Here is a 144,179-nt window from a genome sequence, read left to right as displayed (position 1 = left end):
CCTTCGCTCCCCGCTCCTTGGTGCTGCGCTCCCCACCCGGTCCTAACTTACGATCGGGATGGGAGGTGGCGAAGGGAGCGGAGGATTGGGGTGGGAGGCTGCGGGGAAGCAGTATGGGGCTGTGTGATTGTTTAACAGCCGGCGGCTTTTTACCGCCCGCCGGCTTTTAAACAATCAGGAGAATTCCCCCACGCTGGGATGGCATTCTGATGACAGGCTGAATCTCAGCTGAGCGCTGCCATCCAGCATGTCATCCTTCAGAGACACTGCAGAGCACAGGCATTATGGGAACTTCCGATTCCGGTATTCGATATTGTAAAAGTATTGGAATTAAGTATCGGAATTCCGATACCGCGAATATCGGCCGATACCCGATATTTCAGTATCGGAATGCTCAACACTAATGGTTAGCAATTTGAAAGCTTAAAATGGTTGGTGAGGTGATTTTAACCAATCATCAAGCTTTTACTCTCCCCAGGATGACACAGGGGTAGAAAAGTCGTTTCAGATCCATGATTTGTTCATCTTTATGAACGTGAGTCTGTCTACATTATCAGTGGAGAGCCGCGTGCGCTTATCTGTCAGCACACCACCAGCAGCGCTGAACACACGTTCAGACAGAACGCTGGCTGCGGGGCATGACAAGATCTCCAAGGCGTAAGTGGCTAGCTCCGGCCATTTATCCAGATTGGAAGCCCAAAAAGAGCAAGGGTCCAGTGACACAGTCGTGGCTTCAATGTTTACTTGGAGATACTCCTGTACCATCGTCTCTAGGCGTTGACTATGTGTCAGACTTCTTGTCTCCTGTGGCCTTGCAAAGGATGGGCTAAAAAAGTGGTGAAATGATTCCGCAAAATTGATGTTACCAGCAGATACTGTGTTTCTGTTACGGTTTGAGTGCTGAACACTCGACGGTCCCACGGTTGGCAAGTTGAAACTGTGAGGTTCAGTACGTGCACCACTGGTGTTTTGTGGAAAAGCACATGTAAGATTCTGCAACAGTCTCTGCTGATACTCCTGCATGCATGCATCCCTTTCTATGTCAGGAATAATTTCTGCAAATTTACTTTTGTGCCGGGGATCTAACAGTGTGGCAACCCAGTAGTCAGGATTATTTCTAATTCTCACAATTCGAGGGTCATGTTGCAGGTAGTGCAGCAAGAAGGCACTCATGTGTGTTGCGCATCCAGGAGCACCAAGTCCCTGTTGTGTTGGTGGCGGGGTAACAATCATGCTTCCATCCTCTGTCCTCTACCCCCAACCTCGCACAACAGAAATGTGATCAAGGTCTCCCTCATCTGATGAGTCTTCCATCAGTTCGTCCTCCACTTCTTCCTGGGCTCCTGCACCTTCCTCACTAGTTTGGCTGCTACCATGCGCCCTGGTAAAACCATCTCCCCCACCCTCACATGCCTGCCGCCTTGGTGCTGCCGACCGTCTGGACCTTGCAGATGTTAGCCCTTCCGCATACAACTCCTCCTCCTCTACTTCCTCCACCTCCTCTTGTGCGACCACCTGACTCCGAATTCTGTTTACCATGTGCTCCAGCATGTAAATCACCGGAATAGTCATGCTGATAATGGCATCGTCAGCACTAAACATCTTCGTCGCCATTTCAAAACTGTGCAGAAGGGTGCAGAGGTCCCTGATCTGAGACCACTCCTCCAGCGTGATTTGCCCCACCTCTGGATCTCGTTGGCCCAGGCTATACGTCAGAACGTATTGCACCAAGGCTTGTCGGTGCTGCCACAGTCGCTGCAACATGTGCAGAGTTGAATTCCACCGGGTAGGCACATCGCATTTTAGCCGGTGAAGTGGCAGGCCCAACGACTTCTGTAGAGATGTAAGTCGCTGAGCTGCGGGATGCGAACGGCGGAAGTGAGCACACAGCGACCGTGCCCTCTGCAGAAGGCCATCTAGTCTGGGATAGTGGGCTAAAAATTGCTGGACAACCAGGTTCAACACGTGAGCCATACAAGGCACGTGTGTGACATTGCCCCGGCGAAGGGCCGCACCCAGGTTTGCAGCATTGTCGCACACGGCCTTCCCTGGTTTCAGGTCCAGTCTAGACAACCATTCATGAAATTGGTTCTCCAGAGCTGACCACAACTCCTCAGCTGTGTGACTCACATTTCCCAGACATTTCAAAGTAAAAACCGCCTGATGACATTGAGCCCTACTGCCAGCATAGTAAGGAGGTATGCAGGATCCCTTCTGCGCAGTTAGAAAGCTTGTGGCATGACCAGACAGGCTTTGGGTGCAGGTGGAGGACCGAGAGGAGGTTGAGGAGTCAGAAGCAGTGGAGGAACTTTGAGATAAAGAGGATTGACGCACAACTCGTGGGGATGGCAAGACTTGGACAGCAGCCCCTTGTCCTGCTGTCACCATAGTTACCCAGTGCCCAGTCAACGACATGTAACGCCCCTGTCCATGCCTACTCGTCCAAGTGTCTGTGGTGAAATGCACCCTGTCACACACAGAGTTTCTCAAAGAAGCGGTGATGTTGTGTGCGACATGCTGGTGGAGCGCAGGCACACCTTTCTTTGAGAAGTAGTGCCGACTGGGCATCTGGTACTGGGGCACTGCGACGGACATAAGGTCTCGAAAATCCTCTGTGTCCACCAGGCGGAAAGGCAGCATTTCTGTAGCCAAGAGCTTGCAGATGGTGAAATTCAACCTCTTAGCTTTCTCATGGCTAGGAGGAAATGGTCTTTTACTTGTCCACATCTGAGGGACCAAGGGCTGGCTATTGTGCTTAGACGGGGTTGATAAGGGTGTCCCCGGCAAACTGCCGGCCTGTGAGGAAGATGCAGGCGGACATGTTAGGTTGCCTTGATCCAAAGGTGGTGCTATCGATGTCGGACAGCGCTCAACACCAGCTGGTGTTACCACCTCCAAAGAAAATGATGACCTGCCAATCACGCTGGCTGTTGCGGGTAAAGAGGTGGCAGGTCTGCGCCCCAAAACAGGTGTGACTGCTGTCCCCCCAGTCACAGAGGATGAAGAGGCCGCGGATGCACAAGATATGGCAGACGGTGGTTGGCCCGGCCGGCTAGGCCACATTGTAGCACAGTGAGCTTCCCACTGCAACTTATGCTTCATGTCCATGTGCCGGTTCATGCATGAAGTACTCAAACTATGTATTTTTTGGCCTCTACTTAGCTTTTGCTGACAAATGTTACAGATAACACGAGTTGGGTCATCTTTATCGATCTGAAAAAATGCCCAGGCTATGCAAGGCTTAGCACCCATGCGACCTGAAGAGCCACCACGACTTGTGGTGAGAGGCAGAGTTGTGTTTGAGGATGCAGTTGTTGACGTGTTTCCAGTACTACGTCTCTGTCCAATAAGGCGCAACCTGACCTCGTCGTCACTAGCATTCTCCTCCACCTCCTCTGCTGACCTCATCTCTTGGCTGACTGTGGGTTGACAGTAAGTGGGATCTCCAACCTCATCATCATCAACCTGAGAGTTATCACACCCGTCGTCCTCAGAGCCAACCTGTTCCTGCCCTGACAAAGAACTAAAGTTGTCGCTCCAATCAGGTATTTGAGTCTCATCATCGTCTTCCTCATTGTCTCCACCAACAGGAGTTACAGTTTGGGAATGAGGGTCTACATTATGGTTCTGAACCTTCAGCGTCTGGTCCTGGATCCGACTCATAAAGATTCTGGGCATCAGTGCAGATCATTTCCTCGTCTGGATTCACAGAAGCGCTGGAGCAGACCTCTGATTCCCAGGCTATAGTATGAGTAAACAGCTCTGCAGACTCAACCATCTGTTCTACCTCATACTCAGACGGGCAGCTGGAGATTTGGGAGCTGTGAGGAAGCAAGTGCGATTGGGGTGACACCTTTGAGGACTGGAGTATTTGTGATGTTGAAGTTGATGTGGAGGAGAGCCCACTTAAAGGAACACTTGATATCCGTTGAAGCACCTGTTGTATTTGTGCCTCATCTGTAATTTGTAGCGATTGGCGTGGCCGTATGAAAGGAATCTTATCACATTGTCCGCTAAAAGAAGTAGACATTTTAGTTTGGCTGGAAGATGGTCTTTCTTCTGCAGATGTTACTGTTGCTTTAACACCTACCCCACGGACACAACCTTTTTTCCCCTTCCCAACACGCCTATTCCCCTTTCCACCAGCAGCAGGCCTTTTTCCACTCATTTTGGTGGTTAACTAATTCACAACTCTGGAGTTGTTTGCACAAAAAAACAATGGATGGTAACCGAGCAGAGCTGAGTGGCCAAACTGTGGTATTAGGCCAAAAATATTGGCTGGGTTAGACACTGCTAGAAGCACAAATATTTTTTCAGAGGTAGATGCAGAAAAAAATTATATTCAGTTTGCAACCTGATGGAGGTCAGTATAGATGGACTAATAGAACAAGTCCCACACACTGCTAGAAGGACAAATATTTTTTCAGAGGTAGATGCAGAAAAAAATTATATTCAGTTTGCAACCTGATGGAGGTCAGTATAGATGGACTAATAGAACAAGTCCCACACACAGCTAGAAGGACAAATATTTTTTCAGAGCTAGATGCAGAAAAAAATTATATTCAGTTTGCAACCTGATGGAGGTCAGTATAGATGGACTAATAGAACAAGTCCCACACACTGCTAGAAGGACAAATATTTTTTCAGAGCTAGATGCAGAAAAATATTATATTCAATTTGCAACCTGATGGAGGTCAGTATAGATGGACTAATAGACCAAGTCCCACACACTGCTAGAAGCCCAAATATTTTTTCAGAGCTAGATGCAGAAAAAATTATATTCAATTTGCAACCTGATGGAGGTCAGTATAGATGGACTAATAGAACAAGTCCCACACACTGCTAGAAGGCCAAATATTTTTTCAGAGCTAGATGCAGATAAAAATTATTTTTAATTTGCAACCTGATGGAGGTCAGTATAGATGGACTAATAAAAAAAAGTCCCACACACTGCTAGAAGCACAAATATTTTTTCAGAGGTAGATGCAGAAAAAAATTATATTCAGTTTGCAACCTGATAGAGGTCAGTATAGATGGACTAGTAGAACAAGTCCCACACACTGCTAGAAGAACAAATATTTTTTCAGAGGTAGATGCAGAAAAAAATTATATTCAGTTTGCAACTTGATGGAGGTCAGTATAGATGGACTAATAGAGAAAGTCCCACACACAGCTAGAAGGCCAAATATTTTTTCAGAGCTAGATGCAGATAAAAATTATTTTTAATTTGCAACCTGATGGAGGTCAGTATAGATGGACTAATAAAAAAAGTCCCACACACGGCTAGAAGCACAAATATTTTTTCAGAGGTAGATGCAGAAAAAAATTATATTCAGTTTGCAACCTGATAGAGGTCAGTATAGATGGACTAATAGAACAAGTCCCACACACTGCTAGAAGGCCAAATATTTTTTCAGAGCGAGATGCAGAAAAATATTATATTCAATTTGCAACCTGATGGAGGTCAGTATAGATGGACTAATAGACCAAGTCCCACACACTGCTAGAAGCCCAAATATTTTTTCAGAGCTAGATGCAGAAAAAAATTATATTCAATTTGCAACCTGATGGAGGTCAGTATAGATGGACTAATAGAACAAGTCCCACACACTTCTAGAAGGCCAAATATTTTTTCAGAGCTAGATGCAGATAAAAATTATTTTTAATTTGCATCCTGATGGAGGTCAGTATAGATGGACTAATAAAACAAGTCCCACACACTGCTAGAAGCACAAATATTTTTTTAGAGGTAGATGCAGAAAAAAATTATATTCAGTTTGCAACCTGATGGAGGTCAGTATAGATGGACTAGTAGAACAAGTCCCACACACTGCTAGAAGGACAAATATTTTTTCAGAGCTAGATGCAGACAAAAAATTATTTTTAATTTGCAAGCTGATGGAGGTCAGTATAGATGGACTAATAGAACAAGTCCCACACACTGCTAGAAGGCCAAATATTTTTTCAGAGCTAGATGCAGATAAAAATTATTTTTAATTTGCAACCTGATGGAGGTCAGTATAGATGGACTAATAAAACAAGTCCCACACACTGCTAGAAGCACAAATATTTTTTCAGAGGTAGATGCAGAAAAAAATTATATTCAGTTTGCAACCTGATGGAGGTCAGTATAGATGGACTAATAGAACAAGTCCCACACACTGCTAGAAGGCCAAATATTTTTTCAGAGCTAGATGCAGAAAAATATTATATTCAATTTGCAACCTGATGGAGGTCAGTATAGATGGACTAATAGACCAAGTCCCACACACTGCTAGAAGCCCAAATATTTTTTCAGAGCTAGATGCAGAAAAAAATTATATTCAATTTGCAACCTGATGGAGGTCAGTATAGATGGACTAATAGAACAAGTCCCACACACTGCTAGAAGGCCAAATATTTTTTCAGAGCTAGATGCAGATAAAAATTATTTTTAATTTGCATCCTGATGGAGGTCAGTATAGATGGACTAATAAAACAAGTCCCACACACTGCTAGAAGCACAAATATTTTTTCAGAGGTAGATGCAGAAAAAAATTATATTCAGTTTGCAACCTGATGGAGGTCAGTATAGATGGACTAGTAGAACAAGTTCCACACACTGCTAGAAGGACAAATATTTTTTCAGAGCTAGATGCAGACAAAAAATTATTTTTAATTTGCAACCTGATGGAGGTCAGTATAGATGGACTAGTAGAACAAGTCCCACACACTGCTAGAAGGCCAAATATTTTTTCAGAGCTAGATGCATAAAAATATTATATTCAATTTGCAACCTGATGGAGGTTAGTATAGATGGACTAATAGAATGATGCTATGCCCAAAAGGTTTTACTTCACTAGGTGCAGTAAAAAAATTGCTATTCTATACACAGGTGGTGTATCTTGCAACACAGATAGGCTACTACACTGACTAACACACTCTGCAATAGGCCAAAAAGGATTAGCTTTGCTAGATTCAGCCAAATGCTGTGAAAAAAATTTGCACAGCACTGGCACAGACCTGCCTGGCAAAAACTGATAGGAACTGATGTAACTTAGTCCTGAAAAGGACTGCAATTACAATTAGTCTTTACTCCCACAACCTATCTATTTAAGAGCACAGACCAGCCTGATAAAAGTCGTAGGAAATGCTGTAACCTAGTCCTTAAAAGGACTGCAATCACAACTATTCCCTACTCCCAAGCGATCTGTAGATTTGTTCCAAAATTGGCTTGAAATTAACAAGGTATAGCGCACACAGCAACAGCGGTGCCGTCTAACACGCAGCTGCAGCAGTGAGAAAATGGTGGAGACGGGGAAAATGGCTGGGTCTTATAGGGCAAGGACATGTGAGATACACTGCCAATGACACATGCCCTTGCTTGTGTGAAAAAAAGCACTTCGCTCCGTGTGTGCACTGCTGATAGGCTGACAGATTGCACCTCCCCACTGTAAATGCGGGAAAGAGAAAAAAAAATGGAGATCTTCATTATTCCATCCCCTGCCCCTCCCCCCACCCCGCTGTACACTCAAACTGCGTATTAACATTAATTTTCATCATTACTGAGAAAAAATCCAGTTATGATTTTGGTGCACGAACAGTTATCGAACATAACCTCGAACAGCCGAATTTTTCTCAAATCGTTCGTGTTCGCCGAACGGCTCGAACACCGCCCAAAACAGCTCGAATTTGAGATTGGCGAACAGTTCGAGTCGAACAACGCTCATCTCTACTTCTGAGCGCCAACTGACGGTGTTGGAGCTCAGGGATAATACTGAAAACAGAGGAGCCAGAGGTGTAATTGGAGCAAGTTTTAAATCTGTAGTACAGTGGATGTGGACAGAGCAGGAGAATTTGCCGGACACACAGCTGGGGATCAGCTGACGTTACTGAACCCCAATAACACTGGAGCAAGCGTTGACTGTGCAGACGGCACTTCTGAGCAGCAACTAGCGGTGTTGGAGCCCAGGGTTAATACTAAAAGCAGAGGAGGCAGAGGTCTAATTGGAGCAAGTTTAAAATCAGTAGTAGTGTGAATGTGGACAGAGCAGGAGAAATTGCCATACGCACAGCAGAGGAAAAGCTGACGTTACTGAACCCCAATAACACGGCAGCAAGTGTTGACTGCGCAGACGGCACTTCTGAGCGCCAACTGGCGGTGTTGGAGCTCAGGGATAATACTGAAAACAGAGGAGCCAGAGGTGTAATTGGAGCAAGTTTTAAATCTGTAGTACAGTGGATGTGGACAGAGCTGGAGAATTTGCCGGACACACAGCTGGGGATCAGCTGACGTTACTGAACCCCAATAACACTGGAGCAAGCGTTGATTGTGCAGACGGCACTTCTGAGCAGCAACTAGCGGTGTTGGAGCCCAGGGAAAATACTAAAAACAGAGGAGCCAGAGGTGTAATTGGAGCAAGTTTTAAATTAGTAGTACAGTGGATGTGGACAGAGCAGGAGAATTTGCTGGACACAGAGCTGGGGAACAGCTGACGTTACTGAACCCCAATAACAAGGCAGCAAGCATTGACTGTGCAGACGGCACTTCTGAGCAGCAACTGGCGGTGTTGGAGCTCAGGGATTACAGTTCAGGTGGTAGAAACATGAACACAACAGGAGACCTGGATACTGTTGCCAACCAATTATTTATTCTGGAAGAGGACTGGCAAATTCATGCGAGATCCAGGCCTTGTTCATTTTCAGAAAAGTAAGCCGGTCAACATTATCGGAGGATAGGCGCATGCGACGGTCTGTTAGTACACCACCTGCGGCACTAAAGACGCGTTCCGATAATACACTAGCAGCAGGGCAAGCTAGCACCTCCAATGCATACTGGCTAAGCTCTGGCCGTGTATCCAGCTTAGAGACCCAAAACTTGAAGGGGGAAGAGAAGTCTGGGAGTACACTGAGAGGGCAAGACATGTAGTCTGTCACCATCTGACGGAAACGTTGCCTCCTGCTGACTGGAGCCGTCTGTGATGGTGTAGACATTTGTGGCGGCGGGGACACAAAACTTTGCCACATTTGGGCCATACTGGTCTTGCCTTGTGCTGAGGCGCAGCTTCTGCTCCCTCTTTGTGCAGAGCTTCCTCCACTGCCTCGATGCACTGAGCTGCTTTGTAAAGCACTAGCAGCACTGCTCTCGGTTGGAATGGAGAGCATGATGGAATGCACCAGTGCGTCTTGGTACTCTCGCATTTTGCGCTCCCGGTTCAACGGTGTTATGAGGCTTTGTAAGTCATCCCGGTAGCGAGGATCTAGGAGGGTGGACACCCAATAATCAGCTGTGTTGAGAATGTGGGCGTTGCGGCGGTCGTTTCTCAGGCACTGCAGCATGAAATCAACCATGTGCTGCAGACTGCCAACTGGCCAAGAAACGCTGTCCCCTGCTTGTAGCGTGATCTCTGCCTGCTCTGCATCACCCCACCCTCGCTCTCGATACTGACTACTAGAGCATTGCGTACCTCCCTCCTCTGGACAGATGTCTTCCTCCTCCATTGACTCCTCCTCATCCTCCTCACAAAGTGTCCCCTGCCTAGGCCTTTGTGAGGAACCACGTTGCGCAGACTGTAGAGAAGCAGATGGCATTTGTGACTCCTCATCCTCCACCTCTTCCAAAAGCTGGTCCCTTAGTGCTTGCAGTGTTTTTCAAGCAGGCAGATAAGGGGGATAGTCATGCTGACGAGTGCATCATCTGCACTCGCCATCCGCGTGGAATAATCAAAGGCACGCAAAACGTGGCAAATGTCCTTCATAGAGGCCCACTCAGTGGTGCTGAAGTGGGAATGGCGCGCACTGCGACTTGTTTGCGCCTGCTGCAGCTGGTACTCCATTACTGCTGCCTGCTGCTCACACAACCTCTCCAACCTATGTAACGTTGAATTCCACCTGGTGGGTAGGTCACATATGATGCGATGTTCCGAAGACGTAATCGGCGCTGCAGAGCTGCAATGCACGATCTTACGTTGCTGGAACGCCGCAAGTGAGCGCACTCTATGTGGACCTTGTGAAGCAGTGCATCAAGATCTGGATAGTCCCTCAAAAAACTCTGCACGACCAAGTTGAGCACATGTGCCAGACATGGGATGTGAGTGAGGTTGCCTAGGCCCAGAGCTGCCACCAGATTTCGGCCATTGTCACACACTACCATGCCTGACTGGAGATTCGCTGGCACAAACCATACGTCGCTCTGCTGCTTGATGGCATTCCAGAGCTCCTGCGCTGTGTGGCTTCGATTCCCCAAAGAAATTAATTTTAATACAGCCTGTTGACGTTTGGCCACGGCTGTGCTCATATCGGTCATCATAACAGGTAGCCGTTCACGGGTCGATGTGGAGGTAGACCGTGACAGCTCCTGCAGCTCTGATTCAGAGGAACTGGAGTATGAGGAGGAGTCAATGTGTACAGACTGGATTCCTGCAATCCTTGGAGTTGGCAGAACATGTACAGCGCCACTCTCAAGATCTGTACCCGGCTCCACAACATTTACCCAATGGGCAGTGAGGGAAAGGTATCGTCCCTGTCCATGCTTACTGGTCCACGCATCGGTGGTCAGATGGACCTTGCTACTGACGGCGTTTTGCAGCGCATGTTTAATTTTTCCCTCCACATGCTGTTGCAGGGCAGGGACGGCTTGCCTGCTGAAATAAAAGTGGCTGGGCACGTTGTATTGTGGGACTGCCAATGCCATAAAGTTACGGAAGGTGTCAATCTCCACCAGCCTGAATGATAGCATTTCAAGGGCCAGTAGTTTAGCAATGCCAGCATTCAGAGCCTGTGCTCGGGGGTGGTTTGCCGAGTATGGGCGCCTTTTCTCCCATGCCTGTGCTAACGATGGCTGTAGACTGGCCTGGGAGTGTGAGGATGACAGGGAAAGTGGTGTTGTGGGTGCAATTACACTGTGTCTCTGTACAACAGTGCCAGAGGTTCTTCCATGGTGATCCTGTGAGGAAGCCGAATCAGCTGTGTGTGAGCTGAAAGAAGAGGCTACAACACGAGCTGAAGAGGTGGTAGGTGGCGCTGTAGGTTGGCCTAGGTCTTCAGTGTGTTTTTGTAACTCCACCACGTGCTTGGTCCGCACATGTTTCCACATATTTGTGGTATTGAGGTTGCTGACACTTTTCCCTCTTTTCACCTTCTGATTACACAGCTTGCATTTGACAAAGCAAATGTCATCTGCAACTGTGTCAAAAAAGGACCAAGTCTTGGGAGCGCCCGCTTTGGATTTTGGAAGAGCCATGCTCCTAATGGGTGCCGAAGTGGAGGCTACAGCCAACCAAGTCTGCCCCCTCCCTCTCCCTCCTTTTTGGGCTGTTCGGGGAATCTCTTCTTCAGAGCTGCTCCCACCACCTTCCTGTCCCTCACGCCATGATGGGTCAAGGACTTCATCATCTACACCAACCTCTTCAAACAACTGCTTCCCCTGGGTAGTCTCGACAGCACAGTAAGCACCAGAAAGTGGCACCTGAGTCTCATCATCAGATGTGTACTGAGGTGTGCTGCTGACCATAGGCACTGGTCCACCCGCCTCTTCAGATTCAGAGAGACAAAACGGTTGCGCATCACTGCATACTACCTCTTCTTCAAATTCTCGAATTCTGCTTGGCTGGCCCCCTCTTTCCAAGCCAAGAGATTCAGAGAACAGAAGTAGAGATGGCTCCTGTCCAGGGCTCTCTGACTGCCTGGGCAATTTGGCAGGTGGTAAAGAGACAGATGGGTGCTCTTCAGTGCTCAGGACCTGAGAGGATCTGGAACTAATTGAAGTCGATGCGTTATCTGCCATCCATCCGACAACGGCTTCAATTTGGTCCTCCGCAGCAGTGGGGTACGGCTAGCTCCTACAAAGCTGTGCATAAAGGACTGTTCCCTGGTAAAACTGGGGGATGCTGAGTCACTGATGCCCGCAGCAGGCACAGAATCCCCACGTCCTCTCCCTGCAGGCACAGAATCCTCACGTCCTCTCCCTGCAGAAACTCCACGCCCACGCCCATGACCACATGCCTTACTCCCTGCCTTCTTCATCTTGGTAGACAGATAAAGATAGGCAGAAAAGTACTAAGGGTTTAGTGTGCTTATTCCTGAACAGCTGCTAACAGGTATAAGAAACACTAATTTTATAAAGTGTGGACTAGACTTTAATATGAGCTAATGTGGCCTACACAACTGTAAAGTGGAGTGTTTGGTGAACTTTATTTAGGTTTTTTTTGTCACAAAAAGACACTGGATGTGCCCAAAGATGTAATACCGATAGTATCACAAACTTTTTGTAGCTATTAAAATGCAGGAAGGTAACCTACAATGCAATAGATGAGGCTACAAAATAATAGGCTAATACTAATCTGGCTGGGGCTGCAGGGCACAATGCTGCAGAAAGGCTCCTCTATCTACTCCTATATAGTGTGTTTGGAACCAATGTAGCTGAATACGGATGGAACCACCACACTAATAGGAGAAATCAGGAAAAATGATCAATTAGCAAAAAAGGACAATGTATGAGGCAGTGACACACACTGAGTGCACTACAACCAGACGTGGCTGAAGCACACACTACAGGGTGAGCTGCACTCACACACACAGACCTTGCAGACAGCGGTGAACAGTACAGATGCAGAGCACTGTGCACTAGCGCTGCAAGACCAAAAAAATTTCTCTATCTACTCCTATATAGTGTGTTTGGAACCAATTTAGCTGAATACGGATGGAACCACCACACTAATAGGAGATATCAGGAAAAATGATCAATTAGTAAAAAAGGATAATGTATGAGGCAGTGACGCATGCTGAGTGCACTACAACCAGACGCGGCTGAAGCACACACTACAGGGTGAGCTGCACTCACACACCAGACCTTGCAGACAGCGGTGAACAGCACAGAGAACTGTGCACTAGCACTGCAAGGCACAGCGATTTATAAAGTAGCTTGGGTAAAGCAGAATAGAGCAAATAGGTAGCTAAAACTGTCCCTCAGAACAACAGCGTCCTATCCCTAACTGAATTCACAGCAGAGTGAGCTCAAAATGGCGGCGGCAGCTTTTATAGTGCATCATGACATCATTTCAGCAGCCAATCACAGCCATGCCATTAGTCAACATGCCTACATGCCTAACAGGATGTGCCCACACTTCTTAGGATCCTCATTGGCTGAATAAAATGAAACTGGCTCATTGCATTATGGGAACTTCCGATTCCGGTATACGATATTGCAAAAGTATTGGAATTAAGTATAGGAATTCCGATACCGCGAATATCGGCCGATACCCGATATTTCAGTATCGGAATGCTCAACACTAGTCATGAGGTTATTCTTCTTCAGATACTCTAGTATAGCATCTCTTAGGAAACCCTCCAGGATTTTACCCACAGTAGAGGTTAAGCTTAGTGGCCTATAATTTCCAAGTTCAGGTTTTGTCCCCTTTTTGAATATTAGCACCACATTTGCTATACACCAGTCCTGTGGTACAGACTCTGTTATTATGGAATCTTTAAAGATTAACCCCTTTACAACCCAAGGTGGTTTGCACGGTAATGACCAGGCCAATTTTTACAATTCTGACCGCTGTCACTTTAGGAGGTAATTAGTCTGGAACGCTTCAACGGATCCCCCTGATTCTGAGACTGTTTTTTCATGACATATTGTACTTCATGATTGTGGTAAAATTTCTTCGATATACTTGCGTTTATTTGTGAAAAAAATGGAAATTTGGCGAAAATTTAGAAAATTTTGCAATTTTCAAAATTTGAATTTTTATACCCTTAAATCAGAGAGATATATCACACAAAATAGTTAATAAATAACATTTCCCACATGTCTACTTTACATCAGCACAATTTTGGAACCAAATTTTTTTTTGTTATGGAGCTATAAGGGTTAAAAGTTGACCAGCGATTTCTCATTTTTCCAACAAAATTTACAAAACCATTTTTCTAGGGACCACAGAACATTTGAAGTCACTTTGAGAGGTCTTTATGACAGAAAATACCCAAAAGTGACACCATTCTAAAAACTGAACACCTCAAGGTGCTCAAAACCACATTCAAGAACTTTATTAGCCCTTCAGGTGCTTCACAGGAATTTTTGGAATGTGGAATAAAAAAAGGAACATTTAACTTTTTTCACAAAAATGTTACTTTAGACCTATTTTTTTTTATTTTCACATGGGTAACAGGAAAAAATGGACCCCAAAATTTGTTGTTCAATTTCCCCTGGGCACGCAGATACCCCATATGTAGGGAAAAAACACTGTTTGGGCGCACGGCAGGGCTCGGAAGGGAAGGAGAGCCATTTAAATTTTCGAAACTACCAATAAATAGGCCAACTCTTATAGTAACCTCTTTACTTTAATCAAAAAATCCAATAAACACAAATAGAGGTTTATTATAAATAATAACAACTCTTTATTTCATTCACAATTAAAAACAATACAGGAATAAAAAAAGACATAGAAGTACAGCAGTAAAAGGCATCACGTGGCATGACCAAACACTCAGCTGTGTATTTATTTATAAATAAGATAAATAGTAGATAAATGCCAGGAGCCGTGCTACAATGACAGTAGGCAACAAGTAGCAAGCAACAAGTTCCCTTAAATTTAGTAGTGGAAAAATAACCTCTTCATTGCCACTTGTTAAATGCCTTTATCCTCCCATTATTTGGCATATAGATGGTGTCACATGGGCAGTAAACACTGAGCATAATTTGACACATAATAATATAATAGATTCATGCCCAGGAAACATCATCCCCCTACATAGGTTACCATAAATCCTCATATATTCATTAAATTATTATTCAAACATAATTACCAAACAGAGAGCGGTCAGCCACGTGAGATTATCCCCCCCAAACGTGATCTGGTGTCCGCTAACAAATTGAATGGAAAATCGGCTCAAATTGTTAGCGGACACCATGTTGCGTTTGGAGAGCCCCTGTGTGCCTAAACATTGGAGCTCCCCCACAAGTGACCCCATTTTGGAAACTAGACCCCCCAAGGCACCTATCTAGATGCATAGTGAGCACTTGGAACCCCCAGGTGCTTCACAAATTAATCCGTAAAAATAAAAAAGTTTTTTTTCCACTTTTTCATTTTTACGAATCAATTTGTGAAGCACCTGGGGGTTCCAAGTGCTCACTATGCATCTAGATAGGTGCCTTTGGGGGTATAGTTTCCAAAATGGTGTCACTTGTGGGGGAGCTCCAGTGTTTAGGCACACAGGGACTCTCCACACGTGACATGGTGTCCGCTAACAAATTGAAACCATGTCGCGTTTGGAGAGCCCCTGTGTGTCTAAACATTGGAGCTCCCCCATAAGTGACTCCATTTTGGAAACTAGAGCCCCCAAGGCACCTATCTAGATGCATAGTGAGCACTTGGAACACTTAGGTGCTTCACAAATTGATTTGCAAAAATCGAAAAGTATTTTTTTTCCACTTTTTCATTTTTACAAATCAATTTGTGAAGCACCTGGGGGTTCCAAGTGCTCACTATGCATCTAGATAGGTGCCTTGGGGGGTCTAGTTTCCAAGATGGGGTCACTTGTGGGGGAGCTCCAATGTTTAGGCACACAGGGGCTCTCCAAACGTGACATGGTGTCCGCTAACAAATTGGAACCATGTCGCGTTTGGAGAGCCCCTGTGTGTCTAAACGTTGGAGCTCCCCCATAAGTGACTCCATTTTGTAAACTAGACCCCCCAAGGCACCTATCTAGATGCATAGTGAGCACTTGGAACCCTTAGGTGCTTTACAAATTGATTTGTAAAAATTAATAAGTATTTTTTTTCCACTTTTTCATTTTTACGAATCAATTTGTGAAGCACCTGGGGGTTCCAAGTGCTCACTATGCATCTAGATAGGTGCCTTGGGGGGTCTAGTTTCCAAAATGGGATCACTTGTGGGGGAGCTCCAATGTTTAGACACACAGGGGCTCTCGAAACGCAACATGGTGTCCGCTAACAATTTGAGCCGATTTTCCATTCAATTTGTTAGCGGACACCATGTCACGTTTGGAGAGCCCCTGTGTGCCTAAACAGTGGAAACCCCCCCCAAGTGAACCCATTTTGGAAACTAGACCCCTCAAGGATTTTATCAAGGGGTATAGTGAACATTTTGAACCCAGAGATATGACACAGAATTTGATAACATTAGGTCATCATATTGAATAAGTTCTCATTAGTCTTGAGCGCAAGTGCTCGCTACTTGAGTTTGCATCGGGTACTCAGGTATGCACCATGTACTGCGTGTGCTCGAGTGACATGCTCGAGTCCCTGCCCCGCATGTTTCACGGTTATTAGACACCCAAAAAAAACCATGCGGGGATCGTTCGTGCATGGCAGGCAATCCCCGTGAATTTTTTTGGGCTGCGAAGCATATGGGGCAGAGACTCGAGCATGTCACTCAAATACCCACGATACTCAATGCATACCAGAGCACCTGATGCAAACTCAAGTAGCGAGCACTTGCGCTCAACACTAGTCGCCATATCGTCATCTTTTTTTCTTACTTTTGAAAAAAATCCCAACCCCAACCCTATCCCCAACACCAGCCCTAACCCTAGCCCAACCCTAACCCTAGCACAACCCTAACCCGAGAGTTTATTTTTTACGCCGTTCCTCGTGCGGTATAAGTGATGAGATTACTTTATTCTTTAGGTCAGTGCGATTACAGCGATACCAGAATCATATCGGGTTTTTATGACTGACAGCTGTCACACACTAAAAGATGCATTTTTTGTAAAATCTAGTTTTTGCATCGCCATATTTTGAGAGCTATAATTTTTCCATATTTTGGCAGACAGAGTCATGTGATGGCTTGTTTTTGCGGGATGAGTTGACGTTTTTATTGGTGCCATTTTCAGGCACGTGACATTTTTTGATCGCTTTCTATTCCGATTTTTGGGAGGCAGAATAAACAAAAACCAACAATTCAGGAATTGTTTTTTTTTTTTTTTATTCTGTTCCGCGTGTGTTAGAATTGATAATGCAGCTTAATTCTTTGGGTCAGTACGTTTGCAACGGTACCACATTTATATCGTTTTTCTATGTTTTGGCGCTTTTACACAATAAAAGCTATTTTATAGAAAAAAACATTTTTTAGCATCGCTTTATTCTGAGAGCTATAACTTTTTGCTTTTTCGGATGATTTAGTTGTATGGTGGCTTGTTTTTTGTGGGACAAGATGACGTTTTCAGCGGTACCATTTTTATTTATATGCGTCTTTTTGATCGCGTGTTATTACATTTTTTGTTTGGCGGTATGATGATAAAGCATTGTTTTTTGCTTCGTTTTTTTTTTTTTACCGTGTTCACTGAAGGGGTTAACTAGTGGGACAGTTTTATAGGTCAGGTCGTTCCGGACGCGGCGATACCAAATATGTGTACTTTTATTGTTTGTTTGCTTTTTTTCATAATAATATTTATTGATGGGTACATTATATTTTTATTTTTGGTGGATTATTTTTTTTATTTTTTTTTAAATATTTTTACAATTTTTTTTTCCACTTTCTGAGAGTTTTTACACTTTTTTACTTTGTCCCACTCTGGGACTTTCACTTTTTTTATTCTGATCGCCTGCACAGCATAGGGATGGAGCACCATCCCCTTGCCATGCAGGCAGTCAGCGCTGCACAGTGAGAACATTGTTTGGTCGTGCACTGCGCATGACCAAACAATGTTCCTGCTGCCTGGTGACCCGGATCTTGTCATGACGACATCGGGTCGTCATGGCAACACCCGGGAAGCCGCGGCAGACAGCGCTGGAGGCAGGAAGAGGAGGTGAGTATATCGATCACCTCCCCTTGCCACCGCAATGTTGCGATCAACTTCGATCGCAGCATTGCAGGGGTTAATGTGCCGGGAGCGGTGCGGCACCACTCCCTGCACATAGTCCCGGGTGTCAGCTGTGACAATCAGCTGACACCCAGCGGCGATCGCGCCCGCAAAGCCTGTGTGCGCGCGCGATCACGATGACGTACTAATACGGGTCAGGCTCTTAAAGCCCAGGGCACAGACGCGTATTAGTATGTGTAAAGAGGTTAAAAATAATGGTCTATCTATGACGTTACTTAATTCCTGCAGTACTCGCGGGTGTATCCCATCCGGGCCCGGGGATTTGTCAACTTTAGTGATTTTTAGACGCCGCCGTACTTCCTGCTGGGTTAAGCAAGTGACATTTAATGGAGAATTTTTGTTATCACTAATCATGTTTTCTGTCATGCGATTTTCTTGTGTAAATACGGTTGAAAAAAAATCATTTAGCATATTGACTTTTTCCTCATCCTCATCCACCATTTCACCCAGACTATTTTTAAGGGGGCCAACACTATCATTTTTTAGTTTTTTACTATTTATGTAGTTAAAGAATATGTTGGGATTATTTCTACTTTCTCTGGCAATGATTCTCTCTGCCTCAATCTTTGCTGCCTTGATTTGGTTTTTACAGAATTTATTTAATTTTCTATATTTATTTAATGCCTCATCACTACCTACTTGCTTTAATTCTCGAAATGCTTTCTTTTTGTCACTTATTGCGCCCCTTACAGCTCTATTTAGCCATAGTGGTTTCCTCTTATTTCTAGCATGTTTATTCCCATAGGGTATGTATTGTGCACAGGTCCTATTCAGGATGCTAATAAATGTCTCCCATTTGCTTTGTGTAGCTTTATGTCTCAGGATATCGTCCCAGTTTAAGATCATGGTGTTGTGGCATTTCTCCCTTGTATGTGGTATTATGTAGTCACTATGTGGTGGTAATATGTAGTCTGGTCATGGTGTGGTGGTATTTCTCCCTTGTATGTAGTATTATTCGGTCACATACAAGGGATATGTGGTGGTAATATGTGGTCTGGTCATGGTGTGGCAGTATTTCTCCCTTTTATGTGGTACTATTGGTGTTGGTATAGTGGATTGTGTTGTGTATGGCGGTCATTTGTTCTCTCTGATATTAATTAGGAGAAGATTCTTTATTTCAATTATTGATTAAATACTTGGATCAAGATGCAATTACAGCGGTTCTTCGGGGAAAACAAGTAATCACCTCTCCACAGGATAAGTGATAAATTATTGATTAGTGGGGGTCTGACTGCTGATTGGTAGAATGTGGAGCTTTTATCCCCATTAGACTGGAGCTCATGTACGGCTTGACCACTAATCCATTCATTCCCTCAGTGGTTGTTCTTGTTTTTTTTCTGGAAGACCCAAAGAGAATGAATGGAGCTGCGGTCAGACGTCCCACCAGATGCTGCATTTTAAAATGGGGATAAGTATCCTGTCAGGGATAAAACTTCCCCATTCTTCCGATCGGTGCGTTTTCCAATATTCGTACCCAAACGATCAATAAGTGATCACCGATCCTGTGAATCCCATGGATCGGTGATAACTTGTTTTAACCAAAGAATCCTTTTAATGCAAACTACCGTAATTCTACATCCCAGTTATGGTGGTGCACAGTATATGTGCAGGAGCCGCCTGTGATTTACAGTCGATGCTCCACTATAACGGGAATATCAGCTAACAGTTATTTGCATATTGCTGTAGGGTGGGTCCCGAGGATCAATTCCTCCTGTGGGCCCCAGACACCCCAGTCCCACACTGGGTACAGATGTCTGACATCCATGTCCACTCCTGAGGTCTTATGTGTGGAGTCTGACCTGAATACGGCCGTGTTGATGCTGGTAGTCAACAACTGCCCTCTTCTGCTCATAAATCCTTCCCATCATCTGCAATGTAGAGTTCCAACGCGTGGGGACATCGCACACCGGTCGGTGAGCTGGAAGCTGAAAACACTGGTGAAGCACGGCAAGGACGGCGGAAGCTGTAGCTGACTTTTTAAAATGGGCACATACGCGGCGTACTTTGATAAGCAGATCCGGCAGATCCAGGTAGGTTTTGAGAAACGGCTGAACCACGAGGTTAAGCACATGGGCCAGGCATGGTACGTGTGTGAGCTGGCCTCGCTTCAGAGCCACCACCAGGTTCCAGCCATTGTCACACACGACCATGCCTGGCTGTAGGTTCAGCGGTGTCAGCCACAGATCTGCCTGCTCTTTCAGAGTTGTCCACAACTCTTCAGCATTGTGCGGTTTGTCACCTAAGCATATTAGCTTCAGCACAGCCTGTTGCCGCTTGGCCAAGGTAGTGCTGCAACGCTTCCAGCTTGTGACTGATGTGGCCATTTCGGAGATGGAGGCTGAAGAGGAGGAGAAGGTGCAGGAGCTATAGAATATGGGGGCAACCCTGATTAACTCAGGGTCCGCAATCCTCGGCATCGGGAGTACGTGTTCCATTCCAAGGTCCAACTGAGTCCCGGCTTCCACTATATTAACCCAGTGTGCTGTTAGCGAGATGTATCGTCCCTGCCCACAAGCACTTGTCCACATGTCCATGGTTAGGTGTACTTTCGCAGTAACTGCGTTAAGTGAACGGCTAATAGAATCATAGAATCATAGAATCATAGAATGGTAGAGTTGGAAGGGACCTCCTGGGTCATCTGGTCCAACCCCCTGCTCAAAGCAGGATTCACTAGATCATCTCAGACAGATGTCTGTCCAGCCTCTGTTTGAAGACGTCCATTGAAGGGGAACTCACCACCTCTCGTGGCAGCCTGTTCCACTCATTAATCACCCTAACTGTCAAAAAGTTTTTTCTAATATCTAATCTGTGTCTCCTCCCATTTAGTTTCATCCCATTGCTTCTAGTCTTTCCTTGTGCAAATGAGAATAAAGATGATCCTTCTACAATGTGACAGCCCTTGACATATTTGTAGACAGCTATTAAGTCTCCTCTCAGTCTTCTTTTTTGCAAGCTAAACATTCCCAAATCCTGCAACCGTTCCTCATAGGACATGGTTTGCAGACCAGTCACCATTCTGGTCGCTCTTCTCTGAACTTGCTCCAGTTTGTCTATGTCTTTTTTAAAATGTGGTGCCCAAAACTGTACACAGTATTCCAGATGAGGTCTGACCAAAGAGGAGTAAAGACCGATAATGACTTCACGTGATCTAGACTGTATGCTTCTGTTAATACATCCCAGAATTGTATTTGCCTTTTTTGCTGCTGCATCACACTGTTGACTCATGTTCAGTCTATGATCTATTAGTATACCTAAGTCTTTTTCACATGTACTGTTGCTTAGCTCTATTCCTCCCATTCTGTATATGCTTTTTTCATTTTTATTGCCCAGATGTAGTACTTTGCATTTTTCCCTGTTAAAAACCATTCTGTTGGTTGCTGCCCACTGCTCCAGTTTATTTAGGTCTTTTTGAATCCTCTCTCTCTCTTCTCTAGTATTAGCTATCCCTCCTAGCTTTGTGTCATCAGCAAATTTAATCAGTTTACCCTCAATTCCTTCATCTAAATCATTGATAAAGATGTTGAACAATACAGGTCCCAGGACGGAGCCCTGTGGTACCCCACTTGAGACATTCATCCAGCTGGATGTGAAGCCATTTACAACCACCCTTTGAGTCCGATCACTAAGCCAGTTATGAATCCACCTAACAGTTGCCTGGTCCATTGCATACTTGGTCATTTTTTCAATAAGGATGATGTGAGATACTTTGTCAAATGCTTTGCTGAAGTCAAGATATACTATATCTACAGCATTTCCCTGATCCACCCAGTCAGTGATTCTGTCATAGAAGGAAATTAAGTTAGTCTGACATGACTTGTTAGTTACAAACCCATGCTGACTCTGGTTAATCACTTCATTCTTATCCATGTACTTACATACATGTTGTTTAATAATTTGTTCAAAGATCTTTCCTGGTATAGAAGTCAGACTCACCGGCCTATAGTTCCCTGGGTCCACCTTCTTCCCCTTTTTGAAGATAGGAACAACATTTGCTCTTCTCCAGTCTTCTGGGACTTCTCCTGTTCTCCAAGAATTTTCAAAGATTATGGAGAGTGGTTCTAAAATTTCTTCTACAATCTCCTTCAGTACTCTGGGGTGTAATTCATCTGGACCTGGAGACTTGAACTCATTTATGTTAGCTAAATATTCCCTCACAATCTTTCTGTTTACTGATAACTTGGATTCCTCTATTCCTTTAAAAGGACAGTGAAGATCAGTTGATGTTACATTTTCTTTCTGAGAGAAAACAGATGCAAAATAGGAATTAAAAAGTTCGGCCTTCTCAACATCCTCTCTTACCATTTCTCCATTTTCATCCTGTAAAAATCCTATAGCATCTTTGACTTTTCTTTTACTTTTGACATACCCCCAAAATCCTTTTTTATTGCTTTTGACATCTCTTGCAAGCCTTAATTCATTGTCAGCTTTAGCTAACCTGATACGTGCCCTACAGGATCTGCAGACTGCATTATAATCTTCTTTAGATATGCCTCCCTCTTTCCATTTAATAAACATTTCTTTCTTTCTTTTTAGCATGTGTTTAAGTTCTGTGTTCATCCATCCTGGTTTCCTTAAATGCTTCCCATTCTTCCTACTTTTCGGGATTGTTAACGATTGTGCTTTGAGAATCTCATTTTTAAAAATTTCCCATCCTTCCTGGACATTTTTGTCCTTAAGGACATCCAGCCATTGGATCCCTCCTATACTCTTTCTGAGTCTCTTAAAATCTGCCTTTCTAAAATCTAACCTTGAAGTTTGAGTCTTCACATGTCTTCCTCCTCTAGTTATCCAAAATTCTATAATAGCATGATCGCTGCCTCCTAGGGTCCCAGCCACCTTTACCTCCTCAACCATTTCCTCCCTGTTTATAAGAATTAGATCCAAAGTAGCAGATCCCCTTGTTTTCTCCCCTACCTTTTGGAAGATAAAGTTGTCAGCAAGAGAGGATAAGAATTTGCTTGACCTGTTAGTTTTACTTGAGAGAGATTCCCAACAAATGTCTGGATAGTTGAAATCTCCCATGACCACTACGTCATATTTTTTGGAGAATTTGGTCATTTGATACATAAAGAGTTCATCCATATCTTCAGCTTGCCCAGGTGGCCTGTAGTAAATGCCTACAATGGTGTCCTTTCCGTTGTTCTCTCCTTGTATTCTTACCCAAACAGTTTCCACAGAACTCCCAGTCTCTGAAGCTTCAATCTCTGTGCAGATATACGCTTTTCTAACATACAATGCAACACCTCCTCCTCGTTTATCAAGTCTGTTTCTTGCAAATAAGTTGTATCCTTTTAGCCTTTTATTCCAATCATGTGTATCGTCCCACCAAGTTTCAGTGATTCCAATGACATCATATTCCTTTTCCTGCATTAGTAGTTCCAATTCTCCTTGTTTGCTGCCCATGCTTTGTGCATTTGTATAAAAACATTTTAGTTTGTGATTGGTTTCTCTTCCTCCCATATTTTTATTATTTAGATTTTTTTGTCTTTGTTCTTCTTTTCCACTTCCAGTAGCAGAGATCTCAATAGTATTTGTCAGCTGTATGGCTTTTTCTGGCCTTTTGCTTCCCTTCCCACATTGTTCTAGTTTAAAGCTCTTCTGATGAGTGTAGCAAGGCGACTTCCAAATACATGTTTTCCAGTCTTCGTAAGGTGCACCCCATCTCTAGCAAGTAGTCCATCGTATAGGTAATTCATTCCGTGATCCAGAAATCCAAATCCTTGTTGACGGCACCATCGACGTAGCCAGTTGTTCACCTGTAGAATCTTATTCCACCTCATTGTTCCATGGCCATCCACTGGGAGGATGGATGAGAAGACCACCTGCGCTCCCAATTCTTTCACTTTCTTGCCTAAGTCTTCAAAGTCACTGCAGATGGTTTCCAGGTCCTTTCTTGCGGTGTCATTTGTCCCCACATGTATTAGCAGGAATGGGTAGTGATCTGTAGGTCTGAAGAGTCTTGATATCCTGTCAGACACATCTTTAATTTTTGCTCCTGGAAGACAGCACATTTCTCTTGAGGTTATGTCTGGTCTGCAGATAGCGGCCTCTGTTCCTCTTAACAGGGAATCCCCCATGACCACCACTCTCCGTTTTTTCTTCACAACATTCTTCTTTCTCCATCCAGGAGGATTCTGAGGGCTTACAAGGTTATTCATTGCTGGCAAAGTCTTATCTTGCTGTATTTCTTCATGGTTCTCCTGTGTGAGAGCCTGGTACTGGTTCCTGAGCAGTATGGGTGCTGACTGCCTCTCGATCCTCCTGCTTCTGTGGGTCACATGCTTCCATTCCTCTGTTTCGTCAGGTGCAGTTCGAATTTCTTCTCTTTCTGAATCATGAAGAGATAATTCTGCTCTGTCTAAGAACTCTTCACCTTCCTTAATGATTTTCAAGGTAGTTAACCTCTCTTCTAGATTTCGCAACTTTTCCTCCAACAGGTACACAAGCTTGCATTTCTGGCATGTGAAGTCTGGCTTTTCCACTGGCAAGTCTGTGAACATGTAGCAGGATATGCAGCTCACCAAATGGCTCCTGGACTCTTCCATGTTCTTATTGTTAATGTTCTGAAAACAGTGAAAAAAGCTTAAAAAAAAAGCTTCAAAATGCGCGCGCCGAAAGGCGCGCGGTTTACCGATGTCCTCTTTTCAGCTCCAACAGCCAAAATCCAGTGTTCTTTGAGCTCGCGGAGACTCTTCACTTACCCCAAAATGCAGTGGGAATATGCAAATTATCTCCTCAGGACTCCTCCCCTGGTTTACCGATGTCCTCTTTTCAGCTCCAACAGCCAAAATCCAGTGTTCTTTGAGCTCGCGGAGACTCTTCACTTACCCCAAAATGCAGTGGGAATATGCAAATTATCTCCTCAGGACTCCTCCCCTGGTTTACCGATGTCCTCTTTTCAGCTCCAACAGCCAAAATCCAGTGTTCTTTGAGCTCGCGGAGACTCTTCACTTACCCCAAAATGCAGTGGGAATATGCAAATTATCTCCTCAGGACTCCTCCCCTGGTTTACCGATGTCCTCTTTTCAGCTCCAACAGCCAAAATCCAGTGTTCTTTGAGCTCGCGGAGACTCTTCACTTACCCCAAAATGCAGTGGGAATATGCAAATTATCTCCTCAGGACTCCTCCCCTGGTTTACCGATGTCCTCTTTTCAGCTCCAACAGCCAAAATCCAGTGTTCTTTGAGCTCGCGGAGACTCTTCACTTACCCCAAAATGCAGTGGGAATATGCAAATTATCTCCTCAGGACTCCTCCCCTGGTTTACCGATGTCCTCTTTTCAGCTCCAACAGCCAAAATCCAGTGTTCTTTGAGCTCGCGGAGACTCTTCACTTACCCCAAAATGCAGTGGGAATATGCAAATTATCTCCTCAGGACTCCTCCCCTGGTTTACCGATGTCCTCTTTTCAGCTCCAACAGCCAAAATCCAGTGTTCTTTGAGCTCGCGGAGACTCTTCACTTACCCCAAAATGCAGTGGGAATATGCAAATTATCTCCTCAGGACTCCTCCCCTGGTTTACCGATGTCCTCTTTTCAGCTCCAACAGCCAAAATCCAGTGTTCTTTGAGCTCGCGGAGACTCTTCACTTACCCCAAAATGCAGTGGGAATATGCAAATTATCTCCTCAGGACTCCTCCCCTGGTTTACCGATGTCCTCTTTTCAGCTCCAACAGCCAAAATCCAGTGTTCTTTGAGCTCGCGGAGACTCTTCACTTACCCCAAAATGCAGTGGGAATATGCAAATTATCTCCTCAGGACTCCTCCCCTGGTTTACCGATGTCCTCTTTTCAGCTCCAACAGCCAAAATCCAGTGTTCTTTGAGCTCGCGGAGACTCTTCACTTACCCCAAAATGCAGTGGGAATATGCAAATTATCTCCTCAGGACTCCTCCCCTGGTTTACCGATGTCCTCTTTTCAGCTCCAACAGCCAAAATCCAGTGTTCTTTGAGCTCGCGGAGACTCTTCACTTACCCCAAAATGCAGTGGGAATATGCAAATTATCTCCTCAGGACTCCTCCCCTGGTTTACCGATGTCCTCTTTTCAGCTCCAACAGCCAAAATCCAGTGTTCTTTGAGCTCGCGGAGACTCTTCACTTACCCCAAAATGCAGTGGGAATATGCAAATTATCTCCTCAGGACTCCTCCCCTGGTTTACCGATGTCCTCTTTTCAGCTCCAACAGCCAAAATCCAGTGTTCTTTGAGCTCGCGGAGACTCTTCACTTACCCCAAAATGCAGTGGGAATATGCAAATTATCTCCTCAGGACTCCTCCCCTGGTTTACCGATGTCCTCTTTTCAGCTCCAACAGCCAAAATCCAGTGTTCTTTGAGCTCGCGGAGACTCTTCACTTACCCCAAAATGCAGTGGGAATATGCAAATTATCTCCTCAGGACTCCTCCCCTGGTTTACCGATGTCCTCTTTTCAGCTCCAACAGCCAAAATCCAGTGTTCTTTGAGCTCGCGGAGACTCTTCACTTACCCCAAAATGCAGTGGGAATATGCAAATTATCTCCTCAGGACTCCTCCCCTGGTTTACCGATGTCCTCTTTTCAGCTCCAACAGCCAAAATCCAGTGTTCTTTGAGCTCGCGGAGACTCTTCACTTACCCCAAAATGCAGTGGGAATATGCAAATTATCTCCTCAGGACTCCTCCCCTGGTTTACCGATGTCCTCTTTTCAGCTCCAACAGCCAAAATCCAGTGTTCTTTGAGCTCGCGGAGACTCTTCACTTACCCCAAAATGCAGTGGGAATATGCAAATTATCTCCTCAGGACTCCTCCCCTGGTTTACCGATGTCCTCTTTTCAGCTCCAACAGCCAAAATCCAGTGTTCTTTGAGCTCGCGGAGACTCTTCACTTACCCCAAAATGCAGTGGGAATATGCAAATTATCTCCTCAGGACTCCTCCCCTGGTTTACCGATGTCCTCTTTTCAGCTCCAACAGCCAAAATCCAGTGTTCTTTGAGCTCGCGGAGACTCTTCACTTACCCCAAAATGCAGTGGGAATATGCAAATTATCTCCTCAGGACTCCTCCCCTGGTTTACCGATGTCCTCTTTTCAGCTCCAACAGCCAAAATCCAGTGTTCTTTGAGCTCGCGGAGACTCTTCACTTACCCCAAAATGCAGTGGGAATATGCAAATTATCTCCTCAGGACTCCTCCCCTGGTTTACCGATGTCCTCTTTTCAGCTCCAACAGCCAAAATCCAGTGTTCTTTGAGCTCGCGGAGACTCTTCACTTACCCCAAAATGCAGTGGGAATATGCAAATTATCTCCTCAGGACTCCTCCCCTGGTTTACCGATGTCCTCTTTTCAGCTCCAACAGCCAAAATCCAGTGTTCTTTGAGCTCGCGGAGACTCTTCACTTACCCCAAAATGCAGTGGGAATATGCAAATTATCTCCTCAGGACTCCTCCCCTGGTTTACCGATGTCCTCTTTTCAGCTCCAACAGCCAAAATCCAGTGTTCTTTGAGCTCGCGGAGACTCTTCACTTACCCCAAAATGCAGTGGGAATATGCAAATTATCTCCTCAGGACTCCTCCCCTGGTTTACCGATGTCCTCTTTTCAGCTCCAACAGCCAAAATCCAGTGTTCTTTGAGCTCGCGGAGACTCTTCACTTACCCCAAAATGCAGTGGGAATATGCAAATTATCTCCTCAGGACTCCTCCCCTGGTTTACCGATGTCCTCTTTTCAGCTCCAACAGCCAAAATCCAGTGTTCTTTGAGCTCGCGGAGACTCTTCACTTACCCCAAAATGCAGTGGGAATATGCAAATTATCTCCTCAGGACTCCTCCCCTGGTTTTGGGACACGTGCTTGTGTAATGTGGGGACGGCACACCGGAAGAAATAGTGGCAGCTGGGTACCAAGTACCAAGGGACAGCCGTCGCCATCAGGTTGCGGAAAGCTTCCATCTCCACAAGCCTAAAAGGCAACATTTCGAGCGTAAGCATTCGCGAAATGTGTGAATTTAGCAGTGTGGCCTGTGGGGTGTTGGCTGCATATTTGCGCTTGCGTTCCAAGGACTGGGGTAGGGACAACTGAACGCTGTGCTGGGTCAAGGGCGTGGACGTGCTTGCTGATGGTGCTAGTTGAGAGTGTGAAACGACAGGTGTAGGGCGGGAGGCATCTTTGCATGCGCCATGGACAGGGGATTAGCATGCACGCACAACAATGGAAGAAGCAGTGGTGTCACCCGCAGACACTGTTTCTGGACCCTGGGGTTCGGCCCACTTAGTTGGGTGCTTGGCTGCCATGTGCCTGATCATGCTGATGGTGGTAAGGCTGCTATATTTGCTACCCCTGCTGGTGCTGGCCTGGCAGATGTTGCAAACGGTCTTTTTGGGGTTATCTGCAGAGTCTTTAAAAAACAACCAGACTCAGGAAGAACAGTTGTAATGGCAACTTCCGTCGTGTTGGTGTTACAGGGAATGCTTCCCGCCTTGTGTCTGCGGCCACCACACTGCTTCTTCCTGCCTGTTGTGGTGCTATGCCTCCCTTCCCCTGTGTGCTGCTGTCCTCTCTCTGCATATCCCCCTGCTAGGTTGGGTCAGTTAGTATATCATCCACCACCTCATCATCCACTTCCGCACCCTGGTCCTCCTGCTGACTTTCTGTCTCATCATCATCCACCTCTTGCAACAGTAATCACACTTTCCCACAATTGCCTTCATGTGACCGTGGCTGCTCAGATATTTGGGCATCGCTACACGCGTTCTTCTCTTGACCCGCTTGAAGCTGGCCAGGTGAGGGGCACGAATCTATAAATGGAAAAGTGAACAGCTCTTCTGAGTGTCCAAGTGTGGGATCAGTTGTCTCCGGGCACTCGGCATGGTGGGAGGAAGGAGGGTAAGGGTAAGGAATATGTGGTCCAGACTCACGGCTACTGAGAATTGACTGTGTGGAAGACAAGGTGGTGGTGGTGGCAAAGTGACTGGAAGCATTATCTGCTATCCAACCAACAACCATTTGACACTGCTCTGTGTTTAATAGTGGTGTTCAGCGGTCCCCTAGTAATTAGGATAGCAAGGTCGAGCGACAAGATCTGAGTGTTTGTTGTGGCACAATTTCAGCATGCCCAATGCCTCGGCCTCTGCATGCACCATCACCATCCACTTCCCCGTCCCTTGCCACGTGCTTTGCCCATTTTAAATGGAGGACAATATTTTCCACGTTCACTACAAATGGCTGTATTTGAACCGCAGTTATATGTAATACGTCTGATGGACAACCACAGTTTTAAATAGTGGGCCTGTAGTTTACTAATACTATTCTTCACAGCGACCACATGTGAATAGCTTCACTGACACACTGCAACAAAATGTAAATGGAGGCCAGAAATGGCTGAATGTGGAGCGCAGTTATATGTGATATGTGTGACGGAAAACCAGTTTTAAATAGCGGGCCTGTAGATTACTATTCTTCCACACAATTGATCTTTTAGTCTCAAATTTTTCTATTTTAACAAACGTAACCGGAGAAAATGGACCCCAAAATCTGTTGTGCAATTTGTCCTGAGTATGCTGATACCCCATATGTTGAGGAAAACCACTGTTCGGGCGCATGGCAGGGCTCGGAAGGGAAGGAGTTATGTTTTGGAATGCAGACTTTGATGGAACGGACTCTGCGGGCATCATCTTGTGTTTGGAGAGCAGCTGATGTGCCTAAACAGCGGAAACCCCCCAAAAGTGTCCCCATTTTGGAAACTAGACCAACAAGGAATTTATTTAAATGTGTGGTGAGAACCTTGAACCCCAAGTGCTGCACAGTAAATTATAGCATTGAGTTGTGAAAATTAAAAAAAAAAAAAATTTTCCACAAAATTGATCTTTGAGTTCCAATTTTTTTTATTTTCACTAGGGTAACAGGACAAAATGGACTCCAAAATCTGTTAAGCAATTTCTCCTGAGTACGCCGATACCCCAAATGTGGAGGAAAGCCACTGTTTGGGCGCACGGCAGGGCTTGAAAGGGAGGGAGTGACGTTTTGGAATGCAGACTTTGATGGAATGGTCTGCAGGCATCATGTCGCGTTTGGAGAGCCCAAGTACACCTCAGCAAACTTCAAGTTGCTGAAGTGATCAATGACAGGACCAATTTTGAAAAGTCAGTCAAAGTTGGGGTTACCTCGAGGGGGGGAGACACCACGCATTATCATTGTAATGGAAAAATTTTTGGAGGGCCTCAAAATGTTTACGGGACGGAACACTTGAGTGTTATACAAAATGTCAATGCTCCAATATTGCCAAAGTTCTGGATTCTTCACTATCTCCATGTGAAGGACCAGGCCATAAAACATAATCATTTCCATTGTGTCTACAGAAGTCCAGTTAAAAAATGATGAAGGGCAGTTTTTTGCCAAAAATTGCTGGGCATACCAATTTGTTTGGGCCACCATGAGGTTTACAAAATCCTCAGAAAAAAAAGACCTATTCCTGTGAGGCTGTTGGTGTCAAATTTGATTCCTGATTGCGCCACAAAATCAGGAATCAGTGACTCATAATCTCCGGGGGGTGAGATCCATATGGGATCAGTAACGGTGGGCTCTGGTTCAGTTTCTGTCCTGTGGCGTCTGCTTGGCGGTTCAGCATCACTTGAGGAAGAGGAGGAGGAGGTGGAAAAATAAAGGAAAGTAGGATCCTCTCCATCACTATCAGTGTTGGAGGCAAGAAATGCCTCCTTTGCTGAATACAGTGATTGGGATGAGTGGGACATTTTTTTACGTATGTGATGTTTATGTGAGTACCAAGTTTTTCAGGTGTGTGTGTGAGTGCTTGGTGTAACTCTTTTTTATTTAGAAAAGAAAGAAAAAGATAAAAGAAAAAAGCAACAACCGGAGGTTGATCACTGATGTGCGTCAGTGATCAGCGCTCAACGGCAGTAGGAGGCAAGGATGATTATTTTTTTCCGAGCTGAAACTAACTCAATTCAGTAAAAAATACCGTAGTAGATAACGATTACTATGGTATATTTTTACTCTCTACTATCTGACACTAATTCAGCTCAGTAAAAAATACCGTAGTAGACGACAATTACTACGGTATATTGTTACTCTTTACTATCTGACACTAATTCAGTTCAGTAAAAAATACCGTAGTAGACAACAATTACTACGGTATATTGTTACTCTTTTCTATCTGACACTAATTCAGTTCAGTAAAAAATACCATAGTAGATGATGATTTCTTCAGTGTATTTTTATTGTTCCTAATCTAGTCGTATCAACTAATCTAAATGATTTTTTTACTTTGTTATTTTTTCACGAAAAAACAACAACCGGAGGCCTGTCAATGATGTTCGTCACCTACCAGCGCTCGAAGGCTGTAGGACGCATGCACAGATGTGGTGCAAAAAGGGGATATAAAAAAATAGACAGGAACAAAAAAGTCCTTGCCAAAAACGAGCACGGGTGCTAATCAGTGGTGTATGTCTGATCAGCGGCTTGGCAGCTGTAAGACGCACACACAGACTGGACAGGGACAAAATAAGTCCTGGAAAACAGCAAGCACGGATGTTGATCAGCGACTGCAGTAAGCATGAATAAGAAAAAAATCGAGATATCAAGAACTGGTCAGCGCTCGGCGGCAAAAGGGTGTGTGTGGGGTGTGGGGAGGGGGGGAGGGGAGAGGGGTTGATTAGTAAAGCTCAGGCAAGGATCAGGGAGTGATCAGGAATTCTTCTTTCTTCTTCTTGTTCATCAGCAGCAGGAGCACAGGCAGCAGCAAGTGTGATGGTACAGGCTTCTGTGGCACCATAAGGCCCAGCACGGCGCACAGAGGGACAGAGTGACCGCCCTGTACAAATCTGCAGCTAGAATGAGGAAGTACAGGGCGATCACTGCCAGGTTACGTCATCAAGCTGCGCGCGCCTGGGTCAGGGAGGAAGCAGAGGACGAACCCTCCAGCTCCGCTGCTATTCTCCTCCTGACAGCAGCGGAGCTGCAGGGATCGCTCTCTGACCGCCGCGTGCAGGGAGCAGCTGCACCTTGCGGGCCCCTTGGTGCAGCTGCATGGTGGGCACCCGGCGCTTCTGCACCGGCGGCGGTATGTCCACCCCTGGACTGCTATTTCCCCCCCCCCCTGCTCATGGGCCCCATAGAAGTCGCGTGGTCTGCTGCCATTGGCAGTATGCCACTGGCTTAGAGGTTAGGTTAAGAAAGGGAAATATGCAGTGGTGCGTATATTTGCAGTAGGAAATAGTGTACAGGTTAGGATACAGATAATATGTATTGAACTAGCCCAGCATGGTAGTGATGTGTCCTTCGCGAACGATCCGATACAAAGAGCCGGCTCTTTGATGTGAATGACGGGAGCCGGATCACCACTGGGAGCTGAGCCACAGAGCCAGATTTTTTTTTCCCCGGCTTTATTGCTTTTCAGCAGCTCAGCTTCTTCCTGACTGTGGACTGGGAGGAGGAGGAGGAGGAGGAGACTCAGAGCCGGGTTTACAAGCACATGATGCTGTGTGACTGGGCTCCTCACACATGATCACAATTGATTGAAGTCTGGACTCCTGGAGGTGGAGAAGTGTATTGTGTCCTGGATCCGCCTGACCCCCGGAAACTGACAGCTGCGCCCCCCGCACTGCACACACTGCACCTGGAGATGGAGGCGGGGCTCTGACTCACCCACTGCCCCACAGCCTGCAGCTACTGTACAAGAGGATGACAAGACCCCCAGAGACCCCCCACCACTATGCTCCCTGCTTTGTGGCTGGCACTGGGCATGTGCCTCACACGGGTCCCACAGGTGACCTACTGGCATCTGTGGGGCGAAACTACAACTCCCAGCATGGTTGTCAGGAAAGGACATGCTGGGAGTTGTAGTTTCACAAGCCTTAAAGTTACAGGGTTTGCTGGGATCTGTAGTTCTACAGCCAAATAATTGCTGGCATTTGTAGTTCTGTATCTGTATGATTGCTGGGATCTGTAGTTCTCTATATACTTGCTGGGATCTGTAGTTCTCTATCTGTACGATTGCTGGGATCTGTAGTTCTCTGTACGATTACTTGGAACTGTAGTTCTATAACTTTATACGATTGCTGGGTTCTGTAGTTCTTTATTTACTTGCTGGGATCTGTAGTTCTCTGTACGATTGCTGGGATCTGTAGTTCTATAACTTTATACGATTGCTGGGATCTGTAGTTCTTCATATACTTGCTGGGATCTGTAGTTTTTCATATAATTGCTGGGATCTGTAGTTCTACTAAGACACGATTGCAGGTAGAGGGAGGATATCCATACATCACGTGTCCCCTCCCTGCCCAGAGATGGATGTCGGTGGGGACTAGTTTAACCCCTTTGTGCCCTGTCCGGTCAGGTGCTGGACAGGTGCGGGGCTCGTCACAGTACAGTTATCACAGCTCGGCCTCTCACCTGTGTGACCATCACATGACCGGACAGGAAACAATGAAGGTTCCTATTCACTGACGGAAAGCTGAGATCTTGAAAACTTTTAGGAATTGATATAGACAGTATATAGGGGAACTGTATCATTTATTATATCCCGTCATATAATGAATCACCTTTAATTTCAGTAGTCCTTACCCCTTTAAGGTGTGAATCCTCTTCCCCTACCCCCCCCCCCGCTGCCGATCCTATACACTCCCATTGATTTACGCCATAGCGCTGTATCGTCCATCGCGCCACTAATTCCTGCCTAATACAAATAGGTTTCAGTTCCCCAGGGCCGGCTCCAGGTTTTTCTGGGCCCCGGGCGAAAGAGTCTCTGTGGACCCCTTTAACACATACCACGATTCATGAAGCACAGATACCGCAGAGAAATATATATATATATAGTACAAGGCCAAGGATTTCACTTACTACATTACATGAGTGATATCTATTGTAAATTCCACAATAGCTCAGAAACCGGCGAATCGCTCCACACAGTATACTGGCCCCCATAAAATGCTCCATACAGTATACTGGCCCCCATATAATGCTCCATACGGAATACTGGCCCCCATATAATGCTCCATACAAAATACTGGCCCCCATATAAGGCCCCATACGGAATACTGGCCCCCATATAAGGCCCCATACAGAATACTGGCCCCCATATAAGGCTCCATACGGAATACTGGCCCCCATATAAGGCCCCATACGGAATACTGGCCCCCATATAAGGCCTCATACGGAATGCTGGCCCCCATATAAGGCTCCATACGGAATACTGGCCCCCATATAAGGCCTCATACGGAATGCTGGCCCCCATATAAGGCTCCATACGGAATACTGGCCCCCATATAAGGCCCCATACGGAATACTTGGCCCCCATATAAGGCCCCATACGGAATACTGGCCCCCATATAAGGCCCCATACGGAATACTGGCCCCCATATAAGGCCCCATACGGAATACTGGCCCCCATATAAGGCCCCATACGGAATACTGGCCCCCATATAAGGCCCCATACGGAATACTGGCCCCCATATAAGGCCCCATACGAAATACTGGCCCCCATATAAGGCTCCATACGGAATACTTGGCCCCCATATAAGGCCCCATACGGAATACCTGGCCCCCATATAACGCTCCATACAGGATACTGGTCCCCTTATAAAGCTCCATACAGGATACTGGCCCCCATATAACGCTCCATACAGGATACTGGTCCCCTTACAACTCTCCATACAGGATACTGGCCCCCATATAATGCTCCACACAGAATACTGGCCCCCATATAAGGCCCCATACGGAATACTGGCCCCCATATAAGGCCCCATACGGAATACTGGCCCCCATATAAGGCTCTATACGGAATACTTGGCCCCCATATAAGGCCCCATACGGAATACTGGCCCCCATATAAGGCCCCATACGGAATACTGGCCCCCATATAACGCTCCATACAGGATACTGGTCCCCTTATAAAGCTCCATACAGGATACTGGCCCCCATATAACGCTCCATACAGGATACTGGTCCCCTTACAACTCTCCATACAGGATACTGGCCCCCATATAATGCTCCACACAGAATACTGGCCCCCATATAAGGCCCCATACGGAATACTGGCCCCCATATAAGGCCCCATACGGAATACTGGCCCCCATATAAGGCCCCATACGGAATACTGGCCCCCATATAAGGCCCCATACGGAATACTGGCCCCCATATAAGGCCCCATACGGAATACTGGCCCCCATATAAGGCTCCATACGGAATACTTGGCCCCCATATAAGGCCCCATACGGAATACTGTCCCCCATATAAGGCCCCATACGGAATACTGGCCCCCATATAAGGCCCCATACGGAATACTGGCCCCCATATAAGGCCCCATACGGAATACTGGCCCCCATATAAGGCCCCATACGGAATACTGGCCCCCATATAAGGCCCCATACGGAATACTGACCCCCATATAAGGCCCCATACGGAATACTGGCCCCCATATAAGGCCCCATACGGAATACTGGCCCCCATATAAGGCCCCATACGGAATACTGGCCCTCATATAAGGCCCCATACGGAATACTGGCCCCCATATAAGGCCCCATACGGAATACTGGCCCCCATATAAGGCCCCATACGGAATACTGGCCCCCATATAAGGCTCCATACGGAATACTGGCCCCCATATAAGGCCCCATACGGAATACTGTCCCCCATATAAGGCCCCATACGGAATACTGGTCCCCATATAAGGCCCCATACGGAATACTGGCCCCCATATAAGGCTCCATACGGAATACTTGGCCCCCATATAAGGCCCCATACGGAATACTGGCCCCCATATAAGGCCACATACGGAATACTGGCCCCCATATAAGGCTCCATTCGGAATACTTGGCCCCCATATAAGGCTCCATACAGGATACTCGTCCCCTTATAAAGCTCCATATAGGATACTGGCCCCCATATAACGCTCCAAACAGGATACTGGTCCCCTTACAACTCTCCATACAGGATACTGGCCCCCATATAATGCTGCATGCAGGCTGTTACCCCCCACATAATGCCCCATACAGGCTGCCCCCCCCCCTTATAATGCTCCATGCAGGCTGTTACCCCCCACATAATGCCCCATACAGGCTGTGCCCCCCCTTATAATGCTCCATGCAGGCTGTTCCCCCCACATAATGCACTATGCAGGCTGTCCCCCCCCCTTATAATGCCCCATGCAGGCTGTTCCCCACCTTATAATGCCCCATGCAGGCTGTCACCCCTCTTTATAATGCCCCATGCAGGATGTACCCCCCCTCTTTATAATGCCCCATGCAGGATGTCACCCCCTCTCTTTATAATGCCCCATACAGGATGTCACCCCCTCTCTTTATAATGCCCCATGCAGGATGTCACCCCCTCTATTTATAATGCCCCATGCAGGATGTACCCCCCTCTTTATAATGCCCCATGAAGGATGTCACCCCCCCTCTCTTTATAATGCCCCATGCAGGATGTCACCCACCCTCTCTTTATAATGCCCCATGCAGGATGTCACCCCCCCTCTCTTTATAATGCCCCATGCAGGATGTACCCCCCCTCTTTATAAGGCCCCATGCAGGCTGTCACCCCCTCTCTCTATAATGCCCCATGCAGGCTGTCACCCCCTCTCTCTATAATGCCCCATGCAGGATGTCACCCCCTCTCTCTATAATGCCCCATGCAAGATGTCACCCCCCCATATTATGCCCCATGCAGGATGTCACCCCCCCCATATTATGACCCATGCCTCCATACATTAAAAAAAAAAAAATCAAATACTCACCTCCCTCCTCCTCACCTGCTACCCTCTGTCCGCTGCTCGGGTCCGGACTCCAGCGTTGCCGGCGTCGTCCCGCTCTGCGCTCCCTGTGACGGCTCTGGGGAGCGCGCGGCGGAAAGACGTCACCGCGCCCTCTGACCTGAGACGTCACAGGGAGCGCAGAGCAGGAAGACAGCGGATCTGCGGAGGCACGGGGAGAGGTAAGTATCCGGCTGCCGGAGCCCTGAGCAAGCGGCGGAGAAGGGCGGGCACTGACACCGCTTTCCTCCGCCCATAGCCCAGTGGGGTGCGCGACCACCAGTGGGCCCCCCTGCCTGCTCAGGGCCCCGGCACTTGCCCGGGTGCTGACGCCGGCCCTGCAGTTCCCTCCAGAGCAGCTGATCGGCTGATCGGGTGCCAGGTTTTCGCATCACCACAGAACAGACATTGATCCTAAGGCTTTCAATGTTAAAGTCGTGGACACCTCTATAAACCAGTTCTACATGTAATACTACCTCAATGATTATTACTGTAACTAAAGTTAGTATGTAACCAGTGTTGCAGCTAGATTCTGTTTGACTTGCTGGGAATTGTAGTGCTGTGCACAACCAGCAGGAAAAGTTTGTAGCATTTAGACATTTTTGTTTCACGTTGAAATAAACTAATTTTACTATTTAATAAGCTTTGCTTCCATACTAATCTGTATGTGTGCGGTGCAGATATCATAGTTACTCTGTAAGAGCCGGTAACAAGTCTCCAAGGATTTACTTTTAAGAATTCAAATCTTCTCCAACACCAGCAGATGTCACAGCACCGACTAATGTAGAAATATCAGATATTAGAAAATAACACAAGTCAGCAATACCGACTAGGGGAGAGTCCTGTTCACAGGAGCTTACAATCTGAGAAAATGGCAATACTAAAAAGCAGTCTGTAATGCTTCACTAGACACCTGTACAGGTATATAATGGGGCACAGGCTTTCAAGTGGAATGACTGGAGTGGTAACCATGGGAAAAGCAACACTATTTGCAAGAAGAGCCGTTTATTGAGCCAAAAAGAGCCGGCTCTTTTTGGTGAGCGGAGCCGAATGAGCCGTATCACCAAAAAGAGCCGGACTGCCCATCACTACAGCATGGGGGGAGTAAGGTCATACAAAGAGGGAGCACTTCCTGATTAGATCAGATAGAGCTAGTGTTCAGTATTATAGACAAGAAAGTCAGGTTCACGAGCAGTGGGCTGGACACACAAGAAGTACTGATTGTTCTGGTGGTATGGGATCCTGCAGAACTCCCTGCAGACGTTCCTGGAACTTCCGGAGCCTAAGACTCGTGTCCGTGGCTAAGGCAGCACTGACCACCCTTCCGTACAGTGGAAGCTGGGAAACACGTGAGAGGAATGTGGCAGATCTTGTGAGTATGCGGAGCCGAACGGAAAATCCCTGGGGCTGAAGGAGCTAGTAAGCTGAGGGATAGTTCAGGCTGTAACGACAGAGAACATTTAAATGTACGGTGCTATGGACTTAAGCTCAAAAGAAGGTTGTGTCCAATATTGCATGTCGCATCTATGGAACTCGGAATGTTAAGTAAAGCTGATCTGGGTGTCCCCTGATTTATGTACGGCTGATCCTGGATCTGGAAGCATGGAGACAGTGGAGGCATCTTACATAGTAACATAGTAACATAGTTTGTAAAGCCGAATAAAGACTTGCGTCCATCAAGTTTTACCTGTTAGTTCTGTAATTGCTAAAGTTGATCCAGAGGAGGGCAAAAACCCCAAATGATTTAGCCAATCTTCACCTGAGGAAAAATTCCCTCCCGACTGTGAAACCAGCAGTCAGAATAAATCCCTGTATCAACCTACTATTTTATTTTATTTTTAAGTATACGCTGAAATCTGCCTGGTATCTAGAAATGCATCCAGTCCCCGCTTGAACTGGTGTAGTGAATCCGACATTACCGTCTCCTCACTCAGTGAATTCCATATTCTCACTGCTCTTACCGTAAAGAACCCCTTCCTATGCTGGTGCTGAAACCTTTTCTCTTCCAGTCTTAGTGAATGCCCTCTTGTTACCGTAATATCCCTCCTTTTGAACAAATCCCGGGCAAGATCTCTATACTGTCCCCTAACATATTTGTACACATTTATTATGTCCCCCCTCAACCTTCTCTTTTCCAGGCTGAATAGTCCTAGTTTTGCCAACCTCTCTGGGTATTGCAGTCCCTCCATTCCCTTTATTAATTTTGTTGCCCTCCTTTGTACCTTTTCAAGCACATTTATATCCTTTCTATATATTGGGGCCCATAACTGAGCACAGTATTCCAAGTGTGGTCTGACCAGAGCTTTGTACAGTGGAAGAACAATGTTCTCATCCTTTGCAGCTATACCTCTTCTGATACATCCCATTACCCTGTTTGCCTTTACAGCAGCCGCCTGACTTTGGGCACTCCAATTTAGTTTGCTATCAATCAAGATGCCCAAGTCCTTCTCCATCTCTGAATTCCCCAATGATTTCCCATTCAGTGAGTACTGGTGACTTCCATTTTTCCTTCCCATATGTATGACCTTACATTTCTCCTCGTTAAACCTCATTTGCCATTTAATGCTCCCCCTTCCCAGCTTATCCAAATCCCTCTGTAGGTCTGCACTATCCTCTTTTGTATTAATTGTTTTACATAACTTTGTGTCATCTGCAAATATTGATATTTTACTATTTATCCCGTTGACTATGTCGTTAATAAAGATATTAAATAACATTGGGCCTAGTACAGACCCCTGTGGTACCCCACTAGTGACGCTTACCCAATCTGAGTATATTCCATTTATAACCACCCTCTGCCTTCTATCCTTTAGCCAGTTAGCTACCCACTTGCAGACATTTTCCCCCAGCCCCATCATTCTCATTTTGTATACCAACCTATTATGTGGCACGCTATCGAACGCTTTTGAGAAGTCGAGATACACGACATCCACTGGTTCCCCCTGATCTACTCGAGAGCTAACCTCCTCGTAGAAGTCAATCAGGTTTGTTTGGCAGGAGCGATTCCTCATGAATCCATGTTGGTTCGGGATTAAAAGATTATTAGCATCAAGATGCTCCGTAATTGCCTCTTTAATGAAGCTTTCAAAAATTTTGCCCACAACGGACGTCAGACTCACCGGCCGATAGTTTCCGGCGTCACTTTTCGCTCCCTTTTTGAATATTGGCACTACATTCGCCTGTCGCCAATCAAGTGGTACAGACCCAGTCTCAACAGAGTCCTTAAATATAAGATATAACGGTCTGTCTATCACATTACTTAGTTCCCTTAGTACCCGTGGGTGTATGCCATCAGGTCCTGGTGATTTGTTTATTTTAATGTTACTGAGGCGTTTCTGTACCCCAGCTTGGGTTAGATTTGTCATACTTACTGGAGGATTAAGCTTGTCACTTCTCATTTCGCCTGTTAGTTCTATTTCCTTTGTGAAAGTTGTCGAAAAAAAATTATTTAATAGATTAGCTTTATCCTCATCTTTCTCTATGATTTTGCCTCCATCACTTTTTATCGGTCCAATATTATTCGATTTAATCCTTTTACTATTTATATACGTAAAGAACAGTTTGGGATTTGATCTACTTTCCCTAGCAATACGTCTCTCTGTTTCCTCCTTCACTATTTTTATTTGTTTTTTGCAGGTTCTCGTTTTTTCCTTGTAACACATTAGTGCCTCCTTACTGTTTTCCTGTTTTAATCTCTTGAATGCCTCTTTTTTGCTATTTAACGCCCCTTTTACGTTCTTGTTCAACCATATTGGTTTCCTCTTATTTCTGGCCCTTTTATTCCCATACGGTATATACCTCGCGCACTGAGTATTCAGAATTCTTTTGAAGGTTTCCCATTTACTATTCGTATCCCTTTGATTAAGAACTTTGTCCCAGTCAATAAGTTGAAGGTTTTCTATCAGCTGATCAAACTTCGCCCTCCTAAAGTTTAATACATACTGTCCTGGCTGATGGACCGCTGTCCTGTGAATCGATTCTCCCATTTCTACTGCCATTCAAAACTCTAACTCATCCTGCAAAAAACAAGCCCTGATACGGCTACGTTAACCGACAAGATAAAGTTATGGCTCTTTGAAGAACGGGAAGAAAAAAAAATGGCACAAACGAAAAATCTCCGTTGAAGGAAGAGGATAAATCAGGAATGTACAATCTGTATCCTAGGGACTACATGTGGCTCTCTATGCAACCATGTGGCTCTGGTGTGATGCAACCATCTGGCCACAGAAATGCTTGCCTGTGTGTGGCTGTTTCCATAGATAAGTAGAGTGGTACACAGTCATCAATGTTCCCCCCATAAATTTTAGGACAGTGGGGTCCCTTGACCCATGTTTGTTACTCCAGAATGATGGATATGAGCTTTACAGGTTGCCATGTATGTGGCTCTCTATGTTGACATTTAGGACAGTATACAATGGAGAGAGCCACATTCACGCATGAGCTTCACCTCTCCTAAGTGTTAACCCGGGATAAGAGTGACCCCTATTATTTCTAGAGGTGCAGGTTCAGCTTTCTAGACTACTATCTAGCAGGCAATTATGGCAAATCATTTTGATATGCCTGAAATGTTTCAAATGTTTTCCCCCTACATTTCATTGGGGTAGTACCTTGGAAAGGCTTGATGGAACTGTTCGGTGATGACCCCTAGACAATTGCCCCTGTTGGCCTCTCTACAATCCAGTCCTGCTCATGGGTTGCCAACTTGACTTTTTATTTTTTCTGGACAGATTGTCAAAAAATCACTGATCGACAATATTTTTTATGGACGCATTGGAAAACTATAATAAATCATTATACAGTACTTATAAGTGACTCCTGTCTGCAGCCCATAATTCTGATATGAAGACATCAGTTGAATACACTGTAAAATGTAAAATGATGATAATTACAGAGAAAATAATCTGTATAAGTTTCTTCAAGTTCAAAAAATAATGGGACGCTTTCAATTTTTTTTACAGAAAAGGAAAAAAGTGCCCTATTTTTTGGAACTGTCCTGGAATTTCTGGACGGTTGGTAACCTAGGTCCTGCTCCATAGCCAGCCTTTATCCCAAAGCTGATTTCAGGTGTAATGTGATGTGTGCGTCCTGTCTACTATCAGGTTACGATTGTGTATAGTCATTATACATGGTGAGTGAGGCACAGAATCGACATGCCCTTATACCCTCCCCTTTATAACACTCACTGCTCGGCTGTGCCCTGTCATGTGCACCTGACCTCTCCTCCATAGACAGGACACCTGCGGCAGCTGCTGCTGATATCACAGGTACTATAACTCACTATTCATTATATGCTATCCATTCTTTATATACTAGTCCTTCATTATATATTATCTGCTCTAGTATTATTATTTCTTTTTAGAACACCATTGATTCCATGGTTTTGTACATGAGAGAGGGTTACTTACAAAATCCAAAAATAAATTACAGTGAACAATCTAACAATGATAGACAGGTACAGAGAGGGCTACAGTCTACAGAATAATGGGGAATTAGACAGTAGGTTGGGGGGTCGCGGCAGTTCTGGTGGTGTTGAGATGACAGCGGGGTCATTACAGGTTGTAGACCTTCCTGAAGAGATCTCAGATGAGTTCTCGGGTTCCAACTGAAGGTTCTGAATGTGGTGGACAATCGGACGTGTGGGGCCACAGAATTCCAGAGGATGGAGGGTACTCGGGAAAAGTCTTTGAGGCGATTGGGTGAGGAACGCATGAGTGTGGAGGAAAGAAGGAGGTCTTGAGAGGACCGGACATTACTTTCTGATCCATCACATTCTCTCTATTACATTTTCATTTACCTTCATTACAATATTCGTCTTCTCGCTTTTTATTGGAACTTATCTGCAGTTCTTTTAAAAGGCGTCTCAGCAGTTCCTAAATTATTAGCAGATTAGAGGTATTGTCTGGGACTAAGCTTTTTATTTTTTAAAATCACTTTATAGCCTAATATTTTGTATCCTCCTGGATGGGCTGTTCTTGCGACTACACCCTTGTCTCTTGGTCCCCTCTTCTGGTGACATCCTTGATCATGTGACAAAGATCATGCCCTTGTCCACACTGTGACGTGATGCACACACAACATTGCGCCAACAAGGATAATCAAAAGAGGAGCCGCAGAGGACAGCAAGTAAGCGGCAATTCTCAGGTCTCCTATTCAGTGGTCGTGGAGTACTGACCTGACTGCTGGACCGGGGTTCTGCGAATCTCTAACCCTAAAGTTATGTATTATGTATCCTCATAGATCTGCTGTTCTTGCTACTACATCACGCTTGTCTGTCATTACCCTCTTCCATTGACATGCTTGATCATGTGCCAGACATCATGTCTCTGACTTTCCCCTGTTTGGGTCATTCCCCAATGCACTTGTCGTCATACATGACACCACATATACGAGAAGTCTGACACACTTTTTCCGCACATGTTCACTGTTTTAACTGCACATGCACTGCGGAGACTTTCCTATCTGTGCCATCACTTATGGCCAAACCTACATCAGGGGAAGGGAAAATCACTTTCATCATGTAAGGGAGGTGATCGGGCATGTTGCTGGAAGAGTGGACAAGTGTCATGTGGTCATGAGGATTTGATTATTACAAAAATAAAATTAAGATATATAGTAATAAAAACTTTAATAGAGATCTGAGCTCTAATTATAAATAACTAAAAATTAACTTGAGGACCTTGTACAAAGTAGATAAAAAACCAACCAAATCCGATGACTTTGATAGATTCGGATTATCATCTAATGTGTATGAGGGACACCCCACCCTCCCCTGACAAATGTGGGGTGAGAGAGTCATCAGTTTAACCTCTGAAATTCCACTGTCGAGTTTAACAGACACATTTAAAAGTTTTCAAGATGGCAGCCAACATTTCTGATGGCCATTGGCATCCATCGTAGCGTCTATCGGTTGCCATGGTTGCTTGTTGCCTTCTGAAGGTCTCCGTCCTGGCCAAATCCTGTAATAATGTCCCCCATCCTGTAATAATTTCCCCCATTCTGGCCCCATCCTTTAATAATGGCCCCTGTCCTTGAATAATGTCCCCGTATGTAATAATATTCCCCATCCTGGCGTTTATCCTGTAATAATGTCCCCGTCCTGGCACCTATCCTGTAATATTATCCACTATCCTGTAATAATGTCCCCCATCTTGGCACCCATTTGGTAATAATGTCCCTGTCCTGGTACCTATCCTGTAATAATGTCCCCATCCTGGAACCTATCCTGTTATATTATCCCTATCCTGGAATAATGCACCCTATCCTGGCACCTATTCAGTAATAATGTCTCCATCCTGGCATCTATCCTGTAATATTGTCCCCTGCTCTGTAATAATGTTCCCCATCCTGGCACCTATCCTGTTATAATGTTCCCTGTCATGTAATAATGTCCCCATCCTGGCACCTATCTTGTAAATATGGTCCCCGCTTGGCATCTATACTGTAATATTGTCCCCTGTCCTGTAATATTGTCGCCCGTCCTGGCACCTATTCTGTAATAATGTCCCCATCCTGGCACCTATCCTGCTATAATTTTGTTCCCTGTCATGTAATAATGTCCCCGACCTGGCACCTATCCTGTAATCATGGTCCCCGTCTTGGCACCTATACTGTAATATTGTTCCCTGTCCTGGCACCTATTCTGTAATAATGTCCACCAACTTGGGCCCAATCTTGTAATAATGACCTTTGTACTAGCACTTATTTTGTAGTGATGTCTTCCATCCTGTAATAATGCCCCCCGTCCTGGGCACTTAGTGTAATAATGTTGTCCATCCTTTATAATGGCCGCATCCTGTAATAATAACCCACAACCTAGCTTAAGCCTGTAATAATGTCTTCCATCCTGTAATAATGCCCCCTGTCCTGTAATAATGTCTCCAATCCTCCGTCCTTAACCCTTTATTTAATAATGCTATCCCTCCCGGTGTTTTCTTCAAACACATTTAAACATAAAAAAATAAATATGTCTCCATGAGTTTTGCACAGACACACGGTTCACAAAAACACATGGGCATGTGAATAGAATAATAGACTATAATAGGTACGTGATTGTTAGTGACGCGGTAGCCAGGCCGGTCGGTGCTGGGGATGTCACAGTGGCAGTGACCCAGGGCGGTCAATAAAAGGGGAAGTAAAGTAAAAGGGAAATAAAGTTTTTATATATAATGTTCGTGACGCCACCTGTGGTATGCGGCAAAATGGAGCCGCCGCTGCAGTGCAGATCCTCTGGAGCTGTTGGTGACACAGCAGAGTTGGTTCAGCTCTCCACAGGCAGAGCTAAGCCCCAGGGCAGGAAAGAGTGATGTTATGAGGTAGATGTTATTGGTGCTTAGTAGTGCAGGGCTGGTGATGGCGCAGCAATAATTCTAAGACACAGTGGGGTGCAGTCTTCAAGGTTTTACTCACAGTTTTTCAAGACTCCAGGTTACCAGCGCCAGTGTAACCTCCCACGTCATCCTGCGTTCACCAAGGAAAGGGCTCAGCAATCTCTGAGGTATTTCTGGAATACTTAATGGGACCCCGATCTATGTGCCTTCTTCGGTAGTCTTCCTGCGCTGGCCCTCACCCTCCTGCCCTGCGCCTCACAATCAGTGTCCCAAGCCGGTAGCCTCGGATTTTGGCGGGCAACGTGCAGTCCCCTGAATCCAATGCAGCCACCTTTTCGGCGATATAATTATGGTAGTGGGCAGCCGCACCCTGAAAGTACAGTAGCCTCCAGTTCCTAGTTGAGCCTGGTTGTTCTCCACTAGTTAGGGGACGGTGCTTTCCGTGCCCCTGGGATCCCCTCTGTTCTTGGAGCATTCCCTCTGCTTCCGTCCTCTCTCAGCCTGTCCTCCTAGGCCTCTCAGTCTAGGCCCGCTCCTCTCTCCTCTCTTCCTGAGCAGAGCTTCCACAGAGCTCCTGCTGCCACTCTTTCTCCTCTCAGACTGAACTGTCTCCTTCAAGATGGTTCCCTTTTTATACTCCTTCTGAAGGTGCTCCCCTCACCAACTTCCTCCACCCATACCCACTACATGGTTCCCCCTCTCTCGGTTCCCCCCCTTCCAACCAGGGACAGGGCTCAGCATTAAGCCAGTGCATCTTGCCCTGCCTGCTGGTCTGGAATGGTGTAGTATTGGATGCAGGTGGGTGGGTCCCGGGCAGTACCCCATGCTTACCTGAGAGTGGGATACCACACCTCTGGGTGAGATGCAGTACCTCTGTGGCGACTGAACCCACCGGGGCGCCACATACCCCCCTAGTGTCTTAGTGCAGGGCAGTTTGATGAAGGGAACCAAGTGACACATCTTGCTAAAACGGTCCACGACCACCCAGATGACTGTGAAACCCTCAGAGGGGGGAAGGTCAGTAATAAAGTCCATAGCCAGATGTGTCCAAGGTGCACTAGGAACCTCCAGAGGGCAAAGCAACCCCGCAGCAGGAGCATGTGAAGACTTAGATCTAGCACACACAGTACATTGACGCACCCACTTAATGACTTCCTTCTGCCATCCAGGCCACCAAAAACTGCGACCCACAAGTCTCTTGGTCTCAGAAATTCCTGGATGACCTGCCAACCGAGACTCATGACACTCAACAAACAAATCTCTCCTAAAGGTCCTAGGCACAAACAACCTCCCATGGGGAGTGTTAGATGGGGCATTCTCCTGTGCTTTAAGAATCTCATCCTCCAAAACGAAGTCCAATGCAGCAATCACAACACCTTCTTGTAAAATGCTCTCCTCCTCCTCAGCATCGACCATGGGAGAAAAACTGCGAGACAAAGCATCAGCTTTAACATTCTTGGTACCCGGGATGTAAGTAACGGAAAAATTAAACCGCGAAAAAAAAAGTGCCCACCTAGCCTGACGGGCATTAAAGCGCTTGGCAGCATCAAGATAGATCAGATTTTTATGATCAGTGAAAACCTGAATGAGAAATTCAGCACCTTCCAAGAGATGACGCCAGTGTTCAAATGCGAGTTTAATAGCCAGCAATTCCCGATTACCAATATCGTAATTAAGTTCTGTCTCAGAAATTTTTTTTTGAAAAAAAGGCACAGGGATGTACTCCATCCTTAATTTCCTGAGACAACACCGCACCAACCCCCACAGAAGAAGCATCAACCTCAACCAAAAACGGCTTAGTCACATCAGGCTGCATAAGGATGGGGGCAGAGCTGAACCTCTCCTTTAGAAACACAAAAGCTTCAATGGCCTCAGTAGTCCACTGAACCGAATTAGCACCTTTCCTGGTGAGATCGGTCAGTGGTTTAACAATAATAGAAATTTTTTTAATGAATTTTCTGTAATAATTGTCGAAACCCAAAAACCTCTGTATCGATTTCAAACCAATAGGCCTAGGCCATTCTTGCACAGCTTGAACTTTCACCGGGTCCATCTCAAAACCCTCGCTGGAGATAATGTAGCCCAAAAAACGAATTCTCTGTACAGCGAACTCACATTTCTCCAGCTTAGCAAAAAGCGAATTGTCAATCAATAACTGCAATACCTCACGTACGCTCCGCCAATGAGACTCCAGATCAGGCGAATAAATCAAAATGTCATCCAAATACACAACCACATTTTTGCCGATCAAAGATCTAAGGATGTCATTAATAAGATTCTGAAAAAATGCTGGTGCATTGGTAAGACCAAAAGGCATCACCAGATTCTCAAAATGACCCACAGGAGTGTTAAAAGCAGTCTTCCATTCATCACCCTCCTTCATGCGCAACAAATTGTATGCCCCCCGGAGATCAATTTTAGAGAACCAGTTGGCCCCCACTAACTGGTTAAACAAATCAGGAATCAATGGCAGTGGGTAGGGATTGCGTACAGTAATTTTATTAATCTCGCGAAAGTCCAGACAAGGACGTAAACCGCCGTCCTTTTTTTTAACAAAAAAAAGCCAACAGCCACAGGTGACTTAGAGGGTCTGATATGACCGGCGGCCAAGCTCGTCTGTATGTATTCCTCCAAAGCCTTTCTCTCAGGAATAGTAAGATTAAATAAACGACTTTTAGGGAGAGTCGCTCCAGGGACAAATTCAATGGTACAATCATAGTCTCTATGAGGAGGCAAAATTTGCGACTCCTCCTCAGAAAAAACTTTCCAAAAATCCTGAATAGGTACAGGTAATTCCCCTTTATCCACAGCAGCAATGCGCCCGTTACAACACTTGTCATAACACTTAGGGCTCCAGGACTTAATTTCATTGGTAGACCAATCCAGTACAGGATTGTGCAATTTTAACCAGGGCAAACCCAAAACTACTGGAGAAGGCAAATTATTTAATACCACCAAATCCAAATTTTCTTGGTGAATACCATTAATAGTGAGGGGAAATTCATAAACCTTGTGAGTAACACATTTCAGGGGAGAACCATCGACAGAAACCACGACAATAGGGGATGACAAAGGTTTGGGTTTTAATTTACGTTTTTCCAAGAATCCCCCATCAATCACATTTAGAGTAGAACCACAATCCACAAATACCCCAAATTCAATTAATTCTTCCTGAGCAGCGGTAGTAGCAGAAAGAAATACCCCCTTAGTATTTAAACAGGCTATATGGGCGTAACTGACCTTTTTTTTTTCTTTGTTTATACGAAGCACACAGTTCTTAATGAAATGGTCAGATTTTCCGCAATAAAAGCACAAACCTTAAGAAAACCTGCGGTCTTTTTCCTGAGAGCGGGGTGACATCGCCCCAATCTCCATCGGCTCTCCAATGTCAGTACAGACCCTCTCAGTACTCGGAGCTGACATGGCAGAGGATTTACTCTCATTAACCCTTGCACGCAGTCTCCTGTCCACCCGTATAGCTAATTGCATTGCCTCCTGCAAGTTTCCAGGTGTAGGATAAGCAATCAGCAGATCTTTAACCCTTTCACCTAGCCCTGCAAGAAACAAACTTTTCAGAGCAGAATCGTTACACTCCACCTGAGCAGACCACCGACGGAAGTGAGTACAATAATTTTCCACATTACCTGATCCCTGCCTCAAATGTCTCAATTCCGTCTCAGCTGATGAGACACGATCAGGATCATCATACAACAACCCCAAAGCAGAAAAAAAACTATCCACTGATCTAAAGCACGGATCACTAGGTTGGAGAGAAAAGGCCCATCCCTGAGGTTCCTTGCGCAAAAGTGACATTATGAACCCTATACACTGTGATTCATCACCAGAAGATCTGGGTCTTAAACGAAAATACAATAAACAAGCATTTTTAAATAAAAAAAAATCTTGTTGTTCACCAAAAAATAAATCAGGCAAACGTACCTTTGGCTCTACAAAATGCGCTCCAGAACAGCTACTCACGTGTTGTTGGAGCTCGGCCACCTCCAGAGAGAGTCCCTGCAAGCGTTGAGCCAAATCCTGAACCGACACCATGATGGAAACTGGAGGTCTTTCCTTAGAGAAATTTTTTGGGCTGGACTTACTGTTATGATCTGCTACAAGCACTAAGGAAAGACAGGAGATCTGTCCCTACAATAGAACTAAGCTTAATCCCTACGATGTAACGGGGAACCTGATCCTGTGATCAGACCCGCTAAAGTCCTCAGCTAGTCTGTACGAAGACCTATAGATGTGAGGGAGGGATCCCTACAAGAACTAGGGACTGGGAGTAAGATGGACACCTCCTAGCAGAAATTGTAGCAGAAAAGGACAAACAAAACAACATAGAAAATAGAGGTCAAGAGACCTAGCTAAACTGATGGAGTAAGGTAACAAAGCACCTGGCTAGATAAGAGTTGAAATTACAATGAAGTCCAGCAAGGCCAGAAGGGCAGAGCAGGTTTAAATAGGCAAAAAAGGTCATGTGACCAGCAAACTAGAAAAAACCTAACAGGAGAGTTCTAACAGTCTGCATATCAAGCGCGTACCACCCCCTCTCTCCTGAATATTGTGGTAACCAGGCCGCTCCTGGGATGTATGGCATAGACAGCGGCATTATGAGGGCTGCGGCAGCACCCGCTGTCGGAGCTTCTCCTAAGGTGGGCATCTTTCTCCCTTCCTAGTTCACCCTTGCCAGGGAAGGACTCACCGCTCTGGATGCTTACGTCGTTGCTCCTTGCACAGCCGGTCACCGAGACTGCTCTGCTGATCACTGTACAGCCGCACTCTAAGGCTATGTGCCCACGATGCAGAAATGAAGCAGAAAATTTCTGCAGCATTTCTGCATCTCCCTGGCAGAAAAAAACGCATGCAGATTGTGCATGCGTTTTTCCTGCAGAATACATGCGGATCCACATGCGGGTTCACATGCGTTTCCGCATGCAGATTGACAAGCACTTTCCAGGCGATAGCATCACTTGGAAAGTGCTTGACAACTAGGTCACACTGTATAAATCCATGCAAACAGCATGGATTTATACAGTGTGAACCGTAAAAATAAAACAAATAAAGCTATACTCACCCCCGATGCCCGGCGTGGCTGCAGCGCTGCTTCCTGGCTGGTTCCCGGCTGCCGGCATATCGCGAGACAGAGCGGTGAAGGGCCTGCGGTCACATGACTGTGACGTCACCGAAGGTCCTTCAGCGCTGCTGGCATTCAGAGAGAAGACGCCGGACAGGTGAGTATAAACTTTATTTGTTATTTTATTCTTTTTTTACAGGTACAATGGTACCCAGGTCTGGATGAGAGTCTCCTCTCCTCCAGAACTGGGTACCATCCGCACATAGAGACGCATAGAAGCCGCTTGTACAAATGTACAGTCGCGGTTTCTATGCGTCTCAATGCAAGTCAATGGCGGGAGTTCCGCTGCGCTTCCGCAAAATTAAATGACATGCTGCGGATTTTTGTACGTAGCATAAACGCTGCGGAAAAATCCGCAGCATGTGCATAGAACTTGCGGAATCCCATTGGGGACCATGGGGTGCGGATATACTTGCGTTTTTCAAGCGTTTACGCTGCGGAAATTCCGCAGCATATACGCTTGAAAAATGCTACGTGGGCACACAGCCTTACTGCACAGCTTCTCACACTTGTGTTGTATTCACAGGGCTGCAGCAGCTGGGTGGATGGGATCACACAGCACAGGGCTGCAGCAGCTAGATGAATGGGATCACACAGCCCTCTGCAGGGGGAGGCGACAATCTCCCCCCTCAGTCTGATGCAATGGGGAAGGCTGGCACCTTTCAGCCTGAGAGGCCGACAACTCTGGTACAGTCTATGTAAGTGGGAGGGGCCTATTTGGGCACTGTTTCCGAGGATTCGCCCACGATGGGGCACCCCACATATCATTAAATCCACATGTGCTACAGTAATGGCTGCGGTTTATACAGTTATACACAGTCTTTGTGGCACACAGGACCCTGTTATACCAGGCTTCGAATCCTGTTCGTGACGCCAAGTTGACATGCCCCCTGGGCCATGGGGTACTCGGTAGCCGGGCCGGTCGGTGCTGGGGGTGTCACGGTAGCAGTGTTCCGATCCGTGACCCAGGGTGGTCAATTAAAGTGAAAGGCAGAAGGGGAATAAAGTTTTTATATATAATGTTCGTGACGCCACCTGTGATATGCGGCTATATGGGGCCGCCGCTGCGGTGCAGATCCTCTGGAGCTGGTGGTGACGCTGCAGAGTTGGTTCAGCTCTCCACAGGCAGAGCTTGGCCCCAGGGCAGGAAAGAGTGATGTTATGAGGTAGATGTTGCTGGTGCTGTGTAGTGCAGGGCTGGTGATGGCGCAGCAATAATTCTAGGACACAGTGGGGTGCAGTCTTCAAGGTTTTACTCACACTGTTTCAAGACTCCAGGTTAGCAGCGCCAGTGTAACCTCCCACATCGTCCTGCGTTCACCAAGGAAGGGGCTCAGCAATCTCTCAGGTATTTCTGGAATACTTAACGGGACCCCGTTCTATGTGCCTTCCTCAGTCGTCTTCCTGTGCTGGCCCTCAACCTCCTGCCCTGCGCCTCACAATCAGTTTCCCAAGCCGGTAGCCTTGGATTTTGGCGGGCAACGTGCAGTCCCCTGAATCCTATGCAGCCACCTTTTCGGTGACAGAATTGTGGTAGTGGGCAGCTGCACCCTGAAGGTACAGTAGCCTCCGGTTTCTAGTTGAGCCTGGTTGTTCTCCACTAGTTAGGGGCCGGTCCCCTTTGCGGCCTGATCCCTCCACGTCTGTGTAGATTCGGGCGCACGGGTGGCTTCCACACTTGTCGCGCCCCTGGGATCCCCTCTGTTCCTGGAGCCTTCCCTCTGTTCCCGTCCTCTCTCAGCCTGTCCTTCTGGGCCTCTCAGTCTAGGCCCGCTCCTCTCTCCTCTCTTCCTGAGCAGAGCTTCCACTGAGCTCCTGCTGCCACTCTTTCTCCTCTCAGACTGAACTGTCTCCTTCAAGATGGTTCCTTTTTTATACTCCTTCTAAAGGTGCTCCACTCATCTACTTCCTCCACCCACACCCACTACATGGTTCCCCCTCTCTCGGTTTCCCCCCTTCCAACCAGGGACAGGGCTCAGCTTTAAGCCAGGGCATCTTGCCCTGCCTGCTGGTCTGGAATGGTGTAGTGTTGGATGCAGGTGGGTGGGTCCCGGGCAGTACCCCATCCTTACCTGAGAGTGGGATACCACACCTCTGGGTGAGATGCAGTACCAGGTAGGGGAGTCGAGGACAGCTTTTGTGTGCTGCTGTACACACAGATAAGGTTTGTATACAGTATCCCCCAACCTAATAGGGGTTTTTAGTTTTGCTTTGATAGGGTGAGAAGAAAAACAGAAGATGAAAGAAAAAAACATAGAAGACCTCACTCCGGACCCCAATATTAATCCAGTTCCACATCCCTGAATTAATCATCAAGACACTTAAATGTATCCAGATCCTAAAATGAATCTAGATCATAGTCCAAACTCTCGATACTCAAATTAATTCAGAGCCAAGACCAGGACTTGAAATTATTGCACACCTCAGACCAAAACACAAAACTTGGACCACATTGCAGAACCAAAAAATTGCTCTATATCCTAGACCAGAACCCAAAATTAATACAGACCTCAGACAATACACCTAATAAAATTCAGACCCTAGACAAGACCCCGGAATTAATTCAGACCCGAGACCAGACACAAAATTGGAGACCTCAGACCAGTTCCTAAAACAAATTCATACCCCAGAGCAGCACAAAAACAATTTCAGACCCCAATCCTGATACTTCTATCTATGCACCACTCCATTTATGTGTTCTCTTCACCTTTGAGCCATTTATTGTCAAGTAACGCTCGAGAGCATCAGGTTTAGAGGTTTATGTAGATCCCGGTTACCAGACATTACTGTATCTTTACATTCAAGTCACCAAGGAACCAGAGGATTAATGAAGGACTAGAATCAAAGAAATTTCTGAGGGTATTAAGGTGTAAATGATGTTATAGATTTCAGCTTTCAGCAGAATCATCAGCATTGAGACATTGTGAGAGAATTAACTGTTTATCTTAGGACATTCAACCACCATTATCTACATCCCGGGGTGGACACTGACAGCTTGGGACCCCTGTGCAAGAAATGTGTCTGGGCCCCCCTCCTTTTATTGCGACAATGCTACAGATATATATATATATATATATATATATATATATATATATACTGTATATAGCCACACACATGTATATCTTACATAGTCTCCTTTTATTATGTATATTACCGTCCCTAATTACACTATATCAGTAGTTGGAACCATGGATACCTAAGGTCTTGCAAAGCCTGCACATGAGGAAAGAGACATAGTGGATCAGAAAAACTTTACTACATTTTTAATTGGAGGTATTTGCTAATATTATTACTATTACACCTACTACGTATTGGGATAGGATTTTGAAGATGGGAATACCCCTTTAACATCCTCCGCCACCTCCCAATTCATTACAAGTCCCTGATAGCGTCTTTTCCCACCTTTTAATTCATTACAAAGTGTCCCATGCACCTAACCCTCTCCTCTCCCATTCCCCAATAAATTTTAAGTCCCGACTCCCTGATAGTGTCATAATGAATTGTGGGGTGGGGAGGACGCTAGCAGTGACTTAGCATCCTCCTCCACAAGCCAATTCATTTTACATCCATACCTTATGTCCTCCTCCCCCTCCCCCTGTTCATAACCCATTGTAAGTGCAGCTTACTTCCATCCCAATCCCCACCCCCCGCATTGTCCTCTCCCCCATATCCCTCATATTGTCCTCTCCCCATCTCTCGTATTGTCCTTTCCCTCACATCCCTCATATTGTCCTCTTCACATCTCTCATATTGTTCTCTCCCACATATTCCTCATATTGTCCCCCCCACATCCCTCATACTGTCCTCTCCCCCACATCCCTCATACTGTCCCTTCACCCACATCTCTAATACTTTCCTCTCCCCCATGTCTCTCATACTGTCCTCTCGCCCACATCTCTCATACTGTCCTCTCCCTCACATCTAACCATACTGTCCTCTCCCCCACATCCCTCATATTGTCCTGTTACCCACATCCCTCATATTGTCCCCCCCATATCCCTCATACTGTCCTCTCCCCACATCCCTCATACTGTCCTCTTCCCCACATCTCTCATACTGTCCGTTCCCCCATATCTCTCATACTTTCCTCTCCCCCATGTCTCTCATACTGTCCTCTCGCCCACATCTCTCATACTGTCCTCTCCCTCACATCTAACCATACTGTCCTCTCCCCCACATTCCTCATATTGTCCTGTTACCCACATCCCTCATATTGTCCTCTGACCCATATCCCTCATAGAATCATAGAATCATAGAATCATAGAATGGTAGAGTTGGAAGGGACCTCCTGGGTCATCTGGTCCAACCCCCTGCTCAAAGCAGGATTCACTAGATCATCTCAGACAGATGTCTGTCCAGCCTCTGTTTGAAGACGTCCATTGAAGGGGAACTCACCACCTCTCGTGGCAGCCTGTTCCACTCATTAATCACCCTAACTGTCAAAAAGTTTTTTCTAATATCTAATCTGTATCTCCTCCCATTTAGTTTCATCCCATTGCTTTTAGTCTTTCCTTGTGCAAATGAGAATAAAGATGATCCTTCTACAATGTGACAGCCCTTGACATATTTGTAGACAGCTATTAAGTCTCCTCTCAGTCTTCTTTTTTGCAAGCTAAACATTCCCAAATCCTGCAACCGTTCCTCATAGGACATGGTTTGCAGACCAGTCACCATTCTGGTCGCTCTTCTCTGAACTTGCTCCAGTTTGTCTATGTCTTTTTTAAAATGTGGTGCCCAAAACTGTACACAGTATTCCAGATGAGGTCTGACCAAAGAGGAGTAAAGACCGATAATGACTTCACGTGATCTAGACTGTATGCTTCTGTTAATACATCCCAGAATTGTATTTGCCTTTTTTGCTGCTGCATCACACTGTTGACTCATCTTCAGTCTATGATCTATTAGTATACCTAAGTCTTTTTCACATGTACTGTTGCTTAGCTCTATTCCTCCCATTCTGTATATGCTTTTTTCATTTTTATTGCCCAGATGTAGTACTTTGCATTTTTCCCTGTTAAAAACCATTCTGTTGGTTGCTGCCCACTGCTCCAGTTTATTTAGGTCTTTTTGAATCCTCTCTCTCTCTTCTCTAGTATTAGCTATCCCTCCTAGCTTTGTGTCATCAGCAAATTTAATCAGTTTACCCTCAATTCCTTCATCTAAATCATTGATAAAGATGTTGAACAATACAGGTCCCAGGACGGAGCCCTGTGGTACCCCACTTGAGACATTCATCCAGCTGGATGTGAAGCCATTTACAACCACCCTTTGAGTCCGATCACTAAGCCAGTTATGAATCCACCTAACAGTTGCCTGGTCCATTGCATACTTGGTCATTTTTTCAATAAGGATGGTGTGAGATACTTTGTCAAATGCTTTGCTGAAGTCAAGATATACTATATCTACAGCATTTCCCTGATCCACCCAGTCAGTGATTCTGTCATAGAAGGAAATTAAGTTAGTCTGACATGACTTGTTAGTTACAAACCCATGCTGACTCTGGTTAATCACTTCATTCTTATCCATGTACTTACATACATGTTGTTTAATAATTTGTTCAAAGATCTTTCCTGGTATAGAAGTCAGACTCACCGGCCTATAGTTCCCTGGGTCCACCTTCTTCCCCTTTTTGAAGATAGGAACAACATTTGCTCTTCTCCAGTCTTCTGGGACTTCTCCTGTTCTCCAAGAATTTTCAAAGATTATGGAGAGTGGTTCTAAAATTTCTTCTACGATCTCCTTCAGTACTCTGGGGTGTAATTCATCTGGACCTGGAGACTTGAACTCATTTATGTTAGCTAAATATTCCCTCACAATCTTTCTGTTTACAGATAACTTGGATTCCTCTATTCCTTTAAAAGGACAGTGAAGATCAGTTGATGTTACATTTTCTTTCTGAGAGAAAACAGATGCAAAATAGGAATTAAAAAGTTCGGCCTTCTCAACATCCTCTCTTACCATTTCTCCATTTTCATCCTGTAAAAATCCTATAGCATCTTTGACTTTTCTTTTACTTTTGACATACCCCCAAAATCCTTTTTTATCGCTTTTGACATCTCTTGCAAGCCTTAATTCATTGTCAGCTTTAGCTAACCTGATACGTGCCCTACAGGATCTGCAGACTGCATTATAATCTTCTTTAGATATGCCTCCCTCTTTCCATTTAATAAACATTTCTTTCTTTCTTTTTAGCATGTGTTTAAGTTCTGTGTTCATCCATCCTGGTTTCCTTAAATGCTTCCCATTCTTCCTACTTTTCGGGATTGTTAACGATTGTGCTTTGAGAATCTCATTTTTAAAAATTTCCCATCCTTCCTGGACATTTTTGTCCTTAAGGACATCCAGCCATTGGATCCCTCCTATTCTCTTTCTGAGTCTCTTAAAATCTGCCTTTCTAAAATCTAACCTTGAAGTCTGAGTCTTCACATGTCTTCCTCCTCTAGTTATCCAAAATTCTATAATAGCATGATCGCTGCCTCCTAGGGTCCCAGCCACCTTTACCTCCTCAACCATTTCCTCCCTGTTTATAAGGATTAGATCCAAAGTAGCAGATTCCCTTGTTTTCTCCCCTACCTTTTGGAAGATAAAGTTGTCAGCAAGAGAGGATAAGAATTTGCTTGACCTGTTAGTTTTACTTGAGAGAGATTCCCAACAAATGTCTGGATAGTTGAAATCTCCCATGACCACTACGTCATATTTTTTGGAGAACTTGGTCATTTGATACATAAAGAGTTCATCCATATCTTCAGCTTGCCCAGGTGGCCTGTAGTAAATGCCTACAATGGTGTCCTTTCCGTTGTTCTCTCCTTGTATTCTTACCCAAACAGTTTCCACAGAACTCATATTGTCCTCTGAACCACATCCCTCATATTGTCCTCTGACCCACAATCCTCATATTGTCCTCTGACCCACATGCCTCGTATTGTCCTCTGATCCACATCCCTTCATTTTGTCCTCTGACCCACATTCCTCATATTGTCTTCTGCCCCACATCCCTCACATTGTCCTCTCCCCCACATACCTCATATTGTCCTCTCCCCACATCCCTCATATTGTCCTCTCCCCCACATCTCTCATACTGTCCTCTCCCCCACATCTCTCATACTGTCCTCTCCCTACATCCCTCATATTGTCCTCTCCCCCACATCCCTCATATTGTCCTCCCCTGACATCTCTCATATTGTCCTCCCCCCACATCTCTCATACTGTCCTCTTCCCCATATCCCTCATATTGTCCTCTGCCCCGTGTACTGGGAAAAAAAATACCGGGCAAGAAGCAGAGGACAGGATCCTGCCACTCTGCTGCGCTACAGGATCGCTCCCTGCCAGCCACATATGATGAGGGCAATATGGCCATGTGCCCCACGGAGCCTCGGGCTCTGAGAAAAAACAGGTCTGAATGCCCTCATTATTAGCCACCCTGAGATGGTCGCCCTCCACCTCCGGGCCTTGGTGCAGCTGCACCAACTGCACCGGCGGTATGTCCGCCCCTGTCCACATCATCACGGTGTAAGGGGGAAGACCGGGGTGTAAGTACATTCAGAACAAGGGATCCGGAACTGCCGGGGCCATACCTCTGGTTGCAGGGGGAAGACAGACTGCAAGCACAGGAGTCAGGTGACTGGGAAGCTGGGGGCGTGTCCAGAGTGAGAGCTGGGAGGTCAGGTGACCGGGAAACTGGTGGCGTGGCTAGACTTTTGCGCGGGAAAGCGGCAGGAGAGTCCCGCTCAGGAGAGCTGTGTGAGAGGGTCCAGGCTCCTGGCTCCAGTACTTGGAGCAAGATCCAAGTGCAGTGGACCAGAGGAGTCAAGCCGACTAGAGGGAGAAGAGACGCAGGTTCCGTGGAGCCGAGCACGTGAGGTGCCGTGTGATGGACTAGGGGCTCAGCGGGTAAAGCTGGAGACTGCCTGCTGCCGCCAGAAGACCGAGCATTGTTTGGGTGGGGAAGCCTGAAGAAAGCAACACCGGCATCAGCTGGCAACTGCCTTGTGGAGGATAAGAGTCAGCTAAGTGTAAAAACTGATGATCACAACCGGTTCGACTCTGCTACATCTAGTTAAACTGTGAACTGTCAGTTATAGACTTGACGTGCCCCCTGGGCCGTGTGTGTGTGTGGATACCTGGAGCCGGACCTTTTGTGGATGCTGGGGGTTGTAGTCCTTGCGTGGCAGGGGTCCGGTCCCGTGGCTCAGGGTGGTCAACCCAAATGCCGGTCTATATACCGAATGTCCGACTACGCCACCCATGGATCGCGGTCAGAGTGAACCACCGCTTCAGGGCAGACCGCTGAGGCTGGTGTTGTGGGTGCAGCAGAGGGTAGTATAACTCCCCACGGGAGGAGTATAGCCTCAGGGCAGTATATAGGGATGTTGGTGGTGATGGTGCGCGGGAGCAGCAGTAACCACACGGAGTCTGTCATGCAATTCAGGGTCATTACTGTTGGCGGTATTAAGGGACCCGTCCGGAGTACAGGTTAACAATGGAGGCCTGGCCAGTCTGAGAGCAACTGGGAAATCCCGCTGGTCAGGTGGAGTTTGTAGGCCTACCGTGCTGACTTCACTCTTTCTTGGCTATCCCGCTGTAGTGTAGTGGTAGCCCACGTCTCTGAGTGTACCGTGTTGTTCTCACCCGTATGACTGGTGACTCGGGCCTTCCGTACTTCTCACCCCTCCGGGGCAGTAGTGGTCCCTCTTGTGTGGCTGAGCCTCCGGGCTTCCTTGGGCCAGAGGACTTGAAGCCCCCTGCATGGTGGTTTTCTGCTGCTGGGTTTATAACCCTCACAGCCTCGGACTCCAGTGTCCGGCTTTGTAAGTCTCTAGCCAGGACGAACTCTGCTAGCTCTCCTCCTGGCCTCGTGTTCCTCCTCTGCCTACAGGGACTCCTCAGCCTGCTGCTGACCTGTCCCTATCTGCAACTTCTCTGGAACCTGGTCTGGAACTTGTCTGGAACTTGTCTCCAACTTGTCTCTCTAACCCCACCCCAGATCCAGTTTATAAAGGGCAGGTTTCTCCCCTCCCTGGACTGAGGCAGGAGGTGCTGCATGCTAATTGTCCCCAACCAGGGAACCTCCCACCTGCTCTCAGACATGACATTGCTGCCACTGTGGCGACCAGACCTGGGGTGCCACAGACTTTTACCTGCTACTTCCCTTGTTTTTCCCCATATTTTCCCCTGTTACTCCCTGCGTGGAGATTGACCCTGTTATCATAAACCTCCCCTGTTTATTAACCCTGTATTGGCTGCTCTGTGTTTCTGTGTCACTGCATCTAAAGTACCTGTGTTACAACAACATGAGGGATAAACAAGAAGGAACTGAAACAAACAAACCACTGAGAAGTCACACGGTTCAGAGAGGAGCTATTACAAATATCAGCTATAAAAAAATAAAACCTAAAGACATGAACTGGAACACTGTCAAGCACGCAGGTGGCACACGTGGTTCATGGACTCACTGTCCTATGGGACTGGGCTTACATAGGAGGGGCGTAGCTAAGCAGCTACCTGGTGTTCACTTGAGCTCCTGATGGTGGAGTCAGGCTTGAGCTGCAGGTAGCCGCAAGGTACCATTCCTAGGCAGTCATCAGTACTGCAGTTGCTTAACGCGGGAGTCAGGTATGTAGACACGAATAGGACTCGGGCTCCATTCAGACTACTAGGTTCTGGATCCTCTGGAGAACGGTTACTGACACAAACACTGACTCTGGCTCCATTCAGACTACTAGGTTTAGGATCCAGGAGTAGAACGGTTACTGATATGGAGTCTCAGACAGGGTTGATTCAGAGACTGTTTGGACAGTCCAGATACACGGAAAACTCGGATAGGCACACATTCTGACACGCGGGTCTCGGATACGGATTCAGGGACTGGCCACACACGGACCGGGGGGGGACGAGGTTCAAGCACTGGCAACACTAGGACCAGAGACTAAGGGTTCAAGACTGGCCTCACAAGGACCAGGGATTTTGGGTTCAGGACTGGCCGCACAAGGACCAGGGACTACGAATTCAGGACATGAGCCACACCAGGACCAGGGGTTCGGGTTCAGGACACTGGCCACATCAGGACCAGGGGACCGCAAAACTCACTAGTAGCATACCACACTGTCTTATGATTTAATGTTGCTTCAGCACTTCTTCATTGGGGAGGGTGCCTTTTAAACAGGAAGCCTCTATTGGCTGGGAGCCATCTTGCAGGTGTATGCGCTGGCCCTTTAAGAACATGGCATTTATAATATGACATTGTGTGTTTTATGTCTATAAGGCTTGGACGAAGTCCACAAAAGCACTTTTTGAATTGGTGGTAGTGTTGTTGTGATGTTTTTATATACCCCCTAATTAGGGTACTTTTAATAAGTTATTAAAAGTTAAGTTTTAATACCTATTTTTTTGGTGGATTTAACAAAAAAATTAGTAAACTAGTGACATCCAAAGACCAGACCAGCAACAATTTTTCCTTGGTGATGCATTGTCTTTTTTTATGAATAAAACCAGATATCAATTTCCTGGATGGTTTTCAAAGTGAAAATTCTGGGCAATCTGACAACGAAGCTTACATATCAAAACGGCCTTAGGGCTGCTTCAGACAACTGAGGCAGGGCTGCTACTAGGAATTTCAGAGCCCCACACTGTCAAAATTTCCACCCAGGCTCCACCCAAGCTCCGCCTCCACCCGTCGAACCTTACACAGTCCCACCGCCCGTTCTTGGAAAGCTCCACTTCTGCACTACGTCCTCACTGATCACACATTAATAGTTCCCATCGAGCACCAGATCACACACATAGCCAGCAGCTTTTGTTTTGGCCAAAAGATTTGTTAAGCCGCCACCACGACATGGAGACTCTTCTTACCGGGTCCTACTCTACTCTAACCTATTAAACATTTCTTATAATACCCAATACTCTTTTAGGTATATTTTATTTAGTTTTCTTTAAAGGAATGTGTCACATACATTTTTTAAACTAATTGTAAAAATTTTTTATAATCTGTATTTCTGATTGCAGATTCCATCAATAATCCCCTCCCCAACCAAAATGTATAAGCTCCTGGAGAATCCTGAGCGCGGCCGCCTGATGTTGTAATTCGGCATTTGGTTTTGCAGCATCGCTCAGGATCATCCAGTAGCTTATAAATTTTGGTTGGGGGTTGGAAGGGGGGAGGGGAGGGAATGATTGCATCACATAATCACTTACTGAAATGGTGGACAAATTAATACATGGACTTAAGTTACCTACTCACACAGCCAGTGGAACCGCCGGTGCGCCCGCCACCCAGCCAAGAAGAATCAAATAGTCACCTCAGCTTGCCTGCTCACGGCCTCAGCCTGCGATCACCGAATTAATAAAATGTAAACAGGGTATATTATTGCATATATATTCACTGATTATACACTACTAAAAATATCTTTATTGGTATTCATTAAAAAACCTATAAATTCTAGAATATAAATACAAATACATATCAAAACGTGATAACTCAAAGTGATAATATAAAAAAATTATCAAGTAGTCAAGAGTAAAGGGGTAGGGGGGCCACCCCATTTAGCAACTACTTGTTCCTACCTGTCTGGAGAGGTTAGTACCCTCTTGAAACAAAATTGGCGCTCCCCCCCCGCATCCCCTCAGCAGCCTTCCCCTCACCATCGCCAACTTCCTCACCAGCCTCCCCTCACCAATCTCCCCTTCCCCACCAGATTCCCCTCAGCAGCATCCCCTCACCAGCCTCCCCTCCCTCATCAGCGTCCCTTCATCAGCCTCTCCTCCCTCATCAGCGTCCCCCCCAGCAGCCTCCCCTCCTGCACCAGCGTCCCTCCAGCAGCCTCCCCTCTCTCATCAGCATTCCCTCATCAGCCTCCCCTCCTGCATCAGCGTCCCTCCAGCAGCCTCCCCTCTCTCATCAGCATCCCCTCATCAGCCTCCCCATCAGCATCACCTCAGCCGCCTCCCCTCCCTCATCAGCATTCCCTCAGCAGCCTCCCCTCCCTCATCAGTGTCCCTTCATCAGCCTCCCCATCAGCATCACCTCAGCCGCCTCCCCTCCCTCATCAGCGTTCCCTCAGCAGCCTCCCCTCCCTCATCAGTGTCCCTTCATCAGCCTCCCCTCCCTCATCTGCATCCCCTCATCAGCCTCCCCTCCCTCATCTGCATCCCCTCAGCAGCCTCCCCTCCCTCATCAGGGTCCCCTCAGCAGCCTCCCTTCCCTCATCAGTGTCCCCTCAGCAGCCTCCCGTCCCTCATCAGCGTCCCCTCATCAGCCTCCCCTCCCTCATAAGCGTCCCTACATAAGCCTCCCCTCATCAGCGTCCTTTCAGCAGCCACCCCTCCCTCATCAGTGTCCCCTCAGCAGCTTCCCCTCCCTCATCAGCGTCCCCTCATCAGCCTCCCCTTCCTCGTCAGCGTCCCCTCATTAGCCTAAACCTCCCTCATCAGCGTCCCCTCATTTGTCTCCCCTCCCTCATCAGCGTTCCCTCATCAGCCTCCCCTCTCTCATCAGCGTCCTCTCATCAGCCTCCCCTCCCTCATCAGCGACCCTTCAGCTGCTCAGTGCAACAAACACACATACACACACACACTTCCTTACCTGACCACCAGCCACAATCCTCGCAACACATGAGGCATGCTGCTGCTCTGCTCCAGATTGAAGATGAGCGTGCAGCATGTCACATGACCGGCATTAGGACCATGATGCACCCGGCTGCGGATTAAAGGTACAACGCTCATTTTCGTCCGCCGGGTGCATCATGTGCCGAATTGTTGTCCCCAAGAGGCCCAGTAAGCGGAAGCAAAGAGAGGGGAGGGGTCCCCGGGCTGTGAGCTGGGGCCTGGGCTGGCCGGGCCCCCCCCTTTTGCTTTTGGTCACTGGGCCCCATACAGCAGTAAGGTCAGTAATGCCCTCATGGCAGCCCTGATCTGAGAAGTATGGTCCGAGCAAAAGCCACAATGCATGCGGACTGGCCAAGGGTCTCCTGACTTGAGCTTCATATACGCCTATTAGGCTGCCGAGTTCAGGTCAGGAGACCACGGCCAGTCCGTGCATTGCGATTCACTCTCAGACCGTATTTCACACGGATGTCTGAAGCAGCCCTTAGTTACAGTATATAAAGTCAGTGATATACCGAGTCTTTACGTACAAATTTCATCACTCTAAGTTGATTCAATTGAATTTGGAGGCAGTTTAAGACTATGGGACTAATATGTCTCTTGGTTCTCAAAGCGTTAAGAATTATTCCAGTGTCACTCTCCGTTTAGTCCTACACATGTCTCTCTCTTCAATGGTTCTTATATACCAGCCTGGTCTTTTCAAATTTCAAGTCTATATCAGACCTTATCTTTTGTTAATCAGTGCACTGTATGTATAAGGTTACCCAATAGCAATTTCGTGGCTATCTTTTATATCCTCAGCCACTGATCTCATTTATGTAGTTGTGGTGCCCCTGCGGGTGCAGTTGCCACAGAGGTACTGCATCCCACCCAGAGGTGTGGTATCCCACTCTCAGGTAAGGAGGGAGTACTACCCGGGACCCACACACCTGTATCCAATACACTCCCCTTCAGTAGGGAATGGCGAGATTGCTCCTAAGGGATAGCACAGTCCCTGGTCCGTAACTGGAGGGTGGAACTAGGTAGAGGAGGTGGGTGGAGGAAGTAGATCAGTGGAGCACAGACAGGAGGAGCATAAGAAGAAGGGGAACCATCTAGAAGGAGTTCAGTTCAGTCCAGTTAGAGGAGAGAGAGCTGGGAGCAGGAGGTCAGCAGGAGCTCTGCTCAGAAGGAGTGGAAAAAGGAGCAGGGCCCAGTCAGAGTGGCCCAGGAGAAAGAGTGAAGAGAAGAGAGGAGCAGTGAGGAGGGCTCCAGGAGGAACAGAGGGGATCCCAGGGGCATGGTGAGTGCAGGAAGCCACCCGAATTCATATGGACATGGAGGGATCAGGCCGCAATGAGGGGACCGGCCCCTAAACTAGTGGAGAACAACCAGGCTCAGCTAGACAACCGGAGGCTGCTGCATTTTCAAGGTGCTGCAGCCAACAGCCACAATTACATCGCCAAAAAGGTGGCCGCATAGGGTCCAGGGGATTGCAAGTCGCCCGACAAGGCCCGAGGCCACTGACTTGGGACACTGATTGTGAGGTGCAGGGCAAGAGGGTGAGAGCCAGCTCAGTGAGACGACTGGGAAAGGTACATAGAACGGGGTCCCGTCCAAGTGCTCCTGAAATACCTGAGAGTTTGCAGGATCACTACCCCGGAGGACACTGGACGACGTGGGCGGTTATAATGTGGAAATTTTAACCTGAGGAACTTAACAACTGTGAGTAAAACCTGAAGACTGCACCCCACTGTGTCCTTGACTAATTGCTGCGCCATCACCAGTCCTGCACTACACTGCACAGACAACAGCTACCTCATCAATTCTACATATACTGCCCTGGAGCTAAGCTCTGCCTGTGGAGAGCTGAACCAACTCTGCTGCATCACCATCAGCTCCAGAGGATACGTACCGCAGCGGTGGCTCCATATAGCCACAGGTGGGGTCACGAACATTATCTCTAAAAACTTTATTCCCCTTTTACTTCCCATTCAATTGACCGCCCTGGGTCACAGACCAGGTCACTGCCACCGTGACATCCCCCAGCATAGACAGGCCTGGCTACTGAGTATCCCACGGCCCCAGGGGGTGCCTCATAGTCACTTCCTGCATATGCTTTTCTCTGTTGAGTTTCCTGTTGCATAGTTTTTTTTGTAGGAATAACGTGAAATTTGGATGGGATTTCTCATGCAGCTTTTCCAATGTATTCTCATATGGATCAATTGAGCACACTCCATTAAAAGGCTGATCATAGCTTTTGCTTATCTATTTTCCCTGTCACATTTTTCATTATTAATCTATCATCTCTTTGTACTAATAACCTCCTCCGAGTCATCTCTGGACAGTAATAACTCCATATTAAACTTCTATAGCTGATAATTGTCATTATTCAGTTTAGCCACTCTTAGTTTCGTGCCTTCCTAACATGTCGATTTTCTATTTTTCCACTTTTGTATTTTCGGCCCTTTCTTCCAAGAGCCATAACTTTTGATTTTTCAATTGACTTGACTTCCATTGGCATTTGAGGGGTTGTTTTTTGCAGAATAAGTTGTACGTTTCATCAATCAGGTAAATTAACTTTAAATTTTGATAGATCGAACTTACGGATGTAGCAATACCATGTATGTTTTTTTTCTTTATTTTTTTAAATGAGGCGAAAGAGGGGGTGATTTGAACTTTAATATATATATACAGTACAGACCAAAAGTTTGGACACACCTTCTCATTTAAAGATTTTTGTGTATTTTCATGACTATGAAAATTGTACATTCACACTGAAGGCATCAAAACTATGAATTAACACATGTGGAATTATATACTTAACAAAAAAGTGTGAAAAAACTGAAAATATGTCTTATATTCTAGGTTCTTCAAAGTAGCCACCTTTTGCTTTGATGACTGCTTTGCACACTCTTGGCATTCTCTTGATGAGCTTCAAGAGGTAGTCACCAAAATGGTTTTCACTTCACAGGTGTGCCCTGTCAGGTTTAATAAGTGGGATTTCTTCCCTTATAAATGGGCTTGGGACCATCAGTTGTGTTGTGCAGAAGTCAGGTGGATACACAGCTGATAGTCCTACTGAATAGACTGTTAGAATCTGTATTATGGCAAGAAAAAAGCAGCCAAGTAAAGAAAAACATCATTACTTTAAGAAATTAAGGTCAGTCAGTCCGAAAAATTGGGCAAACTTTGAAAGTGTCCCCAAGTGCAGTTGTAAAAACCATCAAGCGCTACAAAGAAACTGGCTCACATGAGGACTGCCCCAGGAAAGGAAGACCAAGAGTCACCTCTGCTTCTGAGGATAAGTTTATCCGAGTCACCAGTCTCAGAAATCGCAGGTTAACAGCACCTCAGATTAGAGACCAGGTCAATGCCACACAGAGTTCTAGCAGCAAACACATCTCTACAACAACTGTTAAGAGGAGACTTTGTGCAGCAGGCCTTCATGGTAAAATAGCTGCAAGGAAACCACTGCTAAGGACAGGCAACAAGCAGAAGAGACTTGTTTGGGCTAAAGAACACAAGGAATGGACATTAGACCAGTGGAAATCTGTGCTTTGGTCTGATGAGTCCAAATTTGAGATCTTTGGTTCCAACCACCGTGTCTTTGTGCGACGCAGAAAAGGTGAACGGATGGACTCTACATGCCTGGTTCCCACCGTGAAGCATGGAGGAGGAAGTGTGATGGTGTGGGGGTGCTTTGCTGGTGACACTGTTGGGGATTTATTCAAAATTGAAGGCATACTGAACCAGCATGGCTACCACAGCATCTTGCAACGGCATGCTATTCCTTCCGGTTTGCGTTTAGTTGGACCATCATTTATTTTTCAACAGGACAATGACCCCAAACACACCCCCAGGCTGTGTAAGGGCTATTTGACCAAGAAGGAGAGTGATGGGGGGCTACGCCAGATGACCTGGCCTCCACAGTCACCAGACCTGAACCCAATCGAGCTGGACCGCAGAGTGAAGGCAAAAGGGCCAACAAGTGCTAAGCATCTCTGGGAACTCCTTCAAGATTGTTGGAAGACCATTTCCGGTCACTACCTCTTGAAGCTCATCAAGAGAATGCCAAGAGTGTGCAAAGCAGTCACCAAAGCAAAAGGTGGCTACTTTGAAGAACCTAGAATATAAGACATATTTTCAGTTGTTTCACACTTTTTTGTTAAGTATATAATTCCACATGTGTTAATTCATAGTTTTGATGCCTTCAGTGTGAATGTACTATTTTTATAGTCATGAAAATACAGAAAAATCTTTAAATGAGAAGGTGTGTCCAAACTTTTGGTCTGTACTGTATATATACTAAATATACAGTTTATAAATATATATATTACTTTTTACTGTATTTTGTATTTTGAATGATCAAACTGCAGTAATGCTATGTACATTAAACTTCACGGGCTCCTATGACTGTCTGGCTGATGTTCATTGGACTGCTGTCATTACAGGCTGAGGGTCTTCAGGAAACCACCGTCTGTCATAACAAATTATGTGTCACTAAGGGATTAAACTCTGAGCTGCTGAACAATTTCCTACTCTATATATGTGTATATTCAGGAGATGTGAACCTCTGGAATATAATTCTTTCTATCAGTCTTTTCACCAGCTGTGCTTTGCTCGCTGTGTGTGCCTGGGCCAAAAACTTGGTGCAGATTTTCAGCTTTTAGGAGAATCATCAGCACTCAGACATTGGAAAGAATGAGCTGTTTTACTTGGGGCATATAGCATCTGTCATAGAAAACATTAAAATCCACAACACATCTGCAGGGAGGGGGCATTTGTCAGGGGCGCAGGGTGGTAGTTGTGGCGAGAGGCTGCTTTTTTCCCATACCCTGTCTTCCCACAAAGAAAATATAATGTCCTGTCTGTCTGCTTGTTTGTGTGTACTGTATAACACTCACTTTTGAGCTTAGAGATCCCTCTGGTTCTATGATCCCGGATCTGGCAGCTATCATGCATGTCTATGATAGAGTCAGTCAAAGACAGACTCTGTTTTCTTTTTCAACAACTCAATCTTCAGATAGTCAATCACAGATACAGCACAGTACATGTTAACTTGTTCATCCTGAGCTATCCCTTTACTTTCTGGCACGATTGGCCCCAGAGACGCTCTTTCCACCCCTGCAGCTTCCATGCTTTCGGGCCTACTCTTATGACCTGGTTTCCAATCCTGATTCTCCTTATGGAAGGTGAATAAGGCACCCTCTTCCATACCTATTTCATGCCGTAGGCCCTAGATATCCTGGGAAGGTCTGCTGAAGTTCGTAGCTTCTGCCCGCATGCTGCTTCTCTTCCAGTCCTGTACTCTTCAATGATTTGCTTTTCTTCTGATCACACTATCTTACTCTGCATCAAACTCTTTCTTTCTCACTAACTCTGTCTGACTAAAACCAGGGAGTCCCTCTCTTATATCTATTCCTACCACCCCCAACTGGGAAATTCTCTAAACCCATTAACTATTCCCTTGTGCTGTGGGTGTAGTACATAACTACTGCAGTATTGAACCTATCTAACTTCCTGAACTCTTCCTGTCTGTGCTCCACTGACCTACTTCCTCCACCCACCTCCTCTACCTAGTTCCACCCTCCAGCTAGGGACCAGGGACTGTGCTCTTCCCTACTGAAGTGGAGTGTATTGGATGCGGGTGTTTGAGTCCTGGGTAGTACTCCCTCCTTACCTGAGAGTGGGATACCACACCTCTGGGTGAGATGCAGTACCTCTGTGGCGACTGGACCCGCCACATAACCCCCCCATTAAACACACCACGTCCGCGGGCTGGAACAGAGCAAAAACACAGGTGTTTTAGACATACAAAATTCTTAGATGCATCACATAGAAAAGCAATCATAACTTTTCTTCCCTTTAAGGGAGGCACTTTTTCTTAAATGTTAGGTTACTATATAAAACCTCTTTTTAAATAAAATTTTTCTTCACACATATAAAACATTTTTTAGCAGGCTACAGTGAGATCCATAGCCGGGTGTCCATCTCACTGGTGAAGGTGCGAAGTTGGGGGACCCGTCCACAACAACAAACTGTTATGATCTGCTACAGAGACTAAGGAAAGGCAGGAGATCTGTCCCTACAATAGAACTAAACTAGATCCCTACGATGTAATGGGGAACCTGATCCTGCGATCAGACCCGCTAAAGTCCTCGGCAAGTCTGAACGCAGACCTATAGATGTGGGGGAGGGATCCCTACAAGATCTAGGGACTGGAATAAGTTGGACACCTCCTAGCAGAAATAGTAGCAGTCAAAGACAAACACACAACAAAAAGCAAAGAGGTCATAAGACCTAGCAAAACTAACAGAGAACGGCAATAGAGCAACAAGCTAGCTCAACAGTAGTAAATACAAATGAAGTCCAGCAAAGCCAGGAGGGCGGAGCCGGATTAAATAGGCCAAAATGGTCATGTGACCAGCAAACTAAAAGAAACCTAACATGAGAGTTGTAACAGTACCCCCTCTTCTAAGAGGATCCTCCGGATCCCCTAGGCCCAGGCTTACCAGGAAACCTCCTGTGAAACGCTCGGACAAGTCTGGGGGCAGAAACATCATCCGCCCTCACCCATGAGTTATCCTCAGGTCCGAAACCCTTCCAAGCGACGAGATACTGCAAACTCTCTCTATACCGTCTAGAATTTAGGATGCGGGAAATTTCATATTCCCCATCCTCCACCACCGGAGGAACAGTGGCAGAGGCGTCACCATCCGACACATCAGCTTTTTTCAACAGAGAAACATGAAACACCGGATTAATCCTCCAGGACGTAGGAACCTCCAGCCTAACAGCAGATTGGTTAACTATCTGAAGTACCTTAAAGGGCCCTACGAACTTGGGACCCAATTTTTTAGAAGGAATCCTCAAACGCAGATTCTTAGAGGACAACCAAACCATGTCACCAACAGCAAACAAAACCTCTTGCCGTTTCCTATCAAAGTACCTCTTAGATTTTTTGTTAGCCTCCTGAAGATTACCACGCACATCCGTCCAAACTCTCTCCAAATCACCGGAAAAACTCTCCTCCTCAGGCACAGCCGAAACCAATTTGGAAAATGACCCAAAAGACGGATGTCTCCCAGAACAACAAAAAAAAGGCGAACACCCAGCAGAAGAGGATGTATGGTTGTTAAGAGCAAATTCAGCAAGTGGCAGAAACTCAGACCACCCCTCTTGATTGTCTGCCACAAAACAACGCAAGAACTGCTCAACATCCTGGTTCTTCCTTTCTGTCTGGCCATTAGACTCAGGATGATATCCGGATGAAAACGACAAATGAACTCCCAACCTGTCACAAAAGGCACGCCAAAAACGAGCCACGAACTGAGGTCCCCTATCAGAAACAATGTCAGTAGGAACACCATGTAGTCTAACAATCTCCTTGACAAAGGCCTTAGCGAGTGTCTTAGCGCAAGGCAGTTTGATGAAGGGAACCAAGTGACACATCTTGCTAAAACGGTCCACGACCACCCAGATGACCGTGAAACCTTCAGAGGGAGGAAGGTCAGTAATAAAGTCCATAGCCAGATGTGTCCAAGGTGCACTAGGAACCTCCAGAGGGCAAAGCAACCCCGCAGCAGGAGCATGCGAAGACTTGGATCTTGCACACACAGTACATTGGCGCACCCACTTAATGACTTCCTTCTGCCATCCCGGCCACCAAAAACTGCGACCCACAAGTCTCTTGGTCTCAGAAATTCCTGGATGACCTGCCAACCGAGACTCATGACACTCAACAAACAAATCTCTCCTAAAGGTCCTAGGCACAAACAACCTCCCATGGGGAGTGTTAGATGGGGCATTCTCCTGTGCTTTAAGAATCTCATCCTCCAAAACGGAGTCCAAAGCAGCCATCACAACACCTTCTTGTAAAATGGTCTCCTCCTCCTCCTCAACACCTACCATGGGAGAAAAGCTGCGAGACAAAGCATCCGCTTTAACATTCTTGGTACCCAGGATGTAAGTAACGGAAAAATTAAACCGCGAGAAAAAAAGTGCCCACCTAGCCTGACGGGCATTCAAGCGCTTGGCAGCATCAAGATAGATCAGATTTTTATGATCAGTGAAAACCTGAACGGGAAATTCAGCACCTTCCAAGAAGTGACGCCAGTGTTCAAATGCGAGTTTAATCGCCAGCAATTCCCGATTACCAATATCGTAATTAAGTTCAGTCTCGGAAATTTTTTTTGAAAAAAAGGCACAAGGATGTACTCCATCCTTGTTTTCCTGAGACAACACCGCACCAACCCCCACCGAAGAAGCATCAACCTCAACCAAAAACGGCTTAGTCACATCAGGCTGCATAAGGATGGGAGCAGAGGTGAACCTCTCCTTTAAAAACACAAAAGCTTCAATGGCCTCAGAAGTCCACTGAACCGCATTAGCACCTTTCCTGGTTAGATCGGTCAGCGGTTTGACAATAATAGAAATTTTTTTTATGAATTTTCTGTAATAATTGGCGAAACCCAAAAACCTCTGTATCGATTTCAAACCAATAGGCCTAGGCCATTCCTGTACAGCCTGAACTTTAACCGGGTCCATCTCAAAACCTTCACTGGAGACAATGTAGCCCAAAAAACGAATTCTCTGTACAGCGAACTCACATTTCTCCAGCTTAGCAAAAAGCGAATTGTCCATTAATAACTGTAATACCTCACGTACGCTCCCGCCAATGAGACTCCAGATCCGGCGAATAAATCAAAATGTCATCCAAATACACAACCACATCTTTGCCGATTAAAGGTCTAAGGATGTCATTAATAAGATTCTGAAAAAATGCTGGAGCATTGGTGAGACCAAAAGGCATAACCAGATTCTCAAAATGACCCACAGGAGTGTTAAAAGCAGTCTTCCATTCGTCACCCTCCTTCATGCGCAACAGATTGTATGTCCCCCGGAGATCAATTTTAGAGAACCACTTGGCCCCCACTAACTGGTTAAATAAATCAGGAATCAATGGCAGTGGGTAAGGATTGCGTACAGTAATTTTATTAATCTCACGAAAGTCCAGACAAGGACGTAAACCGTTATCTTTTTTTTTTACAAAAAAAAAACCAACAGCCACAGGAGACTTGGAAGGCCTAATGTGACCAGCGGCCAAGCTTGTCTGTATGTATTCCTCCAAAGCCTTTCTCTCAGGAATAGTAAGATTAAATAAACGACTCTTAGGAAGAGTCGCTCCAGGGACAAATTCAATGGTACAATCATAGTCTCTATAGGGAGGCAAAACCTGCGACTCCTCCTCAGAAAAAACTCTCCAAAAATCCTGAATAGGTACAGGTAATTCCCCTCTATCCACAGCAACAATGCGCCCGTTACAACACTTGTCATAACACTTAGGGCTCCAGGACTTAATTTCATTGGTAGACCAATCCAGTACAGGATTGTACAATTTTAACCAGGGTAACCCCAATATTACTGGAGAAGGCAAATTATCTAATACCACCAAATCCAAATTCTCTTGATGAATACCATTAATAGTGAGGGGAAATTCACAGACCTTGTGAGTAACACTCTTCAAGGGAGAGCCATCGACAGAAACCACAGCAATAGGGGATGACAAAGTTTTAGGTTCTAATCTAAGTTTTTCCAAGAATCCCCCATCAATCACATTCAGAGTAGATCCACAATCCACAAATACCCGAAATTCAATTAATTCATCCTGAGCAGCAGTAGTAGCAGATAGGAATACCCCCTTAGAATTTAAACAGGCAATACGTGCATGACTGACCATTTTTTTTTCTTTCTTCATATGAAGCACACAACTCTTAATAAGATGACCAGAATTTCCGCAATAGAAACACAAGCCTTCAGAAAGTCGGCGATCTTTTTCCTGAGAGCGGGGTGCCATCGCCCCAATTTCCATCGGCTCTCCATTGTCCGCACAGAACCTCTCAGGACTCGAAGCCGACATAGCAGAGGATTTGCTCTCATTAACCCTTGCACGCAGTCTCCTGTCCACCCGTATAGCTAATTGCATTGCCTCCTGCAAGTTTCCAGGTGTGGGATAAGCAATCAGTAAATCTTTAACCCTTTCACATAGCCCTGCAAGAAACAAGCTTTTCAAAGCAGAATCGTTCCACCCCACCTGGGCAGACCACCGACGGAAGTGAGAACAATATTTTTCCACATTACCTGATCCCTGCCTCAAACGTCTTAATTCAGACTCAGCAGATGAGACACGATCAGGATCATCGTACAACAAACCCAAAGCAGAAAAAAAACTATCCACTGAACTAAAGCACGGATCACTAGGATGGAGAGAGAAGGCCCATCCCTGAGGATCTTTGCGCAAAAGTGACATTATGAACCCTATGCGCTGTGATTCATCACCAGAGGATCCAGGTCTCAAACGAAAATATAATAGACAAGCATTTTTAAAAGAAAAAAAATCTTGTTGTTCGCCAAAAAATAAATCAGGCAGACGTACCTTTGGTTCCACAAAATGCGCTCCAGGGCAGCTACTCACATGTTGTTGGAGCTTGGTCACCTCCAGAGACAGTCCCTGTAAGCGTTGAGCCAAATCTTGCACCGAGATCATGATGGAAAACTGGAGGTCTTTCCCCAGAGAAAATCCTTTCCCTTTTTTTTTTTTTTTTTTTTTTATGGCTGGACTTACTGTTATGATCTGCTACAGAGACTAAGGAAAGACAGGAGATCTGTCCCTACAATAGAACTAAACTAGATCCCTACGATGTAGCGGGGAACCTGATCCTGCGATCAGACCCGCTAAAGTCCTCGGCTAGTCTGAACGCAGACCTATAGATGTGGGGGAGGGATCTCTACAAGATCTAGGGACTGGAATAAGTTGGACACCTCCTAGCAGAAATAGTAGCAGTCAAAGACAAACACACAACAAAAAGCAAAGAGGTCATAAGACCTAGCAAAACTAACAGAGAACGGCAATAGAGCAACAAGCTAGCTCAACAGTAGTAAATACAAATGAAGTCCAGCAAAGCCAGGAGGGCGGAGCCGGATTAAATAGGCCAAAATGGTCATGTGACCAGCAAACTAAAAAAAACCTAACATGAGAGTTGTAACACAAACCCCCAGTGTAGGCCCTGGGCGTGGCTGCAGGACATAACTGATCCAGTCATTGGACCACATCTTCGGCCGCGCCAAACGGGTTTTTCTTCGGTAGTCTTGATAAAACCACAAGAAGCACCTAAAGAAGTGGTAACTATTTACAAATAAAAGTTTTTAGCTGTTCAACGTCCACAACCTATAAGTCCTTTGTACCTTAACTGGGTACACTAAACAAATGGACAAACTTTTTAAACACACACTTTAACTGATTATTTTCAATACCCTTCCTGGTAACTATATACAGTCTTTCAACTTTTTAAAGGAAGAGTTTAATAGTGGTGCCCCTTCCGGGGAAACGATTCACCACTAGATGTCCCAGCCGGGTCATCAGCCTCAGATGGCAGGGGCATGTCCTCCTCCTCCACCACTCTGTGAACATGGAGGGCGTACCATCCACTCTCTCCTCTGTGCCGGGAAGAGGTGACCCTGTCGCCAGGGTATAGATCCCGTCCTGGGTGTCCCTGTTGGAGATGGGACTCTACGTCATGCCGGTTGACGAAGAGATCCGTGGCCATTTGCAGCTCCCTGATGAAGCACCATCCAGCTTCCAGGTCAAACCTGACCACGGTACCCTCTGCACGTGGACTGGGTTTGGCAGGCTTAACTTTGTGGGCCCGGGTCTTTTCTTGCATATTGCGGGCCTCCATCTTTTCCCACCACTCTTGTTGCTCCTTGCGCTCCGCTTCCAGCTTCCGGAGCTCCTGCTGGCAGTACTCCTCCCTTCTGAGGGCCTCAGCTTGGGTCTCCAGCAGGAACCCCATGAGATCACCCTCTGGGTTATCCCACCGTACTCCACTCCATCTCCTTTACAGGCGACCGGGGGCGCAGGCGTGGGCAGTAGAGGGGCTCCCTGCTGGTCCTCAAACTTTGCAGACCAGTCCCACGTGGGGCGCCCGTACATCCATTCGGATGCGGGGGCAGGTGGTTCCTCTAGGGGGCCCAGGAGCGTGTCAGCGCTGTCGGCGCCCAGGGCAGGGATGCTGTTGTTACCTGCTCCTGCGGCCTCTCCGGTACTGCACGTCGCCTCCAGGTCCAGGACAGGCTCCGCCGGGGCTGGGGTGCTGATGGTGGGACTCAGCGTGGACCGCTGCGGGATCAGCTTCACCAGCAGCTCGTCCTTCCCCCAGGCGACGGCGGTCTGCTGGGCTTCTTCCATCCGCCGGCAAAGCTCCTGTACCTCGGTGTGGAGGAACCCCTTATCCTCCAGGGAAAGCTTACCCAGGACCCCCTCCAGGTTGAGGGAGGAATCATTTGGCTGCAGGCCACGGGCGGGAGTCTGATTCTTGCCTCCGTCCATGGTGCCTGCCGGGTGCGTTCTGTCGCCACTGCTTGTGGCCCCTCCCTGTCTGTAAGGATTTTCTTCTCCTCTCCCATTTCTGGGGCGGTTCCATTGCAGCTTGCTGTTGGCCACACCAAGGGGCGGCTCCCCCAGACTGAAGGACAAGTCTAGGTATATGGCCACAGGTGCATGGGGCGGGCTCCGCTTTTGGCACCATTCTGGGACCCGGCCCATGATGGGAGGTTTCTTGTCTTCCTTTATCACACACATAATGGTGCCCATTCTTCTGGGGCGGGCGCCGCATTCAGTATTAAACATAGTCTATAGGCGCACGGGACCCATGATAATGGATCGGTTCATCCTGTTCGTGATGCCAAGTATGGCGTCACGAACTTCCTGAACTACAGTGCCCTCCACTGTCTACCCCAATTCCTAACTATCCTCATTACCTACAGTACAGACCAAAAGTTTGGACACACCTTCTCATTTAAAGATTTTTCTGTATTTTCATGACTTTGAAAATTGTACATTCACACTGATGGCATTAAAACTATGAATTAACACATGTGGAATTATATACTTAACAAAAAAGCATGAAACAACTGAAAATATGTCTTATATTCTAGGTTCTTCAAAGTAGCCACCTTTTGCTTTGATGACTGCTTTGCACACTCTTGGCATTCTCTTGATGAGCTTCAAGAGGTAGTCACCGGAAATGGTTTTCACTTCACAGGTATGCCCTGTCAGGTTTAATAAGTGGGATTTCTTGCCTTATAAATGGGGTTGGGACCATCAGTTGTGTTGTGCAGAAGTCAGGTGGATACTGTTAGAACCCTCCTGTTTGTTTTTGTTTCTATCTTGTGCTTTGCGGTCACGTGACCATCTTCCTATATATTCCAGCTCCGCCCTTCTGGCCTTGCTGGACTTCAGTGTTGTTTTGACTGTCTCTCTAGCCAGGTGCTTTTGTGCCTATCTATCTCTAGTTTGCTTGGTCCTCTGGACCTCTAGTACTTTTGTCAGTTTATCTTTTGCTCTGCAACAACTTCTGTTAGGAGGTGTCCCATTTTTGTCCCAGTCCTTAGTTCTTTTAGGGACCCCTTCCTTTCTCTATAGGTCTCCGTTCAGACTAGCCGAGGACGAAGGCGGGTCTGTTTACAAGGAACAGGTTGCCCGCTACAACGTAGGGACTCAGTTTAGTCTTACTGTAGGGACAGCTCTCCCCTTCTTTCCCTAGTTTATGTTGCAGATCATAACAGATACACAGCTGATAGTCCTACTGAATAGACTGTTAGAATTTGTATTATGGCAAGAAAAAAGCAACTAAGTAAAGAAAAACGAGTGGCCATCATTACTTTAAGAAATGAAGGTCAGTCAGTCCGAAAAATTGGGCAAACTTTGAAAGTGTCCCCAAGTGCAGTTGCAAAAACCATCAAGCGCTACAAAGAAACTGGCTCACATGAGGACCGCCCCAGGAAAGGAAGACCAAGAGTCACCTCTGCTTCTGAGGATAAGTTTATCTGAGTCACCAGCCTCAGAAATCACAGGTTAACAGCAGCTCAGATTAGAGACCAGGTCAATGCCACACAGAGTTCTAGCAGCAGACACATCTCTTCAACAACTGTTAAGAGGAGACTTTGTGCAGCAGATCTTCATGGTAAAATAGCTGCTAGGAAACCACTGCTAAGGACAGGCAGAAGAGACTTGTTTGGGCTAAAGAACACAAGGAATAGACATTAGACCAGTGGAAATCTGTGCTGTGGTCTGATGAGTCCAAATTTATTTTTCAACAGGACAATGACCCCAAACACACCTCCAGGCTGTGTAAGGGCTATTTGACCAAGGGGGTGAGTGATGGGGTGCTACGCCAGATGACCTGGCCTCCACAGTCACCAGACCTGAACCCAATCGAGATTGTTTGGGGTGAGCCGGATCGCAGAGTGAAGGCAAAGTGCCAACAAGTGCTAAGCATCTCTGGGAACTCCTTCAAGATTGTTGGAAGACTACCTCTTGAAGCTCATCAAGAGAATGCCAAGAGTGTGCAAAGCAGTCATCAAAGCAAAAGGTGGCTACTTTGAAGAACTTAGAATATAGACATTCTTTCAGTTGTTTCACACTTTTTTGTTAAGTATATAATTCCACATGTGTTAATTCATAGTTTTGATGCCTTCAGTGTGAATGTACAATTTTCATAGTCAAGAAAATACAGAAAAATCTTTAAATGAGGAGGTGTGTCCAAACTTTTGGTCTGTACTTTATTTCCTACACTTATATCCTAATTTCCTATCCTTTCCCTATGCTATTACATTATCGTAAAACACATTTTTATTATTTCACATTAGTCATCCACATATAAACCTGTACAAATTATATTGTTTACATTGCTATGCATAAACCGTTATTACCATATAAACATTATTCACACTTCCACAAACAAGTGTACCCATTTTACTAGGAAGGGATGAAGGGCCTAAATCGATCCAAACATCCCTTTACACATTCACCCCTCTCAAACAGAATCTCTCAGCGAGACAGAGCTTGCAATCTAAGAGCCTCATTGAAGTAGAACCACATGGTTAACATAGGGAAGTGAGGAAATTATATATGGCTGGGAAGTGAGAAAACAAATTAAAATCCCCCTTGAGGCCAGGACCGCTTGCGGTGACGAAACAATTAAGGCAGGAGACCTATTTTGGAAATGGATATGAAGTCTGGTGTTTGTTTGATTAGCTGCTATGATGAAAGAATTTCCTCAAATTTTGTGTCTCCAATGTCCAGTTCTGAATATTGGGGTTTGTGTAGATCAGATATTGATGGGACATACATTTTCAAGTTCAGGACTGATCGGGGAAGAATACACATATTTTTTCATAACTGTGACACCTGCCTATAAGCCACAAATCAATAGTAACCTGATCGCTGACAACAGCCATGCTATGTTTCCTACCTATGAAAAGGTAAAATCCAGATAAAAAATATGATGGCTATATCGAATGCCTGTGATCATCAGGAGTGAAGATATTGTGAATGTTGGGAATTTCATAATTTTTGGGAATCTGAAGCCACATTCCATGACCAGCCCTGTTGTGAGACATCAAGGGGAAGTTTGTGGGTGTAACTAAGGTGCTGATAAAAGGACAAGGCAAAATATGATCTGTGTTCTATGCAGAGAGACACATATCCCTGTATGCATGATCCCTGTTCACTGGAAGTTTCCAATTGAAGTGCTCTCTTTCGCTAAGCTGAGCCATCTCTAAACAGTAAGTTAGTAAGTTTCTTTTGTTTATCCTTTTGTGATGCTGAGTCACTTCTCAGAGGGAAGCCGTGAGTCGGGATAGTCAAGGAGTCAAAGGTCAAAAGCTAGGAGGGTACATCATAAACAGAAGGGAGAGACAGAGGCATAGCCAGGTAACAGTCCGAGGTCAAATTACCAGAAAGACAGAGGATCAGAACAAAGGGGTTAAACAAATGAAGAGTTAGAGCGAGATCCAAGGTCAGGCAATGAAAGATCAACAAACAGAACACAAGGCACAGAGAGACAAACATCACTGAGCTAGCTGAATGTATTTCTGCCAGAGGTCTGGGAATAATAGCCCAGTTAACTAGCCGAGCAGTCACCTGGAACAATGAACACCTGGAGAGAGCCAGCCCCTCCCAGTTTCGGATTGGACAGCCGAGCTGTCAATCAAAACAGCAACAGCTCAGCACACCCCTGCACCAGACTGGACACTGAGCTGTCAATCAAAGTGCTGACAGCTCGAGCAAGCCTCGGTACCAGATTGGACAGCTGAGCCATCAGTAACTGCATCCCAGACACACTGAGGGGTGGAAACGTGACACTTTTCTCTTATTTAATTGTATATGCTCCATTGTTTTGTGCCCTTTGTAAAATCGTTTGTATATTTTTTATAAACACTGCCTATTGTTCTGGATTAAATATAACATTTAATAGTTCTGTTCCTTTTGTTCTGTAAACCACACTCCTGAAAGCCCTATGCTACCAGAAATAATACGTCCAGTCGGCCTGTATAAATGATTGGTGGTGGCAGCTAACAATCTTTCTTGAGTTATTGTGGAAATAGCAGTGACCGTACTGGGATATATATATATATGCCATGCATTGGAATCGGAGGTGTATATACCATACGCTCACTGTTAGTTCTCCAATATCCAGCCTATTAGGCTGTGTGCCCACGATGCGTTTTTGGTGCATTTTTTGGTGCATATTTGCAGCGCGTAAATGCTCCAGAAACGCATTGCATACCTTATCCCATGATTCCTATGACATTCTGCAAGTTCTGTGCACATGGTCAGGATTTTTTCTGTGCAGATTTTACTCGCAGAAAATATACGGACATGACCAATTATTGTGCGTTTCTGCATGCATATTTGCCTATACAAATCATTGCAAAAACACATGGCAAATACGCATGCAAAAACGAGTCAAATAAACGTCAAATACGCGTCAAAAACGCATGAAAAAAAACCATGCATTTTTCTGCCAAGGAGATGCTCAGGAAAATTTCTGCTTCATTTGTGCATCGTGCGCACTAAGCCTTAGTGGTAACAGCCGCAGGCTCATCCATTAATCGTCGGTCAATTGTGTAATTGTCCTGACGATAGGAGGCAGCAGAAGGCTGTTAGTGCCAAAAAGATGACAGCATGGTGTATTCAGCGTGACCCCCATGGCTTCGATCCTTGGCAATTTGTGGCAGCGGTGGTCTCTCCGGTGTCATCTTTAACAATTGGTGGCAAGCGGTGGGATATTACAGAACATCAGTGATCTGGTTTGAGCAATCATTCCTGTCATTGAAAACTTGCACGGTTGTTGCAAGAATTGCAAAGTTTTGAGGAATCAGTGTTTTATTATTTTTTTTTCTCTTGGACATTACTGTACGTGTAGCAGTTACAACTCTCCCCCTCTCTTGTTTTTCTGTTTTATCTTTTGTTTTCCAAATATGGCTACCCTTGATGATGCCTGGTATAACCAGCAGAAGAAGGAGGTTGTTATTGCCCTCTGTACGATGAGACAGATAGACTCCACGGGCAAAACCTGGCACCAAATGATTGCTGAACTGTTGCAATGTGATGCAGAGCAAGGCCATCACCCGTGCCCTGATGAAGGGAAGGCCAGCCAACGCGTAGGTGTTGCTACTGCAGAGGTCCCACGTGTGAATGCCAGCCACATTCGCAATCAGGGAAGCGTGGACTAACACCTGCAGATGGCCTTGCAGCAACTCGACGCAGACGATCGTGGGGGACGTCTGAACCTGATTCAGCAATACCGAGAGGCTGAGAGAGCTGAGCATCTAGCTGAGTGACAGGCCCAGGCCGAGCTGGAGGAAAAAGAGTACCAGCTCGTGTTAGCACGAATCCAGAAGGAGACCTTAATCCCATCGAGCAGTGAGTCCAGCAATACCAACAGCTTTAAACCCCGTTTTTAGCATTTTCCTGTGATGGAAAGGGATGGGGACTTGGACATATTTCTGCAGGGGTTTGAAAATACCTGCAGACAGTAGCAGCTGCCTGAGATCCAGTGGGTCTGATATTTAAAACCAGGGCTTTGAGGCAAAGCTCTGGAGGTTTTCACCTCTCTCCCTCAAGACCAAGACAGAGGCTGTGAGGCCATCAAACGGGCCCTGATAAAGAAGTACCAGCTGACTCCTGAAGAGTACCGAAAAAAGTTCTGGGCACTCCAGCGTGGAACACATGACAGCTATAGTGATGTGGTGGATGGGCTCAGAACCAACTTTGAGCAGTGAGTCCAAGGACTGTCAGTCACCACTTTTGAGGAACTGACAGATCTAATAGTGAAGGACCAAGTTCTTCAGCTCTGCCCTGTGGAGATGCAACAGTTCGTGCTGGACCGGGAGGCAAAGGAGGCCGCTAAAGCAGCACAGATTGCAGATGACTAAGAGACCATAGCTTTCCTCCACTGGACCACCACTGTTTGACCCACCTCTACAGGGGACGCCATAAGGGGACCAGACTTGACACAGGAACGAGTCAGGCATCTGCCAGAAGATCCCCGTGACCTCATCATATCCACTGTGAACTTAAGCCTTGCTCTTGAAGAATCCCTTTCCCTTGATCCATTTACTTTAGCACGCCCTCAAACCCCATAACAATAGCGACGTAATGATTAAGGCTGCATGAAAGGCCGAAACGTCTACTGTCGCCCTGAAACCCGGTTTGATTGTTTAATTTTGTCTCATTTTATCCACAGTAAATTAACTTTGCATTCAATTGATTGTGCGATGAAGTAATTCTGTTCGGGAGCCAAAGGAGGCCGCTAAAGCAGCACAGATTGCAGATGACTATGAGACCAATCATACACCTAAGGTGTGGAAGTCCGCTGGAAAGGGGGTAAGCCGACAGCCACCCCCCAGTGCCCATCAGCCGGTCTTCAGGAAATCCTGCCTCATCTTCCAGCACCCAGCCTGCATCTGATTCACGTCGGTGCTATAACTGCGACCGAACTGGTCACATCAGCCTAGTCCGCCTGGAGAGGCAGAAGATAAACTCCACACCTGAGGCCCAGGGGCCTACTGCAGCTATTATTTTGTGGGTGGGGCTGTTGGGAGGGCCTGTGAAAATTTGCAACCGGTTACAGTGGGCAACCCCGTGACTGTTGGGCTCAATGACACTGGCACAGAACAAACCCTCATCTGACCTGAATTTGTGTTTTTCGGAAGAACTCCTCCCTGGAAAGACCCTGACTGTCACTGGGTTTGGGGGCGTTCACCATCCCTTACCGATGGCCCGAGTTTTCCTGGATTGGGGTGCAGGTAGGGGATTAAGGGAAGTGGGGGTGTCTGAGAACCTCTCCACAAATGCTTTATTGGGAACTGATCTGGGACTGTTGGTTTCCCAATGCATTCCTGACAATCCTCCCAGATCTGGCATGTCATGTGAGGCAACTGTCAATACTGTCAATGTCATGTATAATGAAAATGTGTTTTATGGTAAAGGAGAACTCAGCCATGTCACACTGTGGAGTGATATTGCTGAGGATCCCCTAAAAGGAGCCAGCATAAGTGCTAAGGGCGATGGGGACAGGCACGGAGATCATGAAGAAGGTGGTTGCGTGCAGCTGGCCAGTGTCAAGACGGACAGTGACATGGCCGGTAGTAGATGCCCCATGATTAGCACGGCTCCTGAGGTAAAAAGGGAAGAGGGAGAGAAGCATGGGGATCATAAGGAAGGTAGTCACTTGCACATGAGCAGTGTCACGACGGACTGTAAAATGGCCTGTGGTAGCTGTCCCATAATTAGCACTGCTCCTGAGGCAACAAGGGGGGTGGGGAAAGTCTTATTCCAAGCTTGTCAGAATGGTGAGAAAGTGTGTCCCACAACCGGTCAGGGTGAGGGAAAAGTGTGTCCCCCTGTCTGTCAGGATGATGGGAAAGTGATACCCATAGCCTGTCAGGGGGGTGGGAAACTACCGTCCACAGCCTGTCGGGGTGGTGAGAAAGCGGTATCCAACCTGTAAGGGTGGTTGGTAAGCAGGATTCACAATCTGTCAGGGTGGGGGGAAAGTTGGGTTCACAAACTGTCAGGCAAATGGGAAAGCGTTCTTATTCCCCGGGAAAACAGCCTACATGTCACCCGCAGCCAGAGAGCTCAGAACTCAGGTAATGCACTGCCTTCTGGACCCCCATCAGCCAGCAGTATAACATGACAAGTTACTGACCCAGAGCAGGTCCCGGAGGGTTCCTGTGAACTTGGGGCCTTAGCGTCACTTCTGGCTACCTCTAGCCAGTAGTCTCAGACTTGTCTGGTGGCGCTGAGTGACCCCTCGGAGAAGCCCATCTCCGAATCCCAGAAGGAGAGGGTACTGTTGGATCCAGGAAGGGATGCCGAAGAGGTAGGCTTGGGAAACGATCTGTAAATCGGACTCCCATGCAACCTCAAAAAGGGGAGGTGTCATAGAAAACATTGACTTTATCCTAAGTCATATTGCACAACTCGTTAAAGGGTTGATTGTGACTTGCAGGATTGCTGCTTCCAATAGGTGGCACTATAGAGTACAAGTCCTTTTTTTCTCTGAAGAGGCAATTTGCATATTAAATTTCCCAGAGGAGCATTGCATGGCGAATAAGCCTCCTTACCTTGACGTGCCAGAGCTGGTGTGTCACTCTCCATAAGACCTCAGACCTCAGTCCAGAGCCTTTCACCTAGCCAAATTAGTTCTCATACTTTGCACTGATGAGGGCCAACAGCCCAAAACACCGTGTCTGCAAATTGAGATTCTTATTTGGCTTTTATCCTAAGTCATATTGCATGACTCGTTAAAGGGTTGATTGTGACTTGTAGGATTACTGCTTCCAATAGGTGGCGCTATAGAGTACTAGTCCTCTTTTTCTCTGAAGAGGCAATTTGCATAGAAAACATTAAAATCCATAACACATCTCCAGGGAGGGGGCATTCACTCCCTTCCTCTCTAACACAGAATCTCTCAAAGAGACAGAGCTTGCAATCTAGGAGCTAGTGATGGGCGAGCACTAAAATGCTCGGGTACTCGATGCTCGGGTCGAGCACATTGGAATACTCGGGTGCTCAACCTGTTCAACGAGCTCAATGTAAGTCTATGGGAAACTCAAGCATTGTTCAGGCAGCTCCCCCTCGGCAGTCTGCAGAGGGCCTAAAAATTGCCCAAATCGATGGGAACAGTGCTCAAATGACATGGGAACAGCATGGGGAAGACCCCTGGAAGCATTTCTGACTCCCAGGTCACTGCTGGGAACAATGTTGTCAGAGTATTACGCCACTTTTACGGACTTACAATAAAACATACAAAAACGAAACCAAAATGGATTTTCCTGGGAAATATGTTAAGAAACATCTTTTCCAGGGTAATGACTCGTATATAAGGCATAATAAATAACCAAAAACAAAAATACTCCTCCACACCTTGGGCTATGTTCACATGTAGTGTTTTTGATGCGTTGTTACTCTATTGCATTGCTTTCAACCGTGACAAATGCATTCATCGGGAAATGTCATTTTAACATTTTACAACCTTACCTGGTCATGTGGTGTGTGACACATCATCAGACACATCCTGTTTAATTTATGAAGGAGGGACTATGAAAGTCACAAAGCCTATTTTTATGGGGCCATCAGGCAGCCTTTACTATTCTTAAAGGGCCAGCAGTCGGCCCTCACTATTCTTAGAGAGCCATCAGCAGGCTATGCTTTGTTGTTCCCATTACTAAAGAGTGGGTCTCCTATACTATTATTGCGTATGCAGTGAGTGGTAGGTCTGCCCAAAATTTGGACGCACCCCAATACCCCTTTGAAGAAACTTAGAGGAGGGCCTCCCGAAAACAATGTTCCCATTATTAGGAAGTGGGTCTCCCATACTGCTTGCCTATGCAGTGAATGCAAGGGTTGCCAAAAATTTGGAGGCACTCCAATGCCTCTTGGAAGAGACGTGAAGGTCAGAGGGCCTCCTGAAAAACATGTTTCCATTATTAGGAAGTGGGTCCCCCATAGTGTTTGCCTATACAGTGAATGCAAGGGTTGCCAAAAATTTGGAGGCACTCCAATGCCCCTTGGAAGAGACGGGGAGGTCAAAGGGTCTCCTCAAAACAATGTTCCCATTATTAGGAAGTGGGTCTCCCATAGTGTTGGCCTATGCAGTGAATGCAAGGGCTGCCAAAAATGTGGAGGCACTCCAATGCCCCTTGGAAAAGATGTGGAGGTCAAAGGGTCGCCTTAAAACAATGTTCCCATTATTAGGAAGTGGGTCTCCCGTATTGTTGGCCTATGCAGTGAATGCAAGGGCTGCCAAAAATTGGGAGGCACTCCAATGCCCCTTGGAAGACACGTGGAGGTCAAAGGGTCTCCTCAAAACAATGTTCCCATTATTTGGAAGTGGGTCTCCCATAGTGTTGGCCTATGCAGTGAATGCAAGGGCTGCCAAAAATTTGGAGGCACTCCAATGCCCATTGGAAAAGATGTGAAGGTCAAAGGGTCGCCTGAAAACAATGTTCCCATTATTATGGAGTGGGTCTCCCATAGTGTTGGCCTATGCAGTAAATGCATGGGCTGCCAAAAATTGGGAGGCACTCCAATGTCCCTTGGAAGACACGTGGAGGTCAAAGGGTCTCCTCAAAACAATGTTCACATTATTAGGAAGTGGGTCTCCCATACTGCTTGCCTATGCATTGAATGCAAGGGCTGACAAAAATTGGGAGGCACTCCAATGCCCCTTGGAAGAGACGAGGTCAAAGGGTCTCCTCAAAACAATGTTCCCATTATTAGGAAGTGGGTCTCCCGTATTGTTGGCCTATGCAGTGAATGCAAGGGCTGCCAAAAATTGGGAGGCACTCCAATGCCCCTTGGAAGACACGTGGAGGTCAAAGGGTCTCCTCAAAACAATGTTCCCATTATTTGGAAGTGGGTCTCCCATAGTGTTGGCCTATGCAGTGAATGCAAGGGCTGCCAAAAATTTGGAGGCACTCCAATGCCCATTGGAAAAGACGTGAAGGTCAAAGGGTTGCCTGAAAACAATGTTCCCATTATTATGGAGTGGGTCTCCCATAGTGTTGGCCTATGCAGTAAATGCATGGGCTGCCAAAAATTGGGAGGCACTCCAATGTCCCTTGGAAGACACGTGGAGGTCAAAGGGTCTCCTCAAAACAATGTTCCCATTATTAGGAAGTAGGTCTCCCATACTGCTTGCCTATGCATTGAATGCAAGGGCTGCCAAAAATTGGGAGGCACTCCAATGCCCCTTGGAAGAGACGTGAAGGTCAGAGGGCCTCCTGAAAACCATGTTTCCATTATTAGGAAGTGGGTCCCCGATAGTGTTTGCTATGCAGTGAATGCAAGGGTTGCCAAAAATTTGGAGGCACTCCAATGCCCCTTGGAAGAGACGAGGAGGTCAGAGGGCCTCCTGAAAACAATGTTCCCATTATTAGGAAGTTGGTCTCCCATAGTGTTGGCCTATGCAGTGAATGCAAGGGCTGCCAAAAATTTGGAGGCACTCCAATGCCCCTTGGAAGAGACGTGAAGGTCAGAGGGCCTCCTGAAAAACATGTTTCCATTATTAGGAAGTGGGTCCCCCATAGTGTTTGCCTATACAGTGAATGCAAGGGTTGCCAAAAATTTGCAGGCACTCCAATGCCCCTTGGAAGAGACGTGGAGGTCAGAGGGCCTCCTGAAAACAATGTTCCCATTATTAGGAAGTGGGTCTCCCATAGTGTTGGCCTATGCAGTGAATGCAAGGGCTGCCAAAAATTTGGAGGCACTCCAATGCCCCTTGGAAAAGACGTGGAGGTCAAACGGTCGCCTGAAAACAATGTTCCCATTATTAGAAAGTGGGTCTCCCGTAGTGTTGGCCTATGCAGTGAATGCAAGGGCTGCCAAAAATGTGGAGGCACTCCAATGCCCCTTGGAAGACACGTGGAGGTCAAAGGGTCTCCTCAAAACAATGTTCCCATTATTAGGAAGTGGGTCTCCCATAGTGTTGGCCTATGCAGTGAATGCAAGGGCTGGCAAAAATTTGGAGGCACTCCAATGCCCCTTGGAAGAGACGTAAAGGGCCTTCTGAAAGCAATGTTCCCATTATTAGGAAGTGGTTCGCCCATAGTATTGGCCTATGCAGTGAATGCAAGGGCTGCCAAAAATTTGGAGGCACTCCAATGCCCCTTGGAAGAGACATAGAGGGCCTCATAAAAAATTGCTCCGATTATTAGGAAGTGGATCTCCCATAGTGTTGGCCTATGCAGTGAATGCAAGGGCTGCCAAAAATTTGGAGGCACTCCAATGCCCCTTGGAAGAGACGTGGAGGTCAAAGGGTCTCCTTAAAACAATGTTCCCATCATTAGAAAGTGGGTCTCCCATAGTGTTGGCCTATGCAGTGAATGCAAGGGCTGCCAAAAATTTGGAGGCACTCCAATGCCCCTTGGAAGAGACGTGGAGGTCAGAGGGCCTCCTGAAAACAATGTTCCCATGATTAGGAAGTGGGTCTCCCATAGTGTTGGTCTATGCAGTGAATGCAAGGGCTGCCAAAAATTGGGAGGCACTCCAATGCCCCTTGAAAGAGACGTGGAGGTCAGAGGGCCTCCTGAAAACAATTATCCCAGTATTAGAAAGTGGTTCTCCCATAGCGTTTGCCTGTGCAGTGAATGCAAGGGCTGCCAAAAATTGGGAGGCACTCCAATGCCCTTTGAAAGAGACATAAAGGGCCTCATGAAAAAATATTCCAATTATTAGGAAGTGGGTCTCCCATAGTGTTGGCCTATACAGTGAATGCAAGGGCTGCCAAAAATTTGGAGGCAGTCCAATGCCCCTTGGAAGAGACGTAAAGGGCCTTCTGAAAGCAATGTTCCCATTATTAGGAAGTGGGTCGCCCATAGTATTGGCCTATGCAGTGAATGCAAGGGCTGCCAAAAATTGGAAGGCACTCCAATGCCCCTTAGAAGAGACATGGAGGTCAGAGGGCCTTCTGAAAGCAATGTTCCCATTATTAGGAAGTGGGTCTCCCATAGTGTTGGCCTATGCAGTGAATGCAAGGGCTGCCAAAAATTTGGAGGCACTCCAATGCCCCTTGGAAGAGACGTGGAGATCAGAGGGCCTCCTGAAAACAATGTTCCCATCATTAGAAAGTGGGTCTCCCATAGTGTTGGCCTATGCAGTGAATGCAAGGGCTGCCAAAAATTTGGAGGCACTCCAATGCCCCTTGGAAGAGACGTGGAGGTCAAAGGGCCTCCTGAAAACAATGTTCCCATGATTAGGAAGTGGGTCTCCCATAGTGTTGGTCTATGTAGTGAATCCAAGGGCTGCCAAAAATTTGGAGGCACTCCAATGCGCCTTGAAAGAGACGTGGAGGTCAGAGGGCCTCCTGAAAACAATGTTCCCATTATTAGAAAGTAGTTCTCCCATAGTGTTTGCCTGTGCAGTGAATGCAAGGGCTGCCAAAAATTGGGAGGCACTCCAATGCCCTTTGAAAGAGACGTAAAGGGCCTCATGAAAAAATGTTCCAATTATTAGGAAGTGGGTCTCCCATAGTGTTGGCCTATACAGTGAATGCAAGGGCTGCCAAAAATTTGGAGGCACTCCAATGCCCCTTGGAAGAGACGTAAAGGGCCTTCTGAAAGCAATGTTCCCATTATTAGTGTAACATACCTGGCGGCGTCCTTGCATGGTGGTCCATCTCCCACTGTGCAAGAGCGCGCACTTGATCTCCAGTCCAGAATGTCTCTCTGGCTTCCCTCCTTGCTGTCTGTTTGTCTGTTTCTGCTGCTTAAGGGCGGCACCCGATCACTTCCTGCTTTTTGTACCTGCTGTGGGTCACACCCCTTGTGCGTCCTCAGCCTATTGCTGTCTGTCACCTGGTATATAGCTCAGCTGCTCCCATCTATCCCTGCCTGAGCATAGTGTTTCATTCAGTCTGTGCGTGCACTCTGAAGGTGCCAGGTCCCGTTCTTTGTCTCCTGCCTTGCGGTATCAGTTCCCGTGTCTGAACTGAGTCCTGTCTTTGTCTCCTGCCTTGCGGTATCGGTTCCCGTGTCTGAACTGAGTCCTGTCTATGTCTCCTGCCTTGCGGTATCAGTTCCCGTGTCTGAACTGAGTCCTGTCTGTGTACTCTTGCCTGCTGCCTCTCCTGGAGGCTGTATTTCCAGGCCTGTCTGAACACGCTCCTAGCCTGTTCCTCCCGCCTTCTAGGGGCCGATTACCTAGACCCGCTCCTGTATCTTGTCTGTCCTGTCTGAACACGCTCCTTGCCTGTTCGTTCCGCCTCGCTGGGGGCCGTATTCCCAGACCCGCTCCTGTATCCCGCTGCAGTGTCGGTGTCCTCCGTACACTCAGTTCCAGTCTGAACTCTCTCCTATCCTTTACCTGTTTTGCCTCTATGTCCGTTCCCTTCCTTTTTCTGCAGAGTCTGAACTCGTACCTAACTCCTGCTTGTTGTCTCTGTACTCCCGTTTGTGAGTTTGTGGTCCACTCGCTACTTCACTGCAAGTACCCTGTGGGTATCTGGCTCTGCCTTTCTCTTCCTGTCTGTTCCGTGTGAACAGAGCCCTGTCCCCCCTGCTCTGCCTTGCTTGCCGCTCCGGCGGTTTCCGCTCTGCTCCTGCCTTGTTTGCCGCTTTGCGGTTTCCGCTCTGCTCCTGCCTTGCTTGCCGCTCTGCGGTTTCCGCTCTGCTCCTGCCTTGTTTGCCGCTCTGCGGTTTCCGCTCTGCTCCTGCCTTGTTTGCCGCTCTGTGGTTTCCGCTCTGCTCCTGCCTTGTTTGCTGCTCTGCGGTTTCCGCTCTGCTCCTGCCTTGTTTGCCGCTCTGCGGTTTCCGCTCTGCTCCTGCCTTGTTTGCCGCTCTGCGGTTTCCGCTCTGCTCCTGCCTTGTTTGCCGCTCTGCGGTTTCCGCTCTGCTCCTGCCTTGTTTGCCGCTCTGCTCCTGCCTTGTTTGCCGCTCTGCGGTTTCCGCTCTGCTCCTGCCTTGTTTGCCGCTCTGCGTTTTCCGCTCTGCTCCTGCCTTGTTTGCCGCTTTGCGGTTTCCGCTCTGCTCCTGCCTTGTTTGCCGCTCTGCGGTTTCCGCTCTGCTCCTGCCTTGTTTGCCGCTCTGCGGTTTCCGCTCTGCTCCTGCCTTGTTTGCCGCTCTGCGGTTTCCGCTCTGCTCCTGCCTTGTTTACCGCTCTGCGGTTTCCGCTCTGCTCCTGCCTTGTTTACCGCTCTGTGGTTTCCGCTCTGCTCATGCCTTGTTTACCGCTCTGCGGTTTCCGCCCTGCTCCTGCCTTGTTTACCGCTCTGCGGTTTCCGCTCTGCTCCTGCTTAGCTTGCCGCTCTTGCGGTTTCCCCTCTGCTCTTGCCTTGCTTGCCGCTCCTGCGGTTTCTGCTCTGCATCTGCTCTGGCAGCCCCGTCCTGCTCTGCATCTGCTCTCTGCTCCGGCAGCCCCGTCCTGCTCTGCATCTGCTCGCTGCTCCGGCAGTCCTGTCCTGATCTGCTTGTGCTCGCTGCTCCGGCAATCCCGTCCTGCTCTGCTCTTGCCCACCGCTTCGGGCGTTCCCTCGCTGCTGTGTTTGGCTACCGCATCTGCGGTTCTGTTTCTGTGACCCAGTCTGTACTGGGTCTTGTCCTCTCTGTGCTCCAGCCCGTCCTTTCGGCCAGTACCTCCCCGCCTGCATACTCGCCTGTATCCACCCGTCTGCATACCTGCCGTGTTCGCTTATATCCACCAGTCTGTGCCAGCCTAACCTGCCTGTTCCAGTAATCCCTGTGTGGGTCAACCCCCGTGTCCGGAGTTTGACCTGGAGTAGCACCTGGTCCCTCTGCCCGGTTTCTCCCTGGTGCACTGGCGTCGTATGCCGTCATGCCACCTTGGTCGGATCGGCCAGATACTTAATCACGCCCCTCCAGGCACTCTCCGGTTCATGGTCCAGTGGAACCACTACTCCCGCACACGCCAGCCAGTCCGGGCATGTGCATAACAGCATGCTCAGGCCATGGTTCCCGTTGAGCCCCACGGCCTTCGCTCTCTGAGAAGTTTTCCAGCGAATACATGCATTAAAAATAAATAAATAAATTTTTTTCTTCTCAGCTGAGTTCCAGGCGAATTACGCACCCGTCCAGATGGATCTATCTGCTCTCGTTCCTGCAGATCCGCCACGTTACTATGGGGATCCAAGACAAAGTCGTGCATTTGTGGAGCAATGCCTGCTACACTTCAAGTTCTACCCTCTATGTTTTCCCACCGATCGGGTTAAGGTGGCATTCATTATGTCTTACCTGGCGGGTGATGCCTTGGAATGGATCAACCCCCTATATGAAACACAGGATCCGATCCTCCTGGACCTAATGGCCTTCCTGGTGGCCTTTCTAATGGTCTTCGATGATCCTAACCCGGAGGCTCCTGCTGAAGCTTCACCTCCCAATATCCCGGAGCAGCCCCGATGGGTAATGTGTGTGGGTAGCGCAATAGTCCTCCAGCCCAATGAGACTACTGCCCACCCAGAATCCTCACAGGGTGACTACGCTTTCCGGAATACTTCTCCCAACCTCAAGAGGCAGTCCAGACGTGCTAGACGTAGAGGCAAGCCGTCACGCCAGGGTCTGTCCTCCCTGAGACCTCCTGACCCCAACCTTGAAGTCCCTACTGAAGCTTCATCTCCCTGTATCCCGGAGAAGCCCCAACGGGTAATGTGCGTGGGTAGTGCACCGGTTCTCCTGCCCGAAGAGACTTCTGCCCATCCAGACTCCACACAGGAGAACTTCCTGCACCCGGCATCAGATGCTTCACCCACTTTAACCGGTGTGCATGTCCAAGGATGCTCCAAAGCTGTGGTTACCTCTGAGTCTGTGCACCTCTACTACCTGGCGGAGGACCCCCTGTTGCCTCCTGAATCCTCCGGGATACCACTCGATGACAAATGGAGAGAGACTTCTCTACACTCGGTACTCGATACTTTGTCCGCTTCGTCCTGTGAGCCTGACAATGGGTACCCCAAAGTGGTAGTTACCCCCGAGTCTCTACACCCCTCCGACCAGGCGAAGGACCTCCAGTTGTCTCCAGAACCCTTCGGGGTGCTACCTGGTAGCAAAAGGACAGAGACTCTCCTATACTCTGTACCTGATACCTCGCTCGCTTCGTCCAGTGAGTCCAACCTAGTGTACTCCGAAGCAGAGGTTACTCCCGAGTCTCTACACCCCTCCGACCAGGCGGAGGACCTCCAGTTGTCTCCAGAACCCTACGGGGTGCTACCTGGTAGCGAAAGGACAGAGACTCTCCTATACTCTGTACCTGATACCTCGCTCGCTTCGTCCAGTGAGTCCAACCTAGTGTACTCCGAAGCAGAGGTTACTCCCGAGTCTCTACACCCCTCCGACCAGGCGGAGGACCTCCAGTTGTCTCCAGAACCCTTCGGGGTGCCACCTGGTGGTGAATGGACAGAGACTCTCCTATATCCTGGATCTGATACCTCGCTTGCTTCGTCCAGTGAGTCCGACCTTGTGTACTTTGAAGCAGAGGTTACCCATGAGTCTCTACACCCCTCTGACCAGGCGGAGGACCTCCAGTTGTCTCCAGAACCCTTCGGGGTGCCACCTGGTGGTGAATGGACAGAGACTTTCCTATATCCTGGATCTGATACCTCGCCTGCTTCGTTCAGTGAGTCCGACCTTGTGTACTCTGAAGCAGAGGTTACCCATAAGTCTCTACACTCCTCTGACCAGGCGGAGTACCCCCAGTTGTCTCCAGAACCCTTTGGGGTGCCACCTGGTGGTGAATGGACAGAGACTTTCCTATACTCGGTACCCGATACCTCGCCTGCTTCCTCCAGTGAGTCCGACCTAGTGTACTCTGAAGCAGATGTTTTCTCTGAGCCTCTGCACTCTTCTGACCTGGCGGAGGACCTCCAGTTGTTTCCTGAATTCTCCGGGGTACCAACAGATAACAAAGAGACAGTAACTTTTCCTCATTATGTACCTGATAACCCGTCTATTTCTTCCTGTGAGCTTGACAAGATGTATCTCGAAGCAGAGATTACCCCCAAGTCTCTGTCCCCCTCCAACCCGGTGAAGGACTTCCAGTTGTCTCCTGTACCCTCTGGGGTGCCACCTGAAAATATGTGGAGAGAGACTTCCTTGTGTGCTGTTCCCGGTACTCCACCCGTTTCGTCTGTTGCTGAGGATGGCTGGATAGGAGGTAGCATCCTAGCTAACCAGATGAGATCAGTTTTTCCTGTGGACAGTGGAAGTGATCTCCTTGAAGTGAACGACTGGTCCTCGAATTCCCTGCGGAAGATTCTGGCACGCCTGAAGAAGAGGGGGCGTAAGGGGGGGGGGTACTGTAACATACCTGGCGGCATCCTTGCATGGTGGTCCATCTCCCACTGTGCAAGAGCGCGCACTTGATCTCCAGTCCAGAATGTCTCTCTGGCTTCCCTCCTTGCTGTCTGTTTGTCTGTTTCTGCTGCTTAAGGGCGGCACCCGATCACTTCCTGCTTTTTGTACCTGCTGTGGGTCACACCCCTTGTGCGTCCTCAGCCTATTGCTGTCTGTCACCTGGTATATAGCTCAGCTGCTCCCATCTATCCCTGCCTGAGCATAGTGTTTCATTCAGTGTGTGCGTGCACTCTGAAGGTGCCAGGTCCCGTTCTTTGTCTCCTGCCTTGCGGTATCAGTTCCCGTGTCTGAACTGAGTCCTGTCTTTGTCTCCTGCCTTGCGGTATCGGTTCCCGTGTCTGAACTGAGTCCTGTCTATGTCTCCTGCCTTGCGGTATCAGTTCCCGTGTCTGAACTGAGTCCTGTCTGTGTACTCTTGCCTGCTGCCTCTCCTGGAGGCTGTATTTCCAGGCCTGTCTGAACACGCTCCTAGCCTGTTCCTCCCGCCTTCTAGGGGCCGATTACCTAGACCCGCTCCTGTATCTTGTCTGTCCTGTCTGAACACGCTCCTTGCCTGTTCGTTCCGCCTCGCTGGGGGCCGTATTCCCAGACCCGCTCCTGTATCCCGCTGCAGTGTCGGTGTCCTCCGTACACTCAGTTCCAGTCTGAACTCTCTCCTATCCTTTACCTGTTTTGCCTCTATGTCCGTTCCCTTCCTTTTTCTGCAGAGTCTGAACTCGTACCTAACTCCTGCTTGTTGTCTCTGTACTCCCGTTTGTGAGTTTGTGGTCCACTCGCTACTTCACTGCAAGTACCCTGTGGGTATCTGGCTCTGCCTTTCTCTTCCTGTCTGTTCCGTGTGAACAGAGCCCTGTCCCCCCTGCTCTGCCTTGCTTGCCGCTCCGGCGGTTTCCGCTCTGCTCCTGCCTTGTTTGCTGCTTTGCGGTTTCCGCTCTGCTCCTGCCTTGTTTGCCGCTCTGCGGTTTCCGCTCTGCTCCTGCCTTGTTTGCCGCTCTACGGTTTCCGCTCTGCTCCTGCCTTGTTTGCCGCTCTGTGGTTTCCGCTCTGCTCCTGCCTTGTTTGCCGCTCTGCGGTTTCCGCTCTGCTCCTGCCTTGTTTGCCGCTCTGCGGTTTCCGCTCTGCTCCTGCCTTGTTTGCCGCTCTGCGGTTTCCGCTCTGCTCCTGCCTTGTTTGCCGCTCTGCGGTTTCCGCTCTGCTCCTGCCTTGTTTGCCGCTCTGCGGTTTCCGCTCTGCTCCTGCCTTGTTTGCCGCTCTGCTCCTGCCTTGTTTGCCGCTTTGCGGTTTCCGCTCTGCTCCTGCCTTGTTTGCCGCTCTGCGGTTTCCGCTCTGCTCCTGCCTTGTTTGCCGCTCTGCGGTTTCTGCTCTGCTCCTGCCTTGTTTGCCGCTCTGCGGTTTCCGCTCTGCTCCTGCCTTGTTTGCCGCTCTGCGGTTTCCGCTCTGCTCCTGCCTTGTTTGCCGCTCTGCGGTTTCCGCTCTGCTCCTGCCTTGTTTGCCGCTCTGCGGTTTCCGCTCTGCTCCTGCCTTGTTTTCCGCTCTGCGGTTTCCGCTCTGCTCCTGCCTTGTTTACCGCTCTGCGGTTTCCGCTCTGCTCCTGCCTTGTTTGCCGCTCTGCTCCTGCCTTGTTTGCCGCTTTGCGGTTTCCGCTCTGCTCCTGCCTTGTTTGCCGCTCTGCGGTTTCCGCTCTGCTCCTGCCTTGTTTACCGCTCTGCTCCTGCTTAGCTTGCCGCTCTTGCGGTTTCCACTCTGCTCTTGCCTTGCTTGCCGCTCCTGCGGTTTCTGCTCTGCATCTGCTCGCTGCTCCGGCAGCCCCGTCCTGCTCTGCATCTGCTCGCTGCTCCGGCAGCCCCGTCCTGCTCTGCATCTGCTCGCTGCTCCAGCAGTCCTGTCCTGCTCTGCTTGTGCTCGCTACTCCGGCAGTCCCGTCCTGCTCTGCTCTTGCCCACCGCTTCGGGCGTTCCCTCGCTGCTGTGTTTGGCTACCGCATCTGCGGTTCTGTTTCTGTGACCCAGTCTGTACTGGGTCTTGTCCTCTCTGTGCTCCAGCCCGTCCTTTCGGCCAGTACCTCCCCGCCTGCATACTCGCCTGTATCCACCCGTCTGCATACCTGCCGTGTTCGCTTATATCCACCAGTCTGTGCCAGCCTAACCTGCCTGTTCCAGTAATCCCTGTGTGGGTCAACCCCCGTGTCCGGAGTTTGACCTGGAGTAGCACCTGGTCCCTCTGCCCGGTTTCTCCCTGGTGCACTGGCGTCGTATGCCGTCGTGCCACCTTGGTCGGATCGGCCAGATACTTAGTCACGCCCCTCCAGGCACTCTCCGGTTCATGGTCCAGTGGAACCACTACTCCCGCACACGCCAGCCAGTCCGGGCGTGTGCATAACAATTAGGAAGTGGGTCGCCCATAGTATTGGCCTATGCAGTGAATGCAAGGGCTGCCAAAAATTGGAAGGCACTCCAATGCCCCTTAGAAGAGACATGGAGGTCAGAGGGCCTTCTGAAAGCAATGTTCCCATTATTAGGAAGTGGGTCTCCCATAGTGTTGGCCTATGCAGTGAATGCAAGGGCTGCCAAAAATTTGGAGCCACTCCAATGCCCCTTGGAAGAGACGTGGAGGTCAGAGGGCCTCCTGAAAACAATGTTCCCATCATTAGAAAGTGGGTCTCCCATAGTGTTGGCCTATGCAGTGAATGCAAGGGCTGCCAAAAATTTGGAGGCACTCCAATGCCCCTTGGAAGAGACGTGGAGGTCAGAGGGCCTCCTGAAAACAATGTTCCCATGATTAGGAAGTGGGTCTCCCATAGTGTTGGTCTATGCAGTGAATGCAAGGGCTGCCAAAAATTTGGAGGCACTCCAATGCGCCTTGAAAGAGACGTGGAGGTCAGAGGGCCTCCTGAAAACAATGTTCCCATTATTAGAAAGTAGTTCTCCCATAGTGTTTGCCTGTGCAGTGAATGCAAGGGCTGCCAAAAATTGGGAGGCACTCCAATGCCCTTTGAAAGAGACGTAAAGGGCCTCATGAAAAAATGTTCCAATTATTAGGAAGTGGGTCTCCCATAGTGTTGGCTTATACAGTGAATGCAAGGGCTGCCAAAAATTTGGAGGCACTCCAATGCCTCTTGGAAGAGACGTAAAGGGCCTTCTGAAAGCAATGTTCCCATTATTAGGAAGTGGGTCGCCCATAGTATTGGCCTATGCAGTGAATGCAAGGGCTGCCAAAAATTGGGAGGCACTCCAATGCCCCTTAGAAGAGACATGGAGGTCAGAGGGCCTTCTGAAAACAATGTTCCCATTATTAGGAAGTGGGTCTCCCATTGTGTTTGCCTATTCAGTGAATGCAAGGGCTACCAAAAAATGGGAGGCACTCCAATGCACCTTGGTAGAGACGTAGAGGGCCTCATGAAAAAATGTTCCCATTATTAGGAAGTGGGTCTCCCATAGTTTTGGCCAATGTAGTGAATGCAAGGGCTGCCAAAAATTTGGAGGCACTCCAATGACCCTTGAAAGAGATGTGGAGGTCAGAGGGCCTCCTGAAAACAATGTTCACATTATTAGAAAGTAGTTCTCTCATAGTGTTTGCCTGTGCAGTGAATGCAAGGGCTGACAAAAATTGGGAGGCACTCCAATGCCCTTTGAAAGAGACGTAAAGGGCCTCATGAAAAAATGTTCCAATTATTAGGAAGTGGGTCTCCCATAGTGTTGGCCTATACAGTGAATGCAAGGGCTGCCAAAAATTTGGAGGCACTCCAATGCCCCTTGGAAGAGACGTAAAGGGCCTTCTGAAAGCAATGTTCCCATTATTAGGAAGTGGGTCGCCCATAGTATTGGCCTATGCAGTGACTGCAAGGGCTGCCAAAAATTGGAAGGCACTCCAATGCCCCTTAGAAGAGACATGGAGGTCAGAGGGCCTTCTGAAAGCAATGTTCCCATTATTAGGAAGTGGGTCTCCCATAGTGTTGGCCTATGCAGTGAATGCAAGGGCTGCCAAAAATTTGGAGGCACTCCAATGCCCCTTGGAAGAGACGTGGAGGTCAGAGGGCCTCCTGAAAACAATGTTCCCATCATTAGAAAGTGGGTCTCCCATAGTGTTGGCCTATGCAGTGAATGCAAGGGCTGCCAAAAATTTGGAGGCACTCCAATGCCCCTTGAAAGAGACGTGGAGGTCAGAGGGCCTCCTGAAAACAATGTTCCCATGATTAGGAAGTGGGTCTCCCATAGTGTTGGTCTATGCAGTGAATGCAAGGGCTGCCAAAAATTTGGAGGCACTCCAATGCCCCTTGAAAGAGACGTGGAGGTCAGAGGGCCTCCTGAAAACAATGTTCCCATTATTAGAAAGTAGTTCTCCCGTAGTGTTTGCCTGTGCAGTGAATGCAAGGGCTGCCAAAAATTGGGAGGCATTCCAATGCCCTTTGAAAGAGACATAAAGGGCCTCATGAAAAAATGTTCCAATTATTAGGAAGTGGGTCTCCCATAGTGTTGGCCTATACAGTGAATGCAAGGGCTGCCAAAAATTTGGAGGCACTCCAATGCCCCTTGGAAGAGACGTAAAGGGCCTTCTGAAAGCAATGTTCCCATTATTAGGAAGTGGGTCGCCCATAGTATTGGCCTATGCAGTGAATGCAAGGGCTGCCAAAAATTGGGAGGCACTCCAATGCCCCTTAGAAGAGACATGGAGGTCAGAGGGCCTTCTGAAAACAATGTTCCCATTATTAGGAAGTGGGTCTCCCATTGTGTTTGCCTATTCAGTGAATGCAAGGGCTACCAAAAAATGGGAGGCACTCCAATGCACCTTGGTAGAGACGTAGAGGGCCTCATGAAAAAATGTTCCCATTATTAGGAAGTGGGTCTCCCATAGTTTTGGCCTATGTAGTGAATGCAAGGGCTGCCAAAAATTTGGAGGCACTCCAATGACCCTTAGAAAATACGTGGAGGAGGCATCATAAAAAAAATTTCCCATTAGAAAGGAGCGGGTCTCCTATACCTGTAATGCCCATGCACAAGTGCACAAGTGTATGGGCTGAGAAACATTTACCCCTGGGGGGTATACATGAACATACTGTATACATTTTTTTTTTACGGGCATCATAAACACCCTTTAAAAAAATTATGTGGGTGTTGCATCACGGACCACGGTCACCCTGGTGATATGGTGGTGGAGGATGAGGATGAGGAGAAGGAGGAGGACAACAGCAAATAGTCAAAATCAGGAAGCGTATACCCATGTGTGGGTGTGAAAAGGTGCATGGGAATACACCTCCCAAAAAAAGACACTGGATTTGAGTTTATGTTACTCTGCTATCATTCGGTGGTGTTGAGAAGTCTGGCCCAATCCAGCCCTTGTTCATTTTTATAAGAGTCAGCCTGTCAGCATTTTCAGTTGACAGGCGGATGCGCTTATCGGTTATAATTCCACCAGCGGCACTAAAAACCTGCTCTGATAAAACGCTAGCTGCAGGGCAGGCCAGGACCTCCAAGGCGTAGAGAGACAGTTCATTCCACGTGTCCAGCTTGGATACCCAATAATGATAAGGCTCAGAGGAATCACGGAGGACGTTGGTACGGTCAGCAAGGTACTCCCTCAGCATCTTCCCAAACTTTGCACTCCTTGTGAGAGTACCCCGCGCCTCAGGGCCTGTGCAATGGGAGGGGCTGAGAAAACTCTCCCAGAACTTTGACAGTGTTCCCCTGCCTCTACTCGGAGTTGTGTCTCTCTTGCCTGTACTCCTTGGTTGTCCAGTGAACTGTGGCCTCTGCCGCCAGTGGTTTCAAATGGGAATTTTTTTAATACCGCAACAAGGGCCTTCTGGTACTGCCGCATTTTAGTAGACCTGTCCGCCTCAGGAATAAGAGATAGAAAGTTCTCCTTGTAGTGTGGGTCTAGAAGTGTCACCAACCAGCAATGACTGTCGCCCAAAATTTTGTGAACGTAAGGGTCACAGGAAAGGCAGCGTAACATAAACTCAGCCATGCGTGCCAGACTGCTAACAGGCAAGACTTCCATGTCCTCACCAAGAGGACGGTTGACCTTGCTCTCCTTCTCCTCCTCCCTGTCCTCAGGCCATCCACGCTGACCAGACGGTATGACAGTTGTGCAGGTAGTACCGTCTATAGCACATGAAACTAGCTTCTGTTCTTCCTCCTCTTCCTCATTGTCACCCAATCCACGTTGGGATGAGATGAGGCTGGGCTGTGTGTAATCACCCCGTATGGTTCCTTGCTCCATCTCATCATGCTCAGCCTGCAATGCATCCTCTTTGATTGTGAGCAGAGAGCATTTCCGAAGACAGAGAAGCGGGATGGTGATGCTAATTATGGAGTCATCGCCGCTCAGCATCTGGGTGTAGTCCTCAAAGTTTTGGAGGATGGTAAATATGTCTGACATCCATGTCCACTCCTGAGGTCTAATGTGTGAAGTCTGAACTGAATACCGACTGCCTTGTTGATGCTGGTAGTCAACATCTGCCCTCTTCTGCTCACAAATCCTTCCCAACATCTGCAGTGTAGAGTTCCTCTAACGCGTGGGGACATCACACTCCAGTCAGTGAGCCAGACGCTGCAAACGCTGCTGAAGCACGGCAAGGGTGGTGGAAGCTGTAGCTGACTTTCTAAAATGGGCACACAGGCGGCGTACTTTAACAAGCAGATCCGGCAGCCCTGGGTAGGTTTTGAGAAACCACTGAACCACAAGGTTAAGCACATGGGCCAGGCATGGTACATGTGTGAGCTCACCTCGCCTCAGAGCTGCTACCAGGTTCTGGCCATTGTCACACACGATCATGCCTGGCTGTAGGTTCAGCGGTGTCAGACACAGATCAACCTGCTCTTTCAGAGCTGTCCACAACTCTTCAGCATTGTGCGGTTAGTCACCTAAGCATATTAGCTTCAGCACAGCCTGTTGTCGCTTGGCTGAGGCAGTGGTGCAGTGCTTCCAGCTTGTGACTGATGTGATCATTTTGGAGAGGAGGCTGAGGTGCAGGAGCTGTAGACTGTGGGGGCAACCCTGATTGACATAGGACCCACAATCCTTGGCATCGGAAAGATGTGTTCCATCCCAAGGTCCGACTTTGTCCCGGCTTCCACTATGTTAACCCAGTGTGCTGTCAGCGAAATGTACCGTCCCTGCCCACAAGCACTTGTCCATGTGTCCATGGTTACGTGGACTTTCCCAGTAACTTCATTGTTGAGGGCGCGGCTAATGTTGTGGCACACATGCTTGTGTACTGTGGGGACTGCACACCGGGAGAAATAGTGGCGGCTGGGGACCGAGTACCGAGGGACGGCCGCCGCCATCAGGATGCGGAAAACTTACATCTCCATGTGCCTAAATGGCAACATTTCGAGCGCAAGCAGTCGTGAAATGTGGGAATTTAGTAATGTGGCCTGTGGGGCGTTTGCTGCGTATTTGTGTTCCAAGGACTGGGGTATGGACAACTGAATGCTGCGCTGGGACAGGGACGTGCTTGCTGATGGTGCTAGTGTGCAATGACAGGTGCAGGGCAGGAGGCATCTTTGCATGCACTATGGGCAGGGCATCGGCTTGCATGCACAACAGCGGAAGAAGCAGTGGGGTCACCCCCAGACACTATTCCTGGACCATGGGGTTTGGCCCACAAAGTCGGGTGCTTTGCTGCCATGTGCCTGATCATGCTGGTGGTGGTCAGGCTGGTTGTTTTGCTACCCTTGCTGATGCTGGCCTGGCAGGTGGTGCAAATGGCCTTTTTGGGGTTATCGGCAGAGTCTTTAAAAAACAACCAGACTTGGGAAGACCTAACAGTTGTACTGGCAACTTCCTTTATGTTGGTGTTACGGTGAACTGTTGCTTGCCTTCTGTCTGAGGCCACCACACTGCTCCTTCCTGCCTGTTGGGGTGCTCTGCCCCCCCCCTGTGTGCTGCTGTCCTCGCTTTGCATGTCATCCTGCCAGGTTGGGTCAGTTACTATATCATCCAGCACCTCATCTTCCACTTCCGCACCCTGGTTCTCCTCCTGACTTTCTGGCAATTGTGTCTCATCATCGTCCACCTCTTGTAACACTTTCCCACTGTCGCCTTCGTATGACCGTGGCTGCTCAAATATTTGGGCATTGCTACATGCAATCACCTCTTGCTCCGCTTCAAGTGGACGAAGCGAGAGGCCCGAATCTATAAATGGAAAAGCAAGCTCTTCGGATTGTCCAAGTGTGGGATCAGTTGTCTCCGGGCACTCGGCATGGTGGGAGGAAGGAGGATCAGTGTGAGAAATATGCGGTCCAGACTCACGGCTACTGAGACTTGACTGTGTGGAAGAAAGGGTGGTGGTGGCTAAGTGACTGGAAGCATTATCTGCTATCCAACCAATAACCTTTTCACACTGCTCTATGTTCAATAGTGGTGTTCTGCTGTCCCCTATTAATTGGGACAGGAAGGTCGAGTGAGAAGATATGGGTGTTTGTTGTGGCACAATTTCAGCTTCTCCACGGGCTCGGCCTCTGCATGCACCATCAACATCACGTTCAGTTCCCTGTCCCTTGCCACGCACCTTGCCCATTTTAAATGGAGGACAATATCTTCCACGCTCACTACAAATGACTGAATTTGGAGCGAACATATATGTGATCCGTGTGATGGAAAACAACAGTTTTAGATAGCTGGCCTGTAGGTAACTATTTTTAAGAGCGCCGACCTCGTGTCAATAAGTTTGCTGACACATGCAACAAAATTTCAATGGAGGCCAGAAATGGCAGAATTTTCAGCGCAATTATATGTGACCCGTGTGACCAAACAATTAAAGCAGGATAAGTATTGTGGGAATGGACATGAAATTTGGTGTTTGTTTGATTAAAGGGGGGCAGTAGGCTCTTTTCTAGGATGAGCTGCTATGATGAAAGAACTTCCCCAGACTTTGTGTCTCCAATGTGCAGTTAGGAATATTGGGATTCGTATAGATCAGATATTGATGGGACATACATTTTTAACTTCAGGACTGATCGGGGAAGAATATTCATATTTTTTCATAACTGTGACACCGGCCTATCAGATCGCTCACAACAGCCATGCCATGCCATATCTGTGAAAAGGTAAAATCCTGATAAAGAATATGATGGCGATAACAAATGCCTGTGATCATCAGGAGTGAAGATATCGTGAATGTTGGGAATATCATAATTTTCAGAAACTGATGCCACATCCTATGACCAGCCCTATTTTGGATCATTAAGGGGAGGTGTGTGGGTGTAACTAAGGTGCTGATAAAAGGACAAGGAGAATTATGATCTGTGTTCCATGCAGAGAGATACATATCAGTGTATGCGTGATCCCCGTTCACTGGACATTTCCAATCGAAGTGCTCTCCTTCACTAAGCTGAGCCATCTCTATAACGAGCGTAGTTAGCTTCTTTTGTTTATCCTTTTATTTTTTGTAATTGTATATGCTGTATTGTTTTGTCCCCTTTGTAAAATCTTTTGTATATTTTTTTATAAACACTGGCTATTATTCTGGATTATATATAAAGTTTAATAGTTCTGTTCCTTTTGTTCTGTTAACCACACTCCTAAAAGCCATATGCTACCAGAAATCAGGCGTCCAGTTGGCCTGTATAATCGATTGGTGGTGGCAGCTAATAATCTTTCTTGAGTTATCGTGGAGTTAGTAGTGACTGTACTAGGGTATATATATATCTCATGCATTGCATTTGGAGGTGTATATACCATACGCTCACTGTTAGTTCTCCAATATCCAGCCTATAAGTAGTAACAGCCGCCGCCTCATCTGTTTATCTTCGGTCAATTGTGCAATTGTCCTGACGATAGGGTGCAGCAGAGGGCTGTTCATGACAAAAAGATAACAGCGTGGTGGGTTCAACGTGACCCCCCTCTCTGTGATCCTTGACAATTGTTGGCAACAGTGGCATCTGCGTGGTCTCTCCGGTGTCATCTTTGACACAACCTTTATCTGCTTATTTATCAAAATCAAGAAACTAAGACAAAGAAACTACTGAAAAGCCATATAGTACAGAGAGGAGTTACTACACATTCAAACTAACTACACTGCTCAAAAAAATAAAGAGAACACTCAAATAGCACATCCTAGATCTGAATGAATGAAATATTCTCATTGAATACTTTGTTCTGTACAAAGTTGAATGTGCTGACAACAAAATCACACAAAAATCATCAATGTAAATCAAATTTATTAACCAATGGAGGCCTGGATTTGGAGTCACTCCCAAAATTCAAGTGGAAAAACACACTACAGGCTGATCCAACTTTGATGTAATGTCCTTAAAACAAGTCAAAATGAGGCTCAGTATTGTGTGTGGCCTCCACGTGCCTGTATGACCTCGCTACAACGCCTGGGCATGCTCCTGATCAGGTTGCGGATGGTCTCCTGTGGGATCTCCTCCCAGACCTGGACTAAAGCATCCGCCAACTCCTGGACAGTCTGTGGTGCAACGTGACATTGGTGGATGGAGCGAGGCATGATGTCCCTGATGTGCTCAATCGGATTCAGGTCTGGGGAACGGGCGGGCCAGTCTATAGCTTCAATGCCTTCATCTTGCAGGAACTGCTGACACACTCCAGCCACATGAGTTCTAGCATTGTCCTGCATTAGGAGGAACGCAGGGTCAACCGCACCAGCATATGGTCTCACAAGGGGTCTGAGGATTTCATCTCGGTACCTAATGGCAGTCAGGCTACCTCTGGCGAGCACATGGAGGGCTGTGCAGCCCTCCAAAGAAATGCCACTCCACACCATTACTGACCCACTGCCAATCCGGTCATGCTGAAGGATGTTGCAGGCAGCAGATTGCTCTCCACGGCATCTCCAGACTCTGTCACGTCCGTCACATGTCCTCATTGTGAACCTGCTTTAATCTGTGAAGAGCACAGGGCACCAGTGGCGACTTTGCCAATCCTGGTGTTCTGTGGCAAATGCCAAGCGTCCAACACAGTGTTGGACTGTGAGCACAACCCCCATCTGTGGACGTCGGGCCCTCATACCACCCTCATAGAGTCGGTTTCTAACCGTTTGTGTAGACACATGCACATTTTTGGCCTGCTGGAGGTCGTTTTGCAAGGCTCCTCCTGTTCCTCCTTGCACAAAGGTGAAGGTAGCGGTCCTGCTGCTGGGTTGTTGCCCTCCTATGGCCCCTTCCTCGTCTCCTGGTGTACTGGCCTGTCCTCATAGCGCCTCCAGCCTCTGGACACTACGCTGACAGACACAGCAAACCTTCTTACCACAGCTCGCGTTGATGTGATATCCTGGATGAGCTGCACTACCTGAGCAACTTCTGTGGGTTGTAGAGTCCGTCTCATGCTACCACGAGTGTGAAAGCACAACCAACATTCAAAAGTGACCAAAACATCAGCGAGAAAGCATTGGTACTGAGATGTGGTCTGTGGTCCCCACCTGCAGAACCACTCCTTTATTGAGGGTGATAATTGCCAATAATTTCCATCTATTGTCTATTCCATTTGCACAACAGCATGTGAAATTGATAGTCAATCAGTGTTGCTTCCTAAGTGGACAGTTTGATTTCACAGAAGTTTGATTTACTTGGAGTTATATTCTGTTGTTTAAGTGTTCCCTTTATTTTTTTGAGCAGTGTATAAAAATTACAAGTCCTCTTTTTCTCTGAAGAGGCAATTTGCATATTAAATTTCCCAGAGGAGCATTGCATGGTGAATAAGCCTCCTTACCTTGACATGCCAGAGCTGGTGTGTCACTGTCCATAAGGAGAAAAATTACCCCTTAGACCTCAGTCCAAAGCCTTTCACCTAGCCAAATCAGATCTCATACTTTGCACTGACGAGGGCCAACAGCCCGAAACACAGTGTCTGCAAATTGAGATTCTGATTTGGCTTTTATCCTAAGTCATATTGCACGACTTGTTAAAGGATTGATTGTGTCTTGTAGGATTGCTGCTTCCAATAGGTGGCGCTATAGAGTACAAGTCCTCTTTTTCTCTGAAGAGGCAATTTGCATATTAAATTTCCCAGAGGAGCATTGCCTCCTTACCTTGACGTGCCTGAGCTGGTGTGTCACTTTCCATAAGGAGAAAAATTACCCCTTAGATATTATTCTATATTATTTTATGAGTTTAGCAGATCAGTCAACAGCATGTTTTTCATGACTTCTAACTTACTTGGTGCTAAGGGGTGAATTACATGCATGGGAACATGAGTCCAGTACCTAAAAAGTCCTTTTCAAATATCTAATTTTACACCTGAGCAATTTTGTAATGTGCTTTATTATAAAATACCCCACTCTGATTTTTTTACTTCCCTGCCTGTGATGTCTTGTTTGAGAAAAGCTTCACACAGGACATCACCGGAGGCTGGGGATGCACTCACTTCTTTGCAGCATTTATCACCCATCCTTGAACAGGACGTCATCGGGGGGTGGTGCTGCAATCACATAACACAGTTTCTTTCATCATTACCCTCTGAAGATGTCCTGAATCCATGGTGCTGATAGAAGCTGTGGGAGAAGTGAGAAAGATGCTCTGCTTCTGTCCCTGCCAGTAGCAGCATCTTACTGTGAAATGAGATGTCATCGGGGGCAGTGATAGAAGCAGGGTAAGTGACAGCAGCGCCGCCCCACAGCTTCTATCACCACCCTCAAACGTATCGTCATCAGGGGGCGGCATTGTTTTCAATCACACAGCTTCAATCACTGCCTCCTGATGATAATTTGTTTGCAAGTAGCGATAGAAGCTGTGAGGTGGCGCTGGTGTCACTCACCCTGCTTCTATCACCGCTCCCTGATGACGATTCATATTGGACCACCTCTTTAAGGTTTCAACAAGACTGTTGGGCCACAGTGTATTCGTAGTACTTAAACTTGTAATGCTACATATAAGTACTTTTTCCTTAAAAAATACAGTGAAAACAGCAAAGTAAGGCAACAAAGTTTTTTTTTTAAATTATGTTAGGTTTTATTTTTGCATATAGAAGATTATATACATATTTTTTCATAATTAATGGTAACAGCAGTTTTCTGCCAATGAGAATAAACTGAATATTATTTGTTTCATATTAACCTTCGGTTGTTGAGTAAGATATTTTCCTCCTTATCAGCTCTGTAGTGTAGAAACCTCAGAACTACCGAATCTGATACACCATTGTTAATTTAAGGAACTGTTTGTCGAATGAAAGAACAATACAGATGGTTGTTCTTATCAGCGTCTTTTACATTTTGCTTCAACTGTGCATACAGGACAAGACTACAGGATCTCTACCACAAGGAGACATCCACTAAATTAATTGCAGTAAATAGTTAAAGGGAACCCGTTTTCTGATTTCTGCTGTCCATGATTCGGGCATGGGGTGCATTACTGCTGCCATGTATATTTTAGTCTGAATCGCTGTACTCTATGGCACTGTATGGTAGTATTATTTATGGCACTCTTACTGTAGCACCATTTTAGTTCCATTTCAGAAATAGCAGAAGGCCCTGTGACATGTTTGCACCAAGACTTCTTTGATCTTGATGTGTCCTTTGATCAAATGACTGCTGTTATTTTCTATCTTGAACTAGAAGATGTTCAAATAGACTAATTCATCTGAGCAACTTCACTAATCTTGGTTCTTAAACTCAGATCTGCCTCATGCACGAAGATCATCAATAAGAAATGGTGACTTGTCTGGAATGTCTCGCAGGCTCCTGAAGTATAAGGAAACTTTGTAGACCTGTCTGCACCATTATACCACCAACAAAATGACCAGGCCAAAGACAAAACAAGAAAGAACCTAAGGATTTCTAGGTTTACACTAAATCCTGATCCAAGCATCTGTGCAGACCAGAAGAGATCAAGATTTCTCAGACAACTTCAGTTTTGGTGAACCTTTAAGATTTGGAGGCGATATACCTCTTGACAAAGTAACACAGTCCCTTTAAATATTTTGAGCTGTGCTGTTTCTTCAAGACTGATGATGCGCTTTGTCAAAGAAGAGGTGTTGCTGCTGGTAAAAAAAAAACAAGAAGTGTCTCAGCCCTTGGGAGCACTGAGCAGTGAGAGGAGAATTGCCCCAAGCAAGGAGACAAACTGCCGGAGACCTAAATTGAAGGCACTTTGGGCCTGGAGAGGGCTATAATAGTACCACCTATCACTGAGACTACTGGATCTTAAGGACTTTGTAAATAGGTTATTTCCTCCATCTTGGAATAGACAACTATGACACTCAATACTCCCATTGTGACTGTAAGACCTGTTTTGTTGTGCAATGTCTAAGTGAATGTGCTGACCAAGTGAGAGACTGATAATGTATATACTATAAATACAAAATTACATGTCCCAGGGGGGGCCTTAGAATGGTTTTGGAGATGAGTAGAGGTGAAGCACAGCAAGCGTAATGGCATAGGTACATTAGAGTGTCACAGCAGATGAACTGGTGAAGCCCAAACCACTGAAGAAGATGGCCATGGTAGACCAAGAAAGTCAGCTAAGAGAGACAGCCTGCGGCCATAGTTGAGATGAGAAGAACTTAGGCTTCAGACAAGGCCTGAGCATTGATGATCTGACATTCAGTGTGTCAGAAGAGGGAGGCTTCCTCCCTGTGAGGGTACCAGGTGAAAGATTGGGCTAGTATGGGGAAGAGTCAGATTAGAAGAGCAGTATTAATGCAGCCACGTCCAAGAGGAGCTCAAACATCAGCTTCATGGATGACTGAGCAGGCTGGGGAGAGTTCCCCCAAGAAAACTCACACAATTTTCAGGAGAACAAAGTCAAACAAACTTGAGGCCATTATCAAAGGGATCCCCTACTTTGGAATTAAGAGACCTTAAGGACCTTTATTGCAAATAAGTTGTTGACACCATCTCGTAATTTTGCAAAAATTAATTAGGGAAGAAATAATGAAGTAATGGAAAAATATAATTTTAAATAATGGATAAAGTCTCAAAAACTACTTGAATTCTTCCAGACATAGACCTTTTTTAGTCTTGATGACTCATAGCAAAACTGTTATCAAAAGCTGGAAGTTGAGGGTCAAAGGAACAAGAATCTCAAAGGAACAACCATGTCAAAAGCTGGAAGTTTATGGTCATTTGCTCCTCTTCCACTACACTTTATGGTTATTGTCTATTACATTTTGATTCATCCATAAGAGCATACGATGGTCAAGGCTGGTTCATTATAACAACAACAGTCTGATAGGAATGTGCTTTTTAAAACTCCAACTGAGACATAAGATTTTGCATGTTTGTTCTAGATGTGCTGTTCAGCTATAGGATACCAATCCATTAAGGACAACACCTGTGGAACAGTTCACAGACCAACAATGTCTAAAGGCAAATCATAAAATAAAGGTCAAAATGAGTCTGCTTCGGAGGGTTTTCTATCAGTATGGTATAATTGTGTCATCTGTCAGGATTAGCTAAAGCTTTTCTTATAATTTCTTAATATTTTTTCCATTCATAACTTAATTTTTTATTTCAAACTTTGCTCTCTCTGCAGGAATCTTGGCGAGATCCTGACTTTTAATTGCAGCATGAATGGTCCAATTTGTTTTGCGAAATTCTCCACTTTATTTCTGCTGATTCTTATGATTTTTTATAGCTACTTTTTGTACAATGAAAAAAGATCAGGACTTATGAAAATATGGTTTCAAAATTATTCCAGATTGCAACAAGGAAAAAAACCTGTGAATAATTTGACTTACCCAGCCTTCAAGCACCCTCTGGCTCCTCCGTACCCATTTCCATACAAGTTCATCATTAACCAACCGGACAAGTGTAAGAATCGGAAGCCTTTCCTTGTTATAATGGTCCTTGTAGAGTCCCAGGACTTAGAGTCTAGACATACAATACGACAGACATGGGGTAATGTAAGTATTTATGATATTGAGGTGGTCAGGATTTTTCTAGTGGGTCTTCCTCAGATTGTTCCTGACAAAACCCAGAATTTGTTATTGGAGGAAAGTATGACCTTTGGTGACATCGTACAACAAGACTTCATGGACACCTATTACAATTTGACCTTGAAAACTTTAATGGGTATGGAGTGGGTGATCAAATTCTGTCCTTCTGCCAGTTATGTCATGAAGATAGACAACGACATATTTCTTAATATAGATTTTTTGGTCCACAAGGTTCTTTATCCAGACTTATCTGTTCGTACAAATTATTTTACTGGAGCAATTATTGCCAACACTGGACCTTTAAGAGACAAGGCTTACAAGTGGTATGTACCTAAGGAAGTCTATCCAAATGATACCTACCCACCCTATTGCTCTGGTCCTGGATATGTCTTTTCAGTTGATATGGCAAAAAAAATCTATGATGTGGCCCAAGAGATTAGAGTCATCCCCATGGAAGATGCTTTTATGGGAATTTGCTTGTTTGAGCTCCACATTCCACCAACTGAACCCCCACATGGTACATTTAATACCTACAGGTTTGATTATGACCTTTGCAAATTTAGGAAAGTTGTTACAGTGCATCATTATGCTGGAAAAGAACTACAGAATGTATGGGCAGACTTTCAGGCTAATAAATCTCAGAAGTGCTAAGAAAACGAAAACTTTTTTTATAGAAACTATAAATCGACTGTAGAAGAAATTTTTTTTGTAAATTTACAAAAAAATGTTCCAATGATGAAGAGACTTTTCAGAAATTTACATGATGCAATATATGCCTTTAGTTATGCAGAATTTATAAGGGAAATTTTTATATATTTACTATTTGCACTGATTTTATTATCGTAATGTTTGCTTCCTAAGTATAAAATTAAGCAGATTTCTAAAATTTCTACCATCTTGCTACTGTAGAGCTTGTGCAAACGCTTCACCTAGCTGGCTGTCCTGTTGCTTCTGGCATAGTTTTAACTATACACTGTGGTTGACTGTATTGAATCTCTCTGATCATCGCCTTCTTTCTCTCAGTGTTAAAAGTATCAGGTGTAGAAGCAGAGCACTGTTCAGAGAAGGTAAATCAAAAAGCTTGTGGATAGGAAAGAAAGTATGTACAATGCCGTTAGCACGAGAAGTAGTAAGTGATCACATAGACTGTCTATAAGTGCAGAATTAAGCACCCACCAGAGCCCCCAGTGTTATATTTATTGGCTACAAAATTGTTTATGACCCTTGTGTTTTTCGGGTATTTGTCACAGTTCACAATAATTCAAGGAAGTAGCTGTGGGCTATTTGGAAAGTCTTTTGAGCTACCAAATTTCAGTGTTAAGGAGACGATAGCTACTGTAAAGTTAAGACCAGTTTATAGAACCCATGACTACAGACAGGATTTAGGAAGACTGAAAAATAGAATTGGAATTCGTAGTACACCTTTACAATGAATAAACTTTTTCAAGAAATTTATATGGACACGATGTTAGGCAATCCTTTTCCAATGCCATATTTGGTGTAGAGGTAATGGAAAAAATCACTCGATAGGGCTTTCATTTGATTGGTTAGATCAGTAAGTCTTTTTATACCATACTAGCTATTGAACCCATTCTAGTGGCGAGCATTTTTATTGGTATATGGTCCCCTATCCTGGTCCATGCGCCCCCATCCTGTTATGTGATGTGCACCTGCAGCGGTCATGAGGGCCTAGGGTACTCGGTAGCTGGGCCAGCAGTCTTCCAGGGAGGTCACGGTGGCAGTGGCCCAGGTCCGTGGCCCTGGCCGAGCAGATGAGAGGAGTATTTACAGCGGATTTGTAGTCTTTATGTGACGCCACCTGTGGTGCCTGGTCTGGGATGACCAGCGCTGCTGTGTGGGCCCTGGGGGATAGATGGTATAGCAGCTGAGATGAAACACTTCCCACAGGTGAAGCGGGCCCCCAGGGACTGAGAAAGCTGATATGAAGGATGGCGGCAGGGGAAACAGGGTGCAGAGAGCAGGGTGGCAGCAGTGATGATAGTTGCGATGGTAGCACAGCTGCGGGGAGGTGCAGAAGAAGAAGACAGACACAAGAAATGCAGTCTGGTTACCTTTTCTGCAGGGAAAGCTGTGGAGTCCGGGGCACTGGTCACCAGGTCCAGTAGGGTCCGATCAGCCTGGAAGCTGTTGGAGTCCGCCCCGTCAGGTGGGTTTGGAGGCCTGCCTGCTGCGCTTCTCCGTTGCGGGCCCCGCTGCCTGTGAGCTACTCAGCGGTCCCTCTTCTTTACTCCTGCCCCAAGCTCCGTGCTAGCAGGCGGTGCGAACCTATAATGGGTACTGCCGTCTTGGGTGCAGCTCCAGGCTCTAGTTATGCTGCTGTTCTGCCGGGCTTCTGCTTGTGGCCAGAAAACTTGCAGTCCCCTGTCCCCCAGATTCGATTGCTGGGACGTGAAATCCCTGTACAACCCAGGACTCTGGCGTCCTCTGCTCCGCGGCCTTGGGTGAGCTCTTCACGTGCTCTGCTCCCCAGAACTTTCTCCATCTCCCTCTGCTGCTTTCTCCCCCTCTCCCTTCCCTCTCACACTCACTGACTAACTCCTCCCCCCAACCAGAAAAAGCAGCTCCCCAAAAAAAAGGGTGTAGAGCTCCCTCTTCAGGTAAGGGATCAGAACCTGTGTGTGCATGTGGAGTTTACCTGACGTAGGGAGCTCCTCCTGCTTGCAAGCGTAAATCACCTCCGGTGAAGGAGGCAGCACTACTGTGGCAACCAGCCCATGGGGTGCCACACACCCCCATCCTGTTTTTTGCTCCCCCATTCTGTTTTGTGCTTCCCCATCCTATGTGCTTCCCCCATCCTGTTATGTGCTGCCCCCATCCTGCGCCCCCATCCTATTTTGTTCTGACCCATCCAACCACCAATTAAATAAAAAAAACCACTCCTACTCACCATTCCATCGTTTCTCTGCAGCGCGTCGCCTGTGCTATTTTACTAAAATGGCGCCGAAATCAGCAACTGCATAGTGCGATATCTGGCGCCATTTTAATGAAGATACATTTGCAGAATGTATTCAGCAAAATGGCGCCGGAGTACGCGCGTTCAGTGCCTACGCATACCGCGATCTCCGGCGCCACACTCCTCTTACCAGTCACCTGTAACGGCTGGAAGCGTTCTTTTGCCTGGGGTCAGACTGCGCAGGCGTATCGCGCTTGTGCAGTCTATAGAGGCTTCGGACAGGACACATCGCTGATTATATTATAGAAGATTGCTGAAGTTCAATTACAAGAAGCTCAACGATCTAAAAAATATTGCCCAAACTGGAAAACCTATTAAAGGGGTTGGATTATGGTAGAAAGTCTTATACCCCAGCAGAGTTTATTATGAAAAAAGCCGAATATTACTCACCATCCCCAGATCCACCATCCTCAGACTCCTTCTGAGTCTGATATTGCCTGCAGCGCTGATGTCACATCGACAGCCAATCAGCAACTCTGAGCAGGGCATTCCATCTAAATGAACTCAGTGATTGGCTCGCGTGCTATCAATGTCACCTCAGTGTGTGCCTCATCCAATATCAAACACAGCAGCAGAGATTCAGAGCTGGACCTCGGAAAGATGTGTATAAGGGGGACCAAGCTTTTCTGAAAGTGGACAACCCCTTTTAGTTATACATATTACAGCATATATCTCTCTCTCTCTCTCTCTCTATATATATATATATATATATATATATATATATATACAGTACAGACCAAAAGGTTGGACCCACCTTCTCATTTAAAGATTTTTCTGTATTTTCATGACTATGAAAATTATAGATTCACACTGAAGGCATCAAAACGATGAATTAACACATGTGGAATTATATAGTTAACAAAAAAGTCTGAAACAACTGAAAATATGTCTTATATTCTAGATTCTTCAAAGTAGCCACCTTTTGCTTTGATGACTGCTTTGCACACTCTTGGCATTCTCTTGATGAGCTTCAAGAGGTAGTCATCGGAAATGGTCTTCCAACAATCTTGAAGGAGTTCCCAGAGATGCTTAGCACTTGTTGGCCCTTTTGCCTTCACTCTGCGGTCCAGCTCACCCCAAACCATCTCGATTAGGTTCAGGTCTGGTGACTGTGGAGGCCAGGTCATCTGGCGTAGCACCCCATCACTCTCCTTCTTGGTCAAATAGCCCTTACACAGCCTGGAGGTGTGTTTGGGGTCATTGTCCTGTTGAAAAATAAATGATGGTCCAACTAAACGCAAACCTGATGGAATAGCATGCCGCTGCAAGATGCTGTGGTAACCATGCTGGTTCAGTATGCCTTCAATTTTGAATAAGTCCCCAACAGTGTCACCAGCAAAGCAGTCCCACACCATCACACCTCCTCCTCCATGCTTCACGGTGGGAACCAGGCATGTAGAGTCCATCCGTTCACCTTTTCTGCGTCGCACAAAGACACGGTGGTTGGAACCAAAGATCTCAAATTTGGACTCATCAGACCAAAGCACAGATTTCCACTGGTCTAATGTCCATTCCTTGTGTTCCTTAGCCCAAACAAGTCTCTTCTGCTTGTTGCCTGTCCTTAGCAGTGGTTTCCTAGCAGCTATTTTACCATGAAGGCCTGCTGCACAAAGTCTCCTCTTAACAGTTGTTGTAGAAATGTGTCTGCTGCTAGAACTCTGTGTGGCATTGACCTGGTCTCTAATCTGAGCTGCTGTTAACCTGCGATTTCTGAGGCTGGTGACTCGGATAAACTTATCCTCAGAAGCAGAGGTGACTCTTGGTCTTCCTTTCCTGGGGCAGTCCTCATGTGAGACAGTTTCTTTGTAGCGCTTGATGGTTTTTGCAACTGCACTTGAGGACACTTTTAAAGTTTGCCCAATTTTTCGGACTGACTGACCTTCATTTCTTAAAGTAATGATGGCCACTCGTTTTTCTTTACTTAGTTGCTTTTTTCTTTCCATAATACAAATTCTAACAGTCTATTCAGTAGGATTGTCAGCTGTATATCCACCTGACTTCTGCACAACACAACTGATGGTCCCAACCCCATTTATAAGGCAAAAAATCCCACTTATTAAACCTTACAGGGCTCACCTGTGAAGTGAAAACCATTTCTGGTGACTACCTCTTGAAGCTCATCAAGAGAATGCCAAGACTGTGCAAAGCAGTCATCAAAGCAAAAGGTGGCTACTTTGAAGAACCTAGAATATAAGACATATTTTCAGTTTTTTCACACTTTTTTGTTAAGTATATAATTCCACATGTGCTAATTCATAGTTTTAATGCCTTCAGTGTGAATGTACAATTTTCATAGTCAAGAAAATACAGAAAAATCTTTAAATGAGAAGGTGTGTCCAAACATTTGGTCTGTACTGTATATATATAAATATATATATTTATTTAATTTATATATTATTTAGAAGAAACAATAGATTGAACATTTCATTCTAAGACATCGTCGGATATACTTTTTTGTAATTAAAAAGTCGCTTTAAAATATAATAGCTGTTAATATTTATTTTAAGAAATAAAGATAAAAAAATGGCATGATAAAATATCTGTTTCTTTTTTATTTGTAATGATATCTTTTTATTCACTTTATATATTTACTTGAAGGGAAATTAAAAATCCAGTCTACCCATGTTAAAGGCAGAAGTACCTAGAGAACATGGTCGATGCTTTCATGGTAGACAAACTGCATGGGCACCGCCATTGTGCAGAATAACGTCTTACTGCCCCAAAAGGAAACCTCACACACAAAAACAAGAAGGTGTAATACAGCTATGTCATCATAAAAAAAGAAAAGCTGGAATCTCCAAGGGCAAGAAGAATTAATAAAATCTTGAGATTCTTAAGTGTCAAATTGTGTTAGCACACTAAAAACAAAGACAAAAAAATTGAAATGTGTTTTATTCTGTCTTTGATGCAATCTCAATTTTGTCCCTTCTCCTTTTTAGGCTTTAGATTTGACCGATCTGGCAGGGAGGCATGTAAGGGGTTTACAAGGTTGCTGTGGTGTGCTCATTTTAATATTAGAAGTTCACTGAACCGCAAAGGACAGAATGGTTTGTCCATTCTGCAAAGGAAATGCAGCAGACTGGACAGAAAACAAACACACTGGAAGGCAAAAGGCTTGATGGTTAGAAATATTCTTGTAGAGGCAACAGGCTTGAACAGAAGTAGACAGTTGGTTTACATCAATGGGCGGACACTTGTGCCACTTTACTTGTACCTGAAAAACTAGAAAATTAGTATGCGAAAAACTATTGGGATCACCTGATAAATCTTTTATTTGAAAACCACATATAGACATTTGAGACGATTAAAAACATTTTAAAACCAGGGGTTGTACTGTATATCTTATAAAGTTGTGCAAAATAATGACAATCGCCTAACCTCATCTGCTCCACAAAAAAGTTATAGGAACTGTAAATGAAGTGTGTGCTGTATTGATAATCACCTTATAATTAATAAAGACTGTACAAAAAAAGTGCTATAGTGACATTAACCTTAATGTAACATCCCTTGTGGCGTGCTTGCATAGTGCACCACCTCCCACTATGCAAGACAGCAATCTTACCTGTCAGTCCAGCCTGCAAATCTTGCTCCAGTTCATGCTGTGAGCATGTCTCTTAGGGCGGCGGCCAGGTTACTTCTTGATTCTTATAGCTGCTGTGGGCGCACCCCTAATGCGTCTCCAGCCTATTTCTGTGAGTCACTGGATATTTAAACCCCCTCCACCCAGTAGGAGGTGCCTGAGCAACACCTTCACTCAGGTTGTCTTTGCAACTGTATTGCCAGGTCCTGTCCTGTTATCTCTGACTTCTAGTCTGTTTCCACTACTCTGGGGGCTGTATTCCTAGGCCTGTTACCTGTGACTTGTAGTCTGTTTCCGCCACTCTGGGGGCTGTATTCCCAGGCTCGTTCTTGTATCTCATTGCAGTAGCAGTTCCTGTCTGAACTGTATCCTTGTCTGTTACCTGTTTTTCTCTATGTCCGTACCTTCCCTTTTCCTGCAGTATCTAAACCTGCACCTAACTCCAACTCATTGTCTCTGTACTTCTGTTTGTGAGTTTTATGTCCACTCACTACTTTATAGGAAGTACCTTGTGTGTATCTGGTTCTGCTTGTCCCTTTTCCCTTCCTCCGTATCTTCCTGTATTTTCCAGTCTGTTCCATGTGAACAGAGCCCTGTCCTCTCTGCTTTGCCCACCGCTCCGGCGGTTTCTCTCTGCTCTGACTTGCCCACCGCTCCGGCGGCTTCCCTCTGCTCTGACTTACCCACCACTCCGGCAGTTTCTCTCTGCTCTGAATTGCCCACCGCTCCGGTGGCTTCTCTCTGCTCTGATGTACCCACCGCTCCGGCGGCTTCTCTTTGCTCTGATTTACCCACCGCGCCGGCGGCTTCTCTCTGCTCTGACTTGCCCACCGCTCTGGCGGCTTCTCTCTGCTCTGCCTTGCTCACCGCACCAGCGATTTCTCTCTGCTCTGACTTGCCCACCGCTCCGGCGGTTTCTCTCTGCTCTGACTTGCCCACTGCTCCGGCGGCTTCCCTCTGCTCTGCCTTACCCAACGCTCAGGCGGCTTGTCTCTGCTTTGACTTGCCTACCGCTCCGGCGGCTTCTCTTTGCTCTGCCTTGCCCACCGCTCCAGCGGTTTCGCTCTGCTCTGCCTTGTCCACCGCACCTGCGGTTTCTCTCTGCTCTGCCTTGTCCACCACTCCGTTGGTTCCGCTCTGCTCTGCCTTGCCCACCTCACCTGCGCTTTTCGTTTTACTCTGCTTGTCTACCGCATCTGCGGCTCTGTACCTGTCTCCCAGTCTGTACTGGACCCAATCCAGCCTGCGCTCCAACCTGCTAATACCTCCCTGTCTGCACTCCAGCCGTGCTTTCCAGTATCTCCCTGTCTGCACTCCAGCCGTGCTTGTCAGTGCCCACCTGTCTGCATACCAGCCCTGTTTGCCAGTGCCCACCTGTCTGCATACCAGCCGTACTTGCCAGTACCCACCTGTCTGCATACCAGCCGTACTTGCCAATACCCACCTGCCTGTATGCCATTCCAACCTGCCTGTTCCTGCATTCCCGGGTGTGGGTCAACAACTGTAACCGGGGTCTGACCTGGAGTCGCACCTGGTCCCTCTGGTCGGTTCCTCCTTGGTCCACAGAGTCGAGTAAGCCGCCGTGCGACCTTGGTCGGATCGGGTTGATACTTAGTTACGCCACTCCAGGCACTCCTCGGTTCATGGTACAGTGGGATCACTAATCACGCTCACGCCGTCAGTCCGGGCGCGAGCGTAACACTTAACAAGAATTAATGTTATAGATAATAAAGTGCTGTAGTGATATAGAAATAAAGATACATATCTAGCATCTCAATGGTAAGATTTCTGCGAGCATCATTGGAAAGGTCCTACAAAATGATGATAATAAATATTATTTCTTGTCAAAGTATATTGATGTATCAGCTTCAAAGGCAAGAAAACATTAACGCACCTGTCAGGAATACTATAAAATATTAATATCAGGGAAATGTTCGTCCATATCTGCCTGAGATAGATGTTCACCCCCCTCCCTTATTCCCCTTCTGCTCAGCACAAAAGCCCCCAATTAGTCCACGCCTGGTAAATAGTTTATGCAAACAAGGCCAGGCAAGGAGTGTTAAACCTTCGTTAGGAAGCAAGCATGTTGTCCGCAGGAGGTAATTAGAATGCAGGCTTGCACTAATTTGCATGTAACTGTTGAAGCTGCTTCCCGAGCTTCAAAGGGGAATTTGCAGACATGATGACTCCGATATAAATTATGAAATATTATGAGTTCCATAGGTCCGACAGTAACGGGACCCATATGTGTAGTGACCCAATCAGCCCAGGAATGTATAGGTAGTTTTCCAGGGCTGTAACCAAAATCAGGGAGCTGTAGCGCAAAAACACCAGAATGGCAAACTGCAGCTATGTGAAGTGTGATATCAAAATAAAGATAAAATCATAAGGGAAAAAATGGCGTAGTTTGCAAGCTTCTGCGATCAACGAGCGATGAGTTATCGCAGAAGTTAGCACTTCTAATAAAAATGTACAGGCTGGAGACTGGCCCACATGATGTCTCCACCAGGGGCGTGTGGCCAGATCTCCCCTTAGGTGTAAGAGAACCCATGGAGAAGACAAGAGCACTCATTGCCAGGGGGGAATAAGAATTATAAGCAGCGGGTCCTGTTCAATAACAGCATATTCCATCTGGGGAGCCCCTCCTCCACCTATATTGAATCGTCTCCACGATCGTATAGTATAAGTAAAGGATTTTATGTAACTGCGTATGTATTTTAATGTCTCCCTTGTAACATCCTTGTATATATTTTTCCTAAACACTGCCTCCCTTTTGGATTAAATATAAAATTGAATAGTTCTGTTTCTTTTGTTCTGTAATCGTTCTCTTCCCCGAAGCCATATAAGCTACCAAAACGCAGGTGTCCGGCCAGGCCTGTATTATATTTTAAACTCGGCCGGTGGTGGCAGAGAGTATTAATAATTGGGCTATCTTGAAGCTGACAGTGACCGTATGGAGGCCGTTAAACACGGTTTCCAGGCTGTGGAACTCAGGGTGTTGCGCCATACGCTCACTGGTCGCTTACCGATACCTACATAGAGAGTAGTCTGGATTGCGTGCTCGCGACTCCGGACGAAATACAGACAGCGTGACGGCATGGTGAGATATTGTGTGATCTCTCTGGTGTCGTCCTGACTGTATGTGGGTGGAATCCCTGACAAATTGGTGGCAGCGGTGGGATATTGTATGATCCTGCCGGTGTTGTTCCTGACAGCACCCAATTTGTGCTAGATATAAATAATAATATTAACCAAACAATATAAATATTGCACAAATAACAGACATACCTTCTGAATAAAGACCTAGATCAAGCAAATAGAAGTTGCAGCACAGTCCTAATAGATGAAGCAAAAATGAAGATGAGGGGGATCTCCACGAGTATTGCCACCTGCCTAGTGGTTTCCTCAGGGGTATTCATTTATAGCATGTTTTTTAGTAGATCCCATTTACATTTTGCGGTTCCCTTAGTTTCTTTGTTATTTAGTCTACTTGTACTTGTTACAGTCTTCTGGCAATCACTTCAGCAGCACCTCCTTTACTCTTGCACAGTATCTATATCTCTCAGAAAACAGCGCCACACACATTTAGTAGACTGATTACTGCCCCTTCTCATGGTCATCCCTGATAGCAATGCCCTAAAGTAGCTCTTGTCTGACAATTTGCACACTCTTGCAACCTTTTTACTCAGTTACCAAGTCACAGTTTCTCACCCACAGGAAATCAGTCTCCAGTCACCTCTGGTGTAGTGAGTAGTGTTGAGCCACCCCCGTAGTGTTCGAGTTCGGTTTGGTTCGTCGAACACCCGTGTGTTCGCCGAACTGTTCGTCGAACTGTTCGTCGAACACCTTCGAACACCGTTAAAACCAATGGCAGGCAAACAAAAACACATAGAAACACATAGAAAACACCTTCAAAGGTGTCCAAAAGCTGACAAACTGCTCAGAAGACATAACTAACACATGGAAAAGTGACAAGTACATATAGTCATGCGAAAATAAAAGAGGTGGAGGAGTAAAAGGAGGGGGAGACACAGATATAGGCATGTCATGCCCTTCTAAAATCCAAAAAGTGAGAAGCCGACACGGCCAGTCCGCTCCTGCCCGTGCCACCTCCGTGTCGCCGGGTTTGTGCCAGAGCCGCGGTGAACCCTGACGGCCAGCCCCCCTCTCCCAATACTGGTGCCTGTCCGCTGCTGGGTCGAGCGAGCCCCCCTGTGGTGGAGGCAGCTCTAAGCTTTTTAATTTAAATTGTCTCTCTAATTTGAATGAATACACTTTAAATCCATTTACAAGGATCTATTGGAGGGCAAGTCTCATGCCAGCAGCCGCGGTAATTCCAGCTCCAGTAGCGTCCACTAAAGCTGCTGCAGTTAAAAAGCTTTTATAAGGATCGAGCTCGGCTGTCCACCGCAAGTCATCCTACTGCCAGTCCCAGCCCCTATGCCTTGGGGTGCCTCCTGATGCTCTTCACTAAGTATCCCATGGTCCCGAAGCATTTCCTTTGAAAAAATTAAGTGTCTAAACTACAGGTGGTGTAACTTGCTTAACAGCCGGGATAATCCGCTGACTAGCAGACACTGCTACTAGGCACAAAGTATTTCCTGGGCTAGATGCAGTTAAAAATTTGTAATTAGATACTCTCGTTGGATGCTGAGAAAGCATTCCATAGAGTCTCCTGGCACGCCATATATGATTCTCTTAAAAAGCTTGGGGTAGGGGTCTAGGGGACCCTTTTATAGCCAAAATCACGGCCCTGTATCGCAATACGTCACCTAGGCTGAAGATAAATGGAACTGTAGCACCCTGAGGGCTCGGTTGCTACAGACGTATTGCACCTCACCCAGAGGTGTGATATCTCACTCTCAGGTAAGGATGGAGTGTGGATCAGGACCCGACACCTGCATGCATTACACCACATTGCCGTGGGGCAGGGCGACCAATATGCCCCTGAGATGGGCACGACAGTCCCTGTCCCTGGCTGGAGTGGGGGGAGGGAACACTGAGGAAGGGGAACCCTGTAGTGCAGGAGCAGGGAGGAAGCAGTTCCTGGGTGCATTGAGAAGGGAGTATAAAAGGTGGGCACCATCTTAGTTCAGTGCAGAGAAGTCTGAGCAGAAGTGGCAGGGAGCAGGGGCTCTGCATGAGCTCTGCTCCGGAGGCGGGCCTAGTAACAGAGGCCCAGGCCTGGAAGAGGGAGAAGGAAGGAAGAGGAGCGGAGAAGGCTCCAGGAACGAGGAATGAAGGGATCCCAGGGGTGCGGACGGGCGAGTCGCCACCGCACGCCCGAATCCACCTGCGTGGAGGGGTCAGGCCAAAGGGGGAGACCGGTCCCCGAACTAGTGGAGGCAGGAAACGACCCTCAGCTAGAAACCGGAGGCTCTGACATTTTATGTGGTGCAGCCCCTCGCTACACCGGCTAGGAAGGCACCACATAGGGTCAGGGAAACTGGCGCCAAGTTTACCAAGAGGAGGCCCGAGGCAGCCGGACAGAAGTGTTGGTAAGAAAGGCCAGACAAAGGACACACAAAGGGGGTCCTGTGAAGTGCTCCAAAGTTATCTGGGAGTTGTCTGAGCCCCTCACCTGGTGAGCACAGTACGACGTGGGCAGCCGTTACCTGCAGACGTGGTCTGGATAATAAGAACTGTGAGTAAAGGCCCTTGACTGCATCACTAACTCCGTGTCGTTACTGCTGCTGCCCTGCACCATCACCCCCATCCTCCGCATACACTGCCCTGAGGCTATACTCCTCCTGTGGGGAGTTATGCTACGCTCTGCTGCACCCACAACACCAGCCTCAGCGGTCTGCCCTGTAGCGGCGGTTCACTCTGACCGCAATCCACGGGTGGCGTAGTCGGACATTTAAACATCAAAACCACATAAATAGTTCCGCCACTGGTTTGACCGCCCTGAGCCACGGAACCGGGTCGCCGCCACGAAGACTACAACCACCAGCATCCACCAAAAAGGGTCCGGCTCCGGGTGTCCCAAGGCCCAGGGGGTGCGTCAGAACATTTTCATCACCTTTCACAATCACCAATGGGACAAGGCAGGGATGTCCTCTGTCCCCTCTCTTATACATCCTAGTGACGGAGCACCTGCTCTCATCAATTCGCCATAACCCCAATATTAGGTGGATTGAGGTGGGAGGCACCGAGTACAAGTGCTCTCTATTTGCTGATGATGTCCTAGTATATATCACTCAATCACATATATCCATCCCTGCTGTTATGGCTGAAATAGATCACTTTGTTACATGGTAAAATTTTAAAATCAATGCAGCGAAGTCTGAGGCCCTCGATGTCTCCCTCCCCAAATCCATATAGGATTCCATCCAGTCCAACTTTCCCTTTGCCTGGCCCTCACAGGGTATCAAATACTTAGGAATTCCTATTCATAGAGACCTCTCCCATCTATGTTATCTTAATTTTGGGCCCTTTATTGAACAATTCCATACAGACCACGGTTGGCAAGTTAGAACTGTAAGATTCACTACGTGAACCACTGGTGTTTTGTGGAAAAGCACATGTACACTGCGTTCCAAATTATTATGCAAAAAGTGTTTAGGAGTGATAAGGGAAGAATTTGTTTGTTTGTCAGTTAAACTCATTGATGGTGATGTGTGTCAGGGCTCTTTATATCACTGTAAGCAATTGCAGACACCTGTGCTAATTAGTTTGGCAGGTGTGTCCAATGAAAGGCAAGACTACTTAAGAAGGCTCTCTCACATTATTAAGCAGCCTACATTTTCTGCCAAAATGGGAAAGAAAAAGGATGTGTCGGCTGCTGAGAAGCAACAAATTGTGGAGTGTTTAGGTCAAGGCATGACTACAATCAACATTGTGCGATGATCAGGATGAAGTGTCTTGGCAATCAAGAAGTATGTAGCTGATTCACAGTACACACGTGTGCGTGCTGATAAGGGCAAATTGAGGACTCTTTCCTACAGGCAATTACGTCAGGTTAAAAGAGCAGCGGCAAGAAAGCCTTGTCATAGCAGCAGACAAGTTTTTGAAGCTGCTGGTGCCTCCAACGTCCCCCGAACAACAAGATGCAGGGTCCTTCAGAGGTTTGCAGCTGTGCATACGCCATCCTGTCGACCTCCTCTATCCACTTCACACAAGCAGAAACGGCTCAAGTGGGCCAAACATTACATGAAGACTGATTTCAAAACTGTTTTGTTCACGGATGAGTGCCGTGCAGCGCTCGATGGTCCAGATGGATGGAGTGGAGGATGGCTGGTTGATGGACACCCCACGCAAACACGGCTACAGCGCCAACAAGGAGGAGGTGGAGTAATGTTTTGGGCTGGAATCATGGGGAGAGAGATTGTCGGCCCCTTTAGGATTCCTGAAGGCGCTAAAGATGAACTCCATAATGTATGTGGATTTTCTCAAACAGCACTTCCTGCCATGGTTCAAGAAGAAGAACCGTGTATTTCACAGCAAGATCATTTTTCTGCATGATAATGCACCATCTCATGCTGCACATAAAACATCTGCATCTCTGGCTGATATGGGCATAAAAGGGGACAAACTTATGGTGTGACCCCCATGCTCCCCTGACCTCTACCCCATTCAGAACCTTTGGAGCATCATTAAAAGGAGTGTCTATGATGGCGGGAGGCAGTTCACATCTAAGCAACAGCTCTGGGAGGGTATTCTGTCCTCATGCAAAACAATTGAAGCAGAAACCATCCAAAACCTGACAAATTCAATGGACGAGAGAGTTCAGAAGCTCCTTTCGAACAAGGGGTCCTATGTGAAAATGTAACATCACCTAGAATAAAGTTTTGAGTTGAAAACTGTTTGATTTCAGTTTCTAACAACCTGCTAATGCTTATAATTTCAAAAATGACCCTTCTTTTGGTTTTTATTAAAATGAAAAGGTTGATCGAAAAGTTTGGGGGATCTAAGAGTGTGGCAACCCAGTAGTCATGATTACTTCGAATTCTGACAATATGAGGGTCATGCTGCAGGTAGTGCAGCAAGAAGGCACTTATGTGTCTTGCGCATCTCGGAGCCCCAAAATTATTTTCCGGGCTAGATGCAGCTAAAAATTATTTTTAATTTTAAATCTGGTGGAGCTTATTATAGATGGCCTAATAGGATCAGTGCTGCACACTGCTACAAAGCCCAAATTATTTTCCAGTCAAGATACAGATAAACATGATTAGTAATTTGAAAGCTTAAAACGGTTGGTAGGGTGATTTTAACCAATCATCAAGCTTTTACTCTCCCCAGGATGACACAGGGGTAGAAAAGTCGTTTCGGATCCATGATTTGTTCATCTTTATGAATGTGAGTCTGTCTACATTATCAGTGGAGAGCCGCGTGCGCTTATCTGTCAGCACACCACCAGCAGCGCTGAACACACGTTCAGACAGAACGCTGGCTGCGGGGCATGACAAGATCTCCAAGGCGTAAGTGGCTAGCTCCGGCCATTTATCCAGATTGGAAGCCCAAAAAGAGCAAGGGTCCAGTGACACAGTCGTGGCTTCAATGTTTACTTGGAGATACTCCTGTACCATCGTCTCTAGGCGTTGACTATGTGTCAGACTTCTTGTCTCCTGTGGCCTTGCAAAGGATGGGCTAAAAAAGTGGTGAAATGATTCCGCAAAATTGATGTTACCAGCAGATACTGTGGTTCTGTTACGGTTTGAGTGCTGAACACTTGACGGTCCCACGGTTGGCAAGTTGGAACTGTGAGATTCACTACGTGCACCACTGGTATTTTGTGGAAAAGCACATGTAAGATTCTGCAACAGTCTCTGCTGATACTCCTGCATGCGTGCATCCCTTTCTATGGCAGGAATAATTTCTGCAAATTTACTTTTGTACCGGGGATCTAACAGTGTGGCAACCCAGTAGTCAGGATTATTTCTAATTCTCACAATTCGAGGGTCATGTTGCAGGTAGTGCAGCAAGAAGGCACTCATGTGTGTTGCGCATCCAGGAGCACCAAGTCCCTGTTGTGTTGGTGGCGAGGTAACAATCATGCTTCCTTCCTCTGTCCTCTCCCCCCAACCTCGCACAACAGAAATGTGATCAAGGTCTCCCTCATCTGATGAGTCTTCCATCAGTTCGTCCTCCACTTCTTCCTGGGCTCCTGCACCTTCCTCACTAGTTTGGCTGCTACCATGCGCCCTGGTAAAACCATCTCCCCCACCCTCACATGCCTGCCGCCTTGGTGCTGCCGACCGTCTGGACCTTGCAGATGTTAGCCCTTCCGCATACAACTCCTCCTCCTCTACTTCCTCCACCTCCTCTTGTGCCACCACCTGACTCCGAATTCTGTTTAACATGTGCTCCAGCATGTAAATCACCGGAATAGTCATGCTGATAATGGCATCGTCAGCACTAAACATCTTCGTCGCCATTTCAAAACTGTGCAGAAGGGTGCATAGGTCCCTGATCTGAGACCACTCCTCCAGCGTGATTTGCCCCACCTCTGAATCTCGTTGGCCCAGGCTATACGTCAGAACGTATTGCACCAGGGCTTGTCGGTGCTGCCACAGTCGCTGCAACATGTGCAGAGTTGAATTCCACCGGGTAGGCACATCGCATTTTAGCCGGTGAAGTGGCAGGCCCAACGACTTCTGTAGAGATGTAAGTCGCTGAGCTGCGGGATGCGAACGGCGGAAGTGAGCACACAGCGACCGTGCCCTCTGCAGAAGGCCATCTAGTCTGGGATAGTGGGCTAAAAATTGCTGGACAACCAGGTTCAACACGTGAGCCATACAAGGCACGTGTGTGACATTGCCCCGGCGAAGGGCCGCACCCAGGTTTGCAGCATTGTCGCACACGGCCTTCCCTGGTTTCAGGTCCAGTGGAGACAACCATTCATGAAATTGGTTCTCCAGAGCTGACCACAACTCCTCAGCTGTGTGACTCACATTTCCCAGACATTTCAAAGTAAAAACCGCCTGATGACGTTGAGCCCTACTGCCAGCATAGTAAGGAGGTGTGCAGGATCCCTTCTGCGCAGTTAGAAAGCTTGTGGCATGACCAGACAGGCTTTGGGTGCAGGTGGAAGACCAAGAGGAGGTTGAGGAGGCAGAAGCAGTGGAGGAACTTTGACATAAAGAGGATTGACGCACAACTCGTGGGGACGGCAAGACTTGGACAGCAGCCCCTTGTCCTGCTGTCACCATAGTTACCCAGTGCCCAGTCAGCGACATGTAACGCCCCTGTCCATGCCTACTCGTCCAAGTGTCTGTGGTGAAATGCACCCTGTCACACACAGAGTTTCTCAAAGAAGCGGTGATGTTGTGTGCGACATGCTGGTGGAGCGCAGGCACACCTTTCTTTGAGAAGTAGTGCCGACTGGGCATCTGGTACTGGGGCACTGCGACGGACATAAGGTCTCGAAAATCCTCTGTGTCCACCAGGCGGAAAGGCAGCATTTCTGTAGCCAAGAGCTTGCAGATGGTGAAATTCAACCTCTTAGCTTTCTCATGGCTAGGAGGAAATGGTCTTTTACTTGTCCACATCTGAGGGACCGAGGGCTGGCTATTGTGCTTAGACGGGGTTGATAAGGGTGTCCCCGGCAAACTGCCGGTCTGTGAGGAAGATGCAGGCGGACATGTTAGGTTGCCTTGATCCAAAGGTGGTGCTATCGATGTCGAACAGCGCTCAACACCAGCTGGTGTTACCACCTCCAAAGAAAATGATGACCTGCCAATCACACTGGCTGTTGCGGGTAAAGAGGTGGCAGGTCTGCGCCCCAAAACAGGTGTGACTGCTGTCCCCCCAGTCACAGAGGATGAAGAGGCCGCGGATGCACAAGATATGGCAGACGGTGGTTGGCCCGGCCGGCTAGGCCGCATTGTAGCACACTGAGCTTCCCACTGCAACTTATGCTTCATGTCCATGTGCCGGTTCATGCATGAAGTACTCAAACTATGTATTTTTTGGCCTCTACTTAGCTTTTGCTGACAAATGTTACAGATAACACGAGTTGGGTCATCTTTATCGATCTGAAAAAATGCCCAGGCTATGCAAGGCTTAGCACCCATGCGACCTGAAGAGCCACCACGACTTGTGGTGAGAGGCAGAGTTGTGTTTGAGGATGCAGTTGTTGACGTGCTTCCAGTACTACGTCTCTGTCCAGGAAGGCGCAACCTGACCTCGTCGTCACTAGCATCTTCGTCCACCTCCTCTGCTGACCTCATCTCTTGGCTGACTGTGGGTTGACAGTAAGTGGGATCTCCAACCTCATCATCATCACCCTGTGTGTTATCACACCCGTCGTCCTCAGAGCCAACCTGTTCCTGCCCTGACAAAAAACTAAAGTTGTCGCTCCAATCAGGTATTTGAGTCTTATCATCGTCTTCCTCATTGTCTCCACCAACAGGAGTTACAGTTTGGGAATGAGGGTCTACATTATGGTCAGAACCTTCTGCGTCTGGTCCTGGATCCGACTCATAAAGATTCTGGGCATCAGTGCAGATCATTTCCTCGTCTGGATTCACAGAAGCGCTGGAGTCGACCTCTGATTCCCAGGCTATAGTATGAGTAAACAGCTCTGCAGACTCAACCATCTGTTCTACCTCATACTCAGACGGGCAGCTGGAGATTTGGGAGCTGTGAGGAAGCAAGTGCGATTTGGGTGACACCTTTGAGGACTGGAGTATTTGTGATGTTGAAGTTGATGTGGAGGAGAGCCCACTTAAAGGAGCACTTGATATCCGTTGAAGCACCTGCTGTTTTTGTGCCTCATCTGGAATTTGTAGCGATTGGCGTGGCCATAAGAAAGGGATCTTATCACATTGTCCGCTAAAAGAAGTAGACATTTTAGTTTGGCTGGAAGATGGTCTTTCTTCTGCAGATGTTACTGTTGCTTTAACACCTACCCCACGGACACAACCTTTTTTCCCCTTCCCAACACGCCTATTCCCCTTTCCACCAGCAGCAGGCCTTTTTCCACTCATTTTGGTGGTTAACTAATTCACAACTCTGGAGTTGTTTGCACAAAAAAACAATGGATGGTAACCGAGCAGAGCTGAGTGGCCAAACTGTGGTATTAGGCCAAAACTATTGGCTGGGTTAGATGCAGAAAAAAATTATATTCAATTTGCAACCTGATGGAGGTCAGTATAGATGGACTAATACAACAAGTCCCACACACAGCTAGAAGCCCAATATTTTTTCAGAGGTAGATGCAGAAAAAAATATATTCAGTTTGCAACCTGATGGAGGTCAGTATAGATGGACTAATACAACAAGTCCCACACACAGCTAGAAGCCCAAATATTTTTTCAGAGGTACTGTAGATGCAGATAAAAATTATTTTGAATTTGCAACCTGATGGAGGTCAGTATAGATGGACTAATAGAGAAAGTCCGACACACTGCTAGAAGGCCAAATATTTTTTCAGAGCTAGATGCAGAAAAAAATTATATTCAGTTTGCAACCTGATGGAGGTCAGTATAGATGGATTAATAGAACAAGACCCACACACAGCTAGAAGCCCAATATTTTTTCAGAGGTAGATGCAGAAAAAAATATATTCAGTTTGCAACCTGATGGAGGTCAGTATAGATGGACTAATACAACAAGTCCCACACACAGCTAGAAGGCCAAATATTTTTTCAGAGGTACTGTAGATGCAGATAAAAATTATTTTGAATTTGCAACCTGATGGAGGTCAGTATAGATGGACTAATACAACAAGTCCCACATACAGCTAGAAGCCCAATATTTTTTCAGAGGTAGATGCAGAAAAAAATATATTCAGTTTGCAACCTGATGGAGGTCAGTATAGATGGACTAATACAACAAGTCCCACACACAGCTAGAAGCCCAATATTTTTTCAGAGGTAGATGCAGAAAAAAATATATTCAGTTTGCAACCTGATGGAGGTCAGTATAGATGGATTAATAGAACAAGTCCCACACACTGCTAGAAGCCCAAATATTTTTTCAGAGGTACTGTAGATGCAGATAAAAATTATTTTGAATTTGCAACCTGATGGAGGTCAGTATAGATGGACTAATAGAGAAAGTCCGACACACTGCTAGAAGGCCAAATATTTTTTCAGAGCTAGATGCAGAAAAAAATTATATTCAGTTTGCAACCTGATGGAGGTCTGTATAGATGGATTAATAGAACAAGACCCACACACAGCTAGAAGCCCAATATTTTTTCAGAGGTAGATGCAGAAAAAAATATATTCAGTTTGCAACCTGATGGAGGTCAGTATAGATGGACTAATACAACAAGTCCCACACACAGCTAGAAGCCCAAATATTTTTTCAGAGGTATTGTAGATGCAGATAAAAATTATTTTTAATTTGCAACCTGATGGAGGTCAGTATAGATGGACTAATAGAGAAAGTCCGACACACTACTAGAAGGCCAAATATTTTTTCAGAGCTAGATGCAGAAAAAAATTATATTCAGTTTGCAACCTGATGGAGGTCAGTATAGATGGACTAATACAACAAGTCCCACACACAGCTAGAAGCCCAATATTTTTTCAGAGGTAGATGCAGAAAAAAATATATTCAGTTTGCAACCTGATGGAGGTCAGTATAGATGGACTAATACAACAAGTCCCACACACAGCTAGAAGCCCAATATTTTTTCAGAGGTAGATGCAGAAAAAAATATATTCAGTTTGCAACCTGATGGAGGTCAGTATAGATGGACTAATACAACAAGTCCCACACACAGCTAGAAGCCCAAATATTTTTTCAGAGGTACTTTAGATGCAGATAAAAATTATTTTGAACTTGCAACCTGATGGAGGTCAGTATAGATGGACTAATAGAGAAAGTCCGACACACTGCTAGAAGGCCAAATATTTTTTCAGAGCTAGATGCAGAAAAAAATTAGATTCAGTTTGCAACCTGATGGAGGTCAGTATAGATGGACTAATAGAATGATGCTATGCCCAAAAGATTTTACTTCACTAGGTGCAGTAAAAAAATTGGTATTCTATACACAGGTGGTATATCTTGCAACACAGATAGGCTACTCCACTGACTAACACACTCTGCAATAGGCCAAAAAGGATTAGCTTTGCTAGATTCAGCCAAATGCTGTGAAAAAAACTTGCACAGCACTGGCACAGACCTGCCTGGCAAAAACTGCTAGGAACTGATGTAACCTAGTCCTGAAAAGGACTCCAATTACAATTAGTCTTTACTCCCACAACCTATCTATTTAAGAGCAGAGACCTGCCTGATAAAAGTCGTAGGAAATGCTGTAACCTAGTCCTTAAAAGGACTGCAATCACAACTATTCCCTACTCCCAAGCTATCTGTAGATTTGTGCGAAAATTGGCTTGAAATTAACAAGGTATAGCGCACACAGCAACAGTGGTGCCGTCTAACACGCAGCTGCAGCAGTGAGAAAATGGTGGCGACGGGGAAAATGGCTTGGTCTTATAGGGCAAGGACATGTGACATACACTGCCAATGACACATGCCCTTGCTTGTGTGAAAAAAAGCACTTCGCGCCGTGTGTGCGCTGCTGATAGGCTGACAGATTGCACCTCCCCACTGTAAATGCGGGAAAGAGAAAAAAAAATGGAGATCTTCATTATTCCTGCAGAGATCCATCCCCTGCCCCTCCCCCCGCCCCGCTGTACACTCAAACTGCGTATTAACATTAATTTTCATCATTACTGAGAAAAAATCCAGTTATGATTTTGGTGCACGAACAGTTATCGAACATAACCTCGAACAGCCGAATTTTTCTCAAATTGTTCGTGTTCGCCGAACGGCTCGAACACCGCCCAAAACAGCTCGAATTTGAGATTGGCGAACAGTTCGAGTAGAACAACGCTCATCTCTAGTAGTGAGCTTATTCACACTCAAGCATCAGTAGTCCTCTGGTGTGGCAATCTTCACAGACAGGAATAAGCTTATATGACGTTTTGTATCCTCACTCTTAAGGCAGATGATCTTTGCCCTATCGTCGAATGCACTCTTTAATCACTAGAATAAATCTGTCTTCTCTCCTCTGTAGTGGCATTCCTCAACCTTTCTTTGTAATAGGGGTACTTATGCAGGTGGGCTTATTTACTCTAATATTAGTACAAAACACAACAACTGCAGCACAGGCTGCAGCTCCGTACATGCACCCTTTGACCCTAACAAGTTCCCTGGAGTGGTACATTAAGTGGCAAGTGCTATTCACCTCTATTTGTTAGCTTTACTTTCCAACTCTACTGGAACATTCCCTGATAAATGGGAGACTTCACAGAGTTTGAAATTTTACACGTCCCGGCATAAACCCCCTGGAAACAAGCATTTCTTGACGGTTTCCTGTGCCGAATGCCGGACACATTTGAGGGGGCATGAAACTTGGTGTAGAGCAGCAATAGCCTCAATATGAATGTGGTCACCAATGAAAATAAATTGCATGTGAAATACTTAACATTCTCCTGCTAAATACTGGCAAGTATGACTATGGTGGGGATATTCATATTTCTCAGCTCCTCTTCCTTCTTTTTCCAGGCTGCTAGTATGCATGTGTCTGACTTCTACAAGCAGGAACTTGTAAGCTTTCTGTATACACCCAGAAAACATGGACATACATGTTTATGTTAAGTTCTGTGTATTTATTTTCAATTATGGGTACTCGGCACTTCAGACCTCAGTAATTCCACTCAGTGGTATCATATTTGGGCATTTTAGACCAGGGTTGCTTCTCCCATATAATGAATTGGCTCACACATCATTAATCACTTACATGGCACATCTGACACTTCACTAGCTATGTCACACATTTGTTGCAGCATTTACAGATAACACATGTCATGAACCCTCACAATGTATGATATACAATAGAAAATATTGGCAGTAACATGACATTTGCCCAGTACTATGACAGTTTAGGTAATCAGGTAGTATCTCCACCAAAACAAGGTCAGTGGTAACCCTACATTAACACAGTTGTAGACAGGCCTGAACAGCTAAATATGTAGTTAAATATGTAGCTAAATATGTAGTCTTTCCCTAGATGAAGCTTTCCACAGTAAAACGCGCGTCGGGTGTGGTGGGTCACTGGTCTCTTGCATTGCTGGTAACATTACCTTTATTACCTTTTGCTCTATTATGCCTGACCGTTAATGCTATTTCATACTCATGTGTTACCTTAGCTCTTCCTTTGCTATATGGGTGTTTCATGTTACCATAAGAGTTTATCAGGACTCTTTCTATATTGATCAACTCTGTTATTAGATAAGTTTGGCACTATACAGGCTTGAAATAGATTGTCTTGTATCATGAATGTACTACAATATGAATTATATGACAATTTTTGCATCACAGATAGTGTTTTGAACAGTTTTGATAGACCTATAATACACATAGCAGTGTTTTGCACTTTATTATTAGCCAGGTATACCCACCTTATTTCCTGCATTTGTATCCCCCCATTTTTTCTATTTATATTTATATACATTTATCTATGTTTTATTTTAATCTATCGAAATAAAGCTAGATATCTTTTAGCCTTTTTCAAAAAGCTTTGCGTTATAACTAGGGATGGGCTGAGTGGTGGAAGCTTAGGTTCTGGTACGGGACCCGAACTTTTGAGAAAGTTCTGTACCAGAACAGTACCCGAACTTCCACCAGAACCTGAACCCCATTGAAAATAATGGATTTCAGAACTTGCAAAATAAGAAAAGAAAAATCTCTCTCTCCTTACCTCGAACACTGCACCGGACTTCTGGAGAAAGTCCGTGTTTGGCGTTCAGACTGGAACACTGACTGTCTGGTACGAACACCAGAAAATTTTAACATTTATAAGATGGTGGCGGATCCATTTTCAGCTGTTATTTTGATCACAGGATGAAAAACTTTACAAAGGGATACAAATGGTTTTATTGTTGGCCTTCTTCTATTTAGTGTGGCATGTGGGTTCTCCTTTGTGCAGAAGATCTTAGGTACAATGCAATCCGTGGGAACAGAGAAGGAAATCATTGTTTTGACTTTTTTTTGTCAAATTTAGTAAGTGGCAATTACATAGATTGTCTTTCCCTCTGGAGATCCTAGCACGTCCATACACCTTGTGGATGGCACAAAATAATGTGTATTCATATGGAATTATGTGCATGTTAATTATTTATGGTGCTGTACGAATGCAAAGAAGGACACCCATGGAGGTACTATCAAGAGAGTGATACGCATTGGATGAAAATGGGACGGTGAGCAATCTCTCGTCGGTCCGATGAACCTTTGTTCTTTGTCAGCTCAAAATATATCTCACACTGCAAATATTGTATTTTTTCAGCTGATGATGCAGCTAGTGCTTATCATCAATTGAAAAAAATCCAACTCATTCAACCGGCATTTTGAAGCTAACCGGTCGGTTATCAGACGAAACAAATGATAATTTGTTTCACCAAACTAACCGAACATTGTTCGTTATGGTCCAAAATCATCCATTTCCGGTGACTTTAATCTAATGTATATGGTCTCCAATAGATGTTGGCAGGACTGGGGCAATAATTATATATACTTCTACATTGCCAACATCAATGTTGGTACCTGGGTCATTACAATAATAAAAATGAAATGTATATCCACACTTACTTCACTCTATTGTGTAAATGTGTAGAATTTTCTGCCCACAGTGTATAATTTTGTTCATTTTGTAGCATTTTTCCATGATTTGTTTCCTAAACAATTTCTTTTTCGTAACTTTTCCAGAAATTTTCCCATGTTCTTCTGACAAGATGAATTTCCGAATGCACTTATGGAAATTCTACATTGCACTTTGTCTGGTTCTCATATCTTTGAGTGGATATGTATGGTACTACGAAAGAAAAATAGAACATCTCACCAAGTGGTTTCAAGATTCTGTAAAATTACTGGAGAGAAAGAAACCTGTGAATAATTTGACTTACCCGGCGTTCAAGCATCCATTGTCTCCTCCATACCCATTTCCATATAAGTTCCTCATTAACCAGCCGGACAAGTGCAAAAACCGGAAGCCTTTCCTTGTTATAATGATCTTGGGAATGTGTCATGACTCAGAGTCTAGACATACAATCCGAGAAACATGGGGCAATGTAAGTATTTATGATGTTGAGGTGGTCAGGATTTTTTTAGTGGGTCTATCTAAGACTTTTCCTGAGCGAATTCAGGATATGTTAGAGGAGGAAAATGGTGTCTTTGGGGACATTGTACAACAAGACTTCATGGACACCTACTACAATTTAACTTTGAAAACCTTAATGGGTATGGAGTGGGTGACCAAATTCTGTCCTTCTGCCAGCTATGTCATTAAGATAGACAACGACATGTTTCTTAACGTAGACAACTTGGTCCATCAGCTCCTTAACCCAGATTTACCCGTTCGTGAAAATTACTTTACAGGACATATTGTAGCCAACACTGGACCATTAAGAAGCAAAGCTTATAAGTGGTACGTACCTGAAGAAGTCTATCCAAATGACACTTACCCACCCTATTGCTCTGGTCCTGGATATGTCTTTTCAGCCGATATGGCAAAAAAAATCTATGATGTGGCCCAAGAAATAAGGGTCATCCCCATGGAGGATGCTTTTATGGGAATTTGCTTGTATGAGCTCCACATTCCACCAACTGAACCCCCTGATGATCAATTTAATGGCTACAAGATTAATTATGACCGTTGTAGATTCAGGAAAGTTATCACAGTGCACCATTATGTGGGAAGTGAGCTGCGTTCTGTATGGGCAGACTTTCAAGCTAAGAAATCTCTGAAGTGTTAAGGCTCATTCAGACGTTCATTTTTTGTGTCCAAGTGCTATTGTGTTTTTCTCGAATAGCACTCGTACCTATAATAGTGAATGGGCCCATTCACATGTCCTTGATCTTTTGTGGTATAAACGTCCCACGCAAAATCATGAGGACTTGTCTGATCCGAGTGTCTGTCAAAATTGTCAATTTAAGTCTATGAGTCCGTGAAAAAATTGTACATTTTTCAAGGACTGCTAAATAGGAAAAGATAGAGGAACTATTTTTGTTTGTTTCTCATGCAGGAAAAACTGATGAAACTGGGACCAAACTCTGATGGTAAAAACTGACACAAAGACCAAACTCTGATGACACTGATTAAAAAAGATTGATGAAATTTGGATAAATTTTTTCATACAAGAACATTACAAATGTCTGAATGAGCCCATAAAACATTTTTTGGGGAGAAAATTGGATTAAGGGTATGTTGCACATGTTAAGTTTTTGGTGCAGAAATTTCTACATCTCTTGGCAGGAAAAACGCAGCAGCAAAAAACGTGCATTTTTTGCTTGCATTTTTGGTAAAGATTTTTTCCCACTCATTAGTAAAGGGTGAAATCTTCAGCAAAAACACTGAAAGAATTGACATGCTGTAGAATTAAATCTGCACCAAATGTGCAACGTGTGCATGAGACTTCAGGATTCTCATTCACTTTGTTGGCATCAGGAAACCCTTCAGCCTCTTGAGAAAGCCTGCGTGCTGAGGGCGAAACGCGCGTCGAGGCATCCCCTTCCATGGAACTCCTCTTATTTCCAGCGTTACCTCATACTTTAGGTAAAGCACCTCTCATTGTTTCTATGGGCGCTTGCTATTCCAGGTAGACACTATGTCTTGGATTATCCATTACTACAGCCCTTGACTTATATTTGTTGGTGCATGCTTTGCCTTTCCCTTTTCCCCCCTCCCCCTATCTCTGCTCTATTATCCTCTCCAATCACTTATGGTATAGGTATGTGGTTTTTTTTTATGTATTCTGGACATTCCTGACCATATTCACCTGATCATCCAAGCTGTGACTCTTTCTATGTATGTATTTATTATGTGTCATTTAAGTGTCTGTTTAATATGTGATACTCATTGTGAATTAGTAATTATTTAATAAACTTATATATACTTCGTTGTTACCTCTATGCCCCTCATTTTTTCTCCTATATTAACTCTGCACTGAAAAAATGTAGCAAAAACGCAACATGCCTTGAAGTGAAATGGCCATGGTACAACATATGACTATTATGAGGGACAGTCTAATTTTGAAACCTCTTTCTCCTGTTCGCTAGTTTGGTGTGTCATACTGATGAAGAGGTTTTCCCAATTGGGACCCTTTTATCTTTGTTCCATTACAGTCAGCCTTCATTGATCATACTGAATGATAAAATCACAGATCATTTGGCTACTAAAGGCGGCCAGAGGGTCCTTCTATTAAAATCTGAACATTCCCATTATGCATAAGTTATATATAAAATTTTATATACTGTATATTTTCTATTTACTTAGAAATATAGTTTTGCTTGGTGTCAGGTGGTCCGATGATACCTATATCACACAGGACTAACATATACTGTTTTGAAAAAATTAAACAGAGGAACACCATGATAAATTAGACCAGCCCACCAGAGCACCGGATGATCCTATTATGGGCCATGGTTCTCACAAAATAAATATGACTATGAGAACAAGGCCACAAAGGTCCAGGTGAAAGCTATAACCGTATTTGGGACTGACTTAACGCCAATCACTTGCTAGAATTGTGTAATAATGTGCTGAAAAATGCTATCACACAGTATATGGTTGGTATATGATGTACCTTTGATGAATAAAACATTTTAAAATAATATTAATTTTGACTTGTTATCAGTATTTTATTTGTATTGCTTTGCAAAAAAATTTTATGACAAGAAATAATACCTTAGTTAAAGTGAATATTCTCTTGAGGAATCTGGGAGGTAGATTCTGATTTCCAATTTGGGTGCATCCAATACTTTTAATTATTTTTACCAAAAACCTTAACCCCCGGAGGCTGCTTTGAAAGTTCCCTGGTTAACCAAATCTAATTGGTGGATACCAGAGCTTCCAATAACTCCCTTTGTAAACGACCACCCAAGAAAGACGACCCACAACTTGTAATGTGGAGCCCTCCAAGCCGATTCTTACCTGCAGCAAAAGGGCTTTATCACTTTATATACACTGCTCAAAAAAATAAAGGGAACACTCAAATAACACATCCTAGATCTGAATGAATGAAATATTCTCATTGAATACTTTGTTCTGTACAAAGTTGAATGTGCTGACAACAAAATCACACAAAAATCATCAATGGAAATCAAATTTATTAACCAATGGAGGCCTGGATTTGGAGTCATCCCCAAAATTAAAGTGGAAAAACACACTACAGGCTGATCCAACTTTAATGCAATGTCCTTAAAACATCTATGGATCACTATGGAGAAGGGGCAGCATGGGGTGGGTGTGGTGTGTTGGTCCTATTATATAAAATTGGATGGCGAGTTGGTCCACCTATAGAGGGGGTGACAGTGGTGGTCATAGTATAGAAGGGGGGATGGGTGGTGGTCATAGTATATGAAGGGGACTGTGTGAAGGTGTGGTGGTCATCGTATATGAAGGGGGGCGATGTGGTGGTCATAGTATAGAAGGGGGGACGGCGTGGTAGTCATAGTATATAAAGGGGGACGGCAAGTTGGTCATAGTATAGAAGGGGGGACAGCATGATGGTCATAGTATAGAAGGGGGGACGGATGGTGGTCATAGTATAGAAGAGGGATCGGTGTGGTGGTCATAGTATAGAAGAGGGACGGCGTATTGGTCATAGTATATAAAGGGGGACGGCGTGTTGGTCCGAGTATATAAAGGGGGACAGTGTGTTTGTCATTGTATATAAAAGGGGATGGTGTGGCGTCCCTGAGGGTTCAGTCGCCACAGAGGCACTGCACCTCACCCAGAGGTGTGGTGTCTCCTTCTCTCAGGTAAGTAGGGAGCGCTGCCGGAACCCCAACACCTGCATCCAACACTACACTGCCCCAGGCCGGCTGGAAGGGCAACATGCGTGCGTAGACCTGAGCCCTGACCCTGGCTGGAGTGGGGGGAACCCAAAGGTAGGGGGAACCAGTAGTGGGTGTGGGTGGGGGAAGCAGTTTAGGGGAGCACCATAGTAGTAGGTATATAAAAAGGGAAGCCATCTTAGGGTGGGAGAACAGAATGAGGTGAGAACAGAAGAGAGTGTCAGTAAGACAGGGAGCAGAGTCTCTTTAGGAGCTCTGCTCCACAAGTAGGCCCAGTCCTAGAGGCCCAGGAGGGGAGCAGAGGAGTAGGCTCCAATCTAAAGAAGTGATCCCAGGGGGTACGGCGAGTGCGGGAAAGCACCCGTACGCCCCTAATCTGCCAGAAGACAGAGGGATCGTAGGCCGCAGTAAGGGGACCGGCCACTGGGCCAGCCGTGTTACTCCAGGTCTCGGCTGGCAAAACCAGAGGCTTCTGGCTTATATAGTCAGTTGCCGAAGCCTCATTCTAATCTCCGTGAGGGTCAAGCAGGTCCGGGAACTCCGACAGGACAGGAGGGACTTCAGAGCACCCGAGCGGGATTGAGAGTGGGAAAGTGCAGGGCCGGAGGGAGAAAGACCCAGCATGAAGATGGTCTAGCTAGGAACACAAGAAAGCAGGGTCCTGTCAGGTGCTCCTAATCTGCCTGAGGAAGAACTGAACCCCTGCCTGGTGAATGCAGCGCGACGTGGGAGGCTGGCACCTGTACAGTGTACCAGTGGAACTGTGATAAGAACTGTGAGTAAAAACTCGGATGACTGCACCGTACTGCCTCCGTCCATTCTTTAATCTGCGCCCTCCTGCCTCCTGGCACTACAACGCCTAGCGCAACTTACACTTCCTACACTGCCCTGGAGCTAGCTCTACCTGTGGAGAGCCACACCATTCCTGCTGCCTTAACATCAGCTCCAGAGGACTGCTCCGCAGTGGCGGCTCCCTTTAGCCACATACCACCGGTGGCGTCACGAACATTTTACAAATCCCCTATAAATAATCCTTTTTTTTGTTGACCGCCCTGGGCCACGGACCGGGCCAGCCACCGTGATATCCCCCATCGGCATCCAGAGGATCGGTGGCCGAGTACCCCAATGGTGTGGTGGTCATCTACTATATAATTGTCTTATCCCGTCTGTCTGTCTTTCTGTCTGTCTGTCTGTCCTGGAAATCCCGGGTTGCTGATTGGTCCGGCCGCGGCCAATCAGCGATGCGGCATTTCTGAAAAACATGGCGGCCGTTAGCGGCTCATGTGCGGCACGGAGGTCAGCGGCGATGCAGCCGGGAGATGCAGCTGGCTAGCAGCATAAGTCCCCCGACCGCAGGCGCCACTGACCTACATGCGGCTATCGTCGGGAGATCAGCGGCTACGGCCGCTTATCTCCCGAGGACAAGTGTGACGCCCCTCCCCTCCCCTCCTCTCCTCTCCTCTCCTCTCCCCTCCCCTCTCCTCCCGTCCCTCCCCCCGCTCGATCAGGACCCCGGCACCCGGCGTCATACTTACCCCTCCCCTCCTCTCCCCTCCTCTCCTCTCCTCTCCCCTCCCCCCGCTCGATCAGGACCCCGGCACCTGGCGTCATACTTACCACTCCCCTCCCCTCCTCTCCCCTCCCCTCTCCTCTCCTCCCGTCCCTCCCCTCTCCTCCCATCCCTCCCCCCACTCGATCAGGACCCCGGCACCAGCGTCATACTTACCCCTCCCCGTGCCTCCGCAGCAGCTCCTGTGTCTTCCACTGATGCTCTGTGTCGTTTTAGGTCAGAGGGCGCGGTGACGTCTTTACACCGCGCTCTCTCCTGAGCGGTCACAGCGCACAGCGTCAACATGCCGGCTACGCTGGAGTCCAGAGAAGCAGCTGAGAAGGGAGGTGTGTATTGGATTTTTTTTTTTGTATGGGGCCATAGGGGACCTGCATGGGGCACTATGGGGGGATGGATATACAGGGGATATGACTTCCTGCATGGGGCATTATATGGGGGGGGGGGGTGACATCCTACATGGGGCATTATATGGGGGGGAGAGGTGACATCCTACATGGGGCATTATATGGGGGAGAGGTGACATCCTGCATGGGGCATTACACTGTGTTCCAAATTATTATGCAAATAATATTTTCTCAGATTTTCCCAAATTACCTATATGAATTGCAGTCATTGTAATTTTCCAGTCAAATAACTATTAGAGTACAATTGAAAGTTTTTTTGTACAAACTGCCTATGATAACAGTATATTTTTAAAAAAATAAAAAACTCAAACTGCACTCAAAATGCATGTTCCAAATTATTATGCACAGCAGAGTTTTCAACCTTTTCATTTTAATAAAGAACAAAAAAATTGTCATTTTTGAAATTATAAGCATTAGCAGGTTATTACAAACTGAAATCAAACAGTTTTCACCTCAAAACTTTATTCAAGGTGATGTTACATTTGCACATAGGACCGCTTGTTCGAAAGGAGCTTCTGAACTCTCTCGTCCATTGAATTTGTCAGGTTTTGGATGGTTTCTGCTTCAATTGTTTTGCATGAGGACAGAATACCCTCCCAGAGCTGTTGCTTAGATGTGAACTGCCTCCCGCCATCATAGACACTCCTTTTGATAATGCTCCAGAGGTTCTCAATGGGGTTGAGGTCAGGGGAGCATGGGTGCCACATCATAAGTTTGTCCCCTTTTATGCCCATAGCAGCCAGAGATGCAGATGTGTTATGTGCAGCATGAGACGGGGCATTATCATGCATGAAATGATCTCGATGGTCCAGATGGATGGAGTGGAGGATGGCTGGTTGATGGACACCCCATGCAAACACGGCTATGGCGCTAACAAGGAGCAGGTGGAGTAATGTTTAGGGCTGGAATCATGGGGAGAGAGATTGTCGGCCCTTTTAGGATCCCTGAAGGGGTAAAGATGAACTCCATAATGTATGTTGAGTTTCTCAAACAGCACTTCCTTCCATGGTTCAAGAAGAAGAACCGTGCATTCCGCAGCAAGATCATTTTCATGTATGATAATGCCCCGTCTCATGCTGCACATAACATATCTGCATCTCTGGCTGCTATGGGCATAAAAGGGGACAAACTTATGATGTGGCACCCATGCTCCCCTGACCTCAACCCAATTGAGAACCTCTGGAGCATCATCAAAAGGAGTGTCTATGATGGCGGGAGGCAGTTCACATCTAAGCAACAGCTCTGGGAGGGTATTCTGTCCTCATGCAAAACAATTGAAGCAGAAACCATCCAAAACCTGACAAATTCAATGGACGAGAGAGTTCAGAAGCTCCTTTCGAACAAGCGGTCCTATGTGCAAATGTAACATCACCTAGAATAAAGTTTTGAGGTGAAAACTGTTTGATTTCAGTTTGTAATAGCCTGCTAATGCTTATAATTTCAAAAATGACAATTTTTTGTTCTTTATTAAAATGAAAAGGTTGAAAACTCTGCTGTGCCTAATAATTTGGAACATGCATTTTGAGTGCAGTTTGAGTTTTTTATTTTTTTAAAAATATACTGTTATCATAGGCAGTTTGTACAAAAACCTTTCAATTGTACTCTAATAGTTATTTGACTGGAAAATTACAATGACTGCAATTCATATAGGTAATTTGGGAAAATCTGAGAAAATATTATCTGTATAATAATTTGGAACACAGTGTATATGGGGGGAGAGGTGACATCCTGCATGGGGCATTATATGGGGGGAGAGGTGACATCCTGCATGGGGCATTATATGGGGGGAGAGGTCACATCCTGCATGGGGCATTATATGGGGGGAGAGGTCACATCCTGCATGGGGAATTATATGGGGGGAGAGGTCACATCCTACATGGGGCATTATATGGGGGAAAGGTGACATCCTGCATGGAGCATTATATACGGGGGATGTGACTTCCTGCATGGGGTATTATATACGAGGGATGTGACTTCCTGCATGGGACATTATATGGGGGGAGAGGTCACATCCTGCATGGGGCATTATATGGGGGGAGAGGTCACATCCTACATGGGGCATTATATGGGGGAAAGGTGACATCCTGCATGGGGCATTATATACGGGGGATGTGACTTCCTGCATGGAGCATTATAAAGGAGGGTCGGGAGACATATGCTAGAATACCCGATGCGTTAGAATCGGGCCACCATCTAGTAGTATATAAAGGGGGACGGCGTGGTGGTCATAGTCTAGAAGGGGGATGGTGTGGTGGTTAACTCGCCCCCGGGGCAATGGGGTACTCGGCAGCCGGGCCTATGGATGGATGTTGGTGGGGGATACCACGGTGGCTGGCCCTGTCCGTGGCCCAGGGCGGTCAACCAAAAAGAAAGGGGTTTTGGGCTTATATGGGGTTTTGGAATAGTTTGTGACGCCACCTGTGGAATGCGGCCAAAGGGAGCCGCCGCTGCAGAGCAGTCCTCTGAAGCTGATGTTACTCTAGCAGGGATGGTGTGGCTCTCCACAGGAAGAGCTAGCTCCAGGGCAGTGTAGGTGTTGTTGGTTGTGCTGGGCGTTGTAGTGCAGGGGAGAAGTTGACGCAGATGAAATAATGGACGGAGGCAGTGCGGTGCAGTCATCCGGGTCTTTACTCACTGTTATTAAGTTCCTCAGGTTGCACTGCCCAGCTTACAGCCTCCCACGTCGCGCTGCGTTCACCAGAACAGGGGTTCAGCTCTTTCCCAGGCAATTTGGGAGCACCTGACGGGACCCCGCTTTCTTTTGTTCCTCTCTCTAGACCGTCTTCACGATGGGTCTTCTCCCTCCTGCCCTGCGTTTCCCCACTCTCAGTCCCGCTCGGGTGCTCTGAAGTCCCTCCTGTCTCACTGGAGTTCCTGGACCTGCTTGACCCTCACGGAGATTAAAATGAGGCTTTGGCAACTGAGCTATAAAAGCCAGAAGCCTTCCGTTTTTCCAGCCGTCGCCTGGAGTAACATGGCTGGTCCAGGGGCCGGTCCCCTTCTTGAGGCCTACGATCCCTCTGTCTTCTGACAGATTCGGGGCGTACGGGTGCCGTCCTGCACTCGCCATACCCCCTAGGATCCCTTTTACAGAACGGAGCCTTCTCCTCTGCTCCCCTCCTGGGCCTCTAGCACTAGGCCCCAACTTGTGGAGCAGAGCTCCTAGAGAGACTCTGCTCCCTGACTGACTGTCCTCACTCACTCCTCTCACTCATCTCTCCTCCGAACTCCCCTGCTATCTAAGATGGCTTCCCTTTTTATATTGTGACGCCCTGCGGCTGCACGCTGTCACAGAACTCCTTGGTGTTGCACAGATGGGATTCTCCCCAGTGGCCTCAATACATGCAGACACCTCCACCCAAGTCCACTAGATGGAGCCCTGTCAGGTATATATATACACTGGGGGGTGGAGTTCAGGAAGTCAGTCAGTGGGAAGCGGTAGTGTGACACGATGCTGCAGCACCAGACAAGCTGAAGTCTGTGTGGCTGAAAGCCAGGCTAGGCCCAAGCTGCGGGCTAGTCTGGCCAGTGAGAGCCTAGAGTGGGCCTGAAGGCAAGGAGAAGAAAAGAGCCATGAGGGACAGAGGAACAACAGAGAGTTCGTCCCCTGATGCAAGCCGGGCACCGGGCCCGAGCCTATTTGGATCTCTATGCCCAGTAGGGAATCCGGAATACTGAGGAGGATTTCATATCCCTCAGTCCACCCGTGAATAGCGCACACTCAGAGGACTAGGCACCACGAAGGCCACAGCGTCCAGGGATCGTGGTAACCAGTAGGAAAGCCCTCGCCGTCAAGCACACGTGTGAGAGAAAAATCAAGGGAGCTAGACCCTGTTCCAGGCAGGTCAGAAGCTCCAGGGAGAGAGACAGGAAGATACAGGAAGGAGGCCTTACACCCGCTCGCTGGGGAGCAGTACCAGAAGTACACACCACCTACAAGTACCCCGGACCGTACCTGACTACCATCTGCAGTAAAGGGACTGAAACTAGCCCCGGTGTGTGTGTCTGTTCTTCCTTTGACCTGGCTGGGTCCCCTCTCCCCAGCATCCACCATCTACCCCTACACTGCACTGGAGCTAGCTCTACATGTGGAGAGCCTCACCATCCCTGCTGCCGTAACACCAGCTCCAGAGGACTGCTCCGCAGCGGCGGCTCCCTTTGGCTGCATTCCACAGGTGGCGTCACGAACTTTCCAAATCCCCTATATCGATCCCCCTTTTACTGAGCGCCCTGGGTCATGGACCGGGCCAGCTGCCGAGATATTCCCCATCGGCATCCATAAGAGGCCCGGCTGCCAAGTACCCCACGGCCCAGGGACCGCGTCAGCTTTTGGTGTCACGAACAGGATTCCGTGCCCGTTGCCACCGGGTACTGTGCGCCTTAAAAAGACTGTAATACTCACAATGGTGAAGGTCTCCTGCCATTCCTGAGATTTCCTGCCATTGTCCGCCATCTTCCTGTCGCCGCGTGGGAAGAAGAGGGGCGTAACCGCGGGAATCGGAGAGGGGTAACCGCTGGAAGCGCGTGAAGCAGAGGACACGCCCCGCCCCTGACGTCGAACCAGGAAGCTTCAGGTCCTGGAAGGAGTCCAGAGGATGCTCTGACGTCAGATGCGAGCGACGCAAGGTCCTGGAAGAAGACCGTCGCCCACGGAGCTGCGGCCTACCTGATAAGAAGTGAAGAAGGTAGGCTCCGGTTCACTAGGGGGGGCGCAACCATGGCCGACGAGCAGCAAGCTGCCGGAGCACTGGTTAACGCTCCTGATGCCCAACCTGTGCCCGACGCTGCATAGGCCGGAGCAGCCGCTCCACCAGCAGGGGTTGTGACCCCGTTGATACTCATGGCTCTGCCGTATGCCCTAGATGTTCAGAGGGTGACGGAACTTCTGCAGGAGGACACCCTGACTGAATAGGAGGATGACCAGGACGAGTCACCTACCTCCCATACCCAGGCGCATCCCAGGAGGGGGCGCCCTTGAGCTACTAGTTCCCCGGTAGCTCTCATGCTAAGTATAAGTTAATCTGAACTTGGAGTCCGTGAACTGTGAACGATCCGCATTGTACATAGTTTGCACCTCCTGAGGTGCCCCCTGGTGGTTTTCACAAGACCTCCACCACTAAAACCTGCTTGGCGTGGCTGAACCAGTGGTCCTACACCAGTCCTGCAGCCCGCCCAGGACCTTCGTTGGGGGTTTGGAGCAGGCCCCCCACAAGCCAGCTTACCTGGATGAGAGGGTCAGACCCGAGGAGGGATCT

The 144,179-nt window shown here is 46.6% G+C and overlaps 2 protein-coding genes across 3 annotated transcripts; both read left to right on the top strand.

Annotated features, from left to right (window-relative positions):
• Nucleotides 1-41,721: 41,721 nt before the first annotated feature.
• On the top strand, nt 41,722-112,349 carry LOC141166960 (beta-1,3-galactosyltransferase 2-like). The gene is made up of 2 exons (XM_073654199.1): nt 41,722-41,814; nt 108,241-112,349. The coding sequence occupies exon 2, from the start codon at nt 108,275-108,277 to the stop codon at nt 109,292-109,294; it is 1,020 nt and encodes a 339-aa protein (XP_073510300.1). The 5' UTR covers nt 41,722-41,814; nt 108,241-108,274; the 3' UTR covers nt 109,295-112,349.
• LOC141166961 (beta-1,3-galactosyltransferase 1-like) lies at nt 59,608-135,057 on the top strand. 2 transcript variants are annotated; one of them, XM_073654200.1, is made up of 2 exons: nt 59,608-59,626; nt 132,862-135,057. In XM_073654200.1, exon 2 carries the CDS (start codon nt 132,888-132,890, stop codon nt 133,905-133,907), a length of 1,020 nt encoding a protein of 339 aa, XP_073510301.1. In that variant the 5' UTR covers nt 59,608-59,626; nt 132,862-132,887; the 3' UTR covers nt 133,908-135,057. The 2 variants fall into 2 exon arrangements, with proteins under 2 accessions (XP_073510301.1, XP_073510302.1); XM_073654201.1 differs by lacking the exon at nt 59,608-59,626 and adding an exon at nt 108,592-108,610.
• The last annotated feature ends 9,122 nt before the right edge of the window (nt 135,058-144,179 follow it).

Source organism: Phyllobates terribilis, unplaced genomic scaffold (genome assembly GCF_046119375.1).
Source record: "Phyllobates terribilis strain yellow unplaced genomic scaffold, ASM4611937v1 Scaffold_11__3_contigs__length_659146591, whole genome shotgun sequence".
Classification (NCBI taxonomy): Eukaryota; Metazoa; Chordata; class Amphibia; order Anura; family Dendrobatidae; genus Phyllobates; species Phyllobates terribilis.
Note: the sequence above shows the minus strand (reverse complement) of the source record. Positions and strands in the feature narration are given on the sequence as shown.

Bases quoted from the DNA above. Each gene is read 5' to 3' on its own strand.
- LOC141166960 (XM_073654199.1), top strand. From the start codon at position 108,275: ATGAATGGTCCAATTTGTTTTGCGAAATTCTCCACTTTATTTCTGCTG.
- LOC141166961 (XM_073654200.1), top strand. From the start codon at position 132,888: ATGAATTTCCGAATGCACTTATGGAAATTCTACATTGCACTTTGTCTG.